This window comes from Gracilinanus agilis, chromosome 3 (genome assembly GCF_016433145.1).
Source record: "Gracilinanus agilis isolate LMUSP501 chromosome 3, AgileGrace, whole genome shotgun sequence".
NCBI lineage: Eukaryota > Metazoa > Chordata > Mammalia > Didelphimorphia > Didelphidae > Gracilinanus > Gracilinanus agilis.
Genome location: NC_058132.1, coordinates 636,378,949 through 636,523,127, shown reverse-complemented (window position 1 = coordinate 636,523,127; position 144,179 = coordinate 636,378,949). Strand labels below are relative to the sequence as shown.

General features: G+C 38.5%; 2 protein-coding genes across 3 annotated transcripts; one reads left to right on the top strand and one right to left on the bottom strand.

The window, feature by feature from the left end:
* The first annotated feature begins 15,359 nt into the window (after nucleotides 1-15,359).
* Nucleotides 15,360-47,104, top strand: HLTF (helicase like transcription factor). Its single transcript, XM_044669468.1, has 25 exons — nucleotides 15,360-15,379; nucleotides 19,482-19,689; nucleotides 20,618-20,784; nucleotides 22,576-22,709; nucleotides 23,157-23,254; nucleotides 24,540-24,614; nucleotides 24,801-24,992; nucleotides 25,961-26,050; nucleotides 26,685-26,757; nucleotides 26,937-27,030; nucleotides 27,561-27,652; nucleotides 27,721-27,765; nucleotides 29,357-29,443; nucleotides 30,909-31,006; nucleotides 32,195-32,338; nucleotides 32,723-32,861; nucleotides 33,379-33,514; nucleotides 35,291-35,470; nucleotides 36,946-37,070; nucleotides 37,803-37,981; nucleotides 41,026-41,151; nucleotides 41,615-41,727; nucleotides 42,015-42,195; nucleotides 46,032-46,112; nucleotides 46,881-47,104. Exons 1-25 carry the CDS (start codon nucleotides 15,360-15,362, stop codon nucleotides 47,031-47,033), a joined length of 3,030 nt encoding a protein of 1,009 aa, XP_044525403.1. The 3' UTR covers nucleotides 47,034-47,104.
* A 9,771-nt stretch (nucleotides 47,105-56,875) lies between these two features.
* Nucleotides 56,876-110,050, bottom strand: GYG1 (glycogenin 1). 2 transcript variants are annotated; one of them, XM_044670844.1, is made up of 8 exons: nucleotides 109,933-110,050; nucleotides 105,167-105,302; nucleotides 99,340-99,514; nucleotides 98,348-98,510; nucleotides 74,446-74,572; nucleotides 60,927-61,146; nucleotides 58,060-58,110; nucleotides 56,876-57,766 (listed from the first exon to the last, which is right to left on the bottom strand). In XM_044670844.1, exons 1-8 carry the CDS (start codon nucleotides 109,937-109,939, stop codon nucleotides 57,593-57,595), a joined length of 1,053 nt encoding a protein of 350 aa, XP_044526779.1. In that variant the 5' UTR covers nucleotides 109,940-110,050; the 3' UTR covers nucleotides 56,876-57,592. The 2 variants fall into 2 exon arrangements, with proteins under 2 accessions (XP_044526779.1, XP_044526780.1); XM_044670845.1 differs by lacking the exon at nucleotides 58,060-58,110 and having other exon boundaries at nucleotides 109,933-110,044.
* Nucleotides 110,051-144,179: the final 34,129 nt, after the last annotated feature.

Genomic DNA, 144,179 nt, shown 5'->3' with positions numbered 1-144,179 from the left:
TCCTCATCTGTAAAATAAGAAAATAATAGCCCTGACCAACCAGGGTCATTATGAGCATCAAATAAAATTATATATGGAAAGAATCTTGCAAATTAAAGTACCAAATAAATGTTAGCTATCTTTAAAAAAATTAATTGATCTATTTGTTGCATTAAAATTCCAAGGCATCTCCCATCCTCCCTCTCCTCTCCACACTAGAGAAGGCATCATTTTATAAAAAGATAGATTTTTTTATTTTGTCAAGAATTGCACAGAAACATGGAATTTCAGAGTTGGAAGGGACTTCGGTGGCCAATCAATCCAACCAAAAATGGCTGGAAGGGAATTATCACACAGGTCCTACATACTTCCGAAAGACCTAATTAGGAGCAATAATTGGAAGTTACAGAGATGCAAGATTTAGCTGAATATAAGAAAGAATATTTTAACAATTCATCCTGACCCAAAATGGAGCAAATTGCCTAGAGAAATAGTGAGCTTCTCAATGCTGAGGACTTTGAGGATATGCCGAATGCCCAGCATATTACATGGCACGTTGAGGAAGAGATTTCTTTATTGGGTAGGTTGGACTAGACAGTTTGACTTTCTGATTCAATTCTGTATCCACATGGAAATACTAGCAGTACCCGTGCCATAAGACTGATGGACATGAATCAATATTGCCCAAAACATGGCACCAAAGCAAGGCATCATTCTACTCCACCCCACCCCCTTATACCTTTTTGGTCTGGGATGCAATGGAGTCATGAAAAAGATTGCTATCAGGTTAGCTAGGTGACTCAGTGGATATAAAGCCAGACCTGGAGATGAAAGGTCCCGGGTTCAAATGTAGTCTCAGATACTTCCTAGATGTGTGACCCTGGGCCAGTCACTTAACCCACATTGCCTAGCCCTTACCACTCTTCTGCCTTAGAACCAATACTTAGTATCAATTCTAAGAGAGAAGATAAGGTTTTTTTTAAAAGATATCTCTGACATTCTGTGGGAATGAATGAGTCTAAAAGTAGCCAGTAATGGACGTTTTCCTATCCATAGCTCTGGAGAATTCAGTGTTGTATGCTGTAAAGATGAAACAAAGAAATTGTGCATATTATTAGCTATATTTTCTATTACATGGAAACAATGACATACATTGTTTTGGTTCTAGTTTAGTAGTATTTGCATTCATATGATTATTAATTAGTCATTTTGATAATATTATTTTGAGATTATGATAATTTTACAATATTATGATAATAATATCACAATGGAAAAAGGAGACTAAGAAGAATAGGGAATCTAAGGATAGTTCCAATATGCCACTGCCAAATGTTATCATGTAAGCCAGTGATTCCCAAAGTGGGCGCCACTGCCCCCTGGTGGGTGCTGCAGCGATCCAGGAAGGAGGTGATGGCCATAGGTGCATTTATCTTTCCTATTAATTGCTATTAAAATTTTTAAAAAATTAATTTCCAAGTGCGGTAAGTAATATTTTTTTCTGGAAAGGGGGCAGTAGGCCAAAAAAGTTTGGGAACCACTGATGTAACCAATCATGTGCCTCATTCAATTTTCTGCCTATTCAAATCCTATTTGTCCTCCAAGGTCCCATATACTTTCCACCTTTTCCTTAAAGCTTCCCCCTGACAATTGCAGTCCCAAATGTTGTCCTTTCTGATCAGCAATGGCACTTTTCTATACCAAACATTTCGACACTGAGTTAAAAATGTGATTATTCCTACTCTTGAAGTCTATGGCACCAATATTTTCCCTGTCACCTAGGCTTGGATCAGCCTTAACTCCTCCAAATTCAGTCACTCACCAGCTGCTTTCATGCCTTTCTATGAAGACTCTCCAAGGTTCATTGTTTCTTCTTTGTGCCCACTACCACTATAGTCCTAGTTCTGGATTTCATCACTCCAGTCACCATAGTCTAGGATCTCATCATCTTGCCTCTGGATTTCGATAGCCTCCTAATTTGATTTCCAGTGTCTTCCCTGCCCTTGCACACTGCTTCAGACTAATACACTTAAAATACTGCTTTGATCACCTTGCTCCTCAATTTAAAAACCTCCTAGATTATCCCAGCTTGTTCCAAAAGGAAAAGGCATTCAAACCCTTGGAGATATTCCTAAATTCTCACCTTTGAGAGATGATTCTGGATACCTAGCCTATTTTTTTAACTTCCAAATAAGATTTCATATTTTAAATTTACACATCATCAAAGTACCTTTGGAATTACCTAACCCCCACCTCACAAATGAGTCAAACAAAGAAGAACAAGGTGTAGCAACTCTCCAAAGTTTGGAAATTATTGTTCTTTAGAAGCTCTATCATTTCCCCTCCCTACTTTTACTATACAACACACACTTCACATTTCTTTAGAGTAAGAGAAGAAAAGTACATAAGGATGTTGTTCAGTCATGTCCAGCTCTTCCTGTCCTTATTTAGAGTTTTCTTGGCAAAGATACTGGAGTGGTTTGCCATTTCCTTCTTCAGCACATCCAGTGGATTCTTTTGTCAGGCAATCAGAGGTTAAGTGGCTTGCTTGCCTAGAGTCACAGCCAGTATCTGAGGTCACATTTGAATTCTGATATTCCTGACTCCAGAGGCACTAGTCATTTCACCACCTAGCCACTTAGGATGAGAATAAGGAAAGCTAATTTCCATGAAAGTAATATTAGTCAGGGAGGTGTGTGAGAAGGTGAGAGCAAAGGTAAGGGTTGAGCAACAAAGATATTCGAACTTGTTCTGGAAGAGAGCAGTAGGAAATTCAGAAGAGGCTATAGATTGGGCAATATTGGCACTTCCATATTAAATTTGACATATACTTTAAAAAAATCAAGCACATGGTGGAGAATCAGGGATTTCATATGTAGTGTATAATTCCATTTTTTCTCTTCTGTGTACATTCTATTTGTCAAATTGACAATAAAACTAATTAAATTTTTTTAAAGTTCTCAACACATTTTTCCAATTATAATTAATTAATTGGGAATTTTTTTTTCATGATTACATGTTTCATGTTTTCCCCTTCCCTCTACCCTCCCCCCTCCTGGAGCTGATGAGCAATTCCACTGGGTTTTACATGTAACATTGTTCAAAACCTATTTCTATATTATTAATATTTGCAATAATAGAGTGATCATTTAGAGTCTACATTCCCAATCATATCCCCATCAAACCATGTGATCAAGTAGTTGTTTTTCTTCTGTGTTTCTACTCTCACAGTTCTTCCTCTGGATGTGGGTAGCGTTCTTTCTCATAGGTTCCTCAGAACTGTCCTGCATCGTTGCATTGCTGCTAGTGGAGAAGTCCGTTATGTCCGACTGTGCCATAGTCTATCAGTCTCTGTATACAATGTTCTTCTGGTTCTGCTCCTTTCACTCTGCATCAATTCCTGGTGTTCATTCCAGTTCACATGGAATTCCTCCAGTTCTTTATTCCTTTCAGCACAATAGTATTCCATCACCAACAGATACCACAATTTGTTCAGCCATTCCCCAATTGCTGGACACCTCCCCATTTTCCAGTTTTTTTGCCATTACGAAGAGGGCAGCTATAAATATTTTTGTGTATGTATTTTCCCTATTAACTCTTTGGGGTACAAACCCAGCATTGGTATGGCTGGATCAAAGGGCAGGCATTCTTTTAAAGCCCTTTGGGCATAGTTCTAGATTGCCTTCCAAAATGTCAACACATTTTTGAAATAAAAGATTCATCCTGTAATTCTGAAGGGACTTATAAAAGAAAATGCTCTTCACCTCCAAAGCAAGAACTGTTTGAGTCAGAATGCAGATCAAGGCGTGCGATTTTCCACTTTAGTTTATCTATGTTTTTATTTAGGGGTTTTGGTTTTACATGAGTATTCTCTTATAACAACAACCAATATTGAATTATGTTTTGCATGATAATACATGTATAACCTTGATCAAATTGCTTACTATCTCCAGGGGGGAGGGAAGTAAGGAAGGGAGACAATTTGTTTCAGATAATTTCTGAAAAAGTCATGTTGAAAATTATTATTACATGTCATTGGGAAAATAAAATACTTTTAAAAAAAGATTTTTCCTGGACTTAAAAATCATGATTAAGTATATTATAAGTCAGTTTGGAGAGGGGGGCAGCTATTAGGTCATAGATTTGGAGGTGAGAAGAACCAACTCCCTCATTTTGCAAATTGAGAAACTGAGGATCAGAGGTATAGCAACTTATCCTATCTCATAAAAGTAGTAAATGGCTAAGTCAGGATTGGAACACCAGTCCTCTGACTCCAAACACAACATTCTTTTCAGTGGGCTTTTGTTCTAGTCCCTTCTTCTAAAAATAACAAATGTGGTTTAAAAAAATTCATTTAAAAAAACTGCTTGTTTCCATATATTTACATGAGTCAAATATCAAGCACATGGAAAAATGGATCAATTTTAAAATATATTATTAGATTTGTTCACAATACATTTTAGTAATTTTCCAATTTGCAAAAGATTTTGCTTTAAGAATAAGAGTATTTTTTATCATTTGTTCTGAGCCAGATATCTAAACATTGAGACAGTAGAGATCTCTGATGAAAATGTTACTGCACTAAATACTTCAAAGGCATCTTTGTCATGTAGTTATCATATGATAACTTCAAATATTCCACCCCAGCCTAGTGGGCAGGATGAATCTGAAACCCTGGTTAAGGTCAAAGCTTTATAGCGGAAACCTCATTGTCATAGAAAGAGTATGGGGAAAGCTCCATTATTATTTGAAAAATATTTATTTAGAAGTATCCCTAATCTGTACTGCTTTGCAAGTTTCTTAAAGATTGAGACTATATTTTGGGGATTTTTTTTGCTCTGTTTTGAATCATCCTGAAAGTTAACACAATCATTAGGCATAGTTAATAAAATACTATATATACACTGTATCATTTTTCAGCTGTGTCTGATTCTTCATGACCCCATTTTTGGGGTTTTCTTAGCAAAGCTACTAGAGTGGTTTGCCATTTTCTTCTTCAGCTCATTTTTTATAGTGAGGAAACCAAGGCAAACAGGGTTAAGTGACTTATCCAGGGTCACACAACTAGTAAGTGTCTGAAACCAAGTTTAAACTCAGATCTTCCTGATTCCAGGGCCAGTGCTCTATCCATGATTCCACCTAGTGCTAAATTAATATGTACTTAATGATAGAGATGCAGGTTTAGAAGTAATTTCTATTTTGGTCTAGAGATTTGGAACATTGAAAGAATGTCCTTTTCCTCCTCACTCTAGCTCTTGATGACCTAATCAGCTAGGGGCTTTTATGGGACCATACATTTAGAACAGGAAGGAACTTTGGATGCCATCTACCACAACCCCCTCCAAATGAGGAACCGAGGCCCCAAAAAGGGAAGTGACATCAAAAAAAGAACAGAAGGAATAAGTAGTCGAAGTGGGATTTGGATCCAAGTTCTCAGGGCTTTTTCCACAGTGTCACTCTGCTTCCCTGCTATCATTTCTCAGCAGATAACTCCTAGATTTATACATTCTGATCTTTTTTCTCCCCAACTCCATCCTCATATCGCCAGCTGTGTGCTTGACATCTCTACCTGGAGGTCCTACATCCTATCTCAAACTCCATATCATCATGTTTCCCCTTAAACCCATCCCTCCTTCTAATTTCCCCATTTCTACAAAAGATACTGTCATTCTTCTAGTCACACCCCATTTCTTAGGAATTTGTTCTTGTCTCTCTTTCATCTCCTTATTCAGCCACTTGTTGCTCCCTTTTGAACATACCTCACATCTCTCCCCTTCTCTCTACTCAAATTACAGCCATCCTAGTTCAGACTCTCAACATCTCCCCCTTGGATTATTAAATCCAGGCTTCTAATTGGACTTTCTGCTTCCTGATTCTCCCATCTCCAATTCACCTTCCAGAAAGATGCCAAATTAGAATCCCTACAGCACTAATCTGCCCACATCATTCCCATGCTCAAAAAGCAGGGACACGACAGGCACAATGTGGGATGGTGGATGCAAGAATCTGGAAGACCTGAGTTCAAATCTAACCTCAGACACCTCCCAGTGTGTGACAAATGGGCAAATCACTCAATCTTGTTTGCTTCATTTTCTCATCTGTAAAATGAACTGGAGCAAGAAATGGCCAAACACTTAGCATCTTTGCCAAGAAAACCTCAAATGGGGTCACAAAGAGTTGGCTATGACTGGACGATAAAGAATGGGGGGTAATAATAGCACTTACCTTTCAAGGTTGTTGTAAGGAGCAAATGAAACAATATTTGTAAAGCCTGGTACAGGGTAGGTGCTTTGCAAATGCTACTATTAAGAGTCTCCAAGAATTCCCCACTGCACCTAGCACAAAATACAAATTCCCTCTGCCTGGCATTTTAAAACCTTCACAGTCTAGCTCTAGCTTCTCTGTCCAAGTTGATTAAACATTACTCCCCTTCAGAAACTCTATGCCCTGGCTAAATTGTCCTACTTGCTATTCATAGTATTCAACATTGCCTGGAAGGATTTTTTCCCTTCTCATCACTACTTCCTGGCACCCATTGCTCCCTTCAAAGCTCAACTCTAGGGCTACCTCCTAGAGGGCTTTCCTGAGACCCTTCTGTTATTACTGCTTCTACCCCAAATCTCTTAGTAGTTTTATACATATCCTTTTTTAAATTTATTTGTTTGTTTATGTACACTTTATTTTTTAAAGTATTTTCCCATGGTTACATGATTTGTGTTCCTTCCCTTTCTACATTCCCCCCCCCCAAGAGCTGACAAGCAATTCCACTGGGTTATATATATATATTATCACTCAAAATTTATTTCCATATTATTTATTTTTTGTAATAAAGTCATCTTTTAAAACTAAACCCCCCCAAATCATATACCCTTAGGAACAAGTGAATATCCTATATTTATTTCTCTGTGAATATACTAGGATCCTATTTACTAGGACCTAGTAGAAAAAATATAAACTTCTTGAGGGCAAGAGCTGGCTCATTTTTGTATGCCTATCCCTAGCACAGGGCCTGGCACAAAGGAGACCCTTAATGGCTGTTTGCTGATTAAATGATGAGAAAATAAGTAGATCAGAGTGCGAAGTCGTAGAAGGAATAGGCTGAATGATGATTCTGGCATAGGTAAGCCAACATTTCACCATGGGGCCTTTATGATAACTCTAGAAGGCTCTAGAGCCTCCTTCCTCAAAGTCCAAGACTCATAACATTGAAAGTGGGAAAAGGTCTTAGGAGATATGACCCTCTTCTAGTCCAATCTAGTTTACAACTGAAGAAGTTGATATCCCCAAAAGAGAAAGGGTTTGTCCAAAAATACCTTGATAATAAGTGGCAAAGCCAGGACCAGCCCTGGGGTCTTTTGACTGCCAATACAATGAAAGATCTTCCATCTAGACTGTGTTTAGATTACCAGGCACCCCAGCTTTCCACTTCAATCCCATCTGAAAATTAAATCTCCCAGGCAAAAAGATAAGTATTAGGCAATTGGGTATTATAGGGTATAGAGAGCCAGCCTTGGAGTCAGGAAGTCCCAAGATCAAATGTTGCCTTGGATCTTTCCCAAAAGTGGGTGAAGTCTCTTAATATTTCACAGCCTCAGTTTCTCCTACTATAACTGAGATAATAATAGCACCCACAAGATAGGGCTATTGCAAGTCTCAAATGAGATGACACGTGTAAAGTGCTTTGTAAAAGTTTCTAGCTATTATTGTTGTTATTATTATTATTAATGGCACATACCCACATGGACAATGGTTTTTCCTGTCAGCTGGACTCCAATTTGAAGTATTTAGCTAGGAATACAGGCTCTTAAGGCCTCTGCTTTTCTTTTTCTTAAAAGTGTTATATTTGATTTATGTATTTGAGTAGACATTCTCTTGTCAGACTGACCTCATACTAACTCCAAGCCTAAATCTAGAAGAGAAATGGAAAATGGGGAACTAAGCACAATGAGTCAAAACTGAAAAGAGTAGAGACGGGAGGTCCTAGGTTCAAATCTGGCCTCAGACACTTCCCAGCTGTGTGACCCTGGGCAAGTCACTTGACCCCCATTGCCTACCCTTACCACTCTTCCACCTATAAGTCAATACACAGAAGTTAAGGGTTTAAAATAATAATAAAAAAAAATTAAAAAAAAACTGAAAAGAGGCAAATTTAAGATGGAGTTGCTAAACAAGTAGAACCGGCCCAAAGGGGAATGATGATGTGTTTCCAGAAGTGATGTGGCTCGTGGTCCTTGGAGGTCTTTAAGCAGAAGCTGAATGACCATTTGCCAGGTGTGTTCGTGTGAAGATTCCTTTTAGGGATATCCATTGAGGTCCCTCATAGTACTGGAGTCTATGATTCTCTGTGCCCCTCTTTTTCTAAGCTAGGGGCATTATCTTCCTCTAGGCATTTTTTGATTTTAATTTGCTAGGCTTGGTAATATTAGTCTGTGGAGACACCTGGTGGTGTGATGAGCCCATAGAACAGTTTTCTTCTGCTCTTCCCAGCAGGATAAATGAGCCATGAATCTTGGAATCAAAAAGGACCTCAAATTCAGAAGCAACCCAGCCTTTCTCTACCCCTGGCTTTCAGTAAACCTTTTTATATTCTCAGTTCAACATGAAAAGAAATCAACTTTAGAGTTTACGGTATTTGTGTGTATGAGAAATCAAATAATTTAATTTTTTCATAAAGAACATTTTGTTTTCTACATAATAATATTTTTTATGCCAGAAAGTCGTTGAATGTTTATAAGAATACAGTTAAATATGCAAGTGGGAAGCATACCTATCCTAACAACAACATCTTTGTAAAGCACTTTGTAAAACTTGCATAACAAAGTGCAATGTAAATTATTTCATGTTAGCTATTCTTATTCATTTTTGGTGGCAATAGTATGCCATATTCAGCCTTTAGTTTGTTTCAAGTTTTAGCTATGAATAAGATCAGCACTGAGAATCTTGATTCACAGAGACTTCTTATAAATGAAAATAAAGCCATGTCCAGTAAGAATGAGATATGTGTCTTTAAGTTGGCATCCAAAACGTGGTCCCTTCATTGTTTGGAAATGAATTCAGAGCTTCTAGTTTTTGCAGAGATCCCTTAACTTTCATTGGGTCTTTGTTGCTAATTATTTCGAGCTCAATATGAAAAGTGTTGCATATCCAAACCTCATTCATTCTCTTTTGTTAGCTGGAAATTATTTCTTCAATCATTTCTTTCAAATGTTTCAGATATACTATCAAGTTCTCTCCCTTCACTACCCACTCTGTTATCACTAATTTCTCTCCAATCCTCAAATTTTCAGATTTTTCCTGGAACATTCCTATTTTGGGGACATTTCAATAGGACAGAAAAGGTATTTACCAAATAGTTTTAATACTCTTTTGACAAGCTTCTCATGCCTCCCTCTCCCCTCCTCACCTCCATTGAATACCTCTTCCTACTACAATATCTCTATCAAGAAATCATTAGATCTCCACCTGAAGAGTTAAAATAAGAGTCTCCAGGGTTCCTAAGACCTCAACCCCTAGCCTAGAATCTAGGGTTTAGGAGTTAAGTGCTGGGTTTTATTAATGAGTCTATACTCTATATAAACATTCATGAATCACTCTATTTTTTTTTTTTTTTGTTGTTGTTGTTGTTGTTCCTGCTTCCCTTTACACTTGATGTCAGGGTGGTCAAGACAAATTGACTGGATGCTGAGTATTATGAATTAGACCTTGAACTCTTCCCAAGAGTCAATTTTCTTCTTCCTTGAATCTTTGTGAGGGTGAGAAAAATTGAGAGCACTGACTATAAAAGGGAATATTTTTGTTTTAATTGAAAAAAAAAATTGGTGTGGAGTAGTACAGACCTGTGATATCATCATTGTAAAGAAACTTCTACAGATGGATAGAACTTCCCAACACCAAGACCAGGGATAACTTTTGTTACCCACAGTTTGAATGAATGAATGAAAAAAAATGTATTAATTATGTGTAAAGGCTTAAGATAGAAACAGAAAAGAAAGGGAGTCAAGGCCTCAAGGGTCTTCTATTCTAATAGAGGTTTCTGAGGTAAGTTAGGTGAAAAGACCCAGGGGGTCCTGAGGGCCCAGGGGAAAAGCAGATGACATCTTCTTCAATGTCAATGCCTTTGATAAAAACAATATCTCTTTCTGATAATACAGAGGACTTTCCTGTGTTGTCAGAGGCAAAGAGAGGTGAATTGCCAAGCTAGTGGTCATATAGTTAGTCTATTTGAGGCAGTACTTGAAACTTTTCTGTCCCTGAAACTGACCATCTATGTAACATGTCAAGATGAATCTTTTGGGGGGGCAGCTGGGTGGCTTAGTGGATTGAGAGCCAGGCCAACCTAAGGAAGTCCTAGGTTCAAATCTGGCCTCAGACACTCCCTGGCTGTGTGACCCTGTGCAAGTCACTTAACCCCCATTGCCTAGCCCTTACTACTCTTCTGCCTTAGAACCAATACCCAATATTGATTCTAAGATGGAAGGTGAGGGTTAAAAAAAAAAGAATCTTTTTAACTTGAAAAATGTATACATTATCATATTAATTGACTATAGTCACACATTAACACAAATAGTACCAAATTATCTCATTTTTCAAAGATGCTTATAATTTAATGGTAAATTCCAAAAAGTCAGGGAATATATTGCTTTTTCTATTTGTATCCTGAGAGTGTAGGGAAGTTTCTGGCATATAGTAGACATTTAAAGAATGTTTTTGATTAATGGATTGATTGGAGCAGATTGGTGGCACAGTGGATAAAGTGTCTGGTCTAAAGTCAGGAAGACTCATCTTCCAGAGTTCAAATTTTGCCTTGGACACTTCCTAGCTGGGTGTCCTTGGGCAAAATCACTTAACCCTTTCTGCCTCGGTTTCCTCATCTGTCAAATGAGCTGGAAAAGGACATGGCAAACTACTCCAGTATTGCTGCCAAGAAAGCCCCAAACGAGGTCACAAAAAGTCTGAAATGACTGAACAATGGATTGATTGGATCTCTCGTAAATCTCCAAATACAAGATGGGGATGAGTTGGGAACAAACTCCTGGCATATCCTCAAAACATGGAACTGAATTGTTTCATAATGAAACTGAGATGCAGTGTTTGTGTCTCTGAATCTCAGCCCACCTTTGTTTTAGTTAGTAGAGGCGAGAAATAATGGCAACAACAACAATAAAAAATACATAATGGCAACATGAAAAATGGGAGGGAAGGAAATGTTTTAGAAATGTGTTACAAAGTTCTGAAACAATCTTCCCATGAAGTGACTAAATATATAAAAAATGAGGAGTCCATATTAGAGCATCCTGCAAGGTAATCAAAATGTAAAGTATTATATTTACATACAAAAAAATAATTTCTCCAAGTGCAAAGTGAAGGTGGGCAAGGGGGTGGAGTACAGTAGACGATAATTTATCAGAAAAAAATAGACAATAAGTTCAATATGAGTTAATAGGTCTCTATTAACATCTAATGGGGTCATAGAATATAATAGACTTTAGACTTCACTGACAATCATAGAGCCCAGAAAAAGGAAGGGGAGAAGATAGCCTTTGCTGTATTCTGTCCTGGTCAGAACTCAACTGGAATACCGTATTCATTTCATATTTTAGGAAGGATATTGAGAAGCTGGAGACTGCCTAAAAAAGGGGCTTTAATGTGTTTTTCCCCCCTTTAACAGGCGAGTAAAACATAAGGACCCTTTCTCAGAATCATGTTTTTTAAAGGAATAAAATAAAATTAATAGGTTTACAAAGGAAACCAGTTGTAGAGCACTAGTCCTAGAGTTGATAAGAAACGAGTTCAAATGTGACTTTAGATGCTTTCTAGATGTGTGATCTGTGGCATTAAAAAAAAAAAATCTCTCTTTGCCTCAGTTTCCTCATCTGTAAAATGAGGATAATAACACCTCCCTCCCTAATAATGAGAAATATCAAAAAGTATCATGAATTTGGGGACTCCCTTCTCCCAAAATTGAACTATTCAAGCAAAAGCTGACTGACCACTTCTCAAGTATATTGGGGCAGTTAGGTGGTACAGTTAGTAGGACATAGACCTGAAATGCGGGAGGTGTGAGTTCAAATCCAGCCTCTGACACTAGTTATGTGAATTTGATTGTCACTTAATCTTTGTCTGCCTCAGTTTACTCCTCTGTAAAATGAGGGAAATAACAGCAATTACATCACAGGGTTATTGTGATGATCAAATGAGATAATATTTGTAAAGTGCTTTGGAAACCTTTGAGTCACAGTTTACACAAATGCTAGCTATTATTGTATTTGAAGAGAGTAGTCTCATTCATGCACAGGTTAGACTAGAATGGAATCTGAGATGACCCTTTTAATTCCAAACAACAAACATTGATTATTATGCATTATTTCAATATTCTGTCTGTAATATTTTTACTCATTTTTGAAAGGAACGTTTTATTTTAATTTAAGGAGAATCAGAAATTAGAGAAATTTGGAGTGGGTGTTTCAGAATAATTCCCTAGGGGGGAGCACAGGAGCTGTAAGATTTGTTACAATGCAACTTCTACCTTCCCTTTAGAATGAGGGCAGATGTTGGGTGATGGAATCAAACAAAACCCAACAGTTTCTAAGAAAGAAGTATGGTTCTGGTCCTCCTGGAGAGTTATGAAAGGCTGCTGGGTCTCCTCCTGAGGCCTTTTTGGATTTTTGGAAGATCCTAAATACAAAATGAGTCAATGTTTTCAATGGTTATGGAGATTATGTGGGAATCTACAGAGGTGGGAAGGAATTCTGGAAGTGGGAAAGGGGATTCTTGAAAATGGTAACTAGGATTAGAACCAAACATTTATTCCAAACTTCTGCCTTAGATTTCAGACATAGTTAATGATTATGATGATATTTCTCCAACATTCTATCAGTGATACAAAGGTGAGTCTACCATATAGGCTAATTCATATATATTTATATATGTACATGCTGATGTTTATTGTACACATTTATATATTTATCATATAATTTATGTGCAAATATAATTAAATAATTGTCATATATATCAAAATTATGTGAATAAATAATATAATCACAATGCAAATGATATAATTATACAAATAACTCATATGTAAGTAGCCATATATGTTTACATACTTATATACTAGATATGCAGATATACTATAGAGATATGAACAAAAATTTTACAATATATACATAGGTGTGTATAGACATGCATACATATATATCAATGTATATGTTGAGAACTTGAGAGACTGTCTAATCCGTTATAGAAATGGGAGATATGTATGTGTGACTTATAGGTAAATAATGCTAATGAAAAATGGAGGTTCTCTTAATTTCTTGGTCCACTCATATATAGGGATTAATAGTAGTGTATATAAATTTTGAGAAGAATAACATTAAATTAGTAGAAGGAGACAATAATGACTGGTTGGAGGGGCAAGAAATGGAATTTTTTCCTACTAGATGTTTCACTGGAACTTGGCTTGAGTTTCCATACTAAATAAATCTGATGATCAATTTTGGGTAGGTAAATGAAAATGATAAATTCTGGATTAGTTGTGGTAATGTGGCAGTCCTTAAATTCAATTTGACATTATTCAAACTTTGCATTTGAAGTCCTAGTTTTTACTCACTTTCGTGCCCATCAATTTTATCAAGAGCTTGGTAAAACTATCTTCCATAATAAGAATTTCTTCCTGAAATGAGCAGTGAATGGCATCTATTTTATTGTCCAAAAGAAACTTGGAGAGACTTAGAATCACAGGGAAAGTCAAGGCAAAAAATGGTTTATTCATAGTGCTTAACTGTAGAACCGAAATCTTGAACCCAGGTCCACAGACTCTTAAATTTAAAATAACCTCAACTGTTCATTTGATCCAAGAGGAATAGAGTTGATTTTTAGAAGTCACTGAATTCTCCACATCGGAAGGGGCTTCAAAAACTAGTACAGACCCCTAGAACTGAACTCCCCCCGGAACTACAAGGGACAAGGGGTCATCGAGCCTTTGTTTTAATGACCCTCTTCGCCCCAAGGAACTGTAACTCAAAATAAATCCGTAAAGATCCCCTCTCTCTCAACTCTTCCAGCTGAATTAACTAGATGTGTTAAAAGAGATGTAAAGATTCTTTGTGATCTCTCAAGTCCATTTGGAACTAACAACATTCGAAGGGAACAAATGTTCCAAGACGATTGTTACCCATAGGTACCCCCCTCCTCCCCGGGGTCCCTCCGGTAAAAATCTGCAAGGGCTTCTTTGAGATCTTGCAGTCCCACCAACTCCTTCTAGATAGGCATTTATTCTGCACTGACTGAGCGCATCCCAGGCGTGGGAAACAAAAGGACATAGTGCTAGCCGAGGAGGATAAGAGAACAATGCAATTCTGGGAGGCACCTTTAATTCAGCCTCCCTAAAGGGTGGGGTATTGTCATGCCTCCGGCAAATGGACATTCTTGGTAACTTTATTGTTTTAAAAAAGTTATTTTTGTAAAAAAATAATTTTGAAACAAATTCACAAGGTCAAAAAACAAGTAATTCTCCTCTCCGAGTCCTGATTAGGAATCTCAAAGATACGCAAAAAGAGACTTAGTTTCGAGGGCGACTCCCTAGGGCACACCCCTCAGGAAACATAGGGCTCCCGGGCTTCAGGGCTGGACACTTTTGGAGCGCGAGTCCCCAAGGTGAGCTCTGCTGGAGCAGGAGCAGAAGGGACGGAAGGCTCCGTGCTCGGACGACCCAGGGAGCCCAGGGGCAGGTAGGTGCGGGGAGCCCACGTAGCGGAGGTTTGGGAAATCCCAAGTCCAGAAAGCCAGTGCTCAGCTTCTGAGCAGAGACTCAGAGAAGGGGGGATCGCCCCCCACTTCCCCGCCCCCAAAGTCCTGGGGCGGGAGGGACCGCGCCGCGCGCCAACCCAGGGGGCGGGGAAAGGCCCGGATGAAACCAGCCGCGCGGGGCCCGGCCCACTCACCTCTTTGAATTGTAGCGCGGGGGCAGGTTTCGCCTTCCCCTTCTGCGATCTGATTGGTCGAGACCCGGCAGACTCTACCTTCTATTGGACCGTGCGTCTGTCAGTCTTCTCAGATCGCGGGGCTGGGTTTGTTGCGGGAAGGGAGACGGCGGCGTCGCTCGACGACGACGGGCGGAGGAGGGGAAGCGACGTCGTCGCTGCCGCTGCCGCCGCCGCCGTCGCCGCTGAGGCAGTAGCTGAGGCAGAGGCGGAGTGAGGGGAGTTGCGGAGCGGGTTGGAGAGGCGGTAGCGACTTCGGTTTCGCATCCCTGTTGGGGCGCACTCGCGACCTTCTCTTCGCTTTTTCTCAGCGGCGCGGCCCGAACCGGAGCAGCAGCGCGGTGAGGCGGGCCCGGGGGGCCTCAGAGCGGCGGGGTCCCGGACCCCGCCTTCGTGCCCAGCGCCATGTCCTGGATGTTTAGGAGGTGAAGGGGCTTTGGGGGGGAGAGCGGGTAACGGTTTTCCCTGGATCCCCAAATCAGCGGCCCCCCCGAACCCCCCCGGACATCTCCCGCCACGCGCGCGTGCCGGCTGAGGGGGGGGTCCACCCTCCGCGCGACACCGCCCCCCCCCCAGCACCCTCAGTGGGGGGTCCCCGTGTCCAAGACCTTGGCCGGGGAGGGGGGGGCAGAGGGTTCCCGGCATCGCTGCCCTCACCTGTCGGTTTAAAGGGAGCCTAAAGGGGGGCGGGGGGGAACCTAAACAAAACACCGAACTGAAGAGAAACCTTCACGTGGTCTTTCTCCTCAGCATGACAAGAGGACTTTCTCTTTTCCTCCCCTTTAGGACGGATGCGCCCCAGGTGTTCTTTAAAGTGTGAGTTACCCTTCCTGCATTTGAAACTTGTATTCACGCACTCTCGCAGGGACCCCAAAGTAGTAGGACTCGTAATCCCTTAGTTTTTTATTCATTGATTTTAAAAACAAAATAGTGGTAATGATGCAGGACACGGAAGGGGATCTGAATTGGGCGAACTGGATAGTTTTTCTTGGATCTGTAAATAGATCTTCAGTTTCCCCGAGGTCACAGAGTTTATATTTTGTTTACTTGTACTCTAAACGCAAGACCCCCAAATGTCTGAGCAGTTTTAAGCGATTAAAGCTTAAACAACTGACTGTCATTGAATTCTTCGTGCAGTTTTAGACAATTTGGGTTTCTAGTTACAAATCACTTCACTCAAGAATTACTTACTATCCCTTATAGTATGGGGATGTATACATGGATTAACAGTGTTGCTGCCCTCCCTAGAACTTAGCTGTTTTGGAGTGGCGATGATAAACACATTTAGAATCAGATTCACTGCAGAACCGCACCATTGGCTAAGAATAAAGAACCTAGGGAAGATTCTGGCTAGGTGCTCTGGGACTAACCACCGGAAGAAATGTTTTTGTGGTGTCTTCATAGAGGGGATCAGTCAATAAACATTTTGTGCCTACCATGTTCCAGGCACTGTGCTCTGGAGATTCAGAAAGAGGTGACACTTGAAGGCTGGAATAGGGAAGTGGTGAGACATGGGGGAATGTTCTCCATTGTGCAGGAATATGAATTAAACTAAGGAATTTGAACTTTATTCATTAACGAAGGAGATGTTGAAAGTCTTTTGGAGAATCTACATAAAGTACTTTGCAAACTTTAAAGCACTACATAAATGTTAGGTTGGCATTATTTTCAGTGAGGGGAATGACAAATCAGACTTGTACTTTAGGAAGATTAGTCTTGATTTGGTCTGGGGTGGATTGTAGGAAGGAGAGACTGATTATGGGGAGATGGGGTAGCCTGTTGAAATATCCACTTGAGAGTTATGGAGGACTTGGAACTGGAATGATCAGAGTGGAAATAGATAAAATGGGGATACATTTTATTGATCTACTCTCAAAATTTATTGACTGGATATGTGTGAGTAGGAGCAAAGGGGGAAAGAGGCAAAAGATGACTGAAAAGCCTGAGAGAATGGTGATGCCATTAGCCTGGGGAAAAATTTAGAATTTTTGAGCTCTTTGGGAAAGGGAGTTGGAAGGTTGGTGAAGGAGAGGAAGGTTACTAGACTAATTTGGACATAGTGAATTTGAAATGCTGACATTACATCCATCCAAGTGCAGGTGTCAGGCAGGAGTTTAGAATTGTGGAACAGGACCTCTGGAGAGTTGGAAGCCATTGACATAGAGTGACAGTTGAAGCACTGGAAGGTGGTAAGAGAAAAGAGAGCTAAAGGGGAAAAAAAATTTCCTGCAAACATTTTTTGCACTTATCTTCCAAATAGTATTATATATTTTAAGTATAAGACAGATTAATGCTGCCAGACAGATTTTGAAGAATAATTTGGTTGAGTAGAAGGTGGTTCTAGGTAGAAAGAAAATTATAAAAAAAGTTCACAATTCTTTTATTTTTAACATCTGGTTGATTGAGACAATACATAATGAAATCGGTGTTTTCTAATGAATTCGTACTTTATCACAATACTATAATATTATGAGATAAGTGACATGGGATAGAGCTCTGTGCTTGAAGCCAGAAAAACCTGAGTTCAGATTTGGTCTCAGACACTAGCCAAATGAGCCTGGGCAAGTCACTTAACCCCTGTTTGCCTCAGTTTCCTTTTTTATAAAATGGAGAATAATAACATCTACCTCCCTGGGTTATAACATCTACCTCCCTGGGTTATTATAAAGATCAGGTGTGATAGTATTTGTAAAGCATTTAGCCTGGTACATAGTGCCATGTAAATGTTAGCTGCTGTTATAATTTAGACAATAGAAGCCTTTGGGAGATTTAATTAATTTTTAAATTAAGATTGAGTCATTTAATGGAACTGGTTGGTCTTGCATCATTGATCAAAAACTGTATCTTCAAAATCCCAATCCAGTTTCAGCATCCTATAAGAAGTTGACCTTTTTTTTTTTTTTTGGTTGTTTTTGTTTTAATGGCAAAAGTTTGCCAGAGTCCTGGCACAAGTCCAGTTCTTAAACTTTTCTGTCATTGTCCAAGTTGGTAGTTGAGTGAAGTTTTTTGATCCCGTCTCAAAATAATGTTTTTAAATACATAGGATTACAGAAGAATACAATTATATTGAAGTACAGTAGAGTTAACAAAATAGGTTGGGTTTTTTTTAAGTTTACAGATTCAGCTTAAGAACTTCTGATTAAGAAGATTTTTCATGACTTTAGTCATTAGTGAACTTTGTTTTCTGATTTATATTTAAATTCACTGACATCTGTAGAAGGAAGACCACAGTAGTAAGCATATACTATGCAAATACAATAAAATCATGGTATGATTATTATTATTTATTATAAATCATTCAATTTGGGGATAATTCTTTGATAATTTATATTTTAGTTAAAATTTTGTGCCACGTGAACATCATTTTGATATTTCTAAAATTGTTCCCTCTAGATGAAATAATCATACCCTCATAATGGATGTCAGCTATTTCATAAGAACTTTATTTTGGCCAGTTTTTTCACTCCCACATGAGACCTTGATGACACAAGTTACAATATAAAGTATATATTTTGAATAAAAATAGTTTTTTGTTAATAGTTGTCAGCCACATGGAGTGGAACATGTGAAGTCATCTGTTGAACAGGATTTTACATTTCATGGTTGGGGTGACAGATGTATAAAAGGCAATCTGTGATCATGGGAAAAGAATTTGGGCAGGTCATGTTTCAAGAATAGGGGAAAGGAAAAGAACTATACCATGGGACCATAAGATGAAGGTCAGGAGGTATTGGACTTGAATGGGAGGAGCCAGGAGTTTAGTTATTTTTGACCAAGGTTAGAGAGATAATGACTTTTAAGGGAGTGTTGAGTGGGGTGTTTGGGGCATATGTACTTAATGCCAGAACTGGATGATATAGAAAAAGAATTCACTGAAACCAAATTGTCAGGATTCTCAAAAATCCACTCAGAGATGTAGAGATAGTTCTTTATAAGTCAGTACAACATTAAAGTTATATTCCTTAAAATTGGGTTTTATACTGTGTTAAAATTTTTTTGAATGTATTTTAGACATTCAGAACACTATTAAAATCTTAAGCTATATAAAATTTGGACATAATTATGTGGTCCCAGGTACTATAACTTCTGTATTTTCTAATAAAGTGGCTCTTAAAAGTGTATTTCAGAGTACTAGGGAAAATGAGAGTGCGGAGTTTACTATGTTTTAAGTCACTTAAAACTAGAGAAGGCAAATTTTAGAACAGGAAGGAAGGACTTTATTGGTCTTGGGGTTCCTTTGATGCCACATTTGATACTTTTAACTCCCCACTTTACCATGAAACCCCTCTACCCCACTCCCTCATCTTATAGATGAAGGCATAGGTGATGGGACTTGTTCAAAGTCATTTCATTAGTGGTAGAAACAAAGAGAAGCAATATGACTCCCAGATCAGTGCCATACAACCACCCTTATATGACAATATCTTTATTTTATGATTTTGGATAATAATTGGTTTATACTTAATAAAAATGACAACTTCAATCAAAGTAAGACTTGATTTTTTTATTTTTTTTTGTTTTCAATAGAGATCCTCTTTGGAAATATTTGCAGTCTTTCCAATATGGAGTCCATGGAACTTTTTCACACTGCACCTATCCCAATTTATTTTCCCCTTTTGAACCTGAAGACGTTATCCCTCCAGATGACTTTGTAGCTGGTGATGAAGATCTAGATTCAGTTTTATTTGGAACTTTGCGAGGTCATGTGGTTGGATTACGATATTACACAGGAGTGGTAAGTAGAATATGTTCACTTGATTTAGTAGTGAGTGTTTTAATTCCACTGTTGAAAAGATGAACTTGAAGTGAATATGTTTAGCATATGCAGTTTTCCATGGTAGTTCTTGCTTTGAATTAATTTTAAGTTGATGGCTTATTGATAAAGAGAGAATGATTTCAAAAAATAGCACATGCTAAAAAAAGGAGTCAGTTGTATCTGAAAAGGCCTATTACTTTTTTGTTTTGTATTTTTTACTTTTTTTGTATCTTTTCCCTCTTTTTTCCTGTTCCATTTAAATGTCTTATCTCTGCTTTTATGTTCTTTTCATTGTCTTTCTGTGCTTCTTTGCATTTTATTTCTCTGGATCTTAACTTTTGGATGTTATCTGCCTCTAATAGAGGTACTTATTTCCTCTGTTCCATATACAAGTTCCTATCTTACTAATGTATCATACTTAATGCGTTTCTTTAAGTTATTTTTACCTCTCAGTTATATAGTGGGGCTCATGCTGGCTTTGATGAGCTGGCAGTGATATGAACTGTTTTTATTTTTAATCTGAAATATTATAGTTTTTTATTGGCCACTTTGTAAAAATGAAAGTGGAAAAAGCAACACTGATGATCTAAAAAAGATGAAATTAGCATTGATAAAAATTCCAGGAAATATAGCTATTATGACAGTTTAAAATAGGACTGGGATTTCAAAACTAAATGTTAACTACAAAATTAAGATCCAGTGTTTTAGTTAATATGTACACTGGGGAGGAAGGAGGTTGAAAATTCTCTTGACTAGGATAAATCTTTCAGGTATGAAGAGGAAGGGCAGTACCAGATAGCAGACCAGAAAAATACATTGGGCACTATACTGTGGGATTTGGGCAGTACAATTTAAATTTAAAGAATTATAAATAAAATGCATCATTTCTGTTTAATATTTTTATTAGGTTAATAATAACGAAATGGTGGCACTTCAGAGAGAACCTAATAATCCATATGACAAGAATGCAGTAAAAGTAAATAATGTCAATGGAAATCAGGTGGGTCACATAAAGAAAGAATTGGCAGCCCCTTTGGCCTACATCATGGACAACAAACTGGCCCAAGTTGAAGGGTAAGAGTTTGGTTTGAAGAATTCTACAAATACCATTAGGCAAATTCTGGAGTTGTTAGTATTTTTCCTATTGGTGATTAATTGTCTTAACTCTATAAAGTACTAACTACCTTTTATCATAGCTAGTGTTGTGTTTGAAGCTCAACAGTGAAAGTGTTTCCAGAAGTTTACACAAGTGGAATATTCATGAACACGAAGCAGCTAAGAATTTGTCCCAGTTCTTCACATAACCATCTTCATCCTTTTTACCCCCCTTAAAATTCTGTATGTTTTGATGTAAGTGATGCAGTTTTAGATAACTTTTTTTAAGTATTTGGAATATTCTGTAGGAAGAGGTGGTATGATGTAAGAGAAATTGTTAGTTGATTACAATTGTACTTTAGCTTTGTTGAATAATTGTGGTTATATGGAAGTTTCTTTACAAATAACCTTTGGAGGTAGCATCTACATACAAATAGCATATAAGAATTAACTTACTTTGGATAGTGTGCGTAGGAAGCATTTACTGCCATATTCATTTGACACTATATATTTCGTTTTTTATTTATTTTGTTCTGCCTTTTTTTTGTTAAGCTTCTTGAATCTCTGTATTGCCATTGATTAGTATACAGGGCTATGTATGTATGTAGTAGGTGCTTTATAAATGTTCATTGATGATTCTCATTATTTATTCCTTAGAAGTCTTATAACCAGAACAAAGCAGTGTGGTTTTTTGGGGTTTTTTTGGACTATTTTTTCTGATTTAGAAACAACTTAAAGTTGCCAGTGCCCTTTAAAAGCTGCTGTTGAAAGCAATAGGTGTAAAAGCAGCAGCTGAGCAGCTCCCTAATAAGTCTAGTACTCTGCTGGTTGCCTTGAAGTAAATCCAAAAACTATGGTCTCTATCCCTTAATTATTTCATTCTCAATGTACATATAAAACAACCAGAGAATGAAATGGCCCAATATAATCCAGCTTTGATATAAAACTTACAAAGAAATTTTATTTCTAAATTCTAAGTACCATGCGTGGCAGGTTTAAAAGCTTGATATTGTATACTGCTTTGGCTCTATAAATAGTAATAATACTGTCAATATTACCTGAGATTTATATCAGGTTTGCAAAGCATTATATAAATTCTCATTTGATCTTGTTAATAAGTTGCTGTTTCCTTCAAGAGATGGAAGTAATATTATGAAGACAATATTTTTTCAGAAAACTACCCTAAGTTTCTCTGAAATAGGGTAGTGTGTATGGGTAGTATGGAATGGTACATGAAAGAATACCTTGTATTCTTATGTATTTCTGCCAAAGACATAAAGCCCATTTTATAGCTGAAATATAGGAAGAAAAGAGAAGATGTTTTGTGTTGCTAGCGTGAAGAATTCTTATTCTATCAGTGTTTAGTTCTGTAAATAGTGAAGGATCAGCTTCAGTCATATATCTTTTTATAATCACTCTTCAGTCTAAAGTTATATTGTATTTCAAAGTTTACTGTTAGATTGAAATTATATTATTGCACTGTCATCTCATTTAACATTCTGTTTCTTAACTAACCCAATTTTATAATGATCTTTTTTTCACTTTGTTTTTCAACTCCTACTCTATTTTCCTTGCTTAGTTGTCAGGCACAGTTTTAGCAGAAATGAAAGTGGAGGCAGATAAGAAAACAGAATGAAGAACTACTTTAAATATCTTATGTAATTTAAAGGCTTAATTTAATGACGATATTTAGTAGTTTAAATGCTTTTGTGGAAAAAGTTCATGCAAAATAAAAGATTTCCCATATCATTTTTATCCAAATCTTTGTAGAGTGGTCCATTATGGAGCAAGTAATGCTTTTACCATGCCCGTTCAGATGAGTTTTTGGGGGAAAGAAGAAAATAGAAAAGCAGTTTTAGATCAGTTGAAGAAACATGGATTTAAATTAGGTCCGCCACCAAAAAGTAAGTTCTGAGCTTTATTATTTTGATATCTTTATTTTCTTTTCAGATTGAATTTGTCAGGGTGTTGCTAAAAATGTAAGGATTTTAAACCTATTTTGGGGGGAGTAGTTTTGTCTGAATATTTTTATTTTTTTATTGGCTGAAGCTTCAAAATTTGAACTTTTTGTTTTTCTACCTCTTTATAGAGACGATCAGTATTTAAATAATGTGCTTTTAGGAATTATAGAGTTGGCCTTCAAGGAATTGTTGGAAAAGGGCTTTTTATTTGCTCTGAAATTTGCTTTGAGTACTGTAAAATAGTCTTTCATGGTTAGATTTAAACCTTTTTTTTTTTTTTGTCCAGAAGATTTTAGTGAAATATTTAAGATTTTAGAATGTTTTTATTTGTATACAAAAAGTTATTATCTTTGCATTTGCTAATAACTTGCTTTATTTTGTGGGACACAGGTTCAGGATTTAATTTTAATAGCAGTTGGAGTTCTGAGAGAGCTGGGCCAAGTTATAGTGTACCTATTCATGCAGCTGTGCAAATGACAACTGAACAGGTTTGCTTCTTTCTCTTTTGTATTATTTTATCTTGAAATGTAGAGCCTTTTCTTCTGTCATTAACTTTGGCGGCTTTGCCATATTTACCATTGCCCCCCTCTTAACCATTTTCACCATTGCTTTTATGTTCTTGGTATTGCTGGATTAGGACAAATATTTTCTTAATATTCCTACAAATGTACACTACCCAAGTCTAGAGCATAAGTACTTAGATACTGTGAAGAATCTCAATGTTATCTATCCTAAATAAACTGCTTTGATAATATTTTGGTATCCTTACCCAAATTTAGAGGACTTTGTGTTGACATGCCCTTTCCTCGACTTTGTGCTCTCTTCCAGCCAGTGAATGAATCAAAAACTTTTATTAAATACTCACTATGTACCAAGCACTGTACTAAGTGCAAAAGGGAAATAGTGCCTCCCCTCAAGAAACTTAAAATTTTAATAGAGGGAAGACATATAGGGGAGAGGGATCCAGTGAAGAAGGTTTTAATCTGGGTAATACTTACTAAGTGGGACCTATGTGGAAGCTGATTAACAATGTCCATTCCAGAAGCAGTGGTAGTACTAATTTGATTAGGATTCCCAGAGCAATATTTTGGAGAATTGGCAATTATATTGGGGGGAGAGAGACCTAAAGATACCATGGGATACAGTGGCCTTATGCATGTTTGTCTTCAATGTCAATCAAGATAGCTCAACCCCCAGACAGGAGTATGGCAACTTAAATAAGAACCTTATACACTTAGAAGATATGAAAGGCAGAGGTTGTTCCCTTGCCAGAGTTTGTCGTATCAGGGTAGCTACTCAATGGGAACTTTGAATTTGGAACTGGAAGAACTTTTTTTTTATTAACTCTTAAAGATCATCTAATTTTAATCTGATTTTTAACAAAGGAGGAAATAGATATGATTTTCCTATGGTTACTATAGGTACTAAAATTGGGAATCACTTTGCCACCTTGTTTGAATTTATATGTTTTATAGAGAAAGCTTGATATAGGATAATAGAATGCTTGACTTGGAGTTTGGAAGGTAGTTTAAATCCTGATTCATACTTTCTAGCCCTGTGACCTCCTCTTTGAACCCCCAGTCAATCTTTTGCTCAGGGGGAGATCTGCCTGGTGGAGGGAAGCTCCCAAACTAGGTAGCAATAAAATCATGGGTTCTTAAATACAGAGACATTTTTCTACTAGAATGTGAAGGACTGACTCAAGCTTAATTTTATTTTACTTTGAATTTCACTTTAATAATTTATATTTCTGTGATTGTTTATGTATTACAGCTTAAAACAGAATTTGACAAATTGTTTGAAGATTTAAAAGAAGATGATAAAACTCGTGAAATGGAACCAGCTGAGGTATTGAACTTGCAGTACTTAATATTGAAAACCATTTGATCTTTTTAAGTATTTTATTGCATCATTTTGGACATTTCCAACTTCTTTTTCTGCCTAATCATTGTATTATTCACTTTTCAACTTCTTTCTGTGGAATAATAAAGAAAAGCCTTATCCTAAGTCTTACAGGATTTCTTTTACTTGTAGGCTATTGAAACACCATTACTTCCACACCAGAAACAAGCATTGGCTTGGATGGTTTCACGTGAAAACAGCAAAGAACTGCCTCCATTTTGGGAACAAAGAAGTAACTCCTACTATAACACAATTACCAATTTTTCTGAAAAGGAGCCGCCAGAAAATGTTCTTGGAGGAATTTTAGCTGATGATATGGGTTTGGTAATTGTTTTTTTCTCCCTAGAATATGTAGAAACGTTTTAGGGCAAGTGGGAAGGAACTGACCATGAGAATTAAAACGGCTTAGTTATAGGTTAAACAAAACCAGCTCAATTAAATAGAAATAGGCATGTTTGAGAACACATTTTTGACTTTATGGGAAAATCTCTTCTATGGTTTCTTCCATGTAAAATCTATATTTTCTTCTATGCTTTGAATTAAATAATAGGTTCCCTTAAAATTAGAGAAATGGATGAAAATATTTGAAAGAAAAGTCATTTTCATTTTATAAAGTTTTGTGTTCACACTCTACCTCCAACATTGTGGTAGGTAATTGTATATTAGATACTTATATCTACATTTCCCCATATTGTTTTTCTAATCCTTGTTTATATGTCTATATGTATAAAATACCTGGGGAAAGCATAAAAAAATTACTGGACTCACACTTGTACCTTGATTTACTTTTTAAAGGTCAAAAAATTGTATCATTTATATCTTAGGAAACTGTCTTCTCAGTAACACTAGGAAAATAAGAGCTTCCATAGCAACAAACAACTTTTATTTTCATTAGAATGTGTTTCTAAGGTAACTGGTTTGAGAGAGTTGCCTATTAAAAATAAATCTTTTTAAACTTAAAATAGTAATGTTTCAAGACATTTGGTACATAAGCGTTAAATAGTACATTTCTGAGATACTTAATATAAATCTTCTTTAGAGAGGAGGAAGGTCATTTTCCTAATGACAAGGCACATTTTGCAGAACATTAGATTGTTGGTCACAAATGTTTTTAGAGCTTGTAGAAGGAACCATGAATTGCTTAGGTTGTATTTCATAGGCCCCATTGGCCCCACATGCTTGTTCCATGGCACATTTCAAAAAATGGATTATCTCAGAAAAATATTTGTGATATAGCTAGTAATGAATCCCAGAATCTGGCTAGATAATATACCTTTATTTTTTCCCTTTAGGGCAAAACTCTTGCAGCCATTGCAGTGATCCTAACCAACTTCTATGATGGAAAGCCTCTTCCTGTTGAAAAAATTAAACAGTTGAAGGAGGTGGGAATATTTAAAAATGTTTTGTTCTATGAAATATGTTTGTGGAAAGTCATCTACATAGCTCTTTAGTTTGGATATTGGGAAGCAATTTCTTTTTCAACTCTTTTCATACTAAAAGTTCAGCTTTGTCCAAACTTCCTTGTCCATTTTTCAGAGGAATTCTTGTCCCCTTTCAATTCATGACAGAGCCTCAGTCATTACTATATAATGAGAACATGACTCATAGCAATAAAAGATAAAACCCCTTACTATTAATTTGTTTGGAAATTAAAAAAAAAAACCTGTTAATTCTGATGATCTGAATTTAAGAACCAACAGTATTATAGGGCTCAGTAGTATTTCCCTGTTTGAAGCTTCAGCCTGAGGGCAATTGGTGGAAGTTTCAAAGGGGCAGATTTAGCCTTGATGTGAGGAACAACTTCCTCCCTCCAAAGAGTTTTTCTGATGTGGAATGGGCTGCCTTGGGAAGTAGGATAGAGTTTTCATCTGTATGGGCCTTGTTCAAAGGAAGGAGGCAGGATGACTTTATGTTGTAGAAGGGGTTATTTTTCATAGAAGGCTTGAATTAAATATCTTCTGAAATCCCTTCAGACGCTGGAAAGTTGTGATCATTAAAGAAAGTTTTTTCATTTAGGAGCATATTATTGATAGATCTGCAAAACATGGAGAAAATGATGACAATGAACAAGTGAAGGAACTGTGTAAAGGTAAAGTTTTAATCTAAAAGTGCATAGTTTAAATATTACCAATCTGATAGCTTTAATTCTAGTGTCCATTGATCACTAATTCTTTAAAATGAGGGTTAAGATCTGTATTTCTTAAGGATATTCTGTTTCATATTTTTAATCACTGCTTCATATGATATGTATCTTTTGCTTTTAAATAGAAGAATGTACTAGTAGTGAAGAACCCAGCGTTTCAAATGTCAAGGAGAAAAGTACAGATTTCATGTCAGAATTTACAAGTACCCGTCCCAAAAGGTAAAATATGTGCTATGTCTTAAATGTGACTCAAAGAACATAACCTTTTCTTTTGGAAATTATTTAATTTCTTTCCTTGACTTTTCTGATAAGGTATCTCTAGGTCTTATTTTTCTTAATTCATTTTTTTAATGATAGAATTGGGAAGGGAGAATTCTGTCCTGCTGGAGTACCCACATAAATGAGTTCACAGATGTAGCAGAATAGGGACCTAGGTTATTGTGATTATTTCTAGACTAGGAATAAAGATACCCCAGGCCAAACTCTTTTGGTTTTCACTTATTAAAATTACTTGTTAACTCTTATATATTACCAGCCAAATACCAACTTTGAAAGTCATGTTTTGAAATTGGCTTTTTAAAATCAAATTATTTCCCATTATTTGTCAATGAAAAAAAAAGTACTCCAGTATATAGGGTAAGAGAAACCTGTATCTCTCATCATAACTTTCATGGGTTTTGATATTTATCTTTTGATATTTTCATTTGGTACCCTTTTCATGAATCTGAGTTTCTTTTCTTATTTTTTAGAAGAAAAGCCACAGTTAAGTATACTGAAAGCAGTGATTCAGAGGACATGGAATTAAATGAATTACCACATAAAATTAAAGGTAACCTGAAATGTCAGTAGATTTGCCATTTTGTCTTGACGTTAATTGGTTGTGACAATTTTTTATATTTTTTTTAACAGCTAGGCCTAGACGAGAACAGCCAATGACTAAAGGCAGAATTAAAAGTATGTATCCTTTACATAGTTTTCTTTTTACCTTATAATCAGTAGCTGACAGAATATTACAGCAAATTTCACTATTTTAGAATCTGTAATAGTTGTATATGGACTTTGCTCAAACTTGTTCTTCTGGTGCAGCTAGGTGGCTCAGTGGATTAAGTGTAGAGATGGGAAGTTCTAGGTTCAAATTTGACCTCATACATTTCTGAGCTTTGGGACTGGAGGCAAGTCAATTAAGCCTAGCCCTTACCTCTCATCTGCCTTGGAATCAATACTTATAGTATTGATTCTAAGAGGGAATGTAAGGGTTTATTGTTTTTTAATTTTCTCTTCTGTTATTACTGAAAAAGATTTATTAAACAAATAAAGCCATTTGTAGTAGTTATAATAATTCATAACTTTTTTTTTTCTAAAGTTGGTTAAGAAGCCAGTGTGGCAACTTTAAAAACATTATTAAAAAGAAATAAGGCAGTATCATTGTGTATATAGATAACCATCCCAGAAGACCCTAGGCAAAGCATTTAAGATTTTCTTAGACAACTCTCAGATGGGTTCTTAGGATGGAATCCATAGATCCCAGGGATTTCAGGGAGTCAGTGAACTTGAATAGAAGGAAGTGGCATCTTATTTCAATATAATTGGTTTCTATTGCAGTCCTACATATTTAACACATTTAAAAACATTTTGAGAAGGATCCATAGGTTTTACCAGATGACCAGTTGGGGTGGGGGAGTTCATGTTCAAAAAGACTAATACAGTAACTTTCAGAGTAGGAACCAATCTGAATTGTTTGAGGGAATTTCCTCTTTGATCATTTTCTGTACTGTACAGTGAAGTCATAGGTCTAATCCTGGGGGGGTCTAATTCACTTCCTCATTTTGCATTATAGCTGGGAGAAAGTTGTGACTTGCCATTCAGTAGATCTAGTGCTAAAATTCAAATCTCCCTACTTAGCTTATTTATTTATCTGTTTACCAACCACTCTGCTTTTGAAAACTTATGATCAGTTATGTCCAACTCTTTGTTAACACATTTGGGGTTTTCTTGGCAGAGATACTGAAGTGATTTGCCAATTCCTTCTGTTCATTTTACATACCAGGAAACAGAGGCAAACAGGGTTAAGTGACTTGCCCACAGTCAGGCAGCTTATGAGTATCTAATCTGGACTGAAAACTCAAGTCTTCATGACTAGCTCTGTGCTCTATCTAATATATCACCTAGCTGTCCCTTTGAAATCTTAGTTGAATTCATATTATTAGGTATAAAAAAGCAACAAAATTTAAATATTCAAAATTTTTGCTTTTTCTTAGGCTAGATGTTGCCATCGCCATTCTACGTTAGCAAAACTATATTAAGAAATGAAATTACTATTAGACTTCTTAATGACTGATCCAAAAACTGAGTAGGCTTATCTGTGGACAATCTATATATACACATGAGAGTAGAATTCTCTATTCCTGGTGCTGAAATGTGGGTAACAGCTTTGTAGAATACTTATTATGGAATAGAATATGGTGTTGACTTTATTACCTACACTTAGATTATGTGCTTTCCCATTATGAAGGTTTATTATGACTGCCTTTTCTTTTTTCTTCAGGATCTTCTAAGGCCAAAGAAGATGCAGACTTTGAATGTGCACTTGAGTCATCTGCTCCTCTGGTGAAAAAGAAAGCCATGAAAAAAGGTTAGCAACAGTGCTGGTGTTCCAACTTCTAATTTTAGTTCAGCCAAGAAATTACATAACTTAAGGAATTTTCTCATGTATTTTAATTACAAACTTACATATATATATATATATGTTTATGTGAGTATGTACATTACATATATGTATGTAAAATACATTTTTTTGTAGTAGAACTTTTATACAAACTCCTTAATGGATATTGTTTCAATTTAATTGATTTCCTTTCTTTGACTTAAGGTCTATATATGTTGCCTTGGGAAAATAATTTATAGACTTGTTTTCTCATACATGAAAGCAGGAGTTTGGTCTTGATGGCTTCTTATGTCACCTCCAACTCTTCAGTCTGCTATTCTAGGTTCTCATATTTTGTTGTTACCTCTACTGGCATCCATGTACTATTGGCCAGGATAAGCTACCACTGAATTGTGAGAACATTAGTCATCAGATGAATCTTAAAATCTATTAAGTTGAGGAGAAGGCATACAATTAAGTATCCAAGTTGAACTTAAACATTTCATTTAGTTTTTTATGTGCAGCTGTACTGTAATAAACTGACTATGTAACTTGGTGAATAGGTCTAGAAAAAATAAAAGTGGAAGAATGAAAAAGTACCTAGAAGATTTTAAGAATTAGTTTGCTTTTGCAAACTTCAAATGGTTGAGGTAGTTTAAAGCAGCTTTAGGAGATGCTAGAAATTGTAAAGGGCACAAAATAAAATTCTAATTTTTCATTTTCAGTATTGGTCTTGGATACAAGTATTTTATGACATGAATTTTTTTAGTGTTGCTATTTTGTCATAAAATTATTTTGAAAGTCTAGAAGCTTTTTTTTCCTAGTATGAATTTTATTAATACATAGATGAAAAATAAATTTATTTCATGGCAAACTTAGCTTGGTTGAATAGCCTGCTAAGTAAGGGATGCAGTAGAATTTCATTTCAGTATTTTATGCCACCTTCTTTTTCTATTACAATCGCCAGCCAGAATGCCTGGTCTGCTAATGCCTACCACAGTGACTTTGCACATTTGCACTTTTGATATTCCATGACATGGATCAGCTGTCGGCTGGGACTTAAATCTCAGGGCTTGGAATTCTTAGTGTATTGGTATCAGTCATAAGGATAAATAGCATAAGGCAGTGATGGGCAAACTGCAGCCTGTGGACCAGATGTGGCCCCCTGAAATGTTCTATCGGGCTGTGTGACATTCCTAATCTGATGAATACAATGAGTAGGATACAACACAATGAAACTTCGAAAGAGTTGCCTTAGAAATAGACTGACAGATGAACATTTTCTTTCCTTTGACCCCCCCCCCTTTAAAAAGTTTGCCCATCATTGGTATAAGGGATAGGTATTAAATGATACCAATAAGGGAAGCCATCGGTTTCTGCTATATAAATTTCAAGAGATTTTATCATAAACTATATGAAGTGATTCTCAATGGATGATGATTTATTCTTTCAGGAACTACCTTAATTCAGTGCTCTAAGAAAATTGACACTGCAGAGAAACCAAGAGCAACATTGATCATCTGTCCTCTTTCTGTTTTAAGCAATTGGATTGTAAGTTTTATTACTACATCTTAAAATCCTGTAATCTGAAATTAACTTGTAAGTCACCTAAGTCTTATAGTTGGAAATATATTGGTTATGTTTTGGAAGGATGGTGCCCATTCTGTTCCATTTTACCTGTAATTATTTGGCAATTTTGCTGAAACAAACAGTACATAAAAGCCAAAAAATAATGGAACCAATATTGACAAGAGATGAGCCAGTTACTCTTGCTTTTGTAGTTGAGTTAAATGTTCTTTCTAAAAAATTTGTGGTGCTGATTTGACTTATGTTTTAGTTTCAAAAAATATCTCCCTCAAAGGCTAAAAGATAAGAAAAACAAGTTTTAAGGAGAATGGTAATATAAATGACCATATTAAACATACTTCATGTTACAATTGTCAGAGGTGAAAATTTCAAATACTCATAAAATTTCAGTGTCACAGTGTTAATTGACAAAGATGACAAATATTGGGAACAATACATGTTAAGAGAATCTACCTGAATATGGGCATATTCCTTCTATATACACTTTTGGTGGAACTGATAATGGATTCAGTCAGCTTTTCAGAATTTCAGTTTTAAGGTTTTCGAGAAAATGCTTTCTTTTAAACACCTCCACTGAGCATATAAGCTAAGGAAATTTAAAATTGAAATTTACACCTGTATGTACCCAAATAAACAGCATACTACTCTTTATATTAGTAGAGACCTAGAAGCAAAGTAGGTGCCCATCCATTAGGGAATGACTGAAAAAAATTGTAGTACTTGAATATAATAGAATATTATCATGTAATACGAAATGAGGAATTCAGAGAAGTGAGATTTCTATGAACTGATTTTGAGTGAAATAAGTAGAACTAAGAGAACCATATATACAGACTAAAACCATATAACTGAAAAAGATCATTTGGGTAATTTACAGGCCAATGATGGTACTGGAAAACAGATAATGAAACATAATTCTTTCTTCCCCATGACACAATGTTAATTTTTTAATCTTTGCCACAAGAGAGATTTCTGCCTGTGGGGAAGAGTTTGAAATGATTATTGTAATGTTAAAAGATGTTAATGAGATTTTTTAAAAAAGATACATCATTTCTTCACTGTTAAATTTTTTTTTTTAACTTTTAGTGCTCTTGTTATATTAAGTTAATATAACTTAATACTATGCTTACTGATTAAACCACTTTCTTTCAGGATCAGTTTGGACAGCATATAAAATCAGATGTGCACTTGAATTTGTATGTTTACTATGGTCCTGATCGCAGCAAAGACCCTGCCTTGCTTTCAAAACAAGATATTGTATTGACTACATATAATATTTTAACTTATGATTATGGAGTAAGTATGCTTGAAATTGTTTTGGTTTCAGAGATTTTCTATTCCACCTTGTTACCATCCTAGTAAATATTTATGACAGCAACATGAAGAAGATACTAAATGGTACAATTTTTTAAAAATAGATTTATTACCTTGATACCCAAAGACAGGTTTAAAATTTTATATTTTAAGTGATAATAGCAAGATTGAAATTCTGTCAAGGGTTATATTATGTGGCTTAAAATAGGATGCTTTTGCTGTGCTTGTTAATTTTGCTTTGCACAGTGATTTCATTTTTGGCATTTTCAATATACTATCTTGCTATTTTTCTATAGACTTTTCTTTCTTGTATTTTTAACAAGTTTGCAATCAAGAGTTAATGTGAGCTGTTATGATTTATTTCAGAGCAGAGGGGATAGTCCATTACACAAAATAAGATGGCTGAGAGTAATCCTGGATGAAGGCCATACCATACGAAATCCAAATGCTCAACAAACAAAAGCTGCATTAGATCTGGAAGCTGAAAGACGCTGGGTGCTGACAGGTAATCTGCATTTGCATAGTTCCTTTTAGTCTCTTAAAAATGTATTTGAAAATAAATTAGTAGGAAGCTCAGGAAGCTATAGACTTATGTAGGAAATACTTCCTGTAGTAGTTGTTTCCCAAAAGGTTCTGGCATATTCCTAGAAGTTTCATGTTAGGTAATGTGCATGCATATCACAATTCAAAATTACAGAATTTTTCTTAAATGTGTAGGGGCTTAGTACCTAGTCCTTTGTAGTTTATTTTGGACCGTTTTACTATTCATTAAAAGAGATACAAGAGAATCTCTTTGCTAATCTAATTAATGTACTTTTGATGAGTAACTTGAACTTTTTGACTAAAATAAGGATTTTATTACTTGTGCCTACTCTGTTCTGTAGTGATAGATAATTTAAAAGTTAGGACATATGGGAAGAATAATGGTTCTCTGAGGTTCTATAGATGCTCATGAGGTTGCTGCAATGGCTTTAAAATATATTTTAACTTTCATTTTACTAAAGGAATTCTAATTTTTTTAGGTACTCCAATCCAGAATTCATTAAAGGACTTGTGGTCACTGCTTTCCTTTTTAAAGCTTAAGCCATTTACTGATAGAGAATGGTGGCACAGAACAATCCAGCGTCCTGTAACGATGGGAGATGAGGGGGGACTTCGGTATGTTGTGTCTTGTGTCATTATTTAGTGAGGGCTGGTGAGCCAGAGGTTCACAGCCATTCTTTTGGGGATATATGACGGTCCCTCTCCTTCCCAAGCTCATTACTAACCATCCTTTTTTCAGCTCTTCTCATATCCAACCTTTTCTAGGGATGTTGGGTTTATTTTACATTTGTAATGGCTGCTCCCTTTGCAACCTATCCACAGTGGCTTAATGCGTTCACATAGCTGAGGGGCTTAGACTATTGTCAGATGACCCCAAAATGCCATCTGAAGTAATTTGTTTCCATTGACTGCTTCTAGGGTGAGGCTTTCTAGCATATCTCATGTATTCCTACATAAAGCATATTTACCTCTACATGGGCACTCCTTTGTACACATAGAAAAAGAGTTTGGAATGGGGATCATAGAGATCTGAGAGGGAATAGAGGGGCCGTCCATCCAGTTCCTTTATTTTACAGAGAATATTATGTCCAAGTTCTTTGTGGACCCAGAGAGCAGAATGGCTAGAAGTTGAAGGAGGCAGATTTAAGGAGACATTGTAGAAACAATAATTCCTCCTTTAGCTCCCTTTAATAGACAGAGAAGTTCCAATCACTGAAATCCTTTAAGGGGAGAATGAATGACCATTTATTTGTCATGGAAGTGATAACTATTAAGATCTAAATCTAAGCCTAAGTTAACTAAATTACTCCTAAAATCCCTTTTTACCCCTGAACTTTTTGATATAGTGTTAAATATTTGAACAGTTTTCTCTATTCTAATTGAAAGATTGAAGAGAGTCTCTCTTTTTTTCCCAAATAAAACCCTTACCTTCCATCTTGGAGTCAATACTGTGTATTGGCTCCAAGACAGAAGAGTGGTAAGGGTCGGCAATGGGGGTCAAGGGACTTGCCCAGGGTCACACAGCTGGGAAGTGTCTGAATCCGGATTTGAACCTAGGATCTCCCGTCTCTAGACCTGGCTCTCAATCCACTGAGCTACCCAGCTGCCCCTGAAAAGAGTCTCTTTTCAAATCAGTTTGGAAAATCTTAGGTATGAATTAGCAGATTGTGCCTAATTTGAAGGGGGGAGGCAGAGAGAGGGACACAACAGGCAGAAGAAATAAGAAAAAAATATGGTAAGCAAAAGTAGGAAACAGTGTAGATTGTTGGCAATAGTTTGTTGTCAATAGACATTTTGTTCAACATCCACAATATGCTAAGGTTAAGTTGAGTTTGCTCATACGACTTCATGGTCTAGTTTGGAGGATAAAATATATGTGTGTAGAAATATAGCAATATAAGGTATTTGCCAAATAGGTGTTATAAATAATAACTTACATGATTTTAGAGGTGCAGATCAGATAGGAGATATTGAAAATGATGGGCATTCTTGTAGAAATAAGTTACTTGCAAAAGTAAGAAATATCTATAGAGGATGGTGCACGTGTGATTGGTAGATAATGAAAATGGGAGAGGTAAAAAGGAAAAAAGCAATAAAATAGAGTATAAGAAAAATGAGAAGTGATAGAAAACTAGGAAAGGATAAAGAAAAATATCTAAATAATCAAGTCTAGAGAATAAGATAAGTTTGTTTTGTTTTTAAAGAATTTTCCAGATGCTTTGCATTTATAAACACTTCTGTAACTTTTAAGGTTGGTTAAAATTTCCAATATAAATAAATTAATAGTGTGTAAATTTCCACTGAACTATAGTCTATATTTTTATTCTTACTATTGAGTTGCATAACTAAAAGCAATGAGTTCTACATGCAATTTGTTTTTATCTTTTTTAGGCGTTTACAGTCCCTAATTAAAAATATTACCCTTAGAAGGACAAAAACAAGCAAAATTAAAGGCAAACCTGTTCTGGAGTTACCAGAGCGTAAAGTATTTATACAGCACATTACACTTACTGATGAAGAAAGACAGATTTACCAGTCTGTAAAGAATGAAGGCAGAGCTGCAATTGGCAGGTATGGAGAAAGAAAAGCATGTTCAAAGAAGATAACTTTTTTTTTCTTCAAGATTTATAAAATCTCTGCATAGTAATATTAAAGGTTTAAAATGAGGACACAGTGCTTTTCATTATCATAATAGAAATGTACTACGAACTAAACATCTGGCACCCAGGTGATACAGTGGAGTATTGGACTTAGAGTTAGGAAGACCTGAGTTCAAATTCAGCCTTAGATACTTGGGCACTGGGCAAGTCATTTAATCTTTCACTGTCTCACTTTTCCTCATCTGTAATATGAGGATATCAGAACCTGTATTCAAAGGTGGTTGTGGGGACAAAATGAGGAAATTATAAAGTTTATTAGCACAGGATATGGCACAAAAGAGGCACTTATTTGTTCCCTGCTCCTATTTAGTTTGGACATTTCTCTTCAACATTGGAGTCAGGGTGGTGACCAGACCTCTGATGTTAGGGATGTAGAAAGCTCTCTGGGAGGTGCAGGTCAGCAGCTTCTGTGCACTTAACACCCATCCCATACCCATATGGTTCATTGGTAGGTGGGACTTGAACTTAGATTTTTTTGTCTTAAAGAGCATCTTTTGTATGTTATGCCAAGTAGTTTTTCATCCCATTTAGAGGTTATTCTGATTACTAGGAAGTTTTTTTCTGATCTTGTCTAAATTGGCTTCCTTGAAGTTTCCATCTGATAAAGCACCATGAGAGTGAGGTAAAGACTGGCTCTTAGGTAGTCAGAGCTCATTTGGCTGAGGGCTGGGCAGCTCAGCTGTGTGATTCCTCCCTCTTTAGCAGCTAACTGGGACAGAAACATCGCATGGGAGTGAGGAAGGCTCCCTGGGCTTAAGAAGAAGTGACAAGATCCCCTGCATAGTCTAGGGAGCAGTGGGGAAGGCTGGCCAAGGAGGAGTCAAAGGAAGTGAGTGTCAAGTGAGACAGTGAAGCTAGTGCTTGGAAATCTCTCAAGACAATTCTAGAATGGACTCTTGACACTATAATATGTAAGGGTATAATTATTATTAAGAATAACAGATAGGAAGAAGGTAAGGGAGATATTTGAGGGAAATGGATTCCAAAAGCTCCGGCTCTTCTGTGAAGCAACTCTAGTAGAAATAGAAAGAGTGTGGGTCTCAGGAGCTGGCTGTAAATTCCAGCTTTGCCAGTGATAGTCATAGGGCTTTGGGCCTGTCACTGCCTCTCTTGAGGCTGAATTTGCTCTCATTTGTAAAAGTGAGATTAAGGTCCCTTTGAACACAGTTTATGCTTGTAAGAGACCATGAGGCCAGATGCACACACATGTGGCAGTAAGTGACTGGTGCCAAACAGATTGGGGTGCGGGGGTGGGGGCAGATCTTTCATGGGTAAATGGGAGAGAGACCAGAGACAGGGGCAGGTTGTGTGTGCTGAGTTTGCCTCTCATTCAAACTGCTATGGCTTAATAATAATGTTGTATTTTGACTTTCCAATAACCTTTAGGTACTTTAATGAAGGTACTGTGCTCGCACACTATGCAGATGTCTTGGGCCTTTTGCTTAGATTGAGACAATTGTGTTGTCATCCTCATCTTTTTACAAATACGTCATCTTCCAGTGGTCCCTCAGGTTAGTAAGTATAATTATGTTTATACTATTGTAATGTATTAGAAATGCTCATTGCTCGAATCAGAATTCTTGTAAGTGACAATTTTATTTTCCTTATGAAATGCTGGTGATTTATGATCATTATTCAGATTCTACTTCCTTTTTCTTGAATGCAAAATAGACTTCAGCCAATTTCAATATGATAATACATTGGGACTAAATATGTGCTTGAAAATTTTTTGCAGTTACATTATAAGTGAAATGATGTGAATTATGAGATTTTTCTGTTATTTCCCAAAAGAACCTACTATGGGTTTGGTATCTGGCAGTGTTAATGATTAAAAGAACATCGACTGGCTTTTAGCTTTGAGACCTGGTTTCAAATCTTGTTTCTATTGCCTGTAGTCTTTAGTGATTGTGGGCAAATCGTTTCACTTCACTGGGCCTTTTTTCTGCCTACAGAATGAGATGATGACACTGGATAGCTCTGGTGGCCTCTTGAGTGAATATATCTGATCTGACTTTTGCTCTTGAGTAGCTTATGTATAATGGGGTTCTGTGTGGAATAGATTTCATTTTTACATTATCTAACTTTTCAGCTTACTGCTTAGTGTTACATTTTCTTGTTTAAACAATAGACTCAGTCGGTGAAGAAGCATAAAGCATATCCTCCTTATTAATGTGAATTAACTTTTTCAGTCACTAAGAATAGCTCCTTGTAATTAATTTGCTTTCTCTACCCAACCATGATAGGAGATGATACACCTGAAGAACTACGAAAGAAGTTGATTAGCAAGATGAAGTTAATCCTGAGCTCTGGCTCAGATGAAGAGTGTGCCATTTGCTTGGATTCTCTCCATATTCCTGTGATAACACATTGTGCACATGTGTTTTGTAAACCATGCATTTGTCAAGTAATTCGGAGTGAGCAGGTTGGTTTTTTCTACTTTTATACTGAATTAATCAATTGATAATTTGCCAAAATTTCAAATAAATTTTTTCTTAGAAAATGAAACTAATTATTAGCCATTTGTACTTTGTTATTCTAGCAAAGTTCACTTTAATTCAATCAGATACATATTTTTTAAGCACTTATAGAATACAGTATTGGATATGGGACATAAAATATTTTGATAATATCTGTTTTCATGGAGATTATGAATGGGGATATGGAAAAAAGTCTTTTAAAATGTGAAAAATGGTATTAGCTGGAGGATGATGGAGCTAAGGGTTGTTAGGGGATCCTTATGCCTAGTTGATATCTGAGGTGGGCTTTCAGAGGCGGCACAGAAATTCAGCAGGTGAGGGACCTGAAGTAGAGATCTGAAGGCAAGAAAGGACAGATTCATCTTAAAGAACAGAGTAGTATTTTAACATCAACATAGTTTAACACTTTATCTCCCCAACAAGCTGTCCCATGTAACACTGTGTTTTTTATGACAAATAAATAAAAGGGAAAAAGTCAGCATGAGATTGATACATTGAAGTTTAAGATAAGCATATTGTGCACTATTTGTGGTGCTTCCAGTTCTGCAAATGGAGGTAGGGTGGGAGTGATCTTCTTCGTCTCACATTTTGCACCATGGCTTGTTCTTTAGAACTTTACAGCGTTTGCTTTTGACATTTTTGTAGGTGGCAGTTCTGTCTATTTGCATTGTTTTGATCATTGTGCAGTTCTTGATTCTGCTACTTCACTCTGAATCAGATCATGTAGATCTTTCCACAATTATTAATATTCCATTCGTCATTTCTTATAGTATTATTGCATTACATTCATGTACAACAATTTACCTAGTCATTCCCCAGTCAATGAATATCTAATTTTTTTTTTTAACATTTATTAATAATCATTTTTAACATGGTTACATGTTTCATGCTCCTATTTTCCCCTTCACCCCCCGCACTCCCCCCACCCATGGCCGACGCACTTTTCCACTGGTTTTGTCATGTGTCCTTGATCAAGACCAATTTCCCAATTGTTAGTGGTTGCATTGGTGTGGTAGTTTCGAGTCCACACCCTCAATCATGTCCGCCCCGACCCATGCGTTCAAGCAGTTGCTTTTCTTATATGTTTCCTCTCCTGCAGTCCTTCCTCTGAATGTGGGTAGCATTCTTTACCATAAATCCCTCAGAATTGTCCTGGGTCATTGCATTGCTGCTGGTACAGAAGCCCATTACATTCAATTTTACCACAGTATATCAGTCTCTGTGTACAATGTTCTTTTGGCTCTGCTCCTTTCGCTCTGCATCTCTAATTTATTTTGAATTTTTTTTTATAACAACTTCTTAATTGGAATGCTCCAGTCCATTTCTTGTCCAGTTCAGTTAGTTCAGATAGTTTGGCACCTATTATGGTGCCAAAATAATTCTCCTTAAGAACAAGAACAACCTTCCTTTAAAGGTCTAAAATGAGATTGTCTATTTGGCTTTTAAAACTCTAACAATCTAGTTTAACTCCCTTTCCAGCTTTACTGCATATTGTTCCCTACCTCCTTTTTATGATCTATCCAAATCTGTCTCTTGTTATTCCTCACACAGGATGCCTTTGTCTCCAGGCTTGGCCTTTGCATATGTAGCTTCTTCCAAACCCTGAAATGTGCCTTCTTTCCTTATTCATCTCTTAGAATCACTAGTTCCATTCAAGGCTTAACTCAAGAACCACCTTAGACATGAATCTTTTTTTCTGATACCCAGCTGCCTAATTATACTGTACTTTTGGGCGGGGGCGGGGGGGATATATATTTTATGTTATTTGAATGTGTTGTTTCTTTAAATGGAATTAAACTCCTTGTGGATAAGAATGTTTCATTTTTGTCTTTGCATTCCTAGCACCTAATAAATGTTTGATCTAGATAGGGGTATCTTATAGGCATTTACAGGGGCAGATCTTGTGTTCGTAATAGCTACTATTTATATAGAGCTTTTTGTTTGCAAAGCAATGTCTGTAATTGTCATTTAATCTTCAAAAACAGAACGGGGGTAAAGGTACATGTATTTTAGATGAAAAAGCTAAGGCCTAGGTTAATGTCTCACTCCTGATCAATTAGTGATATGGGAGGTAGAATTCGAATGCTGGTTTCATTTGTAAAGGTGACAGTGGAAGCCATGGGAGTGAGATCATTCTGAAGAGATGTAAGCAAAGCTGGAAGAACCACAAGAATGTGGTGTCTGAAGACAGGAGTAGAAGGGATTCAGAAGGAAGCAATCATTCAAAGGCAGCAGTCCAGTCAAGGACTCGGAGGACTAAGCAAAAAAACCTGGGATTAAAGTCAGGGGGATTGGGGGGGTAAGGGGGGGGGGAATCAGGTTGCAGAATTGAGAAAGTTAATGGATATAGAAGCATTTTCAAAAAGTTTTGGTCTGATAGGATTCTGTTCTAAAAGTAAAAGTATCCTATTAAAAAAATGATTGATAGTAATGCCCCTACATCCAAATTCTTTTATTTTTCTAAAATTTTCTATGTGAAATACTTTAAATGAGTGGTTCTTCTAATTCAGCTTGTGGACACAAGCATTTGCTTAACAAGATTTGATATTGTAGTTTTCTAAAATAAGATTTTGTTCATTCCTAAGAAGGTCTTAGTAATAGGGCAAACAAAACATTATATTTGAATGAAAAATTTTGTAAGGTTTAACTAAATCTCAACCAGTTTTTTCACTTTACCAGACAGTATTGTTTTTGATTGAGTAACTACTCAATAATACTAATAAATATGTACCTATCAAAAGTAATTATTTTTTAAATTGAGTCTTTGAATTCTGGAGTAGCCTGTGAAATTTACTTGAGTCTGCCTTATATTTACTACTTCAAAATGTTTTGCCCCACCTCCAAATGCATACAATACTTTATCTTCATATTTGTTCTCACAGAAATTGCTTCAAGGACCTAACAAAAAGGGACAGGGGAGGAAAGATAGTATTAATTAAAATACCCTTATCTCTTAGGAATGTTCAGAATTTCTAATTTTTTTTTATAGCCAAATGCCAAATGCCCTTTATGCAGAAATGACTTAAGAGCAGAAAATTTGGTAGAATGTCCTCCAGAAGAATTGAACTGCAATACTGAGAAAAAGACTGATCTGGAGTGGATGTCCAGTTCAAAGGTAATTTTCAAAGACTTTGATAAATGTATTACACATACAGAAATACCTGCATATAATTCATTTGCATTTGAACTAGAATATTAGTACAATTCCATCCTGTTATTGAATACTTCAGATAGGAAGTAGGGGGTGAGGTTTTGTTGTTTTTGGTGGAGAAAGGCATATTTTATTATAATACTTTAGATTTCAAATATTAGCTCCTAAGAAATAAAACTTGGAAGAAAGGATAATTGATATGCAATTAGTCTCAGTTTGAGTTTTTATATACTTTTTTATTTAAAGAAAAAGTATGATATTAATGAAATATTAGTTATTTGAAGAGTTTGAAATTAGAGTAAATACTAAAGATCCTTGCTTCCCATTTGTAATTTAAAAATTGAACTTTTCAGAGTAATTTTAACAGCATAATTCTTACCATTTCAAAGTGGAATTTGATGGGTTACATACAATTTTGTTTTTTCAGATCAATGCTCTAATGCATGCTTTGATTGAATTAAGAAAGAAGAACCCCCAAATCAAAAGTTTAGTTGTTTCTCAATTCACCACTTTCCTGTCTTTATTAGAAACACCACTTAAGTAAGTTGAACAGTGTTTATCACTTTGAGTAAAAAAATTTTTTAAGTGTTTTGCTGTTTGAATTTTGTATTAGAAAGGCAGAGTATTAACTTATGTACCCATTTTATAATTTTTTCCATCTTAACTTTTATAAAATTTATAATTAGGATTTTTTTATAACAGGATAAAATGTTTTAAATTCTATGTATACTATAGCTGTGTATGCAAATGATTATTTGCCTGTTGTTAATAACAACCTAGTAAATCTTTTTCTTGTTTTTTTTTTTTTTTGTTTTTTTTTTTTAAAGAGCATCTGGGTTCGTGTTTACTCGTTTGGATGGCTCCATGGCCCAGAAGAAGAGAGTTGAGTCAATTCAGTGTTTCCAGAAAACTGAAGCAGGATCTCCTACAATAATGCTTCTTTCCCTAAAAGCTGGTGGAGTTGGTTTGAATCTCTGTGCAGCTTCTCGAGTATTTTTAATGGATCCAGTAAGTAATCTTAGAGATGGACATGAGAGACATTTAAAAAAAATTTGTAGAGAGAGAATATATGTTTTTATTGAGAAGTTAATAATATCTTTCATTTGTGGAATGCGTCACATTTGCAAATTTTTTTTCATATACTACTTATCTAATCATGAAATACCAAAGGGGCCTTAGGTATTAAGGGACTAATGTAAGAATTTAAATTTAGGTTTTATGCTAGATATGTATTCTCAGGGCTTCAGACATAATAGGTGTTTAATCAACGTTTGACTACAATAAATGCATTTTGACCATTTAATAGATTTGGAAACTGAAATTTCAATGACTTTCTCAAAGTCATATCACTGATTGTCATACCTTTTCAAGATCTTTGGAAGGGCTGTTTAGTTACACGTAACCAATAAAAACAAAGTAGAACTCTCATAATAAAAACTGGTGGAGGAAATTCAAAGGTGAGGAGAACTTTACAGAGTTTTATCATTTATTGAAAAAATACTGTAGTGAATGAAAATTCTTTAAATGAGTTTTGATTTAATGGAATTTTCTTAAAAAACTAAGCAAATTCTTCAAACATAACAAATCTTTTTCTAACAGTACCATAGATTTCAAGCTAGAATTGACTTTAGAGGTCAGTTAGTTCAATTCTCTCATAGAAAGGAACCTGAGACTTATAGAAAGTTATGACTTGCTTGGATTTGCACTTCGATAATATATGGCAGAAGGGGATTTTTGAACATGTTACTTCCAAATCAGTGTTTCTTCCACAGAAATAACAATAGTTGACATTTATATCACTGGAACATTTTGTAAAGCACATTATACAGATTATCTCAGTTGAACTTCATGATAAACCCATGAAATATTGTCCTTATTTTGCAAATGAGGAAATCCTGGCTGAGGAGACCCAAGTGATTTTAGGCAACCAGTCTCTCTGGCAAGGTTTACATCAAATTTTGCCAAGTCTAGATCATAGATCTCCTATATCTGCTGCCTCACTAAGATCTTTTATCTCTGAGATCTAAAACTTCTAAAATTCTTGTCATAATACATCCTAATTCTCCCTGTTTCCTCATTTCCTTTTCATCTTTTTCCTGTAGAACTAATAGTTCTTCAACCTTATTTCATTCTCCTATTTACTTAGCTTCTTTAGAACTGTACATGGCAACAATAAGGAATCTTGTAGGCTAAGAGGTTGTGATAGGGATTTTTAAAAAATCTAACATGGCCAGCTATTATAAGGATATGAAAGTAAACCACCTCTTTTCTCTATGTATTTATATACTCCATTGTAGATTTTTAACCCTGAGTCACCAACCCTTAAGCATTCAATTTCTCTGGTTCTTGGGTATTACGCAGTGCCAGAGAAAATCACAATGACTTTCTGCCCTGATCTTGAGTGGTTTTTGATCCTGTGATGTGATTGAAACTAATATTTTTTTAAAAATCATAATTGATTCATTAAAAACCAATAGTACTGTAGTTACTTTTTCTGGTAGGATTTGGTTTGGCACATTTTAGTGGAAAATATTATAAAATTATTATAAAATATATAAAAGTATTATAAAATTAAGGAACATCATGTTTGGTGATTACATTTTTAAAAAATCACAGTTGTTTTGATTTCTTTTAATTGTGTAGCTTCTTAAAATAAATTACTTAACATTTTTACACAGAAACCATCCTTCAGAAAATATACCTATTTTAGTTCTCAAAGTTCTTTTGAATTCTTAATGAATATTAGATTAGAAACAGGTAATTTGATTGTTTACAGAGAAATACAGTATACAAACATCATTTCTTTAATTGTCTAGAATAGAGATGCCAAACTCACAGCCCCCAAAACTACTAGAACTAAATTAAAATGTAATTGGGAAATGCTTAACAAAATACATAAAAATGCAGTACAACATAGATGGTAACTTTTGGTTTTCTAAGGTAGTATGTGACCCACTAAGATCCTTTTTTATTTGAGTTTGATGCCACTGAGCTAGGAAACCTGTTCAAAGAGAAAAACCTTTCCAGCCTGTATAGGTTTATATGACAAAGAAGTGTAATAACAAATCCAACATGCAGTCATAGGCTTTATACTCCTAGACAGAATAGGAAGAAAAAAATAACAAAAAGGACTTGTAAATTTCTCTAAAAAAGAATAAGAGAAATGGAAAATTATAGAAAAGTGCAAATAATCTTCTCCCTGTAGAAAGATGCCCAAGTGTTTTTTAATTCTATTTCTTTTTTAAAGGGAACTATCAGTAAAAGCCAATAAGTTCAAAAAAGTTGTCTAGAAACCAAATGCAGAGACCATGAAACATTACCATACAGTAGTGATGTATAATCCTTCCCGTCTCCAAATTTTTGTCAGTCTTTAATGGAGCATAGCTTTTTTTAAAAAGAACATAGAATTGCTTTGCTTAATTCCTCCTAATAACCTCCCTTAGAAAATGCTAGCTATTTGAGATCTGTGTATATTATATATCTATATTTATGTAAATACGCATACATTTTTTTCATATGTCCTATATAAAAATCAACAAAAGAAAACCTCTGAGTATTAACAAATTTGAAAGGTCAGTTGTAAGATAACTCAATAGTGAATAGAGTGGTTCTCTCTCCGGTCCTTTTTGTGTTCTGGGCACCTTGTGATATCTTGTGTGTGTCAGTGTGCTGTCAGCTTCAAGAGGTCTTCAGAGAGAAGCCCTACAACTCACCTAAAATTTGTTAATCATATCTCAAAAGTCTGGAGTTTATTGATCTTGAGAAACATGATCATATCCTCTTCCCAGAGGTAGTTAACTATGATGGGTAGAGCATTGGAGTTAGGAGTTACTTCACATCCTACCCGTATCTCTGACACAGCTTATGTGATGCTCCATTGACATATTCTCCAATCTCTTTTGAGATTCAGTTTACTAATATGTTAAAAAGGGTTTGGAATCTGTTGCCTAAACTAGGGGAAGAGAAATGAGTGTTTGATCCATGCGAAGTAATCCCTGCAGACCACAAATTTGACTTAGTTTTTGTTTTATATTTTTATTTTTAATATATTTCTCATATTTTTAAAATCTGGTTCAGAATGCACCCAGGAGTGTTTGTGGACTGTGTTTTGATACCTCAGAGCTACACCAGACTTCCCTTTAAACATTAATAAAAACTAGACCTTCTAAAACTCCTCTGACCCTCATACCTTTTTTTATTTTTTATTTATTTTTAATTTTTTTTAAAACCCTTAACTTCTGTGAATTGGCTTCTAGGTGGAAGAGTGGTAAGGGTGGGCAATGGGGATCAAGTGACTTGTCCAGGGTCACACAGCTGGGAAGTGTCTGAGGCCAGATTTGAACCTAGGACCCTCCCGTCTCTAGGTCTGACTCTCAATCCACTGAGCTACCCAGCTGCTCCCCCTCCCCCATGCCTTTTTTACCTTTAATTTTCACCAGTTTCTTTATTCCTACTGACCTTTTTCTTCTTATCTGTGGTTGTTTAATTCATCAACTTGTTGAGGAACAAATGAAACAGTAGATGTAAAATGCTTCGCAAACCTTTACATTTTAAAACACTACAACATGTCAGTTACTAGTAATAAATTCTATGAGTTAATTCAGTGAACAGGACAATAGCATATTAACATTCTATTCTGATGCACTAGGTCAGATTTTTTTAGCATATGAGATGATGGGTACAAAAGGAGTTGGACTCTGAAGAGACTTGCTAGAAGTAGAAGCATGAGGCGTATTTCACAGAAGGGGTAGAGTTGGAACTTGACCTTAAAAGCTGGGAAGAAAAATAAAAGTAGATTGACATCAGTCAGAAAAAAACTATTTTTAAAAACATCTTCTTACCAGGCCTGGAACCCTGCTGCTGAAGATCAGTGCTTTGACAGATGTCACAGACTTGGCCAGAAGCAAGAAGTGGTCATTACAAAGGTCTGTTTTTATATAGCTTATTGTTTCATTAGTCTTTAAAACCATCATGCTATTTTCACAGGATCATAATAAGCTTTATTCAGTATAGTACTCTGAATTGGGGCTTTTTGAGAGTTTTCTCCTTTGAATATAAAGTTTTTCTTGGATAATGTAGTTGCTATTTGCTTTTTTCCCTTAAGGCTGAGTACTTAGTTGATAGTAGGAAGAGTTGTATTCAGGAATAGTAGAAAGAAAATTCTCAACTAATTATGATGCCATATATAACAAAAGGAGAAGAGATTCCTGATTTTTCCAGTTACTGTGGTATTTCCATGTGGTTCCTGGATCATAGATCTGGAGCTGGAAAGAATCTCATAGGACACCTAGTCAGTCCCCTCTCCCTCCTGTCTAGCCCACTCAGTGTATTTCACTTCCCTGCCCTCCATTTTACAGATGAGCAACTTGAAACCCATAAGATAAAGTGATTTGTCCATGTTCACATAAGCTAATGTGTCAGAGAAGGGATTTATATAAATACAAGTCCATATAGCTTAAAGTTGTGTATTTATGAGAAATTAAAAAAAATGTTTCCCCAGTTTTTCAAAACCTGGTTTCATTGTTTCTCAAATTGACTATGGTAGCTTCAGATTTAAGTTATATATTTGTCTTAGAATCACCCTCTTGATGCAACAATGGAACATCTGATAGAGAATATGTAATATTTTCTTTTCATGTTAGCACATTTAATAACCATAGTTGTAAAAATCCTTGTTTGTTTTTATTTTTAAGTTCATTGTGAAGGACTCTGTGGAAGAAAATATGCTGAAAATACAGAACAAAAAGAGGGAACTTGCTGCAGGAGCCTTTGGAACCAAAAAACCTAATGCTAGTGAGATGAAACAAGCCAAAATTAATGAAATCAAAACTTTAATTGATTTGTAATTTATGTGGCTTTAGGCAAGGTGAGTTTAACTGATCAAATACAGATTTACGAAATCTTTGGAAGAGGTAAATTGGAGCCTGCGGTGTGTCTTTTTTTTAAAAGGTACATAACATCTTTATTAATGACAAGATAATTGACATGTTTATCTCTCCTGGATCTGAACTTGTTTTTAATGATAGTTCAAATAGCAATAAGTACTACTGTGTACAATGACCTAAAATAATTTTATGAGAGAGAATTACTTTAGTATTCTACTTTCATAATACCAGTCCTAAGTATTCTTAAACTAATTTCCACCAGGTACACAGCCTTTTCAATTTTAACAAAATGTCAGGCCTTTTACACTTCTTTAGCAAATAAGTTTCTATGTTGACCTCTTATGGTTCACTCCATCTTCTTTGTGCTTTTTTGATGAAATAGATTCAAACTCTCTAAATTTAATTACACCTAGAATGTGTAGTGGATTGATTCGTTGGTATTTTATTCTAATACTATCCTTGCATCCAGAACCAAAATTTATGAGAGGCCAAATCCTGGGTCAACAAGTTAATTTTATGTAGTTAAAAAAAATTAGAAACTGTGTTATAGCAGTACATTCCCCGATATTGTCAGGTGTAGCACTATATAAAGCATTTAAAATGTGTCTTGGTACTTAGGTCATACATACAGGGAAAAAATCATTCCACCGTATTTGATTTGACAATTTAAATTATGGAAATGCTAAAAAAAAACATTTCTGTAAGTAGATAGTTTTCACTTATGAAGCTTTTTTGAAAAATAACTTTGTAAACTTTTATAATTCAGAAGTCTACTTGATGTAAAATTGCAATTTGTTTGCGTGGGTGGTTGAACTAGGTAACCTATAAGGTCCATTCACCTCTAAGGTTCTGTGATAACATCTTAGTCCTTATTCATAATATATCACTTATGCATGTTTTTGACATCAGCATATTTGGAACTTTTAAGAATTCATTCTCATACCCACAGAAATCTAGTCACCTTTATTACTTTTATGTTAATAAGAAAACTATTAATAGTTGTCACAATTCCAGATGATCCTCTTGAGTGCTATTTTAAAATATATATGTAAATTTAGTGATCAGGTTAGATAGTGTTACTTCCATATGGAAATAGTTTAGAGAATGTACACTTTTTTAAATGAGAAGATGCATTAATAACCGTAACAAGAAAGATTTCATTTTTGGTACAGACATAAAAGCACCTTAGATTTTTCTTATAGTATTTGCTGTCACCTGATTAGAAAGCAAGGGAGATGAGATGATAGTTTAAAATTGTGGCATATATGCTTAAAGGTTAGAAATAAACCATCCCTAAAGCCAAAATTTAGAATTGACTCAGGTCAGGTATACTGGCAGCTAAGCTTGCTACCTAGTTTCTCTGCCATTGTTAACAGCAGTTGATTCACATCAGATGAAACTAGGAGCTTGGTGGTACCTCTCCCTGGGTCAGGGAATGGAAGTTGAGGGCTATTCCACCAACCTTCTGCTTAACAAGCAAATTGGAGAAAATCTCTGTTGACCCTTGGCTATAGAAGCATTAGGGGGTAAGAAAAAGTAGGTCAGAACCTGAATTTTCCTATAGAACAAAATCAGATTTACTGTGCAACTCATTCGCCTTCCAAGTTTCCGTAAAGTTAAGGACTCCCTTTGCCTCCTTTCCCAAACATTTTCCAAGTTTCTTTTCCCTCATTTCCAATATTTATTTTGGTGAGTTCTTTTAAAAGTACAAATATTTACTTAATGTATTGTTAAAGAAAATATGCAAACTATTTTGAAATTTGGGGATAGATACTGGAATTTTAACTTAAGTTAGTGCTGTTATGAGCCAGTTTGAGTTACTGCAATACTGACAAGACAGAAGAAGCTCACTGTGAAAGTTTTGTAAAAGGTAGATGCTATACTCTATGCATTTGTAGTCTGGATTGGATTTCTCTGTTACATTTAAAATCAATAAAAATGTTAGAATTGATTCCATTGGCTTCTAAAATTTTTTTCCTCAAAATGTCAACAACTTCAACAAAAGTAAAACCTCTGTTTTACAAATCACAGGCTTCTTCTTTTAAGAAGTTAATGGAGTTAAAAGGAAGTACTGGGCTGGGAGTTAGGTTACTTCCTTAGAATCATGTATGGCTTGTTGGCCACACAGGTTGAGGACTACCTGGGGCCTACAGCTGTGTGTCTTGAGTTCAGTCCACTGCTTACTGGTTGATTTTCTTCCATTTTGAGATAAGGATAGCCTATGTGTCCATCTCATAGGAGGATATGATATGATACTATGTCTGCTCCTTCATGTGACTGTGAGGCATGGCCACCAAGTGAGGGGGTGTCACTAATGCTGGGGGTATATCTGAGGCATTTCATCTCTCCTGATTAGTCATCGTTTAGTTCATGAGGGATTGAGCTCTCATTCATTCAAAGTTAAGGGTACATCACTTAGATCCTTCATAGAAAGGTTAGCAAAAGATAAGAAATACTAGTTTTTTTCCCTTAATGTACTTAAAGGAAATACATTGTGATCCTGGTTCTCCATGTAAAATAGAAAGCATTTCAGGCATTGAATAGCTTATTTGTGTAGAACTGATAGACAAAACCAAAATAGAGTTTGTACTTAAGTCTCCTGGACAAGCTTGGAAATGAAGACTCAACTAAATGAAGAATAAGTGCTATTTATGTGAAAGAGATCTTCCTAACAGAAAGCAGCATTAAAGTTCTTCTAGGCTCTTGGATAGCAGAAAAGTATTTCATACATCCATGGATTTTCCCTATTCAGCCTGTCTTTTTCTAATTCTTAAAAACGAAGTTGAATAGACTTAGAAAACTAAGGTGTATGTCTTGAATATGAATATAATATTGATCCCAAATAGTTGCTGTAACCTGCAGGTTTCTTCGGGCAGGGACTCTCTTTTTGCCTTTCTTTGTATCCTCAGTGCTTATTAATGCCTGGTACATAACAGGTACTTAATAGATGCTTATCGACAAACCTATTAAAGCAACTGAAAATTTCCATGTGGGCACTCCATTTAGGAGATAGGCTGTTTTTTCATATGCCTGTTTTGGAAAGGACTAATAAAACAATTCTAGCTTAATTAATGTCTGCATCAAAACACATCTTCAACTCAACTGATGTTTTATTTTCCTAATCTTCAAAACTAATTTGTTCATTCCTCAATATCAGATTTTTCTCTTTAGAGGAAAAGTAAAGACTAGTGTGTGATTATGCTTTGAAAGCAAAAGAGGTAACTATTTCACATGAAAGTGGTGTTATTTGAATAAAAGTGGTTTTGTGTATCTCACTAATATAGCTGCCAAGTTAATGTATTAGCGTGTTTTTAAAAGATATCCTCTCAATTTTCTCCTTTTTGTTGTTGTTAAATTGAAAATCCTTAATTAAGAATATTTTTCCATGGTTACATGATTCATGTTCTTTCCTTCCCCCCCAGCCCTCCCCCCCATAACCGACATGCAGTTCCACTGGGTTTTACATGTATCATTGTTTAAGACCTATTTCCATATTATTGATATTTGCATTAGGGTGATAATTTAGAGACTACATCCCCAGTCAACCCATGTGTTCAAGCAGTTGTTTTTCTTCTGTTTCTATTTCGAGTGTTCTTTCTCATAAGTCCCTCAGAATTGTTCTGTATCATTGCATTGCTGCTAGTAGAGAAGTCCATTACATTAGATTGTACCATAGTGTTCAATTATACCTCTTAAGACACTATTAGAACAAATAAAGCAAGAAGAGTATATGTATTCCTCAAGAGCAAACATCTCTTCCATTTTTTGCCTTTGAACTGTGTCTAGCACACTACCTAGCATACAGTAAGTAGGTGCTTGATAAATGTTGAATATGGCTTCACAATCTTCTAAACCATTTATCTTGCAAACATGCTATTCATGGCAAAGGGATTTTGGTGTTAAGGACAATAAAGCTGACTTGTATTGATTTCCTAATATCTTTCATTTAGTGCTCTACCCCTTTTTCTATAATATATACATGGAAATGTCTTTATAACTTTTAAAACTAAACTATCCTAAAGAAGGAATTATGAATGTAATTAAAGCAAAAGTTCTATTGTCCTTTTCACCCTAAAACAAACCTATTCCTCAATGTCATTATCCTTGGCACTGTTCAAACCAGTTAGATTCCTTGGCATTCTTTTTTTTAATTCTCACATGCATTTTTATTACTATTTATAGTTGCCTGTACCCTTAAGCTTCTGTGAAGATATCTCTCTGTTTTCATAATTGTGATAGTGGCCATTTCATTCCAAGTGAAGTTTTTTTTTGTTTTGTTTTGTTTTTTTGTCTCCTATATCCTACCATATCATTTCTGCATCCTAAGCAGAGATAAGAATGAACTTTTCATATGCCTACAATACCAGGGAACTTAAGAAAAATAAACATCCTTAATGTTTTTTAGAGAAGGAATCTTTTGTACTTAAAATCTCTCCCTTGCCCCATTCTCTGTCACAGTAGATGAAATGTCCAAGAACAATAAGGCTTATTGGAAACCCAGATAGCTGGAGGACAGCTCTTTGGTATTGCAACCTGGAGGGCTTCTGGTAGTTGCCACCTTCCTTCCCTGCCCCAACCCATCTTCCCTAGCTGATATGAGACCTCAGGCTAGTGCATTTAGAAGGGTGGTAGAAGAGACTCAACTGGAGCAACCAATTTAATTTCTAGCCTTCCAGGGACTGTTACTATCCACAAAGAATGTCCTTAATAAACACTTGCATTTGCAAGTTCTAAATGTGACCTAATTCTCACAATGTGGTTTGTGTTTATCACAAAATCACTCATTTAGAGGTCAAAGGCTGCCAGATGTAAGAAGTAATATTTACAGAATCTAATCAATTATTCATTCCCTAATTACTTGAAGTAAAACCCCAAACCCTGATTTATTTGGAAAAAGGAGTAAATACTTTAACAGAACTAGTTTAGCAGTATTCATTGGATTAGAACCAAAATATTTTGAGAAAAATAAATCTGTATGATTCCTAGATGCTGTTTTTCTTTTTTGAAAAAAATCTTTGTTATAAGGGATGACTCATTGGGAAGAAAAGGAAAGATACAGAGGAAAGGTTACAGTGGGAAATCTAGGCAATGTAAAAACTAAATTTTAAAACAGTTTTAGTTTTGATCAGTTAGTTATACAAATGCTGTAGTCCTGAAATCTAATTTTATATATTAGCATATCAATATATTTATCTTAGATTCAAGAAAGCAAACCTCAAATCTAACAGCTGTCACAAATGCAACGTGCTTTATTTAGTAGATCTGACAATTCATAGCTAGAAGTAATCTCAGGGGCCATTTAAACTAACACCCTCATTTAAAAATTTTAATTTCACAGTAGAAAATGATGCTTAAAAAAGGAGTGACTTGCCCAAGGTATTGGAGGCCAGTTATCACTTGGCCAGGAAACCAAGGTCAAATCCTGTCTTTGCCATTTATTATTGTGTGACCTCAAGCAAGTTCTAATCTTCTTGAACTGCAGTTTGCTCATTTCATGGGATTAGCCAACCTCTAAAGTCCATTTCTAAATCTATGATCTTAATGATCCATCCATATCTGGTATTCACCACCTGTTCAGCCTTGGACAGAGGCCTCAAATGTCCTCATCTGTAAAATGAGTAGATTGAACAAGGATGATCTTTGTCCCTTACAGCTCTAATTCCCATTATCACTTTTCCTAGCTCACAGCAAATTAGGGGTCATAAATCAGGAGCAGGTAGAAACAGCTGAGATTGAAGTACACTCATTACTGAGAAATAACAGCTAGAGAAGGGAAAATTAAAAACCAGACCAAACTAGCAAAGCACAGTGGTTGGTCACTTAGCGTAGCCCTGCATATCCCTCTGTAGGCCTTCGTTATTAAAGTATAGTACAAATGTTAGGAGAGTAAAAATGTGTAGACAAGTTAACTTTAGGATCTTGAAGAAACTAGTTTCTAATAGTAAAAATTAATTTTGCTGAAAGCCTGGTGATACTGTTATGACTACTCCGTCATCACAGCTCATACCCTTGTCTTTATAGATGGTCTAACTCTAAATCAATTGGTGTGATTAAAAAAAGAGCCCCTTGATCTACCTGCTGCTAATGAGCCTCTCCTGGTTTAACTAAGCTGGAGCCTTTCCAGTTTATTGGATTCTGCCAGCATTGGCATTCTTTGGGCATGGCTTTCGAGAACCCAGAGTTGCCTCTGTACAACAAAGAAGCATTTGAGGTTATACCTTTGGTGGGGGGGACTTAAAACAAACTATAATTTAGCTCAATTCCAGCCTAATTCTCTCCATTCCTCACATATTGTCTCTCCTGTTTGGAGTGAGATCTTTTGCACTTCATAGAATCCTTCAGGATTCAGTTCAAGCATCATTTTATATATGTAATCTTTTCCCGATTATGGTACTGCCCTTCCTTTCCTCCCAACCTATCATAGAGTGAACTATTTTGTATTTATTTGTATTTCCTTTGGGTGTGTGTAACTATACACATAATGCTATGCCCTCCCTCCCAACTTATCTTATGGTGAGTGAGCTTTGTGTTTATTTGTATTCCCTTTGTGTGTGTATGCACACACAGACACTTGTTTTCTCCATTATATAAATTTTTGCATTTGGAATTTTTTCATTCATTTTTTTCCCATTCTAGCATCTAGCATAGTGCTTGGCATGTAGTAAGTGCTTAAAGGCTTATTAATACAGAGCTTGAAGGAGAGAAATGAATTATGACAAATCTAGTTCTTTAGGAAAAATCAAATCTAAAAAGACGTGTTTTTTCTTACCCTGGCAAATTCAGGAACTTTCAAGAGTGTTTTGGGCAAAGGTAGAAGAACCTAATGGTTTGCATCAGTGTAGAGATAAATAACTTTTTCCATCATTCCAGCAAACAGCTTCTATAATTCTGTCTTCCTGGAAGCTGCCTCTAATTAGCATAGTGGTAGTTACTTGCCCTACCTCCCTGGTTACTACCACCCCTCTTTAAATAGATTAAATATGTCCATATTTGGAATATTTTTAAAAATTATATTATGCCAGTCCTAAATATTTCTTTTCATATCAGTATTGCCTAAAATATGTTTGCTTGTCAGCTCTGGGAGTGGGGAGGGAATAGGGGAGGGAGAAAAAGATGAATCATTTAACCATGGAAACATATTTAAAATTAAATTAAAAAAATAAAATTAAACATGTTATGTTCCTCAAGGACAAGCACCATAACTATCGCCAAATTGTATGGTGATTTGCAATTGTGTGCTTAAATACTATGCCAACCAGTACAAGCTATATTTAAGATCAGAATATGGTTAGATTTTATTGACATTTGTTGCTGTTCAGTTGTTTCAAGTCAAGCTTGACACTTCATGATCCCATTTTTGGGTTTTCTTGACAAAGATACTGCAATGGTTTGTCATTTTCTACTCTAACTCGTTTTGTTGAAGATGAAGAAACTGAGGCTAACAGAGTTAAGTGACTGGCCAGATATGAATTGAGGAAGATGAGTCTTCCTGACACCACTCCTGGCACTATCCACTGAGCCACCTAGCTGCCCACTTTGTTGACACTGGTTTTCTTTTAAACTTGGGTTTATTTTGCTTTTTGAGGTAGGCAGAAACCTATAATCACTTCATTTAAAGACAAAACATTACAATGGACTTTAAAAAGATCACTTAGAACTTTTGAAACACACCAAATATTGAGAATCTCTTTGTTTTTAAAGATTTCTAAGGATGGATATTCATCCTTAACTCATGAGTGTTTTGTTTTCTAATAGTTACTCTAATTTTCCTATTGTACAGCTTCCCTGATCCTCCCTTCCTACTTTATAACTCTACAAATACTTGAAGGTCATTATACCAGCTCTTCTTCATTATCTTCTCTATAGATAAGCATGATTCATTTAACCTTCAGAAATGCAGGGTAATAGTTATTTAGTTTCTTTAGGATTCTGGGCTTATATCCTTAAGTTCTCATTTAAAATTCAAGAGAATTGCCTCTTCAGTCCTTCCTTTCAGTTATTTATTTCCATGCTTCCAAAAGATCCCTAATTTCATCACCATGAGCTCTCTGTTCCACGAATGCAGCCACCAAAATTAGTACCTCAATTGTTCATGAGTAGCTTTGGCATACTCCCTTTCCCCCTGAAAATGTCATTAGCCTCTGGTCAAGAACCTTTAGTTGAACTTGGTTAGTCTGGCTTTCAAGAGACAGACACATGTCCTAGCATCAATTAAAGATGGAACCTTTCCATCTGGGTAGGATTCTCCAGAGCTTGGGCTCCACTGGCATAGTCTTTGGGAACCCAGGATCACTCCCACACTATAAGGAGAAATTGTAGGAGGACTAAGTGAAGGCTTGTTATTTAAGGTTTTTAACAGCATGCTCAATTATTATTAATAATTTTATTTATAATTACATATAATATGTAATAATATTATAATTATAATGTGTAATTATAATTAATGTTATTAATATTATTTTTAAAATCCTCACCTTCTGTCTTAGAATCAATACTGGGTATTAGTTCTAAGGCAGACAAGTGGTGAGGGCTAGGCAATAGGGGTTAAGTGCCTTGCCCAGGCTCACCCAGCCAGGAAGTGATTGAGGTCACATTTGAACCCAGAACCCCCCATCTCTGCGCCTGGTTCTCAGTCCACTGAGCCACCAGCTGCCCTTCAATTACTTATTTTTTTAACAGACACAGGCAGCACAACGGGTGAAACACTGGACTTCAGAGTTAGGAAAACTAGTTGTAAATCTTGCCTCAGGAACTTGGCTGTGTATCTCATGCCCATTCACTTAACTAATCAGGCTCAGTTTTCTCTCTGTAATATGGGGATAATAATAGCAATGAACACTTTTGTGTTGTGGGGGGCCAAATGAGATGCTATATGAAGACGGTTGTAACACTTAGTACATTATTTAAACACTAGCCAATATTATTGGTATGGCATGCTTAGCTTATGGACCAAGTTGACCGCTGAGACCGCTTAAGGCTCTTGTTTTCCTCCAGTGCTCTATTCTGCTCTTCCCCAGTGGGAAGTGTACGGTTGAGGGACATTTCAATCTGGTAAGAGTCACTTTGGAGACACAGTCCTTCCTCATCAGGGATTAGGAACCATTTCCAACTTAGAAATATCAGTGGACTTAATGAGAAAACCTTTCATTCCATCAACTAGATTACTGATTCAACAATAGCTTAGGATTGTTTTTTTCGGAGGAATACTGTTGTTTCCCATATATTGGTGCTAAATGATCACAGTTTCTAATTGTTAGGATACCCATTTAGAAGTGACTTAGCTGATATCGTTTAAATTTTCTAAGAGTGTTTCAAAAGCTGAGATGTCAGGGTGGATTATCATAGTTATCTTCCTTCTACTCCCTAGATCTTATCTTGTTTTCAAAGAAGGACACCTTAGTTATCAGAACTATTGGGTTATTTTTTTTTCAGGTATTTACACAGGAGCATTGTCTTCTAGAACTTTCTCAACCTTACTTTCCTCTTCAAAATGTCAATTTACATACATAACATATATGTGTGTACACACACACACACACACACACACACACACACACACACACATCAGCATTCTAAGGAGCTCTGATTTCATTGGTGTGGATACTCCCTCTACCACTGATAGACATTACAGCTCCTCAACATCAAACTTTGGGACTTTCTGTGGCCATAAAAGAGTTGATGCTATTTTAAGTTATTGATATCTGGGGATGGGTAGGGGGGAGAGATTTTAAGAATTTCCAATGTAAGCCAGGCCCAGTTTTCTTCAAGGAAATGATTTCTTAATCAAGAGAGACAACCAAAAATTCACTGTTAAGTGTTTATTTTTTGTACATAGTGCCACTGGAGGTAAGCATTCGGAAAACTCACTCTCATCCCCAAAACACATAGACCTGCCTTCTAGCATGCTATCTTACTGTACAAAGAAAACTGGTAAAAAAAAAAAAACAAACTTCAGTTTCTTAGAGATAAAAAGGATGCCACCATTTGTGATAGCAGTTACGACATTTGTGACTCAATTTGACAGTGTTACATTGCTTTTCCATAAATGAAGAATTGGGACCACTAGGAAAGTTTCAGATCGATCTTGAAATATCTACTACAAGAAAGACATCAAGGCAAATATTGGCACCATTCCCATTTATCTTTATGAAGAAGATAAAAGGGGAACTGATCAGAGCCCACCTCTTCAGGCTCGAGGAGCTGAGGCTGTTAGTTTAATGGCTTCATTCCCTCTCATAAAATCTATTGGTAATTGGCATTAAATAGAAAATGTCTTAAATTTTCTCTGAATGATCATGTGAGGAGTCGCTCTGCAATTATTAGACCAGAAAATGAGCTTTTTACTTCTTGACTTTTGTCCAGTTTTCACCTTTATAACTATAAACCTTCAAATGAGGAGCTTTAGTCAAAGCCACTAGCAACTGTAACGGACCATACTTAAACACTCTTCTAGATGCTAAATTATCTGGAACCAGTCCTGTGTAGCCGGTGTTTGTTTGCACAGGGAAAAGGAGGTGTTTTTACTGGAGATAAGTGTCCAGTTTCCTCTTGATATTGTCGAAGGAATCTGCTCCCATGTAATCAGCCTGGCCTTGCTCCCACCGCTCTTTGCGTTCATCTGATGATACAAACGGTTGAGGTGGAGGGCTGAGGTCCCCAATGGACATATGTGACATTGCATCTGTGACTTCCTCCTAGAAGAAGGACATAATCAAGGACTCGGTCAGAGCTGGAAATCACTCTTTTAAAAAAAAAAAAGGTCTCTAAGGAATGCAGTAAATGGAAGGGAGGAGAAGCTGGGGTGAATTATCATGCAAAGAAACGAAACAGAACCAAAAAGAAAAAGGAAAAGAAACCCAGAAAAGAAACATAAAAAGCAAGAAACAACATTAAAGGTCATATGATTTTCCTAGCAAAATGAACACTGTTCTCAGTGAAAAACATCAGAAAGGCACAGGAATTAGGGTTAGGTTTAAGTTCTGCATACCTTTCTACAGAAGCCACAAGAGAAAGCCAGAGTATAGGCCAAACCCGAAAGCTGCAAACAGTTCATCAGAGAGGGTAAGATGGATAAGGGAAAGCACGTCTCATTCTACGCTCTTTATCCGCACGGGCTTGGAAAGGTGGAGAACTTAAACTAAAGGACCCCGCAGACATTCAGCTGTAATACAGAACCAGTGGCCAAGCTGCCCCACACAGGAAAGCTATACGAGTTTGGGAGCCCAAACTGACTAAACTCATGGAAGAGGGAGAAGCCCCTCCCGTTGCCCATCGGTTTGGGTTAGTTTAGTCTGCTTAATCACTACAAGCATTAGCTCCCATCGTTAGCTGACTTTGGGGCCCAGAGATCCTAAAAGGCTCTGGATGAATGTTAGAGAACAATCTTATTTATTGTTCAATGAAACCCATTTTAATCCAGCAGATATCAGCAAGGATTCTGTTTCCTAACTTCAAATTGAGACTTTAAGAGATTGTCTGGTCCACTCCTCCCATTAGAGAGAGGACATCTGGAGAAGTGACTTGTCCATGGTCACAAAATAAGAGAGCTGGGGTTTTAGACCCAACTTCTCCAAATCCTAATCTCCTAGACTCTTTGCCATGCCACCATACTTGTTTGAAGTGACTCTCTTTAGATTTCATGTTAAAATGAGAATTTTTATTAGCGATCTTCATGGAAGAAAAGGAAAGTGGCCGAGTGACATATAGTCATCATTCTTCCCTCTCAAAATAGTAGCATGAAAGAACCATTTCACCTGTAATAATTACTGACACCCCGAATTTCATTTTGGCCAATACCCTACAACTCAGTGGCCCCTTTGATCCTTGGAGATATATGTTCTAGCATCATACTGTTATAGCTGAGCCCCCTATCCTCATGGATATAGAGCTGGAATGGACTGACCAACTGCCACATGCTAAACTCTTTCCCACACATGATCTTGTACCTCACTCTTAGTTATTTTATTTATTTTTTTAAAACCCTTACCTTCGGTCTTGGAGTCAATACTGTGTATTAGCTCCAAGGCAGAAGAGCACTAAGGGCTAGGCAGTGGGGGTTAAGTGACTTGCCCAGGGTCACACAGCTAGGAAGTATCTGAGGCCAGATTTGAACCTAGGACCTCCTGTCTCTAGGCCTGGCTCTCAATTCACTGAGCCACCCGACTGCCCTCTCTTAGTTATTTTTTAATAGAGACCGAATTATTGTGTTATCCTCTAAGACTAGTTGTTTGCTCTTCCTTCCATAGTTCTTAGCCTTATTCTGCCTTCAAAGCCTACTTTTTCTACTCATAGATATGGCTGGACTTGCATCCAAGGCCACAGAGCTGCAATTATTTTACCTTTAAAATGACATTTAAAAGCAAAAAAAAAAAAAAAAAAGTTGGGCCCATGCTAAATTCTTTGGCTTTAAGAGGGCCTATTTCTAGAAGTACAGAGTTGCTGAATGAATATTAAGGCTGGAAGGAAACTTAGAGGTCATCTAGTCTAATCTCTGCATTTAACAGATTAAAAAAAAAATAACTGAGGCTTGGAACAATATAGGAAGGTTCCAGAGATGCTGCAAACTCCTTTTTTTTTTTTTTTCGAACCCTCATAACAGTAGCCAAATGAATAGCACAACGGCTACTTCTTTAAGTTTTGCCTATGACTTTTCGAACTGTAGGTTGGGAACACAGAGATGGTCAAAAGAAAGAAGGCAAGCATCAGAAGATAAGGACAGGATGATAAGTGACCGAATAATCTGTGACCACAATTCCCTCGGTCATTCTTGCTCTTCCTTACACTTCTAGCTATCATCTCACATTTCACTGGGTCTTCATCCTAGAACCTTAGAGGGAACTTAAAACTGCCTAGGGTTATTCATTAAAAAAATAATAAATGGTCTCACTTCTCTCTAAACTGGTTCCTTTCAATAGCTCCCACCTAATGGTTAGACAACATTATGGTGACCAAACAAACACCAAGGAAACATTTGCCATGTTATGTTCATGCAGCGAACTCACTGCCAACATCTTAGTCACTTATACAAATTGAAAAATGATTAGCCAAAGAATGCTTGGATTTTTGTGATTTCTAAGACTTGCAAAAGGTTAGAGCACTTGTCGTTCTGATGTGACGTTAAACGGGTGTGCTATAAAAAAAAGCTCCACCTTACTCGAGATCTATTAGAGCACTGGCCATTATAAAGTTATTATTGGTTATTATTACTGGGTATTTCTCCCACCCTGGTTTGTGTTTTCTGTTCTAGCTACACCCCCTTCTCCAGCCCACTTCTAGTCAAGGCTCCAATAAGCCAAATTTCCCCTCAGTTTTCTTTCCATCAAAACAACGTCCCTTTCCCTCTTTCATTTTGCTAGAAACGATCCATTTCTGTTAAAGCTTTTCAGATGAACCTCGCTGGCCCCAGTTGCTTCAGAATCCACCTGATGTTCTGTCCATCACATTATGGTTTGATGAGATGTACTCACTCTTTCCTGGATGAAACCACCTCTGTGTCCTGCCATTCAGACAGAACGAGGTCTACAGGCATACATTTCCCACCCGTGTTCCTTTGCCTCCTTCTTTTTGATCTTATGCATGTTTTTCCTGCCTTCCCTGTTATTCAGAAGCCAGGTCTGCTCCCTTAATTTCTCTGTTATTCAAGTACAATGACAACAGCGTGCAGGCTCAATAAGCAAACGGACCGACGGGTGACTTTCCTTACTGCAAATTTTATCATTCAATTTTGCTTCAGTTCTTAAATACTAAATTTTAATTAAATTAGGTTGTTTTCTTTTTGTTTTCCTCTCCTTCCCCCTGATTTCGAACCGGATCAGAAGCCACATTGTCACTCAAGAAAGAGAAAACAAACCCTACCGCGTTAAGGGTTGTGAAGGTGTCTTTAACAACTCCAAACTGCTGGAGCAAAGGCAGAATGCTGGTGGTGAAGATGTCCCACCACATGGTGAGGAACTGGGGGTTGACCGCCGTGGGGTCGTGAACGTCGCTCCTGACGCTTTTCGTTCTGGGGTCGTAGGTATAGTTCCACGGTTTGACTCGTCCCAGGAAATGCACGACTTTTGCATTTGCTCCAAACCTGACAAATGAACAGACACACTAGAAGTTACCGTTCTCAGGGCTGACTGGAAAACTGGCTTTTTGGCCACCAAAGGCAGTGACTTTGAGGCAGGATGTAACGAACACATCTTTTCTCTATCTCTGGGAAAATAGCGGGTTTGTCACTTGGGGGTCCTTTTTCTCAGAAGGTAAGAACGTCATGGAGTTGAGGCAATTGGATCCCAGAGCAAGTAGAATTTGGAAGGGACTTCTGGAAGAAAAGCAAAGGGCTATAGGTAGGCAGGGAATCACCACAGTCTGTTCAGTGCTCTATCCTGCTGTCATCAACATCTACCATGCCTAGAAGGAGTGCCTCTCTCTGATGAGACACCCTTGTCTGGGACAGAAAGGAGCACAAAACCAGAAAAGGGAACAAATGTTTTTTTTTCTAGAAATGATGGTCAAACCCAGGGTGGCCCACTCTTATAGGTGCCACGCTTTCAATAAACATTAATTAAATATTAATTAATTACTGTGTACTAGGGATTTGACTTCTCTGCATTCCTCTAGATCAGTGATTCCCAAAGTGGGCGCCACCGCCCCCTGGTGGGTGCTGCAGCGATCCAGGAAAGCGGTGATGGCCACAGGTGCATTTATCTTTCCTATTAATTGCTATTAAAATTTAAAAAAATTAATTTCCAGGGAGCTAAGTAATATTTTTTTCTGGAAAGAGGGCGGTAGGCCAAAAAAATTTGGGAACCACTGTGCTATATTCATATACTCCTCCCTATTTTAACTGTTCTCTCAGCTCAACTAATTTTCCAGGCTTTGTCCACCTTGAGATGCTTCCACCTCGAGGGTCTTACTTTGCTCATTATCTTTCTTTGTATTCCAAGCACTTAGCATAGCGCCTGATGCAGAACAGGACTTATTAAATGCTTGCTGACTGATGGTGAGTTCTTGGCTAGACTTCACCATGGCATGCAGGGAGATCCAGCCACGCGCGCCTCACTTCCAATTCCACTAATTTTCCAGACATTCTCCTCTCCCTTTTCCTCTTTTCTCCCTTACTCCATCCCTACCTTTAGCGGCTTTCCAGGTACCTCTAGAGTTTGTCTTTCTCTATTAGAATGTAGGCTCTTTGAGAGTAGAAATCATCTTGTTTTTTGATTTTGTATGCTCAGTGCTTAGTTAGCACAGTTGCTGGTATAGTGTTAAGTGCTTAATAAATGCTTTATCTATCTATTCATCTATCCATCCCCTCTTATCTATATCTACTCATCAACCCATATTTTTATCAATCCATCTATCAATGCAAACATCTATATATATGTATGTCTTTATCAATCCATCTATTCATCTATCATCCATTTATACCCACCTATCAATCTATCCATTTATTTAGCTATCCATCTATCAATACATCCCTTTCTCCATCCCTTCATCCATTTACGAATCTCTCTTTATAAATAATAAACAAGTAAATAAATGAATGAATGAATGAATAAATAAATAAATATCTCCTAGTTATTGGCCTCTCCGGGAAGCCCAAGAATGCCATTATCTTAATATTCTATATACTTTTTTTTTTTAATAGGCAATGGGGGGGTCAAGTGACTTGCCCAGGGTCACACAGCTGGGCAGTGTCTGAGGCCAGATTTGAACCTAGGACCTCCCATCTCTAGGCCTGGCTCTCAATCCACTGAGCTACCTGGCTGCCCCAACTCTATATACTTTTTTTAAAATGATAATTTATATTTTAATCAGCCAAATATACAAGTTTAATTTCTTGAGCATGTTTTGCCTGGGCCTTTACCAATAAATGTTTATTGTTAAACAGAAGATATGGTTAAAAATGGCATTAGACCTAGTCAGAGGGGAGGAAAGAAATGGGAAGAGAGCAGAAGAGAGGGATGGAATGAATGAGGGCCACCCCTCACTCTATATACTTTTAACAAAGCTTGGTCTGTCTCAAGTGGGATGGGGAAAGTGCTCATATGGAATATTGAGCCACCTTTAGGGAAGTCCTTGCTCTTCCATTAAATCACTGTGTGACCTTGGGCAACTCACTTAATTTCTGTGTCCCAGTTTTCTCATCTGTCTAGTGAAGGGGCACCTCTAAAGGAAGGGATTCTAAAGGATCTCTAAAGCTCTCTTCTAGCCCAAAGTGCTAATCAGGCTTTCTCTCTATTCGAATTCACTAAACGTTTCTTAAATGCTTCTAATATGCAGAGTATACAAAGACAAACATGAAACATTCCCTCCCTTAAAGGAGCTTCTAATACAACAGGGTCAAACATGTAAATAGACATTCTATACAAAATACTCCCAAAGGGATGGTAGGAAAAATACCTAATAATTGGTGGGTTCAAGAAAGGCCTTATGTAAGAGGCAGCACCTAAGATGAACTTTGAAGAGAGGAACAAAGGACTCCAAAATAATGGAGGTGAGGGAGGAGAGCATTCCAGGTAAAAGCAATGGCCCAAAGCCTGGAGATGAAATAGTATGTTGGGAGATCAACAAATGGCCCTATGAAACAGGGACGTGGCTACATGAAGGGGAAGACTGTGAAATCATCCTAGAGCAAATGTTCTTCACTTTTTCCCTTGGATCCCCCTAGCAGTCTGAAGCCTGGGAACCTCCTCCCAGAAAAAATGTTTGTTGACTATATTCCTAATTGGAGGAAATGCTAAGCTTCAGTTAAATGTTAGTAAAAAATAATTATGTGATTTCTTTTTTTTTTAATTTTAAAATTTTCTTTATTTAGAATTTTTTAATTTTAAAATTTTCTTTTATTGAGAATTTTTTCCCATGGTTCCATGATTCATCATCCCCCTCCCCTGCTTTTTCCTCCCCCCTTTCCGAGCTGCCAAATACTTCAACTGACTTATACACGTATCATTGTTCAAAAACCTTTTTCCATGTTATTCACATTTGCAATAGAGCAATTCTTTATCATCAAAGCCCCAATCATATCCCTGTCGAACCATATGATCGATCATAGGAAATAATGTAATTTCTTTTCCCTATCCAAGTTGATGGACCCCTAAAAAATCTATCCTCGGTGGCTATATCCTGGATTAGGAACTCCTGATTGAGAAAGAAGGGCCAGAATAAATCCAATTAATCAATCTCAAACAATCAAGAATTTATGAAATTGTCTACTCTGTGTCAGGTACCACTGACTGACTAAAGACCCAAAATGAAGATTCCTGCTCTCCAGAAACTTGCATTCTATTGTGGGAGACGTACAAAATAAACGCCACGTGAGTTTGGAGCATTGGGGTTGCGGCAGCTGGACGGAAATGAAAAGGCTTCCTAGAGAAGGCAACAACTGGAACAGAGCTCGCTCTTAAGTGAATGGGTCACCCCTGAATCATACAACTCATTTGAAACACATTCTAGGAAGCCCCAAATTCAATCCTGCCTCAGACACTTCCTTAGATGTAAGACTCTGGATGAGTCATTTCACCTGCACCGATCTCACTTTTTTCAACTGTAAAATGGGGATAATAACAGCACCTACCTCCCAGGGTTGTTCCAAGGATTTTTTTTTAAATGAGAATATTTGTAGAGTACTTTGTAAACCTTAAAGCAGTCCATAAATCATAGAGAGCCAGCCATATGGAGTAATGGTAGTAGTAGTGCTAGTAGTGACTCAAACTCAACAATACTTGTGGATGACTGTATTTGAGAAGGATGCAGCCAATAGGCAACTTCATCTGGCAACGTAACATTATGGTAGTCTGCCAAAGCGGGTACCCCCTGCCTATACAGACAGCCAGAGAGGTCGGGCATGAGCTCGGAGCTCCCAGGATTCTTTCAAACGATGATTTCACTGCGGTGGGACACAATGCAACGTGAGCACCAGTCTCTGATCTCTGATCCTGTATTGCTGGTTTACAAGAAAGGGGATGGCTGGGAGATGCTGCACCAGCTTGTTCTGAGAGAGATTTCTGCAGAAAGCCAATATTTTTGTGATCTAGATGTGGAATTATCTTGCATTTCTCAATGCTGAGCCCCGTGTGGTTTATTTGAAAGTGTTTTCTAGCTTGCTTTTTAGTGAGAATTCAACCTAAGTGACCTTCCTGGAGGACAGAGGAGGATGCTTAGAAGGGGGGTACTGATCCGACTTCTATTTCTTTAGAGAGGAAAATGAATCCTTCTTGGCCCCATGGGCCTATTCACACCCATTGTTCCTCTCAGAGTGCCCATGTGGGTCTTACTCATCGCAATTTGAACCCGAGTAACTGGGGGGGGGTACAGGGGAGAGATGTGAGAAAGGACCTTGATGGGGAGCTGTCCGTCAGGAAATGGGGAGAATTAAAGGGAGATGACAAATCAAGGCTTGCCTCTCTGTTGCATTTGAAGAGAAGAATAAGGTTGGCCTCTGTGTTTCCTAAAACTCTGTCTTGTTATTTTAAAGGCTTGTTTATTTCCTCATAATTTACAAATAGTAAAACCCGTTAAAGCATTGAGAAGGAACCTAAGCAGAAAAACCTAAGAGAAAAAGAAAATGCCTGAAAATCTTCTCTGGGCAGAAATGGTACTGGAGAAGAGGTAAGTGCCTCAGGGAGCGGAGAGGATGTCCTTTGTAACCATGGTGATGATTAATAAACAATCCTACCAAGTGCTCCAAGGCAGCCAAAGCCCTTTTTCTCACATGTGTCTGGTAGTTTCTAAGCCCCCACTCCAGCAAAGCCTGGATGCTCCTGCTTTCTTCTCAGCCCCTGCCTTCAAAGGTCAGTTGAAGTGCTTTTTCTTAGAAGAAATCTAGTTGGAAAATTCTGAGTGTTCTCTGACTTCCCAAGCCTAAAAGACAGACACCCGCCCCCACCCAATGTTTCTTATTTACTCACCTATTCTTATGTTGTTTGTCCCCTCCTCAAGGACATGGACTATTTCATTTTTTCTTTGTATACCCAGAGTCTAGCACAGAGTAGGGGCTTAATAAGTGCATGATGAATCCCTACTTTATAGACGAGGAAACAGGCTCATTTAAAGAAATCATACCAAAGAGGGATGATGAGATAAGCAGGAAAAAGAAAAGTGTGAGGAGCAACTAGATGGCTTAGTGCCTTGAGAGCCAGACTTGGAGATGGGTTCAAATCTGACCTCGAATACTTCCTAGCTATGTAGCCCTGGGCAAATCACTTAACTCCAGCTGCCTAGCCCTTACTGCTCTTTTGCCTTGGAACCAATACACAGTATTGATTCTAAAATGGAAGAAAATTGTTTTTTTTTTTTTTTTAAAAAGAACAACACCCATACTCAGAGGCTATAAATCCAATAAAGGTCAACACAATTTTACTAAAAGGGCAGCTAAGTGGCACAGTGGATAGAGCACTGGATCTAGAGTCAGAGAGACTCATCTTCCCAAGTTCGAATCTGGGCTCAGACGCTTACTAGCAGGGTCACCTTGAGCAAGTCATTTAACCTTATTTGCGTCAGTTTCATCATCTGTAAAATTTGCTGGAGAAGGAAATGGCAACCTGCTCCAGTATCTTTGCCAAGAAAACCTCCAGGGGGCTCACAGTCTGAAACAACTGACAACCACAACAATCACTCACTAAATCGAATAAAACATGATAAGCAATCATTTATGAAGTACCTATTGTGTGTGTCAGACAGGAACAGAAGGAAACATTTATTAAGTATCTAATATGTGCCAGGAATGTGCTTTACAAATATGCACTCATTTTGATCATTGGGACATTCCTGGGAGGTGGATGCTATTATCATCCTCATTTTACAGATAAGGAAACTGAGTCACGGGTTAAGTGACTTGCTCAAGGTCACAGAGCTATGAAGCATCTGAAGTCACTGAACTCACGTCTTCCTAACACTAGACCCCAGGTTCTCTTCACTGTATCACCTAAGCTTACTCTGAAACAGAGGCAACGATATTTTTTCTGCCCTCAAAAGGCTTACGTTCTAAGTCCCCATTCGGAAAGAGGAAGAATTTGCATCACTCTGGCAGAAGTAAAATCTTTGATTTCAGTCATTTGAGGCCAGAGGAAGGGCAGAAATGTGGATGTCATGAGATAAGAAAATTCAAGTGACCTCAGTTTAGAAGCAAGGCTAGCTAGGAAAGCTATTGACTTATCAAAGGATTTAGGAGACTCAAAAGTTGGGGGTGTCGGGGCCGGGGGAAGAATGAGAATTGGGCAGACATCACAATAGCGTTTAAATTACCCACGGCCATCCCCTCTGACTCAGTGTTAAGGATTTGTCTCAGCTTGCATGTATTTCTTAAAATAAATGTTCTAATTTTAAAACAAACGGAATCTGAAAAGGGACGTCCAGATCACAAGACAGAGCTTGAGTGGAAGCCAGTGACAATCCTGCTTAGCTTAGCTGTCCGAGTAATCCTTGAGCAACCTGGAGTCACCCAAAGAGCAGACAGAATTTAATGGATGACTCTCCTAGTTAATCACTTTAGAAGATCAGAGCTGGATTTGAATGCAGGACTGTTGGGAATTGGAAAGGAATAAGAAATAGTGGAGGAAAGAGAAAGGATTTCCATGGAATCTAGATGGTGATGGCGGGCGCCTTGGAATTCCATGCCTACCAGGATTTGTGAGCACAGGGAATATGCTTGCACATGAGATCAGGATGACCTAGAATCTCTCTGCCCCTGACTGCCAAAGCCCCGGAGTAGACAGCAGGACTCCAGACAGCCAAGCGACAGACATTCAGTGGTTAGTTGGTTGTTCCTCAGGGTCCTCAATGGACAGTTAGATTGTTTGTGTCCTCAGTTATAGGGGCAGGGTCTGGGCAGGGAGTTGCTAAGAGGAAAGCCAGGGACAGAGAAGGATTTAATGAAAGCTTTTCCCTATGCCCCAAAGTCTTTGGTCTTCATTCTGCATATCTTGTATCTGCTTATCTGTGTGCATGTTCTTCCCCCACATTTAAGTTCCTGGAGGCAGGAATTATTTTACCAGTCATTGTCATTGTCATTATATCCCCAACCCTTAGTGTAGTATCTGGTCCATGATAGATGATTGAACAACAGTGTCACAGGGGAGAATAAAGAGCAAGGGCTGTGCTCTTCTGCCTTGGAACCAATACATAGTATTGATTCCAAGACGGAAGGTAAGGGTTTAAAAAAAAAAAAAAGAGAAAGGACTGATCAGAGAGCAAGCGATTATTAAGCATCTTGCTTTACAAATACTATCTCATTTGATTGTTATAACAACCCTGGGAGGTAGATGCTATTATGAATTACTTATTTCGCAATTGAGGAAACTGAGGTATGCAGTGATTAAATGACTTGTCCAGGGTTATACAACTAGCAAAATGTCTAAGGTCAGATTTGGGCTTAGGACTTCTGATTACAGGGGAAAAGAATATTATAGAATTTATGGACATTGTAGGCATGAGACATCAGTTCAAGACCCACTTATTAGCTAAGTGACCATGAGCGAACCATTTAAATTTATTGGGCCTCAGTTTCCTTATCTGTAAAAAAAAAGGGGGGTTTAGATTTTGCCTGGGTTTTACCATAGAATCCATGACCCTTTAATCCTTTGGTACAACCGCTAGTGCCAAAGGGCAGCTAAGTGGTCCAATAGATGAAGTGCTGGGGTTGGAATCAGTAACTCATCTTCCCGAGTTCAAATCAGGCCTCAGGAACTGTAAGGATGGTGAGTAAAGAAAAGAATTTTGAGGGGACAGATGCCATTTATTACAGTACTTATTAGCTACCTGATGCTGGACAAGTCATTTAACTCTGTTGGCCTCAGTTTCCTCATTTATCAAATACGCTGGAGAAGGAAATGGCAAACCAGTCTAGTATCTTTGCCAAGAAAACCCCAAATGGGGTCTTGAAGGGTCTGAAATGGTTGAATAACAACAACAACTGAAAAGCAATTTTTTAAAAACAGGTCAAACAAGCCTTTTTAACATTTGTGCCAAATTCTATATACAAAGGGATACAGGTGAAAAAACTGCCAAGTTAGAAGCACTAATGACATAAACACATGGCAGGAGTACCATCTTTGAACCAAGGTTCAAGTTAATCAACGTGGTAAAAAGAAAACAGTGTCTTGGAATTTCCAGAATGTAAACTTCAGAAGAGTTGAGCATATACTTTTTAAAAACTCTTACCTTCTATTTTTTTTTTATGCCCTTAACTTCTGTGTATTGGCTCCTAGGTGGAAGAGTGGTAAGGGTGGGCAATGGGGGTCAAGTGACTTGCCCAGGGTCACACAGCTGGGAAGTGTCTGAGGCCAGCTTTGAACCTAGGACCTCCTGTCTCTAGGCCTGACTCCCAATCCACTGAGCTACCCAGCTGCCCCCCTTCTATCTTAATAAGAAGTCTTAAGACAGAAATGCAAGGGCTAGGCAAATGGGGTTAATAAATACATCAATATTTATTTAATTAATTTATATAATAAAAATAAAAAATAATAAATAAATGACTTGCCCAGGGTCAGAGCATGGACTTATATCTTTTTAATTCACATTGTCTTGATGATGCCACACAAACCATAAAACAATTAGAAGAATTAAAATTAACGTAAAGGACAACAGAAAGGAGCATAAGTAGACTCTGGCAGGCTGCCAGCCATGACTTGCATGAAAAAAATGATGTAAAGGTCATCGCTGGGGATGCAAATGACTAGATAAAGGTATGCTGGCAGTAGAACAAGACTGAGAACAAGAGAAGGATGGGCCAAATGGCCCATTCCTACCCCACGAGAAATTTAAAGGATACAACAAAAGTATTGTGCAGATCTTCTCTAAGGAGGATTTACAGAAAAAAAAAAAAAAACACCAAGATGAAAATCCCACAGGAGAAAAAGACACAGAGAGAGAGGGAGCTGCACAAGTGGAGGAAATGTTTTGAGTGATGCCCATCTTGATCCCATGAAGGAAACCAGGATTTCAGATCTGGATTGGGAAAGTGTGTTCCCTCACTGGTAGCTCCCTGCACGCATGAAATCACAGATCAGTACCACATATATTAAGTACCTATGTGCCAGGCATGATGCTAAACACTGGGAGAACAAAGACTAAAATGAAACGATACCCACCAACAAAGAAAAGTCACTAATTTTTGTTGCTCGGGTGAACTCTCCTCAGGCTGTTTTAAATCATCAACACCGATTACTTGTTTACTAAATTTAATTTAATTTAATTTAATTTTTAACCCATAACTTCTGTGTATTGGCTCCTAGGTGGAAGAGTGGTAAGGGTGGGCAATGGGGGTCAAGTGACTTGCCCAGGGTCACACAGCTGGGAAGTGTCTGAGGCCAGATTTGAACCTCCCATCTCTAGGCCTGACTCTCAATCCACTGAGCCACCCAGCTGCCCCATTAAATTTTATTTTTCAAACATTCTAGATTTTAATCCTATCATAGATAGTAGTATATGATTATTTTAACTGTTAACCGTGATTGTAATGTTACGGTGAGCCAGTGATCATTTGATTTTTTTTTTAATGAATAATAGAATTTGGAATCATTTTAGTCCATCTTTGTAAAATGATATTTCAAATGCTAGAATAAGTCTGAGTCATTTTCAAATGTGAACCTAAAGTTTCTTTTTGCACTGGGCTCAAGGTTTGTATGCTGGATCTCATTACTATAGTCTAGGTTGGTTTGGGCAGAGCCAGCGTGGATGTTCTGAATTATCAAGTGACATTACATTCTATACAACAGTAAACTAGAACAAGAGTTCTTAACTTTTTTTTTTTTTTGGTTGTCATAGACCAATTTTTGACAGTCTGGTGAAGCCTAATAACACTTGTGGCTTGTGCTGACATTCGTTGAAGGAAATGGTCTATTTCAGTTAGAGGTTAGTGAAAATAAAAACGTCATTTTGTTTTGCCTCATCCGAATTTATGAGCTCCGTGAAATCTATTTAAGGACACTGTGGTGCAGTTTGTGGATCTCTGGATGAAGAACTTCTGAACTAGAGAAATGATAAAGTGGTTTAAATTCTGTCTTGAACCAAGAAGGGGGAGAAAGCATTCTAGATCTGTAGTATAATAAGAGCTGGGATGCTGCCATTTACGTCCCCTAGCCTAGCTTGGAAAATAAGGACTCCTGGGTCCCCTTTGTGTTACTATCCAAAAGAAACGTTTAAGCCTTTTCTGGAATATAGACAACCTCAAGGATCCGAAAATAAACATCCAGAGGCCACGGAGAATGAAATTTCTCGGCAATACAATTTTCTAACATAAGCTGGCCCTGACTTTACCACACGGAATGTGGAAGAGCCAGAATAAACTTGTTTCACTTCCCTTGGGAGAATTACAGACAGGGGGACATGAAGGTAAGGGAATTCTCTGGGTTACAAGCAAATTATATTTTGATGGAATGAAGAAAATAACTCAGCAGGCGACCAGTTTTTCCCTGAGCCACACAACCTGTTAGAAGAGTCAAGAAGCCGGAGGGATTTTGACGTCCTATCTGTACTATTGCTCTTGTTGTTCTCAAAGATGTTATAGAAGCTCTATTGATGTATTCCTGGCTCTGTCTTCCACCGCAGAATTGTACCTATTCATTGAAAGAATGTTTCTTTAGCTATTCTATGTATTGCTTTGGGTGGTAACTAATGTCTCTACCCAGAAATAAAGTGCTACAATTGAGTAAGTGTAGACGGTGGAACCAGAGGACCTGGCTTCACATCTCATCTCCACTCCTTGCTATTTGTGTGTTGTTCAGTGTTCTTCATGGACTCATTGGGGTTTCTTGGCAATGATACTGAAATGGTTTGCCATTTCCTTCTACAACTCATTTTATAGATGAGGAAACTGAGGCAGGTGGTGTAAAGTGACTTGTTCAGGGTCCGTTTTGAACTTGGGAAGATGAGTCTTTCTGATCCCTGGTTTGGTGCTCTGGGTGCCACCTAGCTGCCTATTGGTGTGACATGGGGCAAACCCTCCTTTTCTCTAGGATTATCCTCCCGGCCATAGATCTAAAGCTGGAAGGGAGCCTCAGAAGTCATCAGCTCCCACCTCTTTATCTTACAGATGATGAAGCTGATTTGTCAAGATATCATAGGTTCGGAGGTGGAATCTGACTCCAGCGTGAAAACTCTTTTGATCAGTGAGTCTTGGTGGTCTCTGAGAACCTTCCCAGCTTTTAATATATGATCCTCTGATACATATAAGATCAATTGACTGACTTTCTATGCAAAAGGAACTTCAGAATTAAGCAAAGATAAAAGGGACAGGAGACCAGGCTGTCTGGACTCATGGGAGGACTAAAAGGATAAGATAATGTAGAATAAAGTCAGCCCAGAATTAAAAGGATGATATCTGAGCAAAGGTGCTCTGTGGACTTTGAGATACAGATTTCTTCTAGTAAATCAGGGTCCTTAGATGTATTCACTGTGGGCTCCTGTTTGAGAATTTATCGTTTGCTTACGTGCAAAAAGGAAGAGTTAAATATAATTATACGATTTTAGAGCTAGAAGGAACCTTAAAAATCATTTAGTTCACTCCCGTCATTCTGAGAGTAAAGAAATGAGATGCAGAGAAGAAGCTACTTGTACAGGGTGAAGCTGCTCACGAGTAATGGGGCAAAGCCAGGTTTGGAGCCCAGAACTTTTGACCTCAACTTCAGTTTTCTTTTCCATAAGACCACATGACTTCAAGTAGATAACAAAGGAGAGAATCAGCCAAGTTCATCAACGGTCACTCCCTCATCTGTCTTGTAGAATTAAGAAGGAAAGTGACTGGAAATCCATAATCCTGATCTGAGGGATGCTGATGAGGCTTTGTAACTGGAGATGGACGTGTTTAAGGTCAGGCAGAAGGGCAAAAGCCATAACAAGGGTGAGAGACAAAACATTTCGCACATTTTGTGCCCCAAGAAAGTCAATGTGCTGACTATTATAATGCAGGGGTTCCCAAACTTTTTTGGCCTACCGTCCCCTTTCCAGAAAAAAAATATTACTTAGTGCCCTGGAAATTATGAAACTATTTATTGAATTCAGAATAGAATGTAATACAAAAAAAGTGTGGCCATCATCACTCCCCTGGATCGCTGCAACACCCACCAGGGGGCGGTGGTGCCCACTTTGGGAATCACTGATATAATGCTTATATCTATAGTCTAGGTTGAGAATGTGTATAAGAAAATGTAGGCGGCGAGGTAGCTTAGTAGATAGAATACTGGGTCTGGAGTAAAGAAGACCTGACTTTAAATTTGACCTCAGACTCTCACTAACCGTGTGACCTTGGACAAGTCATTTAACCTCTGTGTGCCCTAATTCACTGGAGAAGGAAATGGCAACATACTTGGAGTCAGGAAGAGTCAAATACAACTGAACATTTGAACAACAACAACATGTAAGAGAAAGTCAGCCCTTTGCATGGTGGAAGCATAAATGCTGCCAAAGAAAGCCCTTCTCAAGGGAATGTGGACCTGAGATACTAGCTTAGATTAAAAGAAAAAAAAAAGAAGGCTATTCTATGCCACCATGTTTGAGGAACAATTTTGTTAGAAGTCCATATACTTTGTGTTGTTGTGTGAAAGTGGACAAAGGTGATGATGGGCTTACATTCAAGACAATAATGTCAGAATTTACCCCACTGGTTCAACACCAGTGGAACTAACTCTGAGGTACTAGTGATGGGGTCTATGCCCCTAGGGACATAATAATTATAATAACAATCAGTATTTAGCACTTATAGCGTCTTTTAAGGTTAAATAGAGTCCTTTACATATGATATCTCATTTGATCTTCACAATAGCTGGAAAATAAGTGCTGTTGTTATCATGCCCCTTTTGCAGATGAGGAAATTGAGTTAGGAGAGGAATCAACTCTGGGACCAAAATTAGAAATACAGAAGGTCTAGTCACCCCTTTTACCGGTAGGGAAACTCTTATGGCATATGGTAAATGGTGCCTTCTAGTTTTCCTAGCGGTTCTTACAGGATACTGAGCCTTTCCCTCTTTACTTTGTGTTTGGGGGCATAGAGACCAATAGATTATCATACTGGCTAACATCTTTTCTGTTCTGTTGATCTACTTCCCTATTTTTTAAACATTACAATTAGTTATAAGGATTACTGCTCCCTGGCATTGCTTGAGATCTGGTAGTGCTATGCTCCACTTTATTGTTGCTTTTTCTCACTTTTTTGGTGAAGAATCTCTTTATAAGAAACGTTACCTAGCATATTCCCAAAGTAAGTGATCAAGTGACATCAAGACTACAGCTTAATGTGGGACTAAATGTGTTTTGGTCTCTATGAAGACTTTCTGAGAACATTCACCCTCACCCCCTTACGTACACTAAGCTTGTATAAGCTTAATCGTAACCCTCTCTTGGAGCTCCCACCATCCCCACACTGAGCAAAAGCTGAGACTTAGTTTCTACTTACGCTTTAAAGGCTGGGAGGTAGGAGTATATAGAAATGCTGCTTAGGTTATAAATAAATGGCAGGTGCTTTCTGATATCTGTTGTTGCCCAACTGCTAAAGAAGGTGTTCAGCAAACCCTGGTCCCCACCTGAAAGGGAAAGTAGAAAGAATGAAAATGAATAGATTTCTGGGACAGGTTTTTAGCTACATTAAGGGAAATTCTGATTGCCCACCAATAGCATGTAATTTCATTGGGAATTAACCAACTCTGAGATGCACTTATTCAAGGAATTTAATGAAATACTTCTCTTATTCAGCCAGGGAGGTTAATAAAGATAAATTAAGAGAAAGACAACAAAATGGTTTTTCCTTTTTGGGGTGCTGTGTACAGTGTATTGACTCACCAAGAAACAACCTAGACCTCTAGAATTCCAAATGATGTAGGCAATCCATTCCTCCTGCCTCAGCTTGCTAGAATTTCTAACCCAGCCAGGAAAGACTTAGTACTAAATCACAAAACAAATATAAATGGGCCAACGCTGATCACTGGATACACAGCCAGCTCATATAAGTCTAGTATGTTTTTGGCTCTTACTTGAAGGCAGTCTGGTTCTTAATATCTTATTTAAAAAGAACAGAAAATGTGATTTTTCTCTCTGGCGGTTTTATTGTTTCACAAGATCAGATTATAGATGGAAAACATCTCAGAGATCACTTAGTCTAGCCCCCTTCATTTTACAGATGAGGAAACTGAGGTCCTAAGAAGAAAAGCAAGACTTCCTCCAGGTTATACAGGGAGCAAGTGGAAGAAGAGATAAGAAATTTGGAGCTAATCCTTTAAGTCTCCTAAAGTCTGCAAATCAAACCATAAATGCACAAACAAGGAAAACAACCTCTCAATCTCATCTAGACAGATTTTTTCCTGATTAGAAATATGACAGGTTGCAAAGGAAAGCATGTTGAGCTAGAGACAGACCATGGATCATTGTTCCCCCTACTAAAAACAAGAACAGGCAGCAGCTTGGGTCCTGGGGACAGGAAGAAAGAAGTCAGAGCAAGCAGGCTGCATGTGGGCAGTTCTTTCCCTAAAGCTTATAAACCCCAGCTTCTTTCCTAAACAAATCCAAGTTCAAACTGCTCTATCACTAGTACAGGGCTCTTCCCATGCTGGTAAAGATTCTATTAGAATTTTGACTGGGCATATAATGGGGAGGGAGGAATAAAATATAATTAAAAAAAGAAAATCAATTGGGAATTTGTTTTTCAGTTTGGATTAGAGATTTGGAGATCAGAGTTTGGAGTCTATCATCTGGGGATAACTGTCTCCATTCCCCTAATGGTAGACTACCATTAGGGTCAACAGATACCCTGAAAACACCAGAGGCATTCAGACAATGTGTTTTTTAGATGTAGTATGTATAGAAAACAGAATATTATCCACCCCTAAATCCATAGGACAAAAGAACAAATTCTAAAGATTTAGACAACTGGATGGAAATTTGTAATTCAGAGTATACAAACCAAAAAGCAAGATAAAATTTTGAAAGAAGATGGCACTAGTAAAAAAATAAGGCTAATCTAATATAATGGACTAGACTCTTGTACAAAGGACATCTGAGGCCGAAAGAAAACCTCAGAAGCTTAGAATGACACATGAACTGATGGAAAATAAAGTGAGCAGGAATCAGGAAAATAATATACATGACAACAATAAACATGGAAAGAAAAAGAAAAAAAACACACTGAATACTATGCAGTTATAAAATCCATACCTGGCCTTGAAGAAGAGATGAGAGGAGATACCACCTCTCCTTTCTTTGCAGAGATGGGAGACTATGGATAAAGGACTTGGAACTCCCTCCCTCCTCAACCTCATTTTTTTAAATTCTTTGTTATACAAGATAATTTTCTGGGTGGGGCAGAGTAGTAGGGAGAAAAAAGGAAGTGAGATGTGTTTGAAATGGTGATATAAAAACAAAAGAAAGGAATAACTTTTAAAAAAGAATTTCTGCTAAAATAAAAAATATAATTCAGAATAAGAACCCCCAAGTCCCCTTCTTAATTGTATCACAGAATCATGAAATCTTACTTAGTGTTGGAAGACCAGCCCATATCCAAAAATCTCCTGGACAACATACATGACAGGGCATGATTCTGCCTTTGATAAAGACTTTCAGAGATGGGGAGCTCACTACCTTCCAAGGCAACTCTTTCCACTTTTGGACAGCTCAAATTGTTAGGAGATTTTTTAAAACTGACAAAAACACCTAACGTAGCTTCTCACGATTGTTTCTTGTTTGTGTCTTCTCGGGCCAAATGGAATAAGCCAAATAAACCTGACAGCCCTTCTTTCAATCATGCCCCTCTTAATTTTTCTTTTTCTCTAAGCTAAACATCCTCAGTTCTTTCAACTGACCTCCACAGAGCATGATCTTGAGATCCTTGGCTATCCAGCTTTCACCAAGATTCCTTCTCTTCCAGATGCCTGCAGAAAGCATTTCCTAAGGGCTTATTATATGCTTTATTCATTCATTCATTCATATGCTAAAGTAATTCTGATATGCATACAATTCCACTAGGGTAGAGAATAAGGCAGTAGCTAATCTGGGAGCCAATTCTCTAGTACATTTAGAGGCTGCAGTTAAGTGAACACAGGGATAAGTAAGAAGAGAAGCTCAGGGAGACAGACTATTTACCTCCTCCCCACAGAGTGATGGAAGTTCTGGGAAACTAGCAACTTTTTTACAACCTTAGCACTTTTAGCCCCAAAGGGGCCATTGTTTGCTTCCCACTGACATGCTACTTAGAAGCCTCTGATTTTGTAAAATTATGAGTGATTACAGATGTTAAATGCAGATGACTATGACCTAGCTAACCTTGCTCAGATCTCAGAATCTGAGCATGATCAGAATCAGAACAGAACCAGTCAAAAGAGTTCATTTGAAACAAGTTAAAAAGGAAGACAAAGGAAGAGGAGAAAGAAACTAACAACAAATCTCAGGAGCCTCCCAATCCTTTCTCTCTAGACTTTTGGTTGTTATGCAAACCAATTTAAGTAACAGCTTCTAGGGGTTAAGTTTTTCATGAGACTCCCCTCCCTGTTTATTTAAATCCTGTCTCCTCGGTCCCTCATGGGAACCTCTGCAACCAGTGTTGTGTGGGAATATTACACTGCAATCTCCTTGACTTGGTCCAAGATCCTTTATTATTTCTTCATTTATAATTTTCTTTAATTCAGATTGAAACAGACATGTCAGTAAATATTTTGAATTCATACACGTTTCATTATTATATATTGGTCTCTTGAGTTTAAGCACATTTTCTTCTTTAATCAGTTACTTTTTAAAGGCTAGATATTGCCTTTTCTGAATCTTGTGCTGAATTAAAGCATGATTCAAAATAACACTAAAAGGAGTAGGAAAGAGAAGGGACGAGAAAGAGAGGAAGTGTAGTATAGAGAGAGGGGTCATATACTACAGAAGATAGGGAAAGAGAGAGGGAGAAGGGACAAGAGAGGGAAAAGAAGAGGGAGAGAAATTGAGTGAGAAGGAAAGAAAGAAAAGAGATAAAGAGACTAAGAGGGAAGAAAACAAAAGGGAGAAGAAGGAGAAAAGAGAGAGAGAGAGAGAATGAAGTAGGGAATCAAGAACTGACCTTGTAGCCAGGAAGTGCTGAGTTCAAGTACTCCCTTTAAGACAAATAGTGCCCCAGGCCACTCTGTTCCTAATTATCAACATGCTTTTGCTTTTATGACTGAAGCTCTAGGAATTATGCACCAGTGACCACCTATCTTTAAGTCTGGAAGCTTTATTTAATCTGACAAGCTCAGGCAGTTCTAATCCTAATCATTTTAATGCAGACAATTCCAGATAGCATAATTGCTCTGATCCTGCCAGGTCTGAGGGTGTGTCTTAGGCAGGTAGACCAGAGGGCACATGTTTTGAAAACATAGGCTGCTCTAAGAGTTTCTCATCCTTCCACTTGGCTGCTCAAATATAGTTATTAGTCATACTACAGCATAGCATCCTCGAGGTGGGAAACTAGGAACTATGGAGATACTATTGTATAGCTAGCAGCAATGGTGCTCACTTCCCAAGGCAGAAATGGAGCTGTTGGGTAATTATCTACTTTTAATTTATGTACTTTTCCAATGTGTACATCCTCTTCTAGCTGGCTGGCAGTGATTCCACAAACTGGAGGACTTGTCTCATTGACCACCTGTTTAAAAGCACCCAGCCCTGTTTCCTATCCAGATGGACTTTGGGATCCTTTTGGGGGAGGGTGTTATTTTTGCCTTCTCAAAAGAGGATGCATGGAGTAGGGTTGGGGGATTGGGAGGATGAAAGGGAGTATTTCCAGAAGTGAATGTAATGTAAAAAACAAAAGGTATCAAAAAAACGTACTCTAAAAAAAATAGATGTAATTACAAGATGATATGTTAACATATCACATGACTTATGCTAAATACCAAATCTAAGTTTAAGACTGAGTATGAATATGAAATTTGAAAACTTTCTATAATTTGTCTATTTCCTTAAAAATCTCTAGAAACAAGTCTGTAGTATCAGGCTACTTGTTTAAGATCCAACTTCAAATTCCAACTTCTCAGAGCCTCAGTTTCCTTATCTGTTACATAGGGATAATAAATATTTGCTGTGTCTACCTCATAGGGTTATTGTGGGGAAATTATTTTGCAAACCTCCAAGTGTTTTGTAAAAACAAGTTACTTTTGTTATTTCCTTATTATTTGGAGCTTCAAGAATTTGTCAGGCAAGCAGTGTGGGACAGTGGAAAGAGCACTGTTTCTGAAGTCAGAAGACCTGGTTCAAATCCCACCTTCATTTCCCTGGGAGTCAAGCTTCCTCATATACAAAAGGAGGAAACTAGACTAGATGACTTCTGAGGTCCCTTCTAAACCTAGGATCTTGTTACTGCCTGGGTGATTAAAAAGAAGTATTCATTCTTGATAGGCAGCTAAGTGAGTGGTACAGTAGACAGAATGCTGGGCTTGGAATAAGGAAGATTCATTTTCATGAATTCAAATCCAGCCTCAGACACTTACTAGCTGTGAGATCCTGGGTAAATCACTGAACTCTGTTTGCCTCAGTTTCCTCAACTATAAAATGAGCTGGAGAAGGAAATGGCAAACCAATCTAGTATCTTTGCCAAGAAAATCCCAAAATGGGGTCAGGAAGAGTCAGGCACAATCAAAAACAACTGAAAAACAACATGAATTCTTATCATTTCTCCCCAAAAAGTGCTGAGGAAAGCAGTGAACCATTGTGGCTCACCCACAAAATATTGGATGGTTTAAAACTTCAGTGGAACTTGTAGAATGTACAGTTTTTGCCTTTAGCATCTTCCAGCCTAAGTCCAGCCTGGTGGAACCAACACTAATGAAAGGCATGGGAGGGATCTGGGTCCATTTCATTACAGATCAGCAGACAAAATGTAGGAAGTTCACAGAAGATCACGCACTTAAGGGGTTACGAGATCTGGTCATTCAGAATTACTTTTTTTTGCTCAAACCGTCACATTCCTCTGTTTCATATCAATCAGCTGTTCTCTCTTCCAGGGTCCAGTTAGGAGGTCTCTGGCTCCTATTTCCCTTCTAGTAGAGTTTGTACAGTTAAATTCACTGGTATGCCATCACTTCTTGAACACTGATTCCTTTCCTCCTATGGAATAAAAATCATGGTGGGAGGGAGAGGAGAGGCAATCCCAGGACTTGTGAGGGCATTCCCAGTGTGGAAATTCTCTTCAGTAAGGCATCAGCACCGCCTCTGTAACAGACAGTCTTAGAACAGGTGTTCTTTGCCTTTTTTGTGCCACAGATCCCTTTGGAAGTCTCAGAAAGCCTGTGAGCCCCATCTCAAAATAAGGATTTTAAATGCATAAAATAAAATACAAAAGGAAACCAATTAAATGAAATGCATTTATCAAAATATTTTAAAAAGCAATTTGGCAGACCCCCGGGTAAGTTTTGCTTTAGAGAGTTATCTGCTGCCCTGAGAGACTTGGTGCCCATAATTATACACATAAGATTTGCCAAAGGTAGGACCTAAACTGGTCTTGTGACCTCTGAAGCTGGCCCATCTAGTATGCCACATTGCCTCTAATTAGGGTAATGACATTTGTATTAAATATATACATGATATATAATGCATTATGCTATACATGTGATATTTTAAATATTACACACATATTGTACATATGGCATAACTGAGTAATATTATACATGTAGCTTTCATTATATAATGAAATATATTTATTATAGTCAGAATATAATTATATAATAAATATATATGATGTGATATAAAATAAACACAATATAATTATTATATTTATAATGAATTATATCTACAGTGAATGATTATGTAATGAATCATTTTATATACATACATATGTGTGTGTATATATATATACAGATACACTGTGCAAACACATACACATATCTATATATACACCAAGCCCCTTTCAAAGCATCTTAGAAACACTGTCAACAATCAGAAAAAATTTAAAAAAAAGCTTCTCTATCAATTTAAACTCCATAGTGCTTTTTCTAGTGCTGGAGGGAAACGGATAGAGAAAGATGCCGAGCTGCCAAGGTCCTGGTTTCCAGTCCTGTGAGTCGCTCTCAAGGGCATTTGTGCGTAACCATTCAGAAGAATGTGAGGCTTTGTCCCAACTTTCTCCCTCGACTAAAGAATGTGTTTTCGTCTCCAGACACTAATTGGCCCCGACATACGGATGTGAGGTGAGCTAGTGGCTTTGTTTGAGAAAAAAATCCCTGGATTTCACATCACCTACTTGGTCGATTTTTCTCTCCTTTCTGGGCAAGGATAAGTCAACAGCGGAGGGTGGATGGATTCATCTGTCATGACTGCTAGAAAAGAGCAACTCAGAGGAGTGGGTGCTGGACTGGGAATCAGAAAGACCTGAGTGCAAATTTCATAAGTGATGACATATTTCTGAATCTGTTTCCTCAAGTGAAAAGCAATAATAATAGGAATCATGTTGACTCCACGGGGCTGTTTGTGAGGCTTACGTGAGATTCATAAAGCACTTTGGAAACTTCACGACACTAGAGGGTGTACAAAAGGGGACGTGCATCCTAAAGGTTTAATAGTTTAAAAATGCACCACCGCTTTCGGACACCCTTCCTAAATGCCGGTGGTGGTGGTGGTTTTTTTTAGGAAAGATGGCACAGTGGAAATAGGTTGGTATAGCTTTTCCTAGGAGTCTGCATTTCTAGGTCAAATTTGTTATAATTTATTTACCCCCCAAAAAAGGGGGAATTAAAAAAATTGTTAGATCTCTATAAGACTTCAAAACATATGAGACTGAATCCCTGTCATGGCAACCTCCTTAAATCCCATCACCAAGACCTTCTCTCAAAGGGGCAATGGTTTACCACTGCCATTTTCTTTTAATACTCAGTATTTCCTTTCTCACTCCCAATGCTCCCCTCTTTCTAACCACCCTATTACTATTGAGGGCACCACTCTCTTCCCAGTCCTACAGGCTCATATCCTTAGTGTCATCCTCAATTCCTCACTTCCTCTAATGCCATAAATTCAATCTGTTGCCAAATCCTGTCCATTTTACCCTCGTATCATCTCGAACCTGTGCCTTTCTCTCCTGACACATGCTACACTATTGGAATCTCCTGCTGGTAGGTCTGCCTGCCACAAGGCTCTCCCTCACTCCAGTCCATCTTGTAAGCTCTCGGGTGATCCCTGTAGCTGGTAAATCATCTTCCAAAATCAGAGGTCTGGTCATGTCAGCCCCCTGCTCAATAAACTCCATTGCCCCTAGGATCAAACAGAAAATCCTGTTTGGCATTCAAAGCCTTTCATGACCTGTGTCCTGCCACTTCTTACAGCTTGTGTCCCCAACATACTCCATGATCCAGTAATGCTGGCTTCTTGTAGTTCCTTGAACAAAACATTCTGTCTCTGACACCAGGCATTATCTTTGGCTGTTCCCTCATGCCTGGAATGTTCTCCCTTCTCATCTCTGGCTCTTGGCTTCCCTGACTTCCTTTAAGCCCCATTTAAAATCCTGCTTTCTCCTGGAAGCCTTCCTTGATTCCCCCCTTCATTCAAGTGCCTTTGTTCTGTTGATTATTTCCCATTTACCTTATATATAGCTTCTTTGTACCTAGTTGTTTCTATGTGGTCTCCTCCATTAAACTGTGAGATCCTTGAGGGCAGGGGCCATCTTTTGTCTTCCTTTGCATCCTCCTGGTGCTTAGCATAGTGCCTGGCACATTGTTGTTGTTCAGTAGAGTCTGATTCTATGTTGACAAAGTCCATGAAGTTTTCTTGGCAAAGATCCTGGAATGGTTTGCCATTTCCTGCTCTAGTACATCCCCATTTTACAAATGTGGAATTGAGGCAAATAGGGGTTAAGTGACTTGCTCAGGTTCATACAGCTAGCAAGGGTCTGAGGCTAGATTTGAATCCAGGTTTTCCTAACTCTATTCCCATTACCTCTTTACCCTCTACCATCTAGCTGCTTGGCACATAATAAAAGCTTAATAGCTATTTTATTGCCTGATTGACATACATTTGAGTTTTCCAGGTGCCTAGAAAGCTCTGGTTCAAATAAATAAATAAACAAACAAACAAACAAATAAACACTCTTCATTTTTAGTAAAAATTCCTGGCGGGGGCAGCTGGGTAGCTCAGTGGAGTGCGAGTCGGGCCTAGAGACAGGAGGTCCTAGGTTCAAACCCGGCCTCAGCCACTTCCCAGCTGTGTGACCCTGGGCAAGTCACTTGACCCCCATTGCCCACCCTTACCAATCTTCCACCTATGAGACAATACACCGAAGTACAAGGGTTTATAAAAAAAAAATTCCTGGAAATTTGTTTATATGAGATATTCTATAGAAAGGAAGCTGTAGAGACAGGGTAAAGGGCAGACACTCTCCTCACCCTTTTTTGTTAGCAGAGCCTCTGAATGTGGCACAGTGGAAGGGGTTAGAAGATCTAGGTTCTGATCCTCCTTCTGTCACTTTAGACAAGTGTAACTTCAGGCAAGTCAATTAACTTATCTTTCTCTGTAAAATGTGTGGGGCTCCTGACAGAGAAGTGACGGATTCAAGATAGAGAAGGAGATGTCCATTTTTAGACATGGGCAACGTGGGAACTTGGTTTGTAGGAGCATGCATTTTTCTGTGAGGGAGGAAAGGAGAGAAATCGATTGGAGGGAAAGAAAATAGATGCTTGTTCTTTGAAAAAATAAAGTGAAATGAAAGAAGTGAGTGGTGGTGGAGTGGGTGGCATCTGTGGTTCCTTTTCGTTCTAAGTCAACGATCCCCTGAACTTCTGCTGGTCACAAAGGCAAGGGACACACGACTACACTGAAAAAGATGATATTGGTTGGAATCAGAAACATGAAGGCAAAAAAAAGCCAGAGCATGATTCTCTCTTGGGTGGAATATCCAGCAAATACCCTGTGGGTTTCCTTTTCACAGCCAGAAACTATTAAGAGGATTTATGTATAGATTTGTATATCTATATGCTTTTTAGAGGAGGGGATCAGGGGAGAGGGAGAAGTGCCTTAGCTCCTGGGGAATGCTGGGACGTGCTGCCTGATTGACCGGAGGGATGTATGCAGAACACCCTAACACGACTCCAGCTGCACTTGGACATCAGAGAAGGAGAGATCCATCTCTGACGCAACGAAAACAATCACAGGAGACGATAAAATCTTCTCTGTGATCATTCCAGTTTGGTGAGGCAAATGGCACCCTGCCTGCCTGTCTGCCTGGCAAGCTCCTCTCTTTTCACCGGGAGGAATCTAACCCACTTCAGAGATCTGCTAGGATATAAATAATCAATAAAACAGGGAACAAGAATGTTGGCAGGGGAGAGCTTGAACTCTTTGATTAATTGAAATTTAGGCTATAAACTAGTTTTTGTTGTTTAAAACCGTCCTAGGAAAGCTTAGTCCATTTTCTTGCCTTATTTAGTCACAGGAGGCCACTGATGAAGAGTGAATCTGCAGGGTTTCAATACAGTCATCACGATGCGACCAGCTAGCAGTGTGATAGGCTGCAAGAAGAGAAGGGGCACTGCCTCTGGGTCATTTTGAAGAAAAATGAAAATAATGCCCTGCTCTTAGCTCGCTTTCTTACATTCTTTTTTCTGTTTGTTTTTTAAATCCTTATCTTCCATCTTAGAATCAATACTGTGTATTAGTTCTAAGGCAGAAGAGCAGTAAGGGCTAGGCAATGGGAGTTAAGTGACTCGCCCAGGGTTTAATCATAAATAACTGAGGGAAGGAAAAGGAAGGTAGGTGGGTGAAGGAAAACCCTACGACCTTGCCTAAACTGTTGATGTTGATTAATCCTGGAGCACAAAGTGCTGTTGTTTAGGAGCAGAGTAATGACACCAGTTAGGAAGTGTTTGAACCAAGGACTTCCTGTCTCTAGGTCTGGCTCTCGGTTCACTGAGCCATCTTGCTGCTGTGCTTTCTTACATTTTTACACTGCCTAAAGTAGTGGACTGAAGGCAAAAGGTTGTGGAGACATGGCTTGCCTAAGGATGTAGTTAACATAAAGAAATACTTTTTTTTTTAAATGAAGCTACTTCAAATTAGAAGCCTCAGATGACATTTTTTTTTTTTACTTCCAAGTCATCTCTTACTGCTAGCATGCCATGTTTAAAAGAAATCAGAGAGGAGGCAGCTAGGTGGCTTAGTAGATTGAGAGCCAGGGCTGCAGATGGCAGGTTCTGGGTTCTAATGAGATCTCAGTCTCTTCCTATTTGTGTGACCCTGGGCAAGTCACTTAACCCCCATTACCTAGCCCTTACTGCTCTTCTACTTTGGAACCAATATCCGGTATTGATTCTAAGACAAAAGGTAAGGGTTTAAAAACAGAAACTACACACACACACACAAATTGGATAGTATTAAATTCTGCTTAAAGTTGAATTTTCAGAGAAACAGAGAATTCCAGAATTGGGGGGGGGGGTCGCTGCAGTCAGTGTGTGCAACCTATACCTAGAAAAGAATCTCAACAGAAACACTGCCAGAAAGTGGTTAATCTAGCCTTAGACCAAAGACCTTCAATGATGGAGAGAACCACGACTTCTTCTGGGGGCAAATCATTCCACTTTGGGACAGCCCTCATCGTTAGGAAGTTTTTCCTGACATCAAGTCTAATTTATCTCCTTATGACTCCTACCCATGCTTTTAGATGTACCCTCTGGGGCCAAAAAGAACACGTCTAATCCTTTTTTCCGCATGACAGCCACTCAAATACTTGCAGAGAGATATCATGCCCCCAGTTGGTCCTTTCTTTTCTGGGCTGGACATCCCTAGTTCCTTCATCTAATCCTCATATGGCGTGAATTTGAAGCCCTTCACCCTGCCGACCGCCCTTCTTGGTACACTCTTGGACTTAGCCAGTGACCTTCCTAAACTCTGCTGCCTGGAACCGAACTAGACATGATCTGATCAAATGATCATATACGCAGAAGAATTTAGCAAACCAAAAATCCCTCTGTAGATGTAGCTATCATCATCCTTATCTTCTGCCCAGGGCACATGGGACTATCGCCTCATTATTCCTAGAAGGCTTGCTTCTCTCATAATGCAGCCCCAAATCCCATGAGCCTTGTTGGCTGCCATATCTCACTGTTGACATATTTAAGCCCACTAAAACCCCAGACCTTTCAGAAAGACAAACCGCTATCTAGCCATGCCCTCCCCACTTTGTGCCCGGGAAGCCCATTTTTTGAAGGCAAGTGTAAATCTGAACATTTATCCCTATTAAATTTAATCTTACTGGATTCTCCCAGTGATCTAGTCCACTGAGACCTTTTTCAGTGCCTAATTTTGTCAGCCAATGTGTTAGCCATCTCTCCCAGCTTTATACCACTTGGTGAGCATCACACCTATTCCTTACCCATGCCATTGATTAAAAAAATAAAAATCAGACTACAGGGAGCCACGCACTGATCAGTGGGACCTCTCCACTGGAGACCACCTGCCAAGCTGACACAGAATCATATCGGCAGACTTTTGAGTTCTAACATTAAAAGTCAGAATCTATTTAATTATACTCTTGCTCTGCCCAATCTCGCCATCTTTTATATGAGAAGAAGAACAACTAGGTGGCGCAGGGGATATGGCATTGACTTGGAGTCAGGAAGATTCATCTTTGTGAGTTCAAATCTGACCTCAGACACTTACTTACTTTTCTTTTTTTTTTTAATTTAAATTTTGAATATTTTCCCATAGTTACATGTTCTTTCCCTCTCCCCAACCCCCCTAACCCCCCTAATCCCCCTTGGCCGATGCGCAATTTCACTGGGTTTTACAAGTATCATTGATCAGGACCTAATTCCATATTATTGATAGTTGGACTAGAGTTATCGTTTAGTGGATAGACACTTACTTTCTATGTGACCCTGAGCAAATCACTTCATCCTGCTTGTCTCAATTTCTCATCTGTAAAATGAACTAGAGAGAGAATAGCAAAACCACCCCAGTATCTTTGCCTAGAAAACCTCAAAATGGGGTCATGAAGAGTTGGACACTACCGAAATACATCAACAACAACAGCATAAACATAATTTCTGAACAGTTTTGCTACAAGCTAGGTAAACTGGATTTCCCCTACCCAAAAAGGAAATAAAGTCAGTCTGGAATAGCCTGTTGTAGAAGCTAGGCTGGCCCTATGTGATCACTGCTGCCTTTCCTAGATATTCACGAATTATTATTATTTTTAAACCCTTACCTTCTGTCTTAGAATCAATCCTGTGTATTGGTTCCAAGGCAGAAGAGCAGTAAGGGCTAGGTAATGGGGGTTAAGTGACTTGCCCAGGGTCATCCAGCTAGGAAGTGTTTGAACCCAGGACCTCCCATCTCTAGGCCTGACTCTCAATCCACTGAGCCACTCAGCTACACCCCCAATCATTATTATTTTTAATTTATTAAAATATTTTAATATAAAATTAATTTATTAAAATTATAAAAATAATTTATTTAAAATATTTTCCCATGGTTTCATGATTCATGATTTTCCCCTCCCCTTTTTCCTCTCCCTTCTGGAGCAGACAAGTGGTTCCATTGGGTTATACCTGTATCATTGTTCAAAGCCTATTTCCATATTATTCATATTGGCAATAGAGTGATCTTTTAACATCAAAACCCCAATCATTTCCCCATTGAATTCCCACCAATTATTATTATTATTATTTTTTACATTTTTAAACCCTTAACTTCTGTATATTGGCTCATAAGTGGAAGATTGGTAAGGGTGGGCAATGGGGGTCAAATGACTTGCCCAGGGTCACACAGCTGGGAAGTGTTTGAGGCCGGATTTGAACCTAGAACCTCCTGTCTCTAGGCTTGACTCTCAATCCACTGAGCTACCAGCTGTCCCCTCCCACCAATTATTTTTAAAGAAGTTAGTTGCCTTTTACCAGGTATCACAGTCAAGTTCACTGGGCTCTAGTTTGCAGGCACATTCTCTTTCCATTTCTGAAGATCAGGAAAACACTTTGCCCTTCTCCAACCCTTTGGTGTCTCTCTATTTATTTGATGAATATCATAGTCAGTGGCTAAATAATCACATGAGGCAGGGATTTGTGTATTTTTTTTAGGATATCACTAGATGGTCCAACTAGGCTAGAGGACTTGAATTCATCAAGAGCAATGAGGTTTTTTTCTTACTGTTTTCTCCAAGTCAAAGTGGCTAATTTATGACAGCTCAACCAGTGTGGAAAAAAATACACTCTCAGCTTCTGTTCAAGACTGGCTGCCTAGACTGTTCCCCAAATCAAAAGGTAACCTCCCAAGCTGAGGATTTGGAGGTAAAAGCATCTTAGAGATAGCCCAAACCATTCATTTCATACAGATGAGGTAATGGAGCCAGAGGTGGGTAATGATGCACTCAGTGTCACAGGAGTAGTAAAAAACAGTCAAGATTTGAATGCAGATCTACCCCCACTCCAATATATCACAGCTTCATGTTCTGCTTTCACTGTGTAGCAGGGTTTCATACCTTTTGGCATCTTTCTCTACTCTGCCTCCCTAACCTTTAAAAAAAATTAATGCTGATTAAAAAAAACCAGCCATTTCTCAATATATACACCATCTTCTCATTCTATTCCCTACTGAACACTCTCTTGTAACAAGGAAAAGGCACTAAGTAGAACAGATTGCCAAGATTCAATGAGTTAATATTTATTAAGCACCTATTATTTGCCAGGGGGCAGCTAGGTGGTAGTACTGAGCCTGGAGTCAGGAAGACACCTTTGAGTTCAAATCCAGCCTCAGACACTTACTAGCTGTGTGACCCTGGGCAAGTCACTTTACCCTGTTTGCCTCAGTTTCCCCATATGTAAAAATGAGCCAGAGAAAGAAATGGCAAACCACTCTAGGATCTTTGCTAAGATTTGCCAAGACCAGATTGGGTCATGAACAGTTGGACATGACTAAACGCCACAGGCATTGTGCTAAGCACCGAGGTTATGAAAAAAGGCTGTTAGGACTGAAAATACACCTTAAACCCCAACCCCAACCCTTCCCCAGAAAAGGGAAGTGTGAGTCAATCTTATTTCCTGCTACTTTCAAACCAGACCCCTAAAAAAAAAGAAAGAAAAAAAAAATCAAGCCCCTTATGTGGCTGATCTTACTGTTCCCTAGAGGTGTCAGAGTCAATTTGGTAGAGTTGAAAGAGTGTGTGGTCTGTAGTGAGAAGACCTGAGTTCAAATCCTCCTTCTATTTATTACCTGCATGACCTTGGGTAAGTTGCTTAAGGTCTCTGAGACTCATCTTCCTCATCTGTAAAATGAGAGATTTGGACTTGATGGCCTCAAAGCTTCCTTTCCAGTTCCTCCTCTGTTACTCCTCCTCATGCGTTGGTGACATACTTGACAGAAATATCCTCTTCTCTTCACTTCCCAATTCCAGTCAGTCTTTCAAGGTCAGCTGCTCCACAAAGTTCTCTTCAAGTATTCTGGTCTACACTGCTCTCTTTTCTCTTTATTCCTCATTCCAATGCCCATTCCACCATTTTATACACAACAGAAGTGCTGATCTTATCTCCCCAAGTATTGTAAGCTCCTCTTGAGCCATGTCTTCAAATGCTTCTTCATGGGACCCACACAGGACCTATCACAGTACTGGACCTCCAGGAGCTAAATCATTGATGACTAGCATCCCTGGCATGAGGATCCCTTTTCTTACGTAGCCAAGTGGCACAGGGGACAGTGTTGAAGTTGGGAGTCAGGCAAACATGAACATGAATGCTACCTCGGAAACTTACTAGTTATATTGACTCAGTTTCCTCATTTGTAAAGTAGGGATGATAATTTATTATTATATATGACACATATAATAGCGATAGTAATAATATTATTATATACAATATATTAAAATAGAGATGATATCATATATATAAAGTAGGGATAGTATATAATATAATATATAAAATAGGGATAATCATAGTAAAAAAATAGTAAATTTCTCAGGTTTTTGTGATGATCAATTGATATATTTGTAAAACACTTTGCACAATGCCTGGCACATAAAAGGTGCCTAATAAATTCTTGTTTTAACTGCTTGATCACATGGGTTGATGGGGATATGATTGGGGATGTAGACTCTAAACAATCACTCTAGTGCAAATATTAATAATATGGAAATAGGTCTTGATCAATGACACATGTAAAACCCAGTGGAACTGCTCATTGGCTACTGGAGGGTGGCGGGAGGAAGAGAAGGAAAGAATATGAATCATGTAAGCATGGAAAAATATTCTAAATCAATAAATTAAATTTAAAAAATACAAAAATACTTTAACAAGATCAAATAAAAGCCTTAAATTAATCCCTTCAAAAACAAATACATAAATAAATTCTTGTTTCTTTCCTTCCTTTCAGGCTCAGTTTCTTCATCTCTAAAATGGGTATGATAGCAACATTATTTACTTCATAGGGTTATAAGAAAATTATGCAAAGCTCTTTGCTAACCCAGGGTGCTATGGAGATGCTCACTCCTATTATTTTCCTCTTTCATAAATTGTATTACAAAGAGAAGCACTTTTTTAGTCCTATAGAGATTTAGGGGAGACCCACAATGGGATCATGGAGAAATGTCTCCATCACGCACAAAAGCAGAACCAAGAACAAGGCATTACATCTGTCTTTCTCCATCTCCTAACTAAGGGCTGAGACTGGCCAGGAGAAGGCAGATGGGGCAAGAGTCAAGGCACTATTGACAAATCAACACAGTCACCAAAAGATGGTAGGAGAAGATAAAATACAGGAAGGAGGCCCGTTCTTCAACAGCTTTCCTCTTTGGAGGGGGAAATGGAGATCATTTGACTCAGCAGAAGTTAAATTGGGAAGGATCAGAGTTACTTAATTACATTTTTTCTCCATGTAGATCACTGGCCACATTACTGGCCAGAGTCCGGCTGTTTATTTGGTCTGTACTGCCCTGGGTTTTCTTTTAAGATCTCTTGCTTAGGTATGCTAGTCCTGTCTTTGGATATTAGAAGATGTGGTCAAGGACCCGTCTCTGGATTCTCTCTGTCCCCTACCCTATCACCTACCAACAGCTGGTTGGAAAAATCTTAATCTGAGCCTTGTTTTTTTCTTATAGACAGACTGTCTGGATGGTCCAGCATTTAATTCACTTCATTAGAACTCCAGGTGACTCTTGAAGCCTTTCTGCTTCAGAGCACTGGGACAATCTGCACGTTTCCTTGTCAGGAAATCCCCAATAAAATCACAGGTCAAATCCCCAGAGTTAAAAGTGAAAGATTACCTGCATGAACATGGGCCAATATGTCAGTCACCTAGCTAGCATTTATCAAATGTCCGCGACGTGCCAAAGACTGTGCAAGGGCTGGGGAAATGCAACAAACAGGTTTAACTCTCAAGGAGTTCACCTTTAAGAGCGGGGCAACAAGCAAACACTTATGTATAAACAAGATACATACAGAATAAATGGAGGAGGGGGGCAGTCTCAGAAGGAAGGTACTACGACTAAGGACTGGAAAATGTGTAACTCTTACGGTATGATCCGGGTCGATAAGGGTTAAGACAACCTATGAATGCAGATAGAGCATCTATCCAAAGTCGGTCAGTCAATAAGTATTGATTAATTGCCACTGACGTGGCAAATATTGTGCTAAATTCTGGGGAAATGAAGAAGAGCAAAAGAGTGTTCCTGCTTTCAAGAGATCCTGATCGAAGAGGGGAAGAGATAACTATAGATAAATAAGCATATACAGGACACCTCAGAGATGATCAATAAAGGGAAGGCATTACCAATAAGGAGACCCAGGAAAGGTATTCAAGCATTTATTACTTTCAGTTTTCCTAATTAGATTTTTGCTGGAGAAAAAACAAACAAACACGCCGCTACCATCAGAGAAGTCAGATACTTAATTTCTTTTACTATATCCGGATTATTAGTCTGATTAAAAACCATGTCAGTGAAGTGGCGGCAACAATAGGGGAGACTACATTCTTTTGCATTAGGGAGGTTATAAATATGTTAGGTGCAAATGCTTAGCTGTCATCAACCTCTGTGGAGTATCAATGGACACCGTCAAAACTTCATTTCTTCAATGGAGTCAAGAGGTTGACCAAAGCTGACAAGCTAATGGGGCCATGTCTTACATACCCATCTGCAAAGCAGTCCCCTCTTTGAATTCCAATCCAAAGAGAAAAAAAAAAAAACATTTGGAGATAAGCCTACTGCTGACAAGTTTACTGTGGGGTTATGATATGGAACCAGCATCCGAGGCTATGGATAGATACATTTTGATATAATTCTTTACTTGAGTTCCATAAAAAAGCAAATATGGTTACTGGGAAATGTCTTGAAATATGGTCTTAGTTTACAGATAGGAAAAATGCTTGCAAACAATGAATTAAATGTAAGGATCCGAACGATGATGTCTTAGTAGAGAGAAAGTTCATTTTACAGAAGGGGTTGGGACCCACAAATTACTGTAACTGTTCCCTTTACTACTAAAAGGAATGATTTCAGAAAATAATCCTGGGAATTCCTGGTTTCAGTGCTCCTACAGATAAAGACACAAGTGTAGGGTTCAGGAGGTCACAAAATTTCTGAGTTGGAAGGGACTGTACAGCCAACTAGCCTAATATGTAACTGAAAAAAGAACTCCCTTTTCTACACACTCTGTAGATCAGAAGTTACTTTCCCCCTGGAATCAAATGAAAATCTAGAACTTTAAAGAGTTATCCATTGTTCTTAGACCTACCCTTTGGCAACAAACATAACAACTCTGTTCTGTCCTCCATGTGCCAGTCTTTCCAGTACTTGAATGCAGGTCTCATGTCCCACTTGAGCCTTCCCTTCTCTTTGCTAACTGTACCTAGTTCTTTTAAGCAATCATTATAGGACATGAACCAAGGACACGTGCCATTCTGGTTGAGCTCCTCTGGAAGCCATTAGGATTATTCATCCAAAGTGTTAACTGAGGTCCCCACAAACAACTCAGTGCCTGGTGGCCAAGTGTGGGCTCACTTAGCTGGGCTGGATCTTAGAATAAATAGACACCGAGTCCCTTACTGGGTCTCTACTCACAGCTTGGTAGATCCCGCCAGACGTCAATGGCTCCCCTTGTAGAGACTAAACCAGGGGCTACCTTAATCCCTTCCAGACTCAGGGATCAAAGCTTTGGCAGAGAAATTTAATAATAATAATGCAGGTCAAAACAAAATAATAAAACAAGGAAGTCAACTATGGGCAATGTAAGCTAGGCATCTTTATGAAACAGAATCAAAATGTTAAAGAGGATTTGCAAAATCTTCGGACCTACTGCCTGAGGCATTACACCTAAAAGGTAAGGGCTTTATGCCAATTTAAAAATTCTAGGTAGAAAAAGGCTGTTACATATTCAGGAAATGACAAATTAATAACTCAGAAGTTTATTTTGCTCAAACATAAAGCCTGCACTTTCCAGAAGTAATAATAACAAGTCACATATGTAGAGAAAATAAAGGGTTTCGAAGTGCTTGGAAAATTCTGGAATTTTGCTCTACACAAAAAGTCATCAATAAATATTATAAATCAGATTGATAAAAGACAGCTAGCCTTTAAAATCTGGGTAATATTGATTAGCTTTTGTCTACTGTGGAGTTTTGTTGGGGTAAACATATGCCCAGGGGTTTCTCAAGGAGGAATATTGGGTAAGTAATTCTATTATCTAATTGAAATTTTCTAAAAGTTATGATGTTCATAAAAAAATGTACACTGCTTTTTGGAATTGTGATCCATTCTGGAAGTAATTTGGAACTATGTCCAAAGGGCTCTAAAACTATGTAAATCCTTAATCCAGTAATATCTCTACTAGGTCTGTATCCCAAAGAGATCCAAAAAAAGGGGAAAAGACCTACTTGTAAAAAATATTTATAGCAGCTCTTTCTGTGGTAGCAAAGAATGGGAAATTGAGGGGTTGTCTATCAACTCAGGAATGGCTGAATGAGTTATGGGTCACGATTGTGATGGAATACTATTGGGCTATAAGAAATGAGAAGCAGGATGATTTCAGAAATATCTAGAAAGGCTTACATGAACTGATACAAAGTGAAGTGAGAAGAACCAGAAATACATTATACATAGTGACAGCAATGTTTATTGATGAATAACTGTAAATGATTGAGTTATTCTTAAGACTACAGTGATCTAAGACAATCCTAGAGATTCATGATGAAAAATACCATCTGCCTCCAGAGAAAGAACTGAGGAAGTCTGGTTGCTAAGCAAAATATATTACATTTTACTTTCTTTTTTTGTTTGAGATCTCTTCCACAAAATTGATTTGTGATTGAATTGAAATTTGAAGTTTGAAAATGAAAAAAAAAGGGAATCTATATCAGATTGTGTACAGACTCAAGAAGAGGGAAGAAGTGGGAAGGATTGATAGAGGGAAAGTGGAAGGGAGGAAGAAAATTTGAAACTCAAAATAAAAACAAATGCTAAAAACAATTTTTATATATTAGGGGAAAATAAAATATGAAAAATAAAAATAATGGACAGGAATTTGGGCCAGAAAAAATGTGCATTGGAGAGTTGCCAACTTTATGATACTAAAACATCACATATCAAATAACATTTTTACGAAGAATTAATCTTTTATTTTTTATATATAGATACAATGTAAGCATTGGGATTTATTTCCTTTTATTTTGAATGAGAAGTATATATGAAGGTTTACAGAAAACTAAAGGCTTTGGAAAATGAAAAAGGCTGGAAATCCTTTGCTTAATACATAGTCCTTAGCTCTAAAAACCTGTTTGTTGTCAAATTTCAAGCCTCTAGATTAACATAAAGAAATATTTCCATGTTAAATATTCTCTTATATATTTATATACTTATATATTTCTCTTAACATAGCCAAAGATGACTGTCTTGAATTAATTTTGCTTGTAACATTTATTGATGACTTACAGTCTGGGAAAACCTCTGTTTTTTTCTGGTCAAATCTTTCCCTGTCCAATACTGTCATCTATCTATTCCCTAGCCATATTCCTGTCTCTTTCCTAGTCACCCCCTCTCTGGAACCTCACATATCTAGAAGTTTCTATATTCAGAGTCTTCTAAGCTAAGAACCTCCAGGCTTTTAGCCAGCTGGCACCTTCTTGCCTATGACCAGCAGGAAGAAAACCATGGGCTCCTCCCATACCTATAAAAGACATGATCTGCTTTGATCTCAGAGTCAGATATCCCAAGACCAGAGAGCAGTCTTGATCCTAGAACTTACTGAGCTGCCCCCAGGGATGGATCCAGGAGCCCTTGTGAAAGCATTAAGTCCTGGCAGCATCTCTTGTGGATGGACTGTTATGGACTCTCCCTTTCCTACTACTGCCTGAAGACTATGACATCTCTGGTCATACCTTCACTTTCACTTCCTTGCCCTGTTGTGGAAGTCTTAGTCTCAGCCCTAATGGTAGTGTGTTGATGGGATGCTCTATTATAGAGATATCTATTCTGACCCCAGTGTCCCGAGCTGGGAGTCAGTGGGCTTCCTTAGTATCTTTTTTGGTTGTCTCTGCCTCTGGCTTCCCCTTGATTATATCCAGTTAAACTACAAGTCTTTCTCTTTTGGGTCTCCTAAGGGTCCATGGCTTTTAGTCTTGCCTGGTTCATATTAATCATAACCAATGCCAACCACTTAACACGTTATCTTAATTACTCATTTAATTCTTTTATGAAACCACTTTGTTTTGAGGAACAGACCCTGAATACATCTATGTACTCCAGGGAGCTCCAACTTCAACCCCACAGAAGATCTGGGCTCCTTTTGCAACGTTCTACCTATGTGAGCAAGCTGTCAAATAGGGGAGACATGTTAGGATTGGAGTGATTCAGAAGGAGCTGATTAGCAATCCCTAGAAGAAAGCTACACCTCCTGAGTAGCATCTCCTTAGGACCTGTTTTCACAGTTACATTGGCTGGTCTATACATTGATCTCCATAACTATAAAGGCAAAACACAAACCTTGACAGGAAGAGGAAAAGGAATCAACCTCCAGTACACTGCTGGCAACAGCAATAATCCAGCCAAGAGCCACTAAAGACTAGACAAGGGCAGTGAGGGCAAGCATAGAAAAAAGAGAGATGAATCACTGCTTGGCACAATACTCCACAAATATATATTTCAAATGAAAGAGACAAAGATAAGGCCAGATGTATTTGGGTGGGGTGATGGATGTTTGTGGAGGGGGCATAACTAAGAATAATGTGGAAATTATAAAGAGTCCAATTTGGATTTGATGTAAGAGAAAATTTCCCCCAAATTAGGGTTATCCCAAGGGCAGTGAGGTAGCTCAGTGGACAGAGCATTGACCCCAAAGTCCAGGAAACTTGAGTTCAAATCTGGTTTTAGACATTTATGAGCTGTATGACATTAAATAAGTTACTTAATCCTTTTAGTCTTCGTTTCCTTATTTGTAAAAGGAGTTGGAGAAGGAGGTGGCAAACCACTCTAGCATCTTTGCCCAAAAAAAAAACCCAAAAGGGATCATGAAGAATTGGATGTGACTGAAAAGACTGAACGACCACCAAAAGGGTTATTCCAAAGTGGAATGGCTTTCCATGAGAGGTTGTGAGTTCCCCTTCACTGGAAGTCTTTAAGCAAAGGTTGGTCAGATGTCTCCTTATTGAGGATGTTACAGAGGGTATTGTTTTTCAGGTATGGGTTGGTCCAACTGGCATCTGATGTCTCTTCCCCAGGTCTGATACTCTGTACTTCTGATTATAGCAGGTCTTAGATTAAAGCTCAAGACAGAAAGACAGCTAGTGGGAGAGGAGGTGACAGAAGGAGGAGTAGGAATTCGAGTTTAACACTGATTCTATTAAATTCAGCTTTTCTGGCAACAAACCACAGTCAGCTTGTACTTCAACTGTCATGTTATAACCTTTGATACTGAGTCATTGTCTGGAAGGATTTTTATATAGAGAGAAATAGTACCACTTCTGGCAGTTACTAACAGTTCAGAATGGCTCATGCAGATGCCATGTTTGAGGACTTCCAGGTTAAGATGGCAGCAGAATGGAACAGGGTGCTTAACTCTCCTCACCACCAACCCATACATGATACCTCAAAAGGACAAAAAAACCAAATCCAGATGAAAGAAGGGACCCCACAATAGGGCGCAGCATTGAAGAAAAAAATCCAGAGCACAGATCAGACAGCAGAGGAGGACAAACAAGTAAACACATCGAAACCTTCCCCCAAAAATGAAAATTGGTCACAAGCTCTTGAAGAGTTCAAATCTGAGATCATGAGAAAGATGGAAGAGATTTGGCAAGAGAAGTGGGAAATAGCTCAAAAGGAAATTAACAGTTTAAAAGACGGAAACTCCCAATTGGAGAAAGATGCCCCCAAATCTAACAAAATGATAAGCAAATTAGAGACCCAAATTAAGCAGCAAGAAACCATGAAAAACAGGATAGACCAAATTGAAAAGGAAAATAAAAAAATTATAGCAGCTCCCATGTTTGGGTAACTTCAGAAAGGCAGTCTATCCATTGGTTCCATTGGCAGAATCCCCCAATAAAAGGATGGGAAATACTACCCAGGCACAATGCCTTTGGACACATAGTTGCTCAGAATATTGGATGGTTCCACAGTCATTTTTCTAGTTGGTAACAGAGATTGACCTTCACCATACCCAGATAACAGGTTCACTGAAAATGGGAAAGTTATGGGCAAAAACTATTCATGCAGATCTTTGATTTCTTCCCAACTCCACCTTTCAAAGTTTGAAGCCAATTTACCAAAATTGCTTTGAGTTTTCATGAGAGTGTGATAGAGCAGACAGAGAGCCATCCCCGAGACCAAGAAGAAGCCTGTGTTCAAGGTAGATGTCTGCCACATACAGGTTGTACCGTCCTGGGTAAGTCATTTCCTTATGTGGTTCCATGGAAATTTCTAAGATTTTATTTGCAGAGAAGGTGCTGACCTGATTGATAATGGGAGTTTTTTCACCTAGAAGTTTCTTTATGCCACTGAAATCACAGATCCAGTCCCTATCTTCCTTGGAAGATATTGGAAAAGACAGGCCTTGATCAACACTGTCTGCCTGTTTAATTTGTGGAATCGGGTATCCAAATCCTTGAGAATCAATTGCTTTTGGACTGAATTTAGATAAAATGAAAGCTATTCAAACCCAAGAGCTTGTGCTCTCTACTCTAATTGAACAAGCAAATGAAAACCAAGATGTTTCTATAGTAATGGGTAGGTAGACAAAATACCCAGTAAGAGGGGAGGAAAGCCTTTTCAATATTAAGCTTGACTGGAGATTTGATTGCTCATCTCTCAAAAAGTCATCACATCATTAAGTCATCAGTAAGGATTTCCCCTAGAATTTGTAAGGATGGCTTATTAGATGCCCAACAAATAGGATACTTACCATCAAAGCTGCCTTGTTCAGAAGCCATGTGCAACAGCTGATTATATGTTTCAATGGAAGGTCGATAAACAAAGACTCCAGAATTGAAACAGTCTGGCCACCCTGGGTCTGGTGCTGCTGATAGCTCTTCTCTCTCAAAAAGCTCATCAATATTTGTCAGTACCTAATTAAAAAGGAAAACAGGGAATTGATAGAAAGTTTCCCTGACAACATCCACCCCCTGCAACCCTCAGCTTTGAGATGGCACTTGTCCAAAGGCCCAGTTTGGCAATAAAAAGAGACAATTTTTGCAATTAAAAAAGGGAAATTTTTCCTTAGTCAATTCTTTCCTCACTGGAATCAAAGGGAAAAAAACAAACCTTTTTGCATTGGTTTTATTTGTATGCTACAAATTAAAGACACTTTGTTCAGGTTTTTTTATTATTATTATTTTTTTAAACCCTTAACTTCTGTGTATTGGATCCTAGGTGGAAGAGTGGTAAGGGTGGGTAATGGGGATCAAGTGACTTGCCCAGAGTCACACAGCTGGGAAGTGTCTGAGGCCAGCTTTGAACCCAGGACCTCCCGTCTCTAGGTCCAACTGTCCGACTCTCAATCCACTGAGCTACCCAGCTGCCCCTTGTTCAGTTTTTAAAAAAAAGCCATCCCACAATTCTCTCTGGTCCGCCCCCATGACCTTTCTGCATTGCAGTAAATGTTAAAATGGTCACCAAAGCTGAGAGAAAGAAGCATTTCCAGTTCATCTAGAAAATATGCAAAAACAAGCCCCAAACAAGAAGCCCCAACCTTCCTCTAGCCTGCTAGCTCCTTGCATACCTTTTCATTAATAGACTTCCTTTTTAGAAGCTGCCTCTTTTGTCCTCTGCCTTTTTTGACATTTGATGTTCTCATCACCCTTTACTCTTGGGTCTAAGCTGCATTCTTGGGAAATGCTCAACAGGTCTCAGTAACTATCCAGAGTCTTTTTAGCAATTGTGGGCATTTGGACTTACCAGAGTGTCTGCATCCATGAACACACATTTTGAATACTGAATTAGTGACCAGCAGTGGAGTTTGGTTAACGTGACACCCAGTTCAGGTCTTTTCAGTAAGGTTAGATGAGCTGAATCCTTGCTGTCCAAGATGTCGACCGTGATGACTTCATCGAAAATCTTCTCTAAAACTTTCCTGTTAAAATAAAGTCCCATTGCGTAGATTAATTTTGCTAACCCGCTTTCTCCCTCTTTTTCTTCCTTTCTCTACAAAGAATGGCTTGCTGGGCAGGAGATGGGGAGGGCACATGTTCAAAATAAAGTGGAAAAAAATTAAGTGAGTGTAAAAACAAAAGATGAGTAATTTTAAAATGAAAAATAAAATAAAAAAATTTCAACAAAAATAAGTCAAATTCAGCTCCCTTTTTAGAAAAGCAAAAAATCAGTGCTAACAGCTCCACTGTGACCCAGGGTGGTTGCTATCCTTGTCCTGTACCAGGTGGTTCCTCTGATAAGCTTTCCCCCATTATGCCACCTAGTCTGTGATACTGGAGGACAAACTGTGCCTCTCAAACACATTGTAACTGCTTCCGGTGAATCGCTATTTTATGGAAGTTCATAATGAAGGTGTAGCCACTATCTTTCTCTTCTCTCCCCCACCCAACATCCAGCTTTATCATGGGTTACTGTAACATGGTATTCCTCTTTATTTCTACCATATTAGTTACCATGCTGATTTGTAGCCCAAAAAAACCACTTGTAAGGATGACTATTCTCAGACACTGCCTAGCTGTGTGCAAGTTACTTTAACCCCCATTGCCTAGCCCTTCCTGTTCTTCTAACTTGGAACCAATAGACAGCATTGATTCTAAGAAAGAAGGTAAAGCTTTTTAAAAAAATGATTATTATCCAAATGGGTACATCTCTGGAAAAATGCTAATTTAAAAAATTTTTTGTTTTCATTCTTACGTAGATCATTACAAAACAATTGGTTTTCATTCTTCTATAGAACACTGTATTACCTTAGAAGATAATGCTTGTTAATTTGCTTATCAGAGAGAAGGAAAAAACCCAACAACCCAATATAGTATATTCTACATCTAGGAAGCTCTTTTTACAGCTCAGCTCATCACCTTCTCCCAGAGGACTTTCCTCCCACTTCTCCTCCCAGCTGTTAATGTTCTCCCTGAGACTACTCATGTGCGCGTATGATAGCTAGCATTCCTTGGCCACATACTGGCTATGGGATCCTGGATAAGTCCCATAATTTCTCAGAGTTCTAGGCTACTTTGCAAGAATACATTACCATAGAGTTGCTAGCAGGATCTCCCTTTCCCCAGGAAATTAAGTCTAGTTCCTATCCCTACGATTTTATATATGCTTAGTTGTGCACATGTAATATTCTCCCCCAGTAGAATTCAAGCTCTTTGAAGGCAGGGACCATTCCATCATTGTCTTTTTTTTTTTAAACCTTTACTTTCAGTCATAAGAATAATTCTTTTTTTTTTTTTAAACAAAACTCTTACCTTTCATCTTAGAATTAATACTGTGTATTGGTTCTAAGGCAGAAGAGTGGTAAGGGCTAGGTGATGGGGGTCAAGTGACTTGCCCAGGGTCACACAGCTGGGAAGTGTCTGAGGCCAAATTTGAACCCAGGACCTCCCCTCTCTGGGCCTGGCTCTCAATTCACTGAGCCACCCAGCTGCCCTCGTCATAAGAATAATTCTAAGTCAGAAAGGCAAAGGCTAGGCAAATGGTTAAGTGACCTGTGGGGGAGTTACACAGCTAGAAAGTATATGAGGCCATATTTGAACTCAGGTCCTCCCAACTTTAAGCTTGGCATTCTATCCACCTAACTGTCCCTCCATCATTTCTTTGAATCTATTCCCAGCACCTTATATAGAGTATACACTTAATAAACACATGACCAACCTATTAAATCAGAGAGAGGTACTTGGACCAGGAATTTCCCACTGCTGAAATCAGAGACCCTTCTACCATTCACTTACTCTCATAAATGAGTTATATAGAATCACGTTTCCCCCCTTAAATTATTAGAAGTCACACGAACATTAGACATCTGAAATTGTGTTTTACACAAAATCTAGGTCAGCAAAACCAAGTTATTGACCTCATTTCCTGGTGCTATCTGTTTCTGAATTATTCGGCTCACTGCAAGCAAGTCTTCTAATTTCTTTTTTTTTTTTTTTTTTAATTTTAAACCCTTAACTTCTGTGTATTGACTTATAGGTGGCAGATTGGCAAGGGTAGGCAATAGGGGTCAAGTGACTTGCCCAGGGTCACCCAGCTGGGAAGTGTCTGAGGCCAGATCTGAACCCAGGACCTCCTGTCTCTAGGCCTGGCTCTCAATCCACTGAGCTACCCAGCTGCCCCCAAGTCTTCTAATTTTTGCTAGCACTCTACCCCGCATTGTAAGGATTACTCCTTTTCATCTAAGGATATCAGGAATGAGCAGAAAAACCTAACCAATAGAAGTTTAACACCTCAAGAAATTCTTGAGAGGGACAAGTGACTGTAAATCCCACTGACAGAAAACTAGTAACAATTCCATGGGCCAGCCTGGGAGACAGAAAACCTTGAATTCCTGTTCTACTAATTGTATGACCCTGGGCAAGTCTCAACTACTCAGTGCCCTGGGGAACTTGTTGCCTAATTAAGCTATGGGTGATCTACTTCAGTATCAGGAATTTCCATGTCAGACATTCCTCACATTGATAAAAAGACTCAAGTCAGAACCCACCATAAAAATCAAACCAAAAAAGATCTCCATATCTAGATTATTCGAAGAATTAACTGAGTCAGAAAAGAAGACTCAGAGGAGACATGGTAGCTATTTTCAAATACGTGAAGGTCCACCATTTGGAGGAGGGATTAGATTTGTTCTTTTAGTCCCAGAGGGCAGAACTAGGAGCAGTAAGAAGAAAATCAAGGCTTATTTTCTCTTCTCTTTCTTTTCTTTTCCACCCAGGTAGGAGAAGAATAAAAAATAGATTTGATAATTAAATAAATAAAATACTTTAAAAAATGTAGACTTGGAGCAGCCAGGTGGCTCAGTGGACTGAGTCAGGCCTAGAGATGGGAGATCCTGGGTTCAAATCTGTGGCCTCAGCCACTTCCTAGCGGTGTGATCTTGGGCAAGTCTTTTAATCAACATTGCTTAGCCCTTATTGCTCTTCTGCCTTAAAACAAGTATACAGTATAGATATAGATAAGATTAAAGTTAAAAAAATATAGGCTTGATGTCAGGGAAAAAATAACAAAAGCTATGCATAAGTCAAATGGGCTGTTTCAAGATATCATTGTTATTTGGTCATTTCAGTCCTGTTTCTTTGTAATCTTTGTTTGGGGTTTTCTTGACAAAGAGTCTAGAGTGGTTTGCCATTTCCTTCTCTAGCACATTTGACAGACAAGTAGACTGAGTTTAGTGACTTTCCCGGGTCACATAGTAAGTGTCTGAGGCTGGATTTGAACTCAGGAATGAGTCTTCCTCAAAAATGGTTCCCTATCCACTATCCACCTATTCACTTCCAAGATGTATGAGTATCACAGATTTAGAGCTAGCAGAGACCTCAGAGGCCACTGAACTCAATATTCTCATTTGACAGATGAGAAAACTGAGGTAAACAAGGTTAAGTGACTTGCCCAGGGTCACACAGCCAGTACATCTCTGAGTTCATATTTGAACTCAGGAAGATGACTCTTACTGATTTTAGACCTAGTACTCCATCTACTTTACCTGCCTATCAGGTACGGGTTGTCCTAAATAATCATGGAAAGGAAATCTTTTAGGAGAGGGCAGCTGGGTAGCTCAGTGGATTGAGAGCTAGGCCTAGAGACGGGAGGACCTCGGTTCAAATATGACCTCAGACACTTCCCAGCTGTGTGACCCTGGCCAAGTCACTTGATTCCCATTGCCTACCCCTTACCACTCTTCTGCCTTGGAGCCAACACACAGTGTTGACTCCAAGATGGAAGGAAAGGGTTTTAAAAAAAAAAAAGAAAAAGAAGACATAGGCTTCCTCACTTCAGGGAGGAGGAAAGGGAGACTCAGAAGGCAAATGACTTGCCCAGAATAATAGAGCCACTTAGTTTGTGGCTGAATTGGGAGCAGAACTGAGGCTTCCGGATTGCCTCTCCAAGACTCTTTCCAGGCCACCCTATTACTTTCCTGGACCACAGTAAATGTCAAAATGATTCTCAAAGATGGAAGAAAGAAGCATTTTCCAGTTTATCCGGTAAATTAGCAAAAACACACCCCCAAACAAGAAGCCCCAATCTTAGTCTTTTTGGCTCCTTATATACCATTTCATTAATAGACTCCCCAGTAGGAAGCCTCCTCTCTGGAATCAAACCTTCTTGACCCCGAGGAACAGAGGTGCCAGTGTGAAAGAGAATGTCCTCTTTTCAGGCGCTCTTGGCACAGAGTTAACCTCTGAAATTTTACAACAGGACCCATTCAATTTGGAAAGGGGGGACCTGAGTGCAAATAAGTCCAAAACAGAGCTCCTATGGTAAGGTTCAACATTTTTAAAACTTATATTAAACCCAAAGGATCCAAATTTAGATATTTCCATCTTAAATGCAGCTAAATCAAGGTGAACTAGCCAGATCCACAGGGCAGCTAGTGGCCTCTGGGTACCTGGGGGAAAAGGAGAACTCGGCCATGGACAAACTTCTAGCCCAGAACCAAACAAATACAGGGCATTTAAGAATAGGGTGATTCAAATGATGGTGATAGAAATTAGAGGTCTCCGTAGTCTTTCCAATGTTCCAAAGTGCCATTCCTGCTGCTCAGGAGTAATGCCCTAGTTCTGTGTTACTGTCACCTGAAATGGGGCAAAAAGTAGCAACTTATTCCAGGTAAGATGGCATTGCATTTTGGGATAGCAAGTGAAGTGTGACTCTGTAAAGCTGGAGGTGGGAGTTTGAAAGTATTAAAAGTAATTACCAGAAAGCCTAGTTGCCTCGGGGCTGACTGGCTTTAGAACATGGACAAAAAATGGGGAATAGTTTCTTTGGTATGATTCTCTCTTGTTCCTCTCTTAAGAATGATTTATTTAGGAATGTTGCTCATAATTTTTGCCTTTTTTTTCATAACCAGAAAGAATAAACACTGTAGGACTAGGATGGGAGTGAAGAGGAAGGAGTAGACTTCTTGTCTGCTTCTCTGAAAGCAGTCTAGCAAAAAAGAGCCGTGGTTATGAAATCCTTTCTAATACTAATAAATGAATAAAAGTACATTAAGCGAATAATGAGCCCTTATAGAGTCCTTTAAAGTTTTCCAGGTACTATATATGTCATCTCATTTGAGCCTCATAATAGCCCTATAAGCTAAGTACTAGAGAATTATTAGATACATTTTATAGATAAGTACCCTCAGGGAGGCTAGATGGAGAAATAGACAGAGTGCCCAAATCTGGCCTCAGACACTTAGTAGTTGTATGTCCCTGGACAAGTCATTTAACCCTGTTTGCCTTAGTCTCCTTGCCTGTAAAATGACCTGGAGGAGGAAATGGAAAACCACTCCAGGATCTTTGCCAGGAAAACCCTAGATGGAATTACAAAGAGTCAGACATGATTGAAAATGACTAAATAACAACAACACTGAGGCTCAGAAAGGTGAGGTGACAATTGGGATGTGTCACAGGTAGGATTTGAACTCAGATTTTCCTGACCATTTATCTACTCTACCAGGCTATCTCATCCAGAAGATGAGACAAAGTTTCTAGGTACTGACTACTTAGTTCCTGAACAGGAACTGGGCTACATGCCAGAGGCCAGAAATTTAACCAGAGAGGACAAATCACAAATAGAAGGATTGTCTTACCTCATAGGTTCTGAGACTTGCGGAGTTATCAGTACAGTTAACCTCTTGGTTGTTCTGTGTTGTTTCAGGGAGGAGCCGAGCACCAGGGCTCCTTTGGCATAGGAATCATTTGTTGACAGTGTCACAAACGACTGATCTTAATGCAAAAAAAGAGAGAGGACATTGATTATAGAATCTCAGAATCAGGAAAAAGCAAGACAGAATAATCCATTCACTTCTTGGGACAGTTATTGGTTCTCACTTCTCTTGTTTTTTTGTTTGTTTGTTTGTTTTTGCTAAGACCAAATATACCTTTTGGGAGGGACAAGATACAGGGAAGACTCTTGGGACCAACATAAAGCTATTTTGTTTTGTTTTAAAGTCATTCGGGGGGCAGCTGGGTAGCTCAGTGGATTGAGAGCCAGGCCTAGAGACGGGAGGTCCTAGGTTCAAATCCAGCCTCAGACACTTCCCAGCTGTGTGACCCTGGGCAAGTCACTTGACCCCCATTGCCTACCCTTATCACTCTTCCACCTAGGAGCCAATACACAGAAGTTAAGGGTTTAAAGAAAAAAAAATAAAGTCATCCAGTAAAAGCTGCACATCTGAGATCACATTTGTTTCTGGGCAAAGAGGCTGAGTGCAGTTTGTAGAGGTGCCTGAGGAGCACTTGGCAGAGTGACTGAACAATGAAAAGATAGGAAACTTATGGAATGCCTCCTATTCTTGGCCACTTAGTAAAACTCTCATTTTATTGATGAGAAAACTGAGGCTTGGTGAGGTTTCATAACCTGTTCAAGGTCACACAGAATGAAAATGGCAAGTCTTGGATTTGAACTCAAATTCCAAATCCAGTCCTTCTCCCACTGTGTCACACAAGAAAGCCCCAGGAAAAATAATACTGGTTCAACACCAGGGGGAATGTCAACATCTGTAAATTAATTAAAAGAAATGAAGAGCTCACATAGTATGTTCATTGAGTTTCCCTTCAAATAGATGAAAAGTCAAGTCTGAATACAACTGCCAACCAGCATCTAGATGATCTGAGAATAGAAGTTGAGCCTTTAATCTGATTTGTCGCTTTTTGTTGAAATTCATGGGCACGTAGCCAACTCTATGCTGAAAACAAGAGTTTGTAGAGCTCCGGAAATAAGCAGGATAAACTGTGTATGGGGAAAATCGCACTGCATTTAGAATCAGAGGACCCAGGTTCAAATACTGGCTTTGTTACTCTCTTTGAGATGCTAGAACAAGTTTCCTAATCTCTCTGGGCCTCAGCTGCCTCAGTTGTAAAACGAGACAGGTGGATCACAGATTTAACCTAAAAGGAATCTAAGAGGCCAATTAGTCTACCCTCTTTCACTTTTCAGATGTGAAAACTGAGGCTCAGAGGGGTTAAATATCTTGTCTAAAATCACAAAGCTCAGGTCAGTGTTGGAGGCAGAATTTGAGCTTGGGTTGATCCCATTCTGCTGCCCTTCCTGAGGAGGCTGCTAAGGGCACTCTTCCAAGCATCCTATAACAGACCTCTTCTAACATACCTAAAATGATTTTCTTTGAACTATTCTAAAATAAATTGAACTATTATCCCTCCCCCAAAATGATCCTAAAGAGAAAATTCCACTCTCTAATTTGTCTTTATAGAAGCAGGTGACCTCACACAATTCCTAGTAAGTTTGGAAAGATTACAGGAAGCTGTCTGCTATCTACTTAGCAGCTAAAGGGAGCAAGAACATCCAAGGAATGTTCCCTCCCTCCCCCCAAATTCCTCCACCTGTGTAGAAATTGAAGCTTAGAGACCCATCAAAGTTCCTCCAGGGGCACCAGATGGCTAACAATGCCTTCATACCCTGAAGTCTCTTTGGAGTCTGTCCCCTTTCCTATGTTAAAACTGGCCATTACCTTTCAGGTGGCTGCAGAAAGCTAATTCACCCGCAGCCTAGGTATTTAAGCAAAATGAGAGACTACTTAAGGCCAACCGGCTAGGTATGGTTGGATCAGGAAGTCTTGGGATTTCTTACACCCCTTTAACTAAGTTTTCAGCCATGAGGGTTAAGATAGTTATAAAACTATGGAAAAGAGGGCAGAGGAGGCAGCTAAATCCAGATAGTTAGGTGAAAGGGAGAACTGGAAGGAACCCAAGAAGAATATCAGTTCCCTAAACAGATTACCAAGGGCTATGATGGAAAGTCTGTGGAATGAGGGGTAAGGAGGTAGGCTGATATTCTAGCTCTACAGCTTACTTGTAACCCTGGACAAATCACCTAACTCTCTGGCTTCCAGTTTCTTCATCTGTAAAACAAAAGGGTGGAGTGGATGATCTATCTCTGTTATTTATTTATCACTATCTCTTGTTCTTCCAGCCAGAAAATGCTAAGCTAGGTACTCTTTCATTGTTTTGCTTTGATCCATGAAAGGTAGAGTGGAGTAGTGGTTAGACAGTTGATCTCCAAGTCAAAGATTCAAAGCCCTTTCTCAAATACATAGAGGCTGTATGACTGGGTAAGTCACTTAACTTCCCTTCAATGTCTCCGGGAAATTCTTTTATTTTTTTTTAAACCCTTAACTTCTGTGTATTGTCTCATAGGTGGAAGATTGGTAAGGGTGGGCAGTGGGGGTCAAGTGACTTGCTCAGGGTCACATAGCTGGGAAGTGTCTGAGGCTGGCTTTGAACCTAGGACTTCCCGTCTCTAGGCCTGACTCAATCCACTGAGCTACCCAGCTGCCCCCTCTCTGGGAAATTCTTGAATACTATATATTAAAGAACTGTATTGGTAGGAGGTCCTTCAACCAGTAAAACCAGCTGTAGTTTTAAAAATCTATGAATTATAAATGGTTTCCTCCCTTCTCCCAATCTTCCTGGAATAGCTGACCCTTGTTTTTAAAGAATATTGAAGTATCTTTGAGAATCATCGCCTCAGCTGAAAATCTGCAAGATGAAAGGATTCTTCTATATGGCTTGTCAGGTCTTTTTTGAACTCTACCTCTTAGGGTGGATCCATGAAGTTCATGGTGAGTCAGAGTTTAGAGGATTGGCCTACTTACGGAACTTACTATCTTTTGGTGGTCCTGGGAAGTTCATCAGCAGTCACAGAGTTTAGGGGACTGATCTCTTCCCAGGAGCTCTGTACTAGTCTCTGTTGTTAAATGACCCCTTGAAATAAGGGACAAGGAAACACTGGACAGGGGTATCCCTAGGAAGGAGGTGAATATTCTAGCATGGGAGACTTGTTAATTGGTTGTTGCACGGAGATGCCACCCTGGTAAATGCTATTCAAAGACTGCAGAAAGATCGGGGAATCTTGCAGTGCTTTTTTTTTTTTTTTCCCACAGATGAAGGATCAGAGGCCTAGACAAATCAAATGACATGTCTTCCTTTACACAAGCAAATGGCAGAGTCAGGAGGTTGGCTCCAGCCTCTGATTTTACTCAGGATAGGTTTTGGAGAGGGAATGCCACTGCTGTGGGAAAGGGGTGCCTAACCTTTTTGTGAATGGGGGATCCTTTGACAATCTGGTGAAGCCTGTGGACCCCTTTTCAGGTAATGTTTTCAAATGCATAAAGTGCACAGGAATACAAAGGAAACCCATCTACTGAAACACTATTATTGTCATATTAAAAAAAAACCAAACAACCCTGTTAATGGACCCCTTCGGTATAGGGGAAGGTCCCTGCCTTCCTGGGGAGTGCTGTGCTGTCACATTTAGGGCCACTCTCGGTCAGGGGCAAAATTGGGTTGTAGGCCATATCAGCTGCATTTCTTCAGTCACTCAGCCAGTCCTTGAACACCTCTGAGCAGACGCAGCCTCTTGCCCGGTCCTAATTGCAACAAGTGGGATTCCGAAAAGCAAGAGCGCCTGGATCGGAGTCAGGTCAGAGGGAGTCCCAAGTCCCTGGGACCAGCTCCCAGAGGGCAGACTGGCAGCCAGACACCTCGTGCCCCCACGGGTTGCCCCGGTTCCCTGCAGCCCAGCAGGGTCGGCCTAAAAATAGGCTCCGGCCAAGGGCGATGCAATGCCTGGCCGCCCGGGTAAAGCCGCACCCGGGGCCTCCTTCCAGTAGAGCAACTAGTTTCCTTCCTTTCCGAGGGCCCTGGGGCGGAGAGTGGGGAGAGCTCCTGGGGATTCCGCAGTGAACAGGTCTCGGGCAGGAGGAGTAGATGTCGGGGTTGAAGTGGTGGTGGTGGGGGGAAGGCTCCTCCCCACCTCCACCCCACCCCAGCAGCAGCTGCGGCAGCTGTCAGTCCTTTAAAAGGGAAGGTGGGGGCTGGGGGTGGTGGCGAGGACGCACTGGAGGAGGCAGCCAGCAGCGGGGTGATCCCGCGGAGGAGGAAGGGAGGGAAAGAGGAAGGTCAGCCCCTCTCCGGGCTAGGGGTGGGGAACAGGATCGCTAAGGTGTGCAGACACCTGGCTAGGAACACGGCAAAGCCAGCCACGAAAGCCTCCGCCTCCCCTGATCGTCCCCAGGAGGAAGGGTGACGCACCAACTAGAACAGTCTAGGGGGGTCTCCAAGCACACCCCAAGTTCCTCCACTACCCACTCCAAGCAAGGTACCTCCGCGGGGGCTACCGCACTCCCAGCAAGCCCACCAAGAGCAACACCCCGGGAGAGCGAAATAGAAAACGAAAGGCCGGGAGGGGGAGCAGAGAGAGAAGGAAGGGAGGGAGGAAGGACAGGAGGAACTGGGGGAGTCGATGCAGCTTCATTTCCCAGCCAGGCTCCCTGGGAACCGGGAGAGACCTGGAGCTAGACCTAGCTGGCCCCGCCCGGGCTGGCCCGGCTCGTACCTGTCATGGTGTCGGCAGAGTCAAGGTTGCTGAGAAGGCGGTGACTCGGTCGCTCTGGAGCGCAGGGAGCCCAGGGGCCGGGCGAGGGGGCACCCGAGAGGAGCAGCTGGAAGAGAGCGGACCCGGCAGCAAGCTCTTATACGACACGGTCACGTGGAGCACGTACGCTGGCTTTCAGCTCTGCATCCTTCCTGCCCCTGGGTCGTCAGTGGGGCTGCTCCAGCTGACCACAGCAGCCAGCCCGGTTGGGGTTTGGCCAGAACATCTCCCCGAGTCCCCTCTGGGCGGCGCGTGGCAAATGACATGGGCGTGCAGTGCTCCGGGCTAGGTGAGAACTGCTCCTTTCCCACCTTCAAGGAGCGTCCTGCTTGCCCGGCATTCACCCCCTCCCCCAGGTTCCAGGTGGGGAAACCAGGCGTCTAGAGCTTGTGCAAGGCTGAGGAAGGGGGAGGGAAGGCAGGACACCAGCCCATTACTTCCTTCAGCTTGACAGCAGCTGCTTCCCTTACATTGCTGGGATTCTGGAGGACTGCGCGGGCCAGGGGGTCAGGACACCAGCTGAATCCCAGAGGATTCCCATTTTTCAGGGAGTCCCTCCTCCCTCTTCCCACCACCTCCTCGTTCCTCATGATCTTTAGCTCTCTCGAGTCTCCCGTACATGAAAACGAAGGGTCCTTGGGACCACAAATTTGGGGCTGAAAAGGATTGTAGAGACCATCTAGTCCAACTCTGCCATTTGGGTGGGTGGAAGGATGGGGGAGAAGGGGGCTGTTTTTGGAAAAAAGTTTTATGGTTGCCTGCGTGATATTTACCCTCGCCAAATCCTCTTTCATAACAAAGAAAAACATTTAAGTTACTGCAAACAGAGAACTATATTTCAGAGTCCTTTCTTCAAGACAGGTTGTGCATTGTAATTCTTTAGAGATCAAGTGCCTTTTTGTACAGCCTTCTCATTTGGCAGATACACAGTGTTAAGTGACAGAAGGAACCTGAACCTGCGTCCTCCGAGGCCAAATTGACCGTCTTCCCACTATACCACGACTTCCTTGGTGAGAGGGAGTGGTTTCATTTTGTTTTAGCCTCACCAAAACATACCGTTGAATTAAATAACACGGAGGGTAGTTTTTGTTTGACCCAGAGCAGGGGTTCTAAATCTGAGGTCTATGAATTTGGCTTTTTAAGTTGGATCTTTTCCCATTTATATTATTTTATGCATTTTAAAACACTAAAGGAGCAAAGAATCAGGATGGCCATCCACTGGAAAATGGCCTAACAAGTTGTGGTATTTGATTGTAATTGGGATACTATTATACCATAAGAAATGAAGGAGCAGGATGATTTCAGAAAAACCTGGAAAGACTTAGATGAATTGATGCGGGGTAAAGTGAGCAGATCCAGGAGAGCATTATACACAGTAACAGCAATACTGTAGGATGATCAACTGTCAATGACTTGGCTAGTTTCAGCAATACAATAATCCAAAACAATTCTGAAGGGCCCATGATGAATAATGCTATCCACTTCCAGAGAAGGAACTGATGGAATATGAATGCAAATCAAAGCAAATTATTTTTCACTTTATTTTCTTAGTACAGTTTTTGTTTGTGTGATAGGGATCTTCTTCCACATGACCAATATGGAGATATGTTTTGCATAATCACACATATACCACTTAGATCAGATTACTTACAGTCTCAGGGAAGAGGGAGAAAGGGAAGGAAGGAAAGAATTGGGAACTTGAAATTTTAGAAAACAAATGTTAAAAAATGCTATTATGGGTAATTGAAAAAATAAAATACATCAAAATGCTAAAAAATAATCCAACGTTATTCTGAGAAGGGGTCTATTGGTTCTGCCTAACTGCCAAAGGGATCCATGACACAAAAAAGGTAGGTCTAGGGGTAAAAATAGGGAGCCCATGGAGTTTATTGAGCATGACAGTGACATTGTCTGACCTCTGTTTTATTTTATTTTATTTTATTTTATTTTATTTTATTTTATTTTATTTTATTTTATTTTATTTTATTTTATTTTTTTTAAACCCTTACCTTCTATCTTGGAGTCAATACTGTGTATTGGCTCCAAGGCAGAAGAGTGGTAAGGGTAGGCAATGGTGGTTAAGTGACTTGCCCAGGGTCACACAGCTGGGAAATGTCTGAGGCTGGATTTGAACCTAGGACCTCCCATCTCTAGGCTTAGCTCTCAATCCACTGAGCTACCCAGCTGTCCCCTCTGACCTCTGTTTTAGGAATATTTTGACAGCTAAGTGTGGCATAGATTAGCACTGCCCAAGAGTAGAACAAAATGCTTCAGGAGGGTTGAATTTCCCTGAGCTGGGGGCACGAGTTGCTATAGATGGACACTAAAGTACCTCCAAGTTCTAAAATTCTGGGGTTCTGTAATGTTAAGGTCTAGCTTTTGACAAAGCTAATGTGGTCTTTTTTTTTAATAAAAATTTTAATATGGAAAAATGTTTTTACATTATTGTACATGTAAAATCTATATCAGATTGCTTAATTTCTCAGGCAGAGAGGGAAGGGTGAGGGGGGAATAGTGGAAAAGAGCAAAAGAAAGAGGATGAGAAGGAAGGTGAGAATATACATGTCAAAATTAAAAAAAAATGAATGTTAAAATTGTTTTTACATGTAATTTGGGAAAACCAAAATATTAAAAAAATACATTTTTATTGATTTTTTAAAATTACTTATTTCCCAATGTATATAGGGTTATCCCTTATAACAAAGAATTAAAATAGAAGGGGGAAAGGTTCAGAAAAACTAATGAATATTAAAAAAACATCGATATTCTACAGCCATCATCCCCATAAGCAAATGCAATCACATTATGGAAGCATGGTAGATCAAGGAAGATGATCTTTGCTTCTCATTATAGTTTGTAACATATGGAAAATTGTATTTGACTCTCGGCTCCACATCCTGAGAGAGACATTGACAGATTGGGAAATGTGTTTCAGAGCGATGGTGAAGGGTCCGGAAGACCCATTCTATAATGAAATTTGGATGGAGTGGAGACAGAGTGGGAGAAGACCTGAGAGCTAGAGTCAAATATTTGAAAGTCTGGCATGTGAGACAGAAAGAAGGCTTATTCTTGCTTAACATTATGGGGAGGCAGATTTTGGCTTGATATGAAAGAAAAATGTTTTAATAGTTATAGCAATAGGGTCCAAAACTATAATGAACTGTTTTGAATTGTCAGCAGTAAAATTGTTCAAGCAAGGACTTTATGACCATTCTTTAGGGTTCTCTGGAAGGGATTCTTTTTTTTTTTAACCCTAAACTTTTGTTTTAGAATCAATACTAAATATTGGTTCCAAGGCAGAAGAATTAAGAATTGGATTTAAGTGACTCACTCAGGGTCAAAGAGCTAGGAAGTGTCTGGGGGCAGATTTGAACTCAGGATCTCCTATCTCTAGGCCTGCCTCCTAGCCATCTCTAATATGTCTAGGCAGCCATGGAGCTGCCTCAAGGGCTTCTTACATGATGGATAGGAGGTTGAATCAAGTGATCATTTGTAATCCCTCCTCTTTTTTAAGATTTAGCTCAAAAAATCAAAAGAAAAATGTACCGGGAAAGGAGAAGAACCTATTTATATGAAAATATTTATAGTAGCTCTTTTTCATGGTAGCAAAGAATTGGAAATTGAGGGAATATCCATCAATTTGGGAATGACTGAACAAATATTGGTATATGACTGGAATGGAATATTATTATGCCATAATAAATGATGAACAGGATGATTTCAGAAAATCCTGGAAAGACTTACATGAACTGAAGCAAAGTGAAGTGAGCAAAATCAGAACATTGTACGCTGTAACAGCAATCCTGTGAGATGATTAACTGTTGTTATTCTCAACAATATAGTGATCTAAGACAACTCCAAAGGACACATGATGAAAATGCTATCTACTTCTAGAGAAAAAAAAATAGAATTTGAATACAGATTGAAGCATGCTTGTTTTCATTTTCTTTTCTTTTTTTTTGATATGTCTTCTTCACAACATGATAGAACATATGGAAATATATTTTGAATTATCATGCATGTATAACCAATATTAAATTGGTTACCAAATCACGGAGGGGGCAGGGAGAAAAATGGAGAGAGAGAATTTGGAGCTCAAAATTTTAGAAAATGAATAGTAAAAATAATTTTTACATGAGTGGGAAAATTATTGAGCTGGAAAAAAGACTTAGTTTAAACCACCTTCTATATGACACCTTTCCTGATTCCCTCGATGCCCCATCTTCCTGAACCTGTTCCATCACTTAGTTTCTATTTTGTATTTATATCATAGATTGATTTAATCTATTTCTATATATGTGTATGTTGTTTCCCCATACAATGTAAGTTCCTTAAGATACAAGACTGTTGGCATAGTTGCACTTAGTAGGTACTTAATTTTGTTTGATTGATTGCCTGGTCATAGAATCATAGATTTAGAGATGGAAGCGGCCATCTATTTCGTCTAATCCAGCCCCATCATTTTGCAGATGAAGAAACTGCTTTTCAGAAATGTAAAATAAGTAGAATGGGAAGAGCTTCAGGTCTGGAGCTAAAGGACTTTTGTTCAAATCCTAATTTCACTTACGACTTGTGCGACTTTAAACTAGTCAGCCTTTGGGCCTCAGTTTCCTCATCAGTAAAATTAAGGAGCTTCCGAGTCCCCTCTAGACTCAGACTTTCCTGCTCAGCTGGCAGAAAGTAGATGAAAAAGTTGAATTCAAGCTAGAAAAGGTCTGTGCCCATGTAGGGAAAGAGAGGCTATCCTTAGGTCTGTGCTAAGGCTGTGTGGGTTCCAGCTGTTTGAAGAAACTGGTGACAAGAGACAAAGGCCTCTTCAGCCACACTCCCAACAACATAGCCATCAGAAGCCTCAGCTAGGTGATTATAGCCTTCAGGGACTACTTCCCTCCCTGACCCAATACCGCTCTAATACCTTCCTGATGCTTTAGTTTCCTTCAATAGGGTCAAAGATCTTCTTTCCATAATTAGATTATGGAGGATATGGCTGAAATTTATTTACACTAAATTATAAGCAGTTGACCTCCTCCATTTCTGTGGTGACTGGTTTATTCCATAGGCAGCTGTTCCCAGAGGTTTACAATATTGATGGGTGAACTTAATGCGGATTCTTGATTGGCACACCTCACTGTAATACAGAACTCCTGAGCACTAGAAATCCTCCACCCATCAGTAACTAGAACTATAGGCAATTGCCATCACCCTTGTATCATAGTGGGTAGAGAATTGGCTTTGGAGCCAGGAAAACTGGGGTTCAAGTTACTGACCCATATAGTTATGTGACCCTTGGCAAGTTACTTAATGTCTTGTGGTTCTGGGCAATTCTCTAAGATTAAGAGTTATGAAAAAGGTACCAAGTTCCATTGGTAGGTGGAGTTTTTTCATTAGGAAGTTCTTTTATGCCATAACATTATATCTTTATGATGAAATAATAGCTAGCATTGATATAGCACTTTAAATTTGCAAAGTTCTTGACATATATCAAGATATATATGTCTATATATCTATATATATTCATATATATCAATTCTTGATATATATCTTCTTTGGTCCTTAAAACAACCTTGTGAATTAGTTGCTTTGATGTACTCTGTCTACCATCTTGTCTCAGCTACAAGTCTGGACTCCATCCCATATCAGTTGTCAGATAATTCAATTCAATAAACATTTATGAAACCTGTACCATGTGCCAGACATTGTGACAAATCAAAAATATTAATAACTGACTTCAGATCCTTTTCTGTTTTGATAGGTGGAGGACATTATCAAAGACTGAAGATGGATTAATCTAGGAAGGAAAAGGAGAAAAAAGAAAATGAGGGACTTAAAAGATAGACTTGAAAGGACATTTGAGCCAATTGGCACAGAAAAAGGAGACAATATCATAGGGTTGCTAATCCTGGATGGAGTGGAGAAAATAACAGTGATTCCCTGATCCTTAATTAGAGGCTCTAAAAACTCAAGTTCTTAGGGATTCTTTAATTCCTTAATATCACTCTTTTGAACTAATGTTAAGCAGCTATGATTTGCTTTTTTCAATTAAAAAATTTTAACCCCCCCATGCCAAACTACATGTTGATACAATTTTTAATAATTTTCTGATGTTTTGTGATCCATGTTCTCTCCCTGCCTCCCCTCCTTTGTCCTGAGACAACAGGTAATATGATATAGGTTATACATGTGCTATTGTGCAACACGTATTTCCATGTTTGTCATATTGTGAAAGAAGACACATATCACTTATACAAGAAAAACATTCATGAAGGGGAGAAAGTGAAAGCTGTTATGTTTCAATCTGCATTTAGATTGCATTGATTCCTTCTCTGGTGGTGGATAGCTTTTTTTGGTCATACATCTCTTGGACGTGTCTTGGATCCTTGCATTGCTGACAATTGTTGAGTTATTCACAGTTGATCATCTTGCAATATTGTTGTTACTATGTACAACTTTCTCCTGTTTCTATTCACTTCACTTTGCATCACTTCATATGTCTTTCCAGGTGATCATCTTGTTAATCATTTCTTAGCAGCTATGGTTGAAGCTATCTATAGTTCTTCAATTAGAGAGGCATTGTAGGATAATAGTATAGGGCAGTGGACTTGGGAGTCATTTAATTTAAATACCACTGTAGATACTTACTGTATATCTAAGTACAGCAATGCTGGGCAAATCATTTAATCTCTGTGTGAATTTTTCTCATCTGTAAAATTAGGGGGATAGACCTGATGACCTTTCATGTAAATCTATCTGATTTTATAAAGTGATTTGAAAGAATTTTTATTTTTCGTGTGGTATAATTTATCCAAACTTATTTGCATTGGCAGTAAATTATCCAAATTTAGTCATTTATCCAATTCTCTTGCTTGATGATATACCATAAATAGACTCTGGGCTCATTCTCCCAGCCTCCTACTGGCATTGGCACATCCCAGAGGTTGGCTACTGCTTTTTCCCTCAGACTTATAGGGGTAACCTTATCATTTAATACTGTTGCTCTTGAGTCCCTCCAGTGCATTCTACTCAAATAACCTTCAGTAGTGCCAGTTATCGTCTCACTAGTATCAATTCAACCATTTGCTTTCTTAATAATAACTAAAATCAATTAGCTTTCACAAAGTGAAATTTATTGAGAAAGTATAGCAAGAATAGTAGTACAAACCTTTATATACCTATTTGGTTCTGGGGAGAATGGACTCAAACTTAAAGTGGTTGCTACAAAACATTCCCTCTCCCTCCTCAAATTTGTCCTTTGTACCTTGGTTCTTAGGGGCAGCCAAGTGGGGCAGTGAAAGAGCACTGGGCTTGGAAACAGAAAAGCTTGTCTTCATGAGTTCAAATGTGGCCTCAGATCTATGATCCTGAGCAAGTCACTTAACCCCATTTGCCTCAGTCTCCTCATCTGTAAAATGAGCTGAAGGGGAAATGGCAAATTACTCTTTGCTTTGCTGAGAAAACCCCAGATAGGGTCACAAAGAATCAGATATAACCGAATTGGCAGAACAACAAAACCTTGGTTCTCGGGGAGAGGGAATTCAAAGTGGCATCTACCCAACATTCATTCCATCAAGTTCACTTCTGGGTATGACATAACTAATGGAAGAATTGCTCCCATGCTAGCAGGACCCACCACCTTAGCTGCTGGTTTGATACATTGTTGGGTTGGGACATATAGGTAAGTCTTCAGCCCTGGATCAGCTATAATGACTCCTGGCCATAATGACTCCTGGTCAATTCTTCTGGGGACTAGTTGCTGGACCGCTGGTCATTCTTTTATCCTTTTGAAGCTCACAAAGTTGTGACCTGAACTGTTCCATCTCCAATATGGATTCATCCATGATCAGGAAGAAGACAATATAATATGGACAGACAAAATAGCAATGCCATGTAGCAAATAGGTGAGGGAGTGGCTTTCCATCAAGAGACTTAAAAATTTCTTCTTCTGTCAAAAACTTCCATGAAAAAAAAAAGCATGTTCCCTATTAGGGCTCACACTTGGTTTCCTCCAGGCAGCCAATTAAAAGGCTCTTTCCTATCAGTACATGATAAGATGACAGGAAACAGAATACTTGGCTCTGAACTGAGAGCAAGAAGCCTCCATTATGGACCATCATCCACTTGAAGGAGAAGGATCTATGTGGATATTCAGGAAGTAGAGAACTCTGTTCATGTTCTAAGGACTTCACTTGTAATTTCACCTTATCACCTCCAATTAAGAGAATCACAGTACTCACATTTCTTTAGCACTTAAAACAAAACAAAACAAAACCCTTACCTTCAATCTTAGAATCAGTACTGTGTATTGGTTCTAAGGCAAAAAGGTGGTAAGGGCTAGGCAATGGGAGTTAAGTGACTTGCCCAGGGTCACATAGCTGGGAAGCAGTCCAAGTTTACATCTGAACCCAGGACCTCCCATCTCTGGGCTTGGCTCTCAATCCACTGAGCTACCAAGCTACCTCCCCTTTAGCACTTTTAACATTTATAAAGGAACTTCCAATAGGTATAACCCCTATTTTATAGATATATAAACTGAGGCTCAAAGATGATAAATTACTCATTTAGAGTTATGTAGCTCACAAAACTCAGAGCCAAACCATAACATTTTGAGTTGAATAAGACTAGTGACAACCTATTAAGGGATTCTTAACTTTTTTGTTTGTTTGTTTTTTGGTCATGGATCCCTTTAGAAGTCTGGTGAAGCCTATGGACTCCTTGGTGCTTTTAAACGCATAAAATAAAATACATAAAACAAAGAAAACGTAACTCTATTGAACTACTATTGATAGCATATAAAAACAGTAAGACAAGTTCATGAACTCCAGCTTAAGCTAAGATTTAATCAAATCTCTTCATTTTATACACATAAAAAAAAGGCCTGAAGAGGCAAAGTAGCTTGGTTCAAAGTTTGGGGTAGTAAATTGAATTATGGCTCAATCCTCTGACTCCAAAGCCCATGCTCTTCCTCCTAGATAGTCTTCTTTCTTGATGATGCCTACTTGAGGCTTTCTAGTTTCTTCTTATGTTTTTTTTTTTTTTTTTTTGGACACACAGGTGGCACATAGTGGATAGAACACTGGACTTAGAGCCAGGAAGATTCATCTTCCTAAATTCAAATCTAGCCTCAGACACTTATTAGTTGTGTGACCCTGGGCAAGTCATTTAACCCTATTTACCTCAGGTTCCTCATATGTCAAATGAGCTGCAGAAGCTCATTTTCTCTGCTGAGAAACCACTCCAGTTTCTCTGCTGAGAAAATCCCTAATGGGTCAGTAAGAGTCACACATAACTAAACAAAAAGACATGCTCTTTGTGCTATGTCAGATTGTCCACTTCAAATTGATCCTTTTCTCTAAAGGGACAGCAACATTTTAAATTGCAACCCTTTTTAGAGAGGAAGCTGAGACCCTGGGCTGTTGTCCCAGTTTAACTCCAATCTAACATATATACTTTAAGCAAATAAATTGCTCAGTGAATGTTTATAACATCTATTGTGTGTTAGGAACTGTGTCAAGCATTGAGGATACAAATACAAAAGTAACAGTCTTTGACCTGAAGGAGCTTATCTATGACTAGGAAAAACAATATGGTCACAGTATACAAAATAATATACAAGATACACACAAAATAAATACAGTAATGTTAAGGAAGGGAGGCAAGACTTTCTTGTCCTGACACTTTTTTTCATTATAAAACTAGTGATATGGGGGGGAAAAAGAAATTCTTTTAGACAAAGGGTTCTTAATCTGGGGTTCATAAACTTGTTTGTAAAATATTTTGATAACCAGATTTCACTGTGATTGGTTTTCTCTGTAATTCTATGCATTTTACTTAAAGTATTTAAAACATTATTCTGAAGAGTTAATAGGCTTTGCTTGACGTTCAAAGGGATCCATGATAGAAGAAAAAGTTAAGAACCTCTGGATTAGATGATCTCTTAAAAATGATTTGTTCTTAGTGATCATGGTATTGACAAGGATGGATATTTAATCATCAAAGCATGGCAGGAAGGTGGAGATATCTGGAAGCAGATTTATCTTTCTGGTGTTACTCAAACATATACAATATTACTTTATCATTGTTTATGTTTAGCACTATCTCACTGAAATTGGTAGAATTCTGCTTTAGATATTGTTTCTTTATAACAAAGTTATTCCCATGTACCCCCAAATAAACACTGATTGATAAAGAAACCAAAAAAGTTATTTTTTCATGTTATTCAATTAATTAGATTAATAATATGAATACACTATGTTTAAGGAAGTTCTTGGAGCACTTAAAAATATTTCCATATTTCTGTTGGGTCAAATTGATATTATTCCAGTGTGTTTCCTTTAACTGGACAAATGAACCTGTTTACTTTTGTTTCTAAGGGAATTTTATCATATCTTTTTTTCCTGTTTTTTGCATCCACAAGATAAGTTTGATAATAAAAATGGGGGTGATTTTTAGACAAATAAAATGACTATTGATTTAGATTCAAACAATTCCTGAAGGGTTGTATCTACATTTTGTCATTTCCAGTTCAAAAGGCTACAAGTATCCATGCAGTCATTAACAACTTCCATTTGTAGATGACCATGTTCTGGAGAGCACAAACTCACATAATTCAATTGTACAAACAATTATTAACTGTTCACTATGTGCAAGCCATCTGCTAGCTGGTAGAGACTCCGAGATGAAAAAAAAAACCAACCAGATTCTGACCTCAAGGAACTCCCAATGAAAAAAGAAGAAACATGACTTCCTTTGTATGTAGGAAACAAGGTAGCTGGTGAGAGGACAAATCAAAATAGAGTTAAAGGAAATATGAAGAGACATAGAGATCATTTGCAACTGGATATTATCAGGGAAGTCTTCATGGAGGAGGTTGGTTGATTATTGTCCTTTGAACTTGAAGAAATCCAAAATGACAGCACAATTCGTGATGTCTTTTAACTTGAGCATAAATTCAGGTGAGGCAGAGTTATACAAAGTTATTAGCCTCGCTGTCTTCTAAAGTCATCAAAGTCCAGGGGCAAGACAAAGACAAGATGACTAATGATGTCTTGGGATGCAGTGAATGATCTTGGCTTCTTTGATCTCTAACCCAGATCTAAGTGCCCCATAATGCCTTCTTCTACCAGTTTCATGACCATTGAAACAAATTGTTTTCACCTGGCCTTTTCACTGTGAGAAGGCTTCTCGGGCATGGTCTGGGGTAGACATCTTCCTAACTCACTGGTGGGTTTTGAAAGAAGTATCGAAACTTGATAAAGTCTCTTGGAAAATGGGTTGTGCATTGGACCAGCATTGTGACCTGATGTGGTCTGTCTACAGACTGAAGCCAAGTGATAGGCCTTAAACCTTTGGCTGCTGACAACACTATCCGACTGTTCAGAAGATGTAACAAAACAGATTGTTATTTATGTGGAAATCTCAGGAAGGGTGTGGACCAGGGCAACAGGGATCCTTAAAATCTTACCAGATCTAACTCCTCCCCACTTTGACCCTCACGGGTCTTCTGTCCCAAATAAATTTGGGCTACTCTAATTTACTCTATCTGTCTCTGCCTAAGAATATTTAGCTACATAACCTGACTAACTGGTCCACTGAGATGAAGTCACAGGATCAGCCAAGTCTAGTCAGCTAGTTGGCAAAAGACCTGAGCCTCGATGGTCTGGCTCAGATAGGCAGAGCAGAGATCTGAGTCCTTGGCAGCTTGGGTGGAAAGGTTGATCACACTGAGAAACAGGCACAGGATCTGGATAGGTTTAGGGAAGACTTCTAGAGATTCGGGACCCTTCAAAGGAATCAGGAACACAGCTCCTTCTTCACTTTGGTCCAAAGATGGCCACAGGAAGGAAGCTCCTCTCTGATCAGTCTCCAAAGATCAACCGCCTCCCTTTGGAATCCTTGCGTCTCCTCTTATCCTTCCCCACAGCTCCAGACCCTCATCCATTCCGTTCCACTCACATGCCATCTCTCTTCTGCAAAATCCTTTGCAAATCTCAAACCCTCTCCAGTTTTTCCATACCTTACATTTACTTTCTATATCCCCCACTTTTCACAGAAAGAAAAAACTGCCTGAAGTTTTTTTCTCTTCTGTGAAACAAAATACTTACCTTAATTCCTTATTCCTTATTCTAAATTCTAACCCCAAATAGCAAACAGCTACACTTCATCACTACTTCCTAACTTAACTTTCCTATTTCCTATTTCCCATTTCCTTTCTCTAGTTTGGAGCATATTGGTTACTCTCCGCCTTCCAAGGTTTACACCACCTGCCAGGATGGTTTACCAGAGTGTGGTCGCTACACATGCAACAGTTTCTTGGAGCTACAAATGAGAGCTGAGTGGCAGGTGGACACTAAAGGAGGAAATTAATCCTGAAAAGGCAAGCCAGCACACCAGAGGTATTACTCTTCCCTGAACACCCTGTACAGCCCCATGGAGGAGATAACACCTGAGCTGAGCATTGAAGAGAGGCTACAACAGGCAAAGTTGTTGTGGGCTTTGGAGAGGCAGAGTTTAGGTGGGTTGGGATGATGGTATTGGAAGAAAAAATTTTCATCTCAGCAGATGGTGTCAATACCAAAATGTACTATGAATATTAGCCAAGAATTTTTTTCTAAAGCTAGCATTTATATAGTACTTTAAGGGTTGCAAAGCACTTTACAAATATTATCTCATTTTATCCTCACCATGACCTGTGAAGTAGGTGTTATTATCCCCATTTGGCAGAAGAGGAAACGGAGGCAGATATTATTTGACTTGCTGAGGGTCACGTAACTAGTAAGAGTGTGAAATTGGATTCAAATTCAAATCTTCTTGACTCCAGGTTTAGGACTTTATCCATTGTGATACTCAATGGCCAACTCCTTTATTAGAGTCTTCAGGGCAGCTGAACACCCTTTAGCTCTGCCCCTAGCACGGATGATTTGGTGTTTTGTGTTTGCTCATGAGCATGTACTTGTGTCTCCACCAATGAAAGCACTCGTCATGCCATTCCTAATTGTAGCTTCTCTATTCCTCTCTTTGAGCTGTGTGACTCATTGAATCAACTCTGCCAAGATGATTACCTTATAAAAGTATTTAATCAATTTGATAAAAATAGAAATAAACATATTAAAATGAAAGCAGTCACTGAGTACATCCTACACTGAAACTCTTCTAAATCCCATTCCAACCCTCCCCAAATAGCCTGAAATGGTATTTGGGTTGTTGGCTATCCTTCTCCTTGACCTCTCCTAGACCATTTTACCTTAGACTCTGACTCTGACTTACAGGACAAAGATTTGATAGATATTAGAGATACCCAGTTCCTTTCAAAACTGGAGCTTCATACATGCAATTAACTTAAGGTTGGTACAGAACAACTCTAGAAACATGAGACCCCTCCCCTGTTTGCAGTGCTATGACTAAGCAGATCACAAAAGGCCACCTTTAGTTTTTAAGTCATTGACATAACCCAGGATAGGAAACTTTGTTGGGTTTCAGTCTGCCCCTGTAACTTCATCACTGAAAGAGAGGCCTGATGAAATATTCCAAAGGAATACTTGTTTTATAGCTTGATTGTCCTAAATCTAGTGTCTATAGTGTCTGGGAAGCAGATGAAGTCTCAGGCACCATTAAGTTTCTCCTGGCATCTGCCATTCACCTTTAGAAACTGGTCCTGTCTTCCTTCTGAGGATGCCTCCTTACCTCTGCCACACCATAGGAGGCAAACTAGACACATGAAACTATATTTGACTAGCAATGTCAAAGTTAGGATGTCCTGTTACATCAAAGATAAAGGGGACAGGAGGTAAGAGTTTTCCAGTGGAGCCATAACTAGCCATAACTAAAAATCTATTGAAGAGTAGAGGGCTATAGTACAGAGATGCAGTGGGGATAGCAATACATGGGACGTTCCTCACTTTGGGGATGATCATCTTTCTCCTAAGGAGTCATTTGGGGTAACTGTAGTTGCCTGGGGTGGAAATATATGTAATAGGTACTGGGAATGCAACAGTTCACTTGGCTGATGCAACTTCCTTTCACAGAGAGTCTGAGAAACCTGCTCTGAGAAGAGGTAGGATGACGTACGTTGAAGTCTGTGGACATAGCCATTCTGTAACTGGTTCTGGTCTGCTCACTATGTAGTGAAATTTTGTTCTTGTTTTGTTGCTTTTCAGTCACATCCAACTCTTTGAGACATTATTTGGGGTTTTCTTGGCAAAGGTAATGAAATGGTTTGCCATTTCCTTTTCTGTAGCATTTTATAGATAAATAAACTGAGGTGAACAGGGTTAAGTGACTTGCCCAGCATCACAAAGCTAGTAAGATGAATGGAGAGTTCCTTATTTGTCTGCAGAGGCATTCAAAAGGTCTTAGCTTTCATCATCATCATCATCTTTTCTTCCACTCCCTCCTCTTTTTCTGTCTCTGTCTCTCTGTCTCTCTGTCTGTCTCTCTCTCTGTCTCCCCCACCCCCCACCTCATTGCCTTCAGTTGTGCTTTGAGACTCAGGTCTCTGATGAAAGGATCCATCAGAGATATTAAATGGATATTTCAGCACAGTCATACTAATGCCTCTTATTCCTCGAGTTCTAAGATGACTTATCAACGTGTTTCTGAATTGGGTGGAGCTTAGATCTGTATGTTAGGATAATTATTTTGGCAGCTGTATGAAAGATGGTTTAGATAGTGGAAGACACTGGAGATAGGAAGACACCTAACTGGAGGCTCTTTCAGTAAGAGTAAAAAAGGCAATGAATTAGGATTGGAGCAATGGAGAGGTGATAGGTTGGTCATGAGGCGGTGGAGGTAGAACTCAAGAGAACCAACATTTTTACTACTTACAATATGGATACATGGATGAATGAATGAAAAGCATTTATTAAAGTCTTCCTTTGGGCCAAGCAATGTCCTAAGCCATTGGAAATGCAAACTCAAATTCAAAACAGTCCCTTCCCTCAATGAATTTATATTCTAATATGAGGAGATAAATATTGGGGAGGAATAGTTAGGTAATGCAGGGCATAGAGTGCTGGGTCTATAGTTAGGAGGTCCTGAGTAAAAATTCCACCTCAGACAATATCGTGTGACCCTGGGAAAGTCACTTAACTCTATTTTCCTCAGTTTCCTCATTTGTAAAATGAGCTGCAGAAAGAAATGGCCAACCACTCCAGTGTCTTTGCCAAGAAAACCCCAAATGGGGTCACAAAGAGTTGTACACAGCCGAAAAATGAGGGAGTATCAACACAGATAGGGGAATGGTAACCAGGAAGGATACTGGAATATTGTCTCACCAATTAGTGGATCGTCTCATTCTTTCCAGAAGCAGTGGTAGAATCTCATTTGGTGGTTATGATTCCCAGAGTAAGGGGAAATGGGAAGGGCAATTTGAGGTGATTTGGTTGAGGCCCAGAAAACAAGAATTTTCATAAAAGTTGTCAAGCCTTTATCTTCTTTTGCCCTTCATATTTCTGGCTTCTCATAAACCTGTTGCTCCTATTGACCCCTCTAGCCTCTTCCTAAACATAAAGCAGATTAAAATTAGGAAAAAAATGATGATTCAAGAAAAAATGTTTTCATTTCCTCTCTTCCCCTAGCAATAAGCAGTAGGATCACTGTCAGAAAACTCTGGGGGACGTAAGTGTGGAGGAGGGAGAATTCTCAATCCATTCTGCCTAGACTCCAGCATCTTTCCCTATAATGTTTCAAGAATGTGCAAAAGAAATGGGAGAGAGGTTTGTAGGTAATGGGTTGAGAGAATTATATTGACCAGTAGAGATATAGCTATGATGACAAGGGCCAGTGTGGAGAAGAAAAGCTGGGGTGAGAGCAATTCAGATAAAAAGGAGATGGGCAATTGTTTCTTAGTCCCATACAGGGCAGTTCTATTAGGCACTACATTGGGGATAGAAAGGTGAAACAAAGCCCGGTCCTTCCCCATAAGGCTCTGAACATCAAGAGTATGAAATTAGGAGGTTTATTAGCAACTTTAATTGTGCAAATTTAATTAATTAATGGACTGCCCTTGGTTTGGAGATGACCAAAGTCACAGGCTAATTATGATTAATTGTGCAACCTAGAGCCTCCGGTCTCCTCGAAGATTCCAGAGATAAAAGATTATCACCAAAATCTTCTTGCAACTTCTACAGCAGATAGCTAAAGTCAGTGTTGACAAAAACAGAAAGCTTGGCTTGTTTGTGGGAGTGACCAGTGGCCTACTAGCTGCCACTGGGGTAGTTAAGCTCCTTGGACCTATCAAATATATCACAGCTGGCTTGTGGGTCTATTTCATCGGTGCCAGCCAAGGACATGCACTCTCTGGGACAGCAAATGAGGAAAACTAGTAATGAGGTTAGGGAACTCAGCTGGGCCATCAGCTCTGACACTGTTCTTTTGGCTTAGCTGTATGGGCTTGGACTGCCTGGAGAACAGAGAATAGAAGAATATTAAATATAGTGTGTAATATATACTGTGAGTTGTCTAAGTTCATAAACACAATTAGATGAGTGGTATCTGGGTCCTGGCCCATCTCTTTGGAGAGAAGCAGAGCCTAAGGCAGTGTCCAATCTGCCAGTACTTTAGTTGGGGAGGGAAGGGTCAGACAAGTCCCAGGAGAAGCTTTCCCTTCTCCATTTGAACTAGGCTGTCATTTAATCTTTATTGGCCTCAGTTTCCTCATCTGACAAATGAGTGGCTTGGATTAAATGATCATTCTATCTTTAAACCTATGGCATGAGACTGGAATATGATATCAGGATGGAATTATATTGAACATCCACCCCTTAAATATCTTTCTAGTGTAGGGATACAAATTTGGGACAACAGAAGCACCATTCTTGGTCAGTCTTAAGAGGAAGATAATTCTTAGCTTATATTCTCACCAAGTGTTGGTTGTACCAAAGAATATCACAAGTAGGAGACAGCTAAGTGATTCAATGGATTGAGAGCAAAGCCTAGAGACCTAGAGATCTTAGGTTCAAATTTGGCCTTAGATACTTTGTAGCTGTGTGACCCTGGGCATGTCATTTGACTTTACCAAGGGTTTCAAAGAGATAATAAGGAGAGACTTTTACAAAAATATTTATAGCCACGCTTTTGTGGTGGCAAAAAATGAGAAAATGGGAGTATGCCCTTCAATTGGGGAAAGGCTGAACAAATTGTGGTATCTGTTGGTGATGGAATACTATTGTGCTGAAAGGAATAATGAACTGGAGGAATTCCATGTGAACTGGAAAGACCTCCAGGAATTGATGCAGAGTGAAAGGAGCAGAACCAGAAGAACATTGTACACAGAGACTGATACACTGTGGTACAATAGAATGTAATGGAATTCTCTACCAGCAGCAATGCAAGGATCCAGGACAATTCTGAGGGACTTATGAGAAAGAACACTATCCACATTCAGAGGAAGAACTGTGGGAGTAGAAACACAGGAGAAAAACAACTGCTTGATCACATGGGTTGATAGGGATCTAAACAATCACCCTAGTGCAACTATCAATAATATGGAAATAGGTCTTGATCAATGGCACATGTAAAACCCAGTGAAATTGTGTGTTGGCTATGGGAGGGGGTGGAAAAAGGGGAGGGAAAGAACATGAATCATGTAACCATGGAAAAATATTTTAAATTAATTAATGTAATAATAATTTTCAAATCACAAAAAAAGAAGGTAAGAGTTTAAAAAAAAAAAAAGAATACCACAAGTTGAGAATTTCATCTAAGCCTATTTATCCAAGCAAATGGCAAATAGGAATCAGAAAAGTCTTACAGATTAGATTGCTGAAGAAGATATATAAAAGGGAATGAGCTTTCCATCTGAGAGTGAGGCAAGACCTCAACTCAAATCAGAATGAACTATTTCACTCTTAGAATTCCAAGAAAATCCATTGATATTATGGGGCAAACTTCCCATGAATTCCTGCCAATTTAGATTCTTTCTCTTTCCTTTTCCTGGACATTTCTCTGAAGAAATTCTGGAACCAACTCAATAATTCCTTAAGGAACTTCATAGTTCCATTTAGCAGTTCTCCACCAATTAGGAGAACCTCTATGGGCAACAGCTGGAAGCACCAGGTTGCCCTTTCCTCATCTTGTTTGGTTGGGAGTCAGATTACACAAAGCAGATGCCATATCAGAAGATGAATTTAAGCAATTGTAAGCAAGACAGAGGTAAGGAAGCATGACTTGAAGTAATAGGTACCTATGAGCAAGTACCAACAACTTTTCCATAGCCCACATATAACTCCAGTTAATTTTTTTTTAAACCTTTACCTTCGGTCTTAGAACCAGCACTGTGTATTGGTTCCAAGGCAGAAGAGTGGTAAGGATTAGGCAGTAGGAGTTAAGTGACTTACCCAGGGTCACAAAGGTAAGATGTGTCTGAGCTTAGATTTGAACCCAGGACAATGATGGCAAACCTATGACACATGTGTTAGCACTGATATGTGTAGCCATTTTCGATGACACGCGGTCGCATACAGAGAAGTATGGGGCTGCACGCTGAGGATGAAACATTTGTTGTAGTGTAGTGTAGACACTCTGTGCACTACAGAGGACAATTCTACCTATATTAATTTACCTATTTTGGTTTATTAAATACAGTTATATATTATAATTATACATTTTTGTTATTTAAACTATAAATATCATGAAATTATGGTTTTTTTCTCGAAGTGACACACCACCTGAGTTATGCTTGTTTTTTTGGTGAATTTTGACACACCAAGCTCAAAAGATTGCCCATCACTGACCCGGGACCTTTCCTACTTGATTCTTAAAATAGCCCTGTAGCAAGGGTGTGTTGTTAAATGTTTAACAACCATCTCTCTGAAAAGGTAGGAGACATTGTTAAGCTTAATCTTCATTATTAACTTTTTCTCCATTACTTAAGTCTAGACTCTAGACCAGGGGTCGGCAACCTTTTTGGCCGTGAGAGCCATAAATGCCACAAATAATCCATTGGGGGCAGCTAGGTAGCTCAGTGGATTGAGAGCCATACGGTGCTCACAGTACTGCTCCTGTAACAGCACCTAAAAAAAAATTGACTTCATGGCTCCTGCAGAAAGAGCCATATCTCAAAAGAGCCAGATATGGCTCGAGAGCTATACGTTGCCGACCCCTGTTCTAGACCATCAAGAGCACAATAAATCAAGCCCTGACTTGTAGCATTTGCAGATTTCCAAGGTGTAAATGCTTAGCACAGTGTCTGGCACATAGCAGCAACTTAACACATTTTTGATTGGTTAATTAAATCTTTGCCCTGAAAACTCCTGAGCTGCTGAGAGCTGGCTCTAGTCTACCCTTGCCCATGAAATAGGCCTCTAATATCAAAGCTGTTGAACTTTCCCTGTATGTTGCTGATTCCTGTTCTGTCCCTCTTGCCAATATGTATGATGCCAGCTCTCCAAAAGCACCGGAGATTTAGAGCCTGAAAAGATTTAAACAGTGAAGTTCAGGGCTTGGCACAAAGTCAATACTTAGTGAGTGTTTCATCATTCATTCACTTACTCATCCATTCACATCATAGAACACCCTTATTTTACAGATGAGGAAATCAAAGCCCAGAAAAATTATGACTTTCTCAAGGCCAACCATTCAATAAATCTTAAGCACCTACTATGTGCCAGGCACTATTAAGCACTGGACAGACAAAAAGAAGGAGGACAATCTTTGGCCTCAAGGAGCCAACAATCTAATAAGGGCACGCGGGGAATAATGGATAGCTGCCTTTTGAGAGAAATGAGGAGCCCAATGAGAAAAAGAAATATTTTCAAATGTCCAGAGGCCCTACCAGTGGCAGCTCTTAATGGTCGGATTTTGTAGCATTTTAAGGTTTGTGAAACTCTTTTTACAAATGATCTTTGATCCTAACTGCAGTGCTAGGTGGTAAATACTGTTATTCCTATTTTTATGGGTGAATAAATGGAGTGACTTGCCCACAGTCATATATACAAGCATGTACCTAGTCTGAGGCAGGACTCGAACCTAGATTTTCTTGGTCTGAGTTCCAGCACTCAGCTAGTTTCTGGTATACGAATGTGTTGACTCTGGCCTCTTGTATTTCTGTGCCCCCATTTTTCCTCCTCAAGGAAGACTTGGACTTTAACTCTCTGGCTTCCTCTGCTGGTATCTTGGGAGGGCTGCCTTCTTTCTTCCAGGACCAATTTCCTACAGAAAACAAACCCAGGTTCTTAACTTCTCCTCTGCCCTTTGGGTTCTCACACCTCCTCAACCCTACCCAGTCTGGGTGTTTGCAGGTGATTATTGCTCTGGGAAAACTTTCCAGAGTTTAAAATAATAAGCAAAAGGGAAAGTTCTAAGCCTGGAACAGTCTTGGAAAGGTAAGAGCCCCTTTCTGAATCTATAGCTCTGATCTCTGCTCAGCTCAGTCAATGACTCAGCTGCTTCTAGCACAAGAATGCAGCCCTTGATTGCTTGCCCTTGGATGAAGGCAGAGAGCCAGGACCAGATACACAATGAGCTGGAAGTGACCTTAGAGATCATCCTGGAGTCCTACTCCCACAGTTTTCAGCAGAGAAAACAGAGGACCAGTGGGAGAAAGCTACTTTTTTGAGGTCAGATAGCCAGACACTGACAGAGCCAGGACTAGAATCCCTCCTCTTCTTTTTGTGCAGCTCTCTTTCTAATGCTCCTTCTTTCCCTGATCTCCAACACATATATACATCCCCCAAATCAACTTGGAAATTCCAGCTGCAACTTCCTCTTATCCCAGCATCCCTATTCCCAGGGAGGATGAGAATTAGCATGACTTTCCCCTGGCCTTGGGGATGCCCCACTGTCTTTCCCCCTGTAATATTTGGAGGCATCAGGGGCAAGACTCCCAAATGTATTTTCTTTAAATGAAGATCCACAAACTAACCATCTAGCATTTTTCTCTGGTGACCTTAGCCACTTAAACTCCACTTCCCATCAACTCTAGTCCTCCCTGTGCCAGATCAATCTTCCTAATGCATAGCTCTAGCCACATTATTCCTTACAAAATATCTATGATACTATATTGCTCATTGGATCATGTCCAAATCCTTCAGTTGGGCATCTAAAGCCCTCCCAATATAGTTCCAATCTACATTTTTAGCACACGATTCCTCTGTTCATCATGCGAAACAAGACACACATTGCTTATTGCTATAGATATCTCTAGATCTATATCTTATTTTTCTTGCTCCTAGAGCAGGGGTTGGCAACATATGGCTCTCGAGCCATATCTGGCTCTTTTGAGGGCCAGATATGGCTCTTTCTGCAGGAGCCATAAAGTCCATCTTTTTTCAGGTGCTGTTACAGGAGCGGCACTGTGAGCACTGTACGGCTCTCATGAAATTACATTTAAAAAAATGTGGCGTTTATGGCTCTCATGGCCAAAAAGGTTGCTGACCCCTGCCCTAGAGGTTGGGGACCAAGTCTCATTTATATCTGTTTCTCTATAATGCATAGCACAAGGCTCTCTATATAGTAGACATTAAATAAATATTTCTTTTATTTGGATGGATATTTATTTGACAAATCTTGATCTTTCATATATGACCAACACTCTGCCCTTTCTTTCTCAGGGCCAGGGAGCTTCTTTAGGGATCGAAGGAGTTGGAATATCTCTTCTCTAATGTTATTAGCTTGGGACCCCATTCTGATACTTCTTCTACTGTTTCCCATCAATGGTTTCATTTCCCTAATGAACATCGATTAGTTTTTCAAAGGGAAGGACATTTATTTTGAAAATATTTAGGACAAAAGGACCAATATTTACCCCACAAAGCTTCCTCCCCCCCAGAACCTGATTGGCCCTAGCTTCCCTGATTCAGTTTTCTGGTCTGGTCTGGAGATATAAATAGTTCCCACCTTGTATATTCATTACCTCTCAGACTTGGTGGGTGCCAGAGGTCACGTGAGTCATTATACACAGATGAATGAATGACCAAACATGTTTTCAAATGGATAAAAGAGGGGACACATCCAGAGAAGTTCTTTTCTTTTCTTTTCTTTTCCTTTCTTTTCTTTTCTTTTCTTTTCTTTTCTTTTCTTTTCCTTTTTCTTTTCCTTTTTCTTTTTCTTTTCTCTTCTTTTGTTAGTGTCACTGTAGACTTGGGAGTGAATCTAAATCCAGTCTTGTTTTTCTATCCTTTTTGTCATGTCCCCTGGTTGAAACTAGTGGCAAAGGGAAAAAGGACCTTACCGCACACATTTTATATATGCGCACACATATGTATGTATATACACACACAACACATCTTAGGAACAGTTATATTTTTAATGATTTTGTAAACTATTCTACTTTCTTTTTTCCATTGTTTGGAAAAAGTGGCAAATGAATCTAAATGTCTATCATTGAAAGCAGGCTTTAATTACAGCAAGACAATTCAATTTGGCAAACATTTCTCGAACATCTACTATGCTGACTGTATGTATTTAAGTTAGACCTAAGAAAGGGCTAACTATCTGAATGAGGTCAAGGGGTGCTCTAGAATTACCATTTCTGAGGACATAAAAATGGTGGAAAGATGAGGTTTCCCCACTATTTGAATCAATCAGTTGATCATTGGGCAAGATATAGTTTAAAAATGTATAAACAAGATGATTCATACCCTGTAATCTTTTTATTCAATGTGGATATTTTTAATTGGGTCCAGAAAGAAAGCAAGGATTGGGAGGATTAGCCCTGCTCATTGAGCCTATTCATGGATGAGCTCAATTTAACTCAGAAATGGAAGATTTCATTTCTCGAGTTGATGACTGCAGTTTTAGCTAAACCTCTGGGAGAACACGGCTCTTGCTTGGAGGAGAGTTTTTCCTCTTCTCCTCTTCCCCTTCCACTTGGCAGGTCACTTGAGAGAAGGTGCTAATTAGAGACAGTGTGTCCAACCTGGGGCACAGAATAATGGATCCAAACCGAACACAAATAGAGAGCCATACAGATACAGAAGGATAGCCCCATGAGAGAGGAATATACTTTAAGACATGGGAATCAAAGAAGAATGCTTACTTTGACCTCAAAAAAAAGGAATTCCTGCAACTAGGAACTAGTTTATTCCTTGGTAACACATGCTGTTTACATGTATATCGTGCTATCATTGTTCTCTAAATTTAAGACCACTCTTGCCCTCTACCCTGTGTATTCTTGTAGGGCAGAGTGCTTCCCACTTGTAGAGAGAAATATTTTGTACCAATTGTTCTTATTCTACCACCATAGATTATATCCTTTTTCTAAAAGCTAAATGGGGTTATTGGCTGATCATCGGTGGGGGCTCATGAGTAACATTACTTGAAATTACAGGTTTGGTAGAGTACCCATGGATATATGAGAGGAGAAATTGTTACCTTCTCGGTACACAACCTGACAGTGCTAGTGGATTTGGGGAAGTAGGATTATTTGACTAATTTTATTCATCCTATCTTTAATGATGATAGAGGATAAGAATAAATAATTTGCAAGATCCCAAGACTCTGCGAAGCTCATAATCCATCCTATTTAACAAATAATTTTTAAATATTCACTATATTTAAGCTCTTGGATTTTATTGGCAAAGGAAATTTCCCTTGAGGCAATTTCTAAGTTTCAATGATTATCTGTAGCTCACTGTCTTAGAGAGTTGCCTGGCTTACTTAGAGGTTAAATGATTTTCCCACAGTCACATAGCCAATATTTATCAGAGGGAGGATTTAAACCCAGGTCTTCTGGACTTTGTAGGCTAGATCTCCATCTTCTATGTCACCCTAACTGTCACAGACTCTGTCCATGTAAGGTGAACTATGCTAATCAATCTTTAAAAACTTCGTATATGAGTGGAGCCACACATAACTATTTTGCAAAAACAAGAACCTTGAAATAATTAAAATGTAGACAACTGGGAAAAGGGTGAGATGACTTCTAGAAGGGAGCTCTATTTCTCAAAGTTTGGCAATACCTCATAATATTCCAGATGAGTATGATCCAACATACATAATCAACCATTTTCCTCTAGTATTTTATTCCCCCCATGGAATATGAAGCAATTAAAAAGGTATACACGGGCAGGGTCAGGGAGTTCTAGATAACTCAGGGGATAAAGCACTGGGCCTAGAGTCAGGAGGACTTGGGTTCAAATGTGACTTCAGTCACTTCCTAGCTGTGTGATTCCAGACAAATCACTGAACCCAGTTTGCCAAGCTCCTGCCCTTCTTAGAGTCGTTACTAAGAAAGTAAGAGGTTTAAAGAAAAAAAAAAAAGATATACAGGAGGACCTCGTTTTGTGCAAACTCAGCATAAGTGAATTTAGGTATATGCCACTGGCAATCCAAAAAAAAAATAAAGGCAGGAAAACCACATAAAATTACATAGTAAATCCATGCCATTTTCCCAGGCAGCATAAAGTTCCCCAGCAGTTGACCAAATCATGCTCATTCTCTCTCGGAGGAGCTTTAGTGAGTATCATTACATTGTTTCGCACCAAACATTTGCTCCTGTATCAGTCTTTGGAGTTCTTGCTTGTAAGAAGTCATGTCTGAGTCAGAGCAATGCATCTCTTTTTTCCATTGATGATTTTTAGTTATTAATAATGGCCCCAAAATATAAGAGTAGTGATGCTGGTAGCCGTGATATGCCTAAAGAAATCTGTAAGGTGCTTAGGTATGTTCATTTAAGAAATACTGATTGGGGGAAGCTGGGTAGCTCAGTGGATTGAGAGCCAGGCCTAGAGATGGGAGGTCCTGGGTTCAAATCTAGCCTCTGACACTTCCCAGCTGTGTGACCCTGGGCAAGTCACTTGACCCCCATTGCCTAGCCCTTAGCATTCTTCTGCCTTGGAGCCAATACACAGTAATGACTCCAAGGCAGAAGGTGAGGGTTTTTTTTTTTTTAAAGAATACTGATTAAGTGATGGGGTTCACTATTATGCACAATTTTCAACTCATGTGAAGGGTCTTGGAATGTATTGGTTGCATAAAATGAGGTTCTACTATATTAACACATCTATAAGGATGACAGGATCTGAGATAGGAGCCCAAACATTTGCAATTTCATTAGCACTGGAAACTTCCTTTGCCAAGGCAAATTGACAACCCATCAATAACTCAGTAAATAAGTTCTAGGAAGGTGCTAAAGCAACAAGACCCAATGGAAAGATCTGACTATGAAACTAGGAAGACCTGGGCATAAATCATAGCTTTGACACATACTGGCTGTGTGACCCTGGGTAAGTCACTTACCTTATAAGTAATCAGGGCAACTCTAAAACTAGGTCGTCACAGGAGTTTCCTTACCTTTGAAATTCCCTATACCATGAAATTGTAGGTCCAAACCTTGCACCAAAGCTGCATGATGATGCATAGAAAGGTTAACTCATTTGCTCAGGGTCATGTGTATAAAAAGTTTCAGAGACGTGATTTGAAACTTTTTTCCTCTACTAACACAAAAAATGAAAGAGTAAATGAAACAGCCCTTGTTTTTAGTCTTTACTAGCTGAATATTTTTTTAAATTTTTTAAAACCCTACCATCTTTTTTTAATATATATCCTTCTATATTAATTTTATTTGTTACAGAGCTAGGCAATGGGGGTTCAGTGACTTGCCCAGGGTCACACAGCTAGGAAGTGTCTGAGGCCAGATTTGAACCCAGGACCTCTCGTCTCTAGACCTGGCTCTCAATCCACTGAGCCATCCAGCTGCCCCCTTTACCAGCTGAATATTATAATGGTGACATGATTGTTTAAATTTGGTTGGAATTGTATATAATAAAATTTGTATTACGAAAAAGATCTTTCTGTGTTGCCTTATTGTGGCATGGAAGTGACTGGACTTTGGCAGGTCCTGCCACACTAGACAGACTTGTAAAAATTGAGCCACACACTGCTTTCCAAGGACTGGCTTATGTAAGGACCAAAAGATTTGTTGCCAAAAGGTCATTCACCAGCTGATTTAACTTATTTTTTGCTCACAACAACCTAAGAAAAGTACACACACAAAATGGCTCAGTTTTTTTTAGTCCCTTTTGACAACGAGGTTGATAGAGTAGCAGAAAAGAGGCCAGGAGGCCATAGAATAATAGACTTTAGGTTTGAATGGATCATTCAGTTAAATCTCTTTACTTTACAGAATAGGAAAACTGAGGTACAGGGAGTCCAGGTGACAGCTTGTGTCAGAGGCATGATTTGAACCCAAGTCTTCCTGACTCCTAGTGCCATGTCCTACATTATATCACAATTCTTGGATCTTATATTGAGCATTAATTAATCCACTGATGCTCAATGTACAATTGCTTTTCAATGACCAACAAGAGAGAGAGAGAGTTTTGGTATAATCATAATTACACTGAATTTGGAATCCAAATTTGACTTTGAATCTTGGCTTTGTATTTTACCACCTTCGTGACCTCAGGCAAATTACTTAACCTACACAGGTTTTAGTCTTCTCATTTATAAAATGATAATATTAGGCTAAAGATGATCTTTAAGGTCCTTTTCAGCTCAGAATCCTATGAATATGCCCAAGTCAATCCATATCTAATGGAGCCAAACCACATCTATATTTAAATTCTTACTATAAACAAAACTGAAACCATAAAAGGGCATTTAAAAAATATAACTAAATAAAGTAATGGCTCACCTCAGATTGGTAAATAGAGGATGGGTAGATTTAATTTTGTCACATGGCCAAAGACACAAATGAACATTTTACGAGATATTTGGCCATCTTGTCTCACAGGGTACAGAGTAAACATATGTATGCTCGTTTAAAGATAATTTCAACGAATGCATAAAGATCTATTGAAGAGAATTAAGAAGAACTATTCTACAAATACCTTGAAAAGAGCCTTCAAGTCAACATGTACCTTTATATTTGGGGACCTCATTGGAAAACTGAGCCTAAGAGAAATTTATGGCTCAGGATCAAGAAATCAAAGAGACCTCAAACTCTCCAACCTACCTTTACAGATGAATTTCATATTAGTTCCCTTCACAATCCACCAGCTCTTCTACTTGCGTGGACTTTACTCTCCTTGCATAAATGGTATTCCATGTTTGGAATGCAAGCCTATCTTGTCTCTAACCTCCATCTACAATTCCTACCTTCTTTCAAAGCACATCTCAGATGTTCTCTCCTACTTGAGGCCTTTTACTCAGTATTGCTTTCTCCTTTTTAAAATAAATGTGTGTAAACTTAGATTTGTACACATTGTACCCTACTTCCAGGAGAATGTAAGCTCCTTGAGGGCAAGGAGGTGTTTTGCTCTTCTCTTTGTATCCCTGGTACCAAGGACAGTGCCTTGCACATACATATTTAGTGAGGACTTAATATATTTGTTAAATTGAGTTTACAGTGCACTGTAATCTCATATTATAAATTCTTTCTCTTTTATGTTCTTTATGTTATAATTCTCATTTTAAAGTAAGTTTTACTGATGCCTTTTGTTTTTACATTATAGTCATTTCTGATTTAATTTCAAGCTCCACTCTCAGAACAAAACCTTTCCTCATAACAAAGACAAATGGCTAAACAAAAATAATTAATGTAGTAATTGCATTAGGAAATGTATGCGATATCTGTCCTTGTTCCCTGTTTTTTTGCTGGGGTGGGGTGGGGAGAGAAGATATATTCCATTATTTGTTCTAGAGTAACACTAATGTTTTTCTAATTATTCCAAATTTGGCTTAATTTCAGCATCCTTTCCTTTACATAATTATTGTCATGGTGTATATGATTTTTCAGGAATACTTTCTTAAAAAGAGAGAAGGAAGGTACTGGATGTGAGCAGCACTAAAGGAAATAATGAAAAATAAAATTGATTGGACTTCATGGAATAAAGATTAGTTACTCAGGGCTCAGCCCTTGGAGCATGCTCTCATTGGCTCTTCCTAGTGGGTTACACAGAGCATTTATAGAAATTGCCTTCCTGGTTCCAATCCAACATGTGGAGACTTGGTGAGCCTAGTTCTGGCCCTGAGTGATTGGGGATTTGGAAGAGTTGTGAACTGATACAACCATTCAGGAGGGCAATTTAGAATTATGCCCAAAGGGCTATAAAATTGTGTCATATCCTTTGATCCAGTAATACCACTACTAGACCTATATCCCAAAGAGATTAAAAAGAAGGGGGAAAGACTTATTTGTAAAAAATATTTATAGCAGCTCTTTTTGTGGTGGCAAAGCATTAGAAACTGAGGGGATGTTCATCAAATGGCTGAATAATGTTATATATTATGGTGATGGAATGCTGTTGTGCTGTAAGAAAAGATGAACAGGATGATTTTAGAAAGAGCTGGAAAGACCTACATGAACTGATACAGAGTGAAATAAGCAGAATCAGGAGAACACTCTACACAATACCAGCAATATTATTCAATGGTCGATTGTAAAAGTCTTAGCTACTCTAAGCAATGCAATGATCTGGCACAATTCTGAAGGACTTATGATAAAGAATGCTACCCACCTCCAAAGAAAGAGCTGTTGGGATTGAAAAGCAGATCAAATCATACAGTTTTCACTTTCATTTATTTGAGTTTTTATTTTGTAGTTTTTGTTTTATATGAGTATTCTCTTATAATGATAAATAATATGGAAATATGTTTTGCATGATAACACATGTATGATTCAGATCACATTGCTTACCATCTTCAGGAAGGGGGAGGAAAGTGAGAGGGGAAGACAATTTGGATCTTATAACTTCAGAAAATGTATGTTGAAAATTGTTATTAATTGAGAAAATAAAATATGTTAAAAAATGAGCCTGGTACTATATGGTGGTGAAGTTCTTTCTGGTTGGTTGAGGAGCTGGAGGAAATGACAATACATGAGCTGTTGAGCCAGAATTGAGTTTGCATACAAAAGGAGTGATCTACTTCTTGGTCAGTCCTTTTGTTTCCTTCCCTTCTGGTAGGAAGGCAGAACTATTATGAATTGTTAGCTATGAGGAAAGAGGAAAGGGCAGCTTCATCCATGCGTCCACAAGTACATGTTGTCCTTGTTACTTTTGCATTTAATCTTCCTTTGATCTTAGGTAAATGATAAGATTTCATTTTGGTGCATTTTAAAGATCTGTTTGGGGTAGGGAAGGAGGCAGGAGATTTTTTTTTTTTTTTTTTACTTCAAGGCATAGTTGCCTCTGCCTGACCTACTCATGTCATGATTGATAATGGAACCAATATATCTGTAGAATCAACTACCTAAGCACCGTATTCCTCTCTCCGATGTCAGAAACTCCCCCCCCCCCCATGAAAAAATCATGTTTTTCTCATTCCATTTTTTTTTTCTTCATTAGATCTTGCCTTCTGGCTAACCCTTTTTCACACTCTTGGAAGACCTCTTTCCTCTCCTCAATTCTTTCTTCTCTACTCTTCACAGGCATGATAATATACCTGACAACCTCTTGCCACTTATCTCTTCCAACATGATCAAGGATCTCCTACTTCTGATGGCTACTAGCTGAGGGACCCTGGGCAAGTTGCTTAACCTTCTATTTCATAAGGCAACTCTTAAGACTGTAAGTAGCCAATATGGCTCAGTGGAGGAAGTTTCCACACTAAGAGTTCCCCTGCACAGATGAGGTAAAAGGTTTAAACCAAAGAACTAATACAATGACTCTTGAATCTTGCTTCCTGGAATCTGTGTAGAAGCCTGGGTGGTCAAGCCACCTGGTGGGTAACCAGACATTTGCCCAGTGGGCTGTGGCTGAGTTACACCTTTTGTACTTTTCTATGCTAGAGAGGGCACAGTGATGGCCTGTTCCCTAAGCACTCTCATTGGCTGCCTGGTATCATGGAAATTTGCCCAGTCTGCTCCACTGAGGGATTCAGACTCTTTAGGAAGAAAGCAAAGCCATTAAAAGAAACCAACGACATTAAAGTTTTATCATTCTCAAGCTATGCAGTGGCCAAAAAAAATTGCCAATTCCTGCTCAGCCTTTTGGAAGAAAATGATGAACTGTTGGTCAATGACATGTCAGCTGCCAAGTAACTTGCTTAAAGAAAATATAAAAATTCCTAACATATTTCCCTCAAAATCAGTCATGGGACACATTTTTCCAGGCAGTGTGGGAACATTTTGTGCACTTGAGAAAAATGAAAGCCTCATAGGGAATTCACTTAGCTGACATGAGGGGGGGGGGAAGGAAAAAGGAACAGATTTGGGATTTTGAAGCTTCACCCAGAAGATGATTGTGCATATGTCATAGATAGTTACCAACTGCTTGAAATCAGGAAGACTTCATTTAGAACTCTGGACATGTCAGGAAACAGTATGTGGCTGATTGAGGTGAATAGCTGGAAACTCAGGGCAGTGAGAGGTCAGAAATTACTGGGGCTGGAGGGGTGTGTGTGTTTGCTCAAGTGTTTTTTTGCTTTTCAATTTTAAGTGCATGAATTCACTAGCTGACACAATTTAATGCCAGAAAATTTATTTAAAAAAAAAGTCTGCAGTTGGATTACGTCACATCAGACTGTTCAGTTCTTTAAATGTTTTTAAAATGTTTTGCTCCTCCCCATGCTCTTCTTGGCCAACTGCTTTGTTGCCCTGGAGAAACATCCTCCTATGTGGCACAGTGGATAGAACATCCAGCCTGGGGTCAGGAAGACTCATCTTCATAAGTTCAAATTTGGCCTCAGACACTTACCAGCTGTGTGACCCTGGGTAAGTCATTTTATTTTGCCTCTATAAGAAAACTTATAGGTAAGTTTACTTATCTATGAAATGAGCTGGAGAAGGAAATGGCAAACCACTCCAGCATCTTTTCCAAGAAAACCCCAAAGGGAGTCACAGAGTCAGATATGACTGAAAAATGACTCAACAACAACAACTCTGGCACACTGAGCATTGTGCTTGGTACAAAGTAAGCACATTTCTCATTCATTCATTCATTCATTCATTCATTCATTCATTCATCTATTCATTGGATGTTAATTTCTGGAAAGCAGAGGATTCCTTTGGTCTTAGTCATTCTTCCTCCCTCTTCCCTAATATCTGGTTTGTTAAATGATTATTGAATTACATTGAACTTGGTCTTTTGACTGCTTTCCCTGCTCAGACACCCTTCTCTCTGCATGCCCAATTCAGCCTCTCTAGCTCTTTCTCCTTCTTGTAGAGGATCATCAATTTTTTTTTTGTTTTGTTTTTATATTTTTAAACCCTTAACTTCTGTGTATTAGTTCCTTGGTGGAAGAGTGGTAAGGGTAGGCAATGGGGGTCAAGTGACTTGCCCAAGGTCACACAGCTGGGAAGTGTCTGAGGCCAGATTTGAACCAGGACCTCTTGTCTCTAGGCCTAGCTCTCAATCCACTGAGCTTCCCAGCTGCCCCTAGGATCATCAATTTTAAATGTTGAAAAGGACCTTGGATAGTAGGAGTCCCATCGAAGTCATAAAACCAAGGGGAAGATCCCATGTAGCTATGGGCTCAAGCTATGGCCTCAACCCTGGCTCTTTTGCTACTGCTTCTAGTGAGAGCCTCAATGAATTGAGTTTTCTCTGCATGATTGAACTATGTTGTCTGGGGAAAACATCTGATATGAGCAAGATAGGGAAAACTCTGCACCAGGCCAGCTTAGAACCAATTCCTGGTGATTAAGCCGGAATTGGATTCACATCAAGAATGGAGCTTGATTGGCTGCCCAACCCACTGTATTTGTTCAGCCATGGAGAACATCCTCCTACCCCACCTGTCAAGAGCAGTCAGTGTTTTCTGTGAATAAAAATCAGCAAAAGCACGTTCAAAGGGACTCAGGAGGAAGGAAAACTCCATTCTCCATTCCCTCCCTCTTCCCACCCCCAAGTTGCCGGACCTCTAGGTTGGACTGGCAGTCAGGACGGGAAGCAAAAGGTACGAATGGGCATCCTTCACACAGCATTCAAAATGGAACTCAAGCATATGCAAAGAGCATGCGAGCCCCAGCTCAAAGGTCCTAGCGGATCCCAGGCTACAGAGTGAGACATAAGCTGGTGTTTCAGAAACCATCTGGGAGAAGAACTCTTAGATTAATTTGAATTGAACCAAGCTGAGACCCTCCACATTTCTTCCCAATGTGTTCGGAGCAGAACAATGACACGATGGGAAGTTGGATGTTTCCTTGTTGAGATACCCATGTGTCCTCACCTAACAGCTGTCATAAGTATGTCCAAACCTCTCCTGAAAGCGGGATAATTAACTGCCTTTTGCTTTGAAGTTTATAGAAAGCAGCTTCCTACTGGGGGACATTTACAGCTTCCACAACTGCCGTGTCAAATGTGCCTTCTCTCAACCCCACCAGCCCAGCTCAAGCCTTTAGATGTTCAAGTCCCTCAAAGGTATTCAAATCCCTGCAGCTGCTGGGTGATGTTTTTTTCAAGACAGGTGTTTAAGGAATATATATGACTTTTTCATTAGATGCTTAAATAAAATTTCCAGGAATATGGCCCTGAATTCGAGCATCTCTAATTTTTTTTTTAATTTGCTGAGTTCAGAAGAATCAATTATTAAAGAAGAGAAGATGGTGTCAGTAAATTGACAGTATTGCACAAGGCGTTGGATCTTGAGCATTAATGAATACAAGCATACCTTTCATTTATTCATTCATTCATTCATTCATTCATCTACTTATTTATTTATTTATTTATTTGTTTGTTTGTTTGTTTGTTTGTTTATTTATTTATTTAGTTGTTGTTGTTTTGTGGTTTTTAAAAAAGTTAAACAAGGGTAAAGAAAGGTTACTTGTTTCCCACTGAAGGAATCCCAAAATAATTTTCAGAAAGGGAGAATTAAAAAAAGGATCAAATTTAGACTTGAGGGCCAGAACATGAATAAACCTAAAGATAAAAAAACATAAAATAACCCCCCCCCCCCCACCAAATCTCAGGGTTTTAAGGTTGGGAAGGATGAAGCATGATGAGTGAATGCCTTCTATAAATATGCTATATTTATATATATAAATATGCTATATTTATGTATTAAATATCTATTATATATTAAAAATATATATTTCCTGTGCCCATTTGATTTTTTACCTAATTACTATAATTAGTATAGTAGGTAGTTTTGAATTCTTGACCATTCCTATTTGTGGATTATTTATGGTGAAGATTATATCTGGGGAAAAAGAAAAAAAAAGTATTTGTGTAGGAAAACATTCCATAACAGAGATTTAATAAAGACCTTGCTTTCTTTTTTTTTTAAATCCTTAACTTTTGTTTTAGAATCATTACTGAATATCAGTTCCAAGGCAGAAGAATGGTAAGGGCTAGGCAATTGGGGTAAAGTGACTTGTTCAGGGTCATGTGGCTAGAATGTATCTGAAGCCACATTTGAACCCAGGACCTCTCATCTCTAGGCCTGGCTCTCTATTCACTGAGCCACGTACTACCCTTAATAAAAATCTCTTAATCCATGAATAGACCTTTATTTGTGAATTATCCTTAATTGCTATGTCCTGTACTTACTTACCTCCCTCTGAAGAAACTAAGAATTAAAATAGTTGTCTTTGTATAATGGGGACAATGGGGTAAAAAAATTATTTTTTTGTGAAATGTGATAATCCTTTACTTATTTATTTACTCATTCAGCAAGTATTTTTGAAGCACCTACTATGTGCAAAATGCAGGATTCTGGGGAAACATAGGCAAAATAAAAAGTACTTCCTATCCTTAACAAGTTTATATTTTATTGGCAGAGGACGGGAGACGATATCATTTTTATAAATAAATATACATGTATATGCACATATATACATATATAAAACATAGCATCACTGTGTAATTTATGAAATTAAGAGTTTAAGGCATTTGAAAAACTTACATTTCAAGGAGTCTGGAGAGGCAGCTGGGTGGCTCAGTAGATTGAGAGCCAGACCTAGAGAGGGGAGGTCCTTGGTTCAAATCTGGCCTCAGACACATCCCAGCTGTGTGACCCTGGGCAAGTCACTTCACCCCCATTGCCTAGCCCTTACCACTCTTCTGCCTTGGAGCCAATGCACAGTATTGACTCCAAGAAGGAAAGTAAGGGTTTTAAATTTAAAAATAAAAAAAAGAAGAGCCTAGGATGGACATTAACCACATTATTAATACCTAATCATTTGCTAGGTTGTGATGTTTGGTAATGGGCTTAATGAAATGCCTGCCATATTAGACCAATTGCCCATCTGAAATAAAAAGCACAATTGTTTTTAAGTGGGGATTTTGAATGTTATAGGTTTTGCAGAAATCTTTGCCNTGTATTAGTTCCTTGGTGGAAGAGTGGTAAGGGTAGGCAATGGGGGTCAAGTGACTTGCCCAAGGTCACACAGCTGG

What these genes read in the sequence shown, in the direction of transcription:
- GYG1 (XM_044670844.1), bottom strand. An exon ending in TCATGGATGCAGACACTCTG is followed by an intron (nt 98,511 to 99,339) that starts GTAAGTCCAAAT and finishes CTTTTTAATTAG; the next exon opens with GTACTGACAAATATTGATGA. An exon ending in CTTGTGGCTTCTGTAGAAAG is followed by an intron (nt 57,767 to 58,059) that starts GTATGCAGAACT and finishes TCCTTCTTCTAG; the next exon opens with GAGGAAGTCACAGATGCAAT.
- HLTF (XM_044669468.1), top strand. Translation starts at nt 15,360, where the DNA reads ATGTCCTGGATGTTTAGGAG. An exon ending in ATGTCCTGGATGTTTAGGAG is followed by an intron (nt 15,380 to 19,481) that starts GTGAAGGGGCTT and finishes TGTTTTCAATAG; the next exon opens with AGATCCTCTTTGGAAATATT. An exon ending in TTATTAGAAACACCACTTAA is followed by an intron (nt 41,728 to 42,014) that starts GTAAGTTGAACA and finishes TTTTTTTTAAAG; the next exon opens with AGCATCTGGGTTCGTGTTTA.